This window comes from Rhinoraja longicauda, chromosome 7 (genome assembly GCF_053455715.1).
Source record: "Rhinoraja longicauda isolate Sanriku21f chromosome 7, sRhiLon1.1, whole genome shotgun sequence".
Lineage (NCBI taxonomy): Eukaryota > Metazoa > Chordata > Chondrichthyes > Rajiformes > Arhynchobatidae > Rhinoraja > Rhinoraja longicauda.
In genome coordinates, this window is record NC_135959.1 from 71,943,193 (window position 1) to 72,087,371 (window position 144,179).

At 44.5% G+C, this 144,179-nt stretch overlaps 1 protein-coding gene across 5 annotated transcripts; it reads right to left on the reverse strand.

Annotated features, from left to right (window-relative positions):
• Positions 1-13,357: 13,357 nt before the first annotated feature.
• LOC144595377 (short transient receptor potential channel 4-like) lies at positions 13,358-107,177 on the reverse strand. Of its 5 annotated transcripts, none has more exons than XM_078402841.1 (11): positions 107,102-107,177; positions 50,462-50,865; positions 41,977-42,495; positions 38,076-38,412; positions 33,157-33,296; positions 30,757-31,079; positions 29,453-29,648; positions 23,641-23,847; positions 23,481-23,522; positions 21,045-21,134; positions 13,358-20,044 (listed from the first exon to the last, which is right to left on the reverse strand). In XM_078402841.1, exons 2-11 carry the CDS (start codon positions 50,837-50,839, stop codon positions 19,319-19,321), a joined length of 2,958 nt encoding a protein of 985 aa, XP_078258967.1. In that variant the 5' UTR covers positions 50,840-50,865; positions 107,102-107,177; the 3' UTR covers positions 13,358-19,318. The 5 variants fall into 5 exon arrangements, with proteins under 5 accessions (XP_078258967.1, XP_078258968.1, XP_078258966.1 ...); XM_078402842.1 differs by lacking the exon at positions 107,102-107,177 and adding an exon at positions 106,906-107,039; XM_078402840.1 differs by lacking the exon at positions 107,102-107,177 and adding an exon at positions 106,719-106,827.
• Between the last annotated feature and the right edge of the window lie 37,002 nt (positions 107,178-144,179).

The following is a 144,179-nucleotide window of genomic DNA, read 5'->3' on the forward strand; positions in this document are numbered from 1 at the left end:
ATTGGCCTGTTTCTTTGCTCTATGTCTATAATTGCTGTAATTACAATTGTCTATCTTAAAGCCTCTTAAACGCCACAATCTTATCTGCGTCTACCACCACCCCTGGCAATGCGTTCCAGGCCCCCACCACTCTGTGTAAAAAAAACTCTATTTTTATAAAAACCCGTACATCTCCATTAAAATATCCCCTTCATCTTGTCCCACCTCACACCTCACCTAGTGTTGGACAATCCCACTCTTCTTCCCTCTCCCAATTAGACAAAAGGTTCAGACTGTGTACTCCATCTATGCCTCCTATAATTTAAAATATTTCTATCAAGTCTCCCCTCAATGTCTGACATTCCAGAGAAAACAATCCAAGTCTATCCAACCTTTTCCTATAGATGAAACTGTAGGGACACAGGGATTGGTCCAGGCCATCGAACCCTCTGATTGGTAGATCGGGTGAGGTGGTACGCAGGTAAAGGGAACGGGGCAGTCTCGTTTAGTCCTCCAGCGGAGACAGTAAGATTTATGGTTGTCTGTCGTTTGGTGCATTGATTGTCACGGTTGTTAATGTTATAATAAACGTCTACCTCAACGTACTTCGCCTACAACTCGCCATAGTGGTGACCCCGACGTGATCACAGATCACCAAGATGTCCCATCAGGAGGCATCGACGCCAAATGCAGTCGGCGTTCATCTGCCCCCGTTCTGGGCCCACCAACCACGCCTGTGGTTCGCACAAGCGGAGGCACAGTTCCACCTCCGGGGAATACAGGAGGACGCGACCCGGTTCTACCACCTACTGAGCGTCCTGCCGTCGGAAACGTCCGCACGGGTCGCACAGTACGTCACCGCCCCGCCAGAAACCGATAAGTACGCGGGCCTCAAGTCGCTGCTGCTGAAAACCTTCGGCCGCAGCCAACAACAGCGGGCCAGCACACTCCTGCACTTACCTGAGCTCGGGGACTCGGGGAACACACCAAATGCCTCATGTTCGAGGTGGCATTCCGCGAAAAGATGCCAGAGGATGTCCGCGTAGTCCTAGCAGACGTTACTTTCGGGGACCCGATTGATTTCGCAGAAAAGGCGGACGCACTGGTCGCGGCAAAGGCGAGGCGCCCCGGGTCAGTAAATCGGGTTTCAACACAGGTGAGCGACCGGACGCGCGGCCAAGATGGCGCCCATTCGCCCGCCACTTTTCAAAAAGCACGCCAAGCTGCTACGTCGACGGCAGCCATTTTGAAACAGGCCCGCGACACAGAAACACACCAGCGCGGCTGGTGTTTCTTTCATAGAAGATGGGGAGCAGCGGCACGCAACTGTAGAAGCCCCTGCACATTCTCGGGAAATGCCTCGGCTGATCAAATGTAGAGGCAATCTCGATTGGCCAGAACCATCGCCTCTACCTGGCGGAGCAACATACGGGTACCGTTTTCCTCGTGGACACCGGGGCAATCGTCAGTATTGTGCCCCCATCCTGCCAAGAAGCGCGATCAGGTAAGACCGGCCCCCCACTCATTGCGGTCAACGGCAGCCCTGTCCGTACCTACAGAACACGGGACATGTCCCTGTCCTTTGGTTCCAGGACCCACAACTGGACTTTCATCATATCATATCATATCATATACATACAGCCGGAAACAGGCCTTTTCGGCCCTCCAAGTCCATGCTGCCCAGTGATCCCCGCACATTAACACTATCCTACACCCACTAGGGACAATTTTTTACATTTACCCAGCCAATTAACCTACATACCTGTACGTCTTTGGAGTGTGGGAGGAAACCAAAGATCTCGGAGTAAACCCACGCAGGTCACGGGGAGAACGTACAAACTCCTTACAGTGCAGCACCCGTAGTCAGGATCGAACCTGAGTCTCCGGCGCTGCATTCGCTGTAAAGCAGCAACTCTACCGCTGCGCCACCGTGCCGCCCGTGCTGCCACATCATCGCAGATGTAGGCCAGGCAATCCTGGGCGCGGATTTCCTTTGGGCTTTCTCGTTAATCCCTGACGTCCGCTGGAAGACCCTGCAGCCGTCGTCCAGTAGCGTTGACCCCCCCGCTCCTTCGGTTTCCGTGTCATCCAGCCCGACCGTCCAGGCTGTCACCACGACCTCCAACCCGTTTGCTGCGATACTCGCTGAATTCCCGGAGCTCATAGTCCAGCGATTCGACACACCTGCCGCCAAGCACGGAGTCGTACACTTCATCCCCACGGAGGGACCGCCTGTTTTCGCCTGAGCCCGACGCCTACCCCCCGATAAGCTGGCAGTCGCTCGCGAAGAGTTCCTCACTTTGGAACGACTGGGGATCATACGCCCGTCAGACAGCCCGTGGGCCTCACCGTTACACATGGTCCCAAAAGCATCTGGGGGGTGGAGACCATGTGGCGATTACCGACGTCTGAACGCCATCACCACGGCTGACCGATACCCGATCCCGCATATTCAGGATTTTTCTGCCAGCCTAGAGGGTGCCACGGTTTTCTCAAAACTGGACTTAATCCGAGGGTATCACCAGATCCCGGTTCGCCCTGCAGACATCCCTAAGACCGCCAAAATCACCCCGTTCGGGCTTTTCGAGTGGCTGCGGATGCCTTTCGGCCTCAAAAACGCCGCCCAGACGCTTGTTCCAACGTCTCATGGATCATGTGGGTCGGGGTATGCATTTTGTGTTCATATATCTGGACGATATTCTCGTGGCAAGTCGGTCGGCTCACGAACACCGGTCCCACCTGCGCTCCATATTCCAAAGGTTGCAGGACCACGGTCTGATCCTACACCCGTCCAAATGCCAATTCGGACTATCCTCAGTAGATTTCCTGGGCCATCGGATCACACAGGCAGGTGCCGTTCCCTTGCCCGAGAAGGTGGCTGCTATCCGCTCCTTCCCCCACCCCGACACTATCAAAGGGTTACAAGAGTTTGTAGTGATTGTAAACTTTTACCACCGCTTCGTCCCGGCGTTTTCCAATGCCTCGCGGGTAACCCCACCGAGCTCGTGTGGTCCCCTGCTGCCGACGCGGCTTTCACAGCAGCCAAGCTGGCCCTCGCGAACTCCACCGTGCTCGTCCACCCGCGCTCCTCTGCCCCCACCGCCCTCACCGTCGATGCCTCCGGCGTGGCGGTGGGGGGCGTCTTAGAACAGCAGGTTAGCGGCCTCTGGCACCCTTTGGCCTTTTTCAGCCGCCAGCTTACTCGCCCCGAGATAGCTTACAGTGCCTTTGATCGGGAGCTCCTGGCCCTCTACCTGGCGATCCGTCATTTTCGCTATTTTTTAGAGGGTCGCTTTTTCGTGGCTTTCACTGACCACAAGCCACTGACGTTTGCTTTTTCGAAGGTTTCCGATCCGTGGTCAATAGTCAATAGTCAATAGTCGTTTATTTGTCACATACACATAAATGTGTAGTGAAATGAAACATTACCCGCAGTTGAACAATAAGACCAATAAGATTAATCAATAAAAATGCAATAACACATACAATCACAACTAACACCAAACAAAAAGAAACATCCATCACAGTGAGTTTCCTTCAGTCCCTCCTCACTGTGATGGAAGGCCAGAATGTCTTTTTCTCTTCCCTGCCGTCTTGTCCCGCGGTCAGGCTGTTGGAGTTGCCACGTCGGGGCGGTCGGGGCTCCCGATATTGAAGCCCCCGCTGGGCGGTGAAAAATCGCGCGGCCTATTTCAGGCCGCGCCGGACGGTGAAAGGTCCGCGGCCGGCCGACTCAAGCCCCGCGATTCGGGGCGGGCGAACACGCTGCCTCTGCCGCTGCCGGAGCTCCCGATGTCGGCCCCCATCCAGGGGCCTGCGGGCTTCCGACGTCCACGCGGCCCGCGCCGGAGCCTCCGGAGACGAATCGCAGCCGTTCCCGCAGCATTCGCAGGCAGCCAGCGCCGCAGGTGGTGAGTCCGGGCCGCGGGCTCTGCGAACCAGAGCCCCAGGTGGTCCCAGGTGCATGGCCGGTGGTAGGCCGCAACGGGAACGGAGACACGACACAGAACAAAGGTCGCGTCTCCGTTCGGGAGAGAGAATGTTACAGTTCCCGTTCCCTCCCACCCTCCCCCCCCCCCAAACATATCATACAACACTACATCATATTAAAACTACAATTCAGACAAAAACAACAAAAAACACAAAAGACAGACGGACTGCAGGCAAGCCGCAGCTGCAACGGCAGCGCTGGCTCCTCCAGCAGCGACACCTCACTTACGTTTCGGAATTTACCACCGACGTTCGACACATTGCGGGAAAACTAAACGCCGTCGCAGATGCCCTGTCCAGACCGGCGGTTTCCCCGGTAGCCGAGGTAAGTTCCGGGGTGGATTTCCAGGAGCTCGCGGAGGCTCAGCGCCTGGAAGACACCCCCTCCCTGTACCCCCACACCACCTCGGGGTTGCAGTTAGCACAGGTAGCCTGTGGTCCTAAACTCTGGTGCGACGTTTCCCTGCCGCGCACCCGCCCGGTAGTACCCACTTCCATGCGGCGCCAGGTTTTCGACACTATTCACGGCCTGGCACATCCGTCCATCCGGGCCACTTCGGCTCTCATTGCGGCTCAATTTGTCTGGCACGGGCTGCGGAAGCAGGTGGCCTCCTGGGCCCGCTCCTGCATTCCGTGCCAAACCTCCAAGGTCCACCGACACACTCGGCCTCCCGTCCAGCAGTTCACGGTCCCCGCAGTCCGATTCCTCCACATCCATGTGGATCTCGTTGGCCCGTTACCCCACTCCAGGGGCTACACCCACCTCCTCACGGTAGTCGAGCGATTCACCCGGTGGCCAGAGGCGCTCCCGTTGTCCGACATCTCAGCAGCCTCCTGCGCGCGGACTCTGGCGCTACATTGGATTGCCCGTTTCGGCGTTCCGGACGTCATCACTACCGACCGGGGCGCCCAATTCACCTCATCCCTGTGGGTGGCTCTGACTCAGCTGTGCGGGTGCCGGTTACAACAAACCACCACCTATCACCCCCAGGCCAACGGGATGGTGGAACGGTTCCACAGGCAGCTTAAAGCCTCACTCACGGCCCGCCTGTCCGGCCCCGACTGGGCCGACCAGCTCCCATGGGTTCTCCTGGGTATCCGCACGGCTCCAAAGCACGATCTCGGAGCTTCCTCGGCAGACCTGGTCTATGGCTCGCCCCTGCGGGTACCAGGCGACGTTCTTCCCCAATGTTCCACCCCCCCTCCCTCCATGCCAGCACTCTTAGCTGCACTCCGAGCGCGGGTGGGGTCCCTAGCCCCGGTCCCTGCTTCTCATCACGGGGATCCCCCTTCACACGTCCCGCCGGCTTTGGGCGACTGCGAGTTCGTTTCCCGGCGCATCGATGCCCACCGACCAGTTTACCAGGGTCCGTTCAGGGTGGTGAAGAGAGGCACAGTCACCTTCACGTTAGAAGTGGGTACAAGACAAGAGGTCGTCTCGGTGTCCCGCCTCAAGCCTGCCTATTTAGACCCAGACCAGCCCGTCGCAGCGGCTCAACCTCCTCGCAGAGGCCGCCCTCCGGCCGCGGCTCCTGTACAGCAGTTTTCCCCCTCGCTGCCCCCGTTCGGGACCCCGCTTTCCCCGGTCTCCTTGCCACTGCCCCCTCCGGCTCCGGCAGTTTCCCCTTCTCCCGCCGTGCCGGTTTCCCCGTCCCCACCCCCGGCAGGCCCCCCCTCTCCTCTCCACACCCGCTCCGGTCGGGTGGTCCGGACACCTGCCCGGTACCGCACCGAGGGGTCTGGGGGGGGGGTCATGTAGGGACACAGGGATTGGTCCAGACCATCGAACCCTCTGATTGGTAGACCGGGTGAGGTGGTACGCAGGTAGAGGGAACGAGGCAGTCTCGTTTAGTCCTCCAGCGGAGACAGTAAGATTTATGGTTGTCTGTCGTTTGGTGCGTTGATTGTCATGGTTGTTAATATTATAATAAACCGGCTACTTAAACGTACCTCGCCTACGACTCGCCATAAAACCCTCTGATCCAGGCACGCTGTGAAGAAGGTCTATTGTACTCATGCGACTGGATGGCATGATGAACAAGCATATTGGTACACATGACAATAATAATACTAAACTAAAAGAGTAACCAGTTGCAGACTACCTTGGTGTTTCTCATTCATTAAATAAGGCAAAGATCTAAGATTTCAAGGCAGGATTTTATTTCCCTGTGCAACTTCCAGAGGCTGCACAAACTGGGTCACTAAAGACAGCATATATCCTTACTAAATTTGCATTTTTCATGGAGTTTACATAGTAATGTTTCACTACTGCCATCCTGTGTATGTTTGTATCCATTGCACTTTCACATAAGCTAGCCCCAGTTGCCCACATTTGGCCCTTATCCCTTTAAATCTTTCCTATCCATGTGCATGTCCAAGTGTCTTTTAAATGTTGTCCTCGTACCTGCAACTTCCCCTGGCAGCTCATTCAAGATACCCACCACTCTGACTGCATTTCCAATAGAATCATACAGAACAGAAACAGGCCCTTTGGCCCAACTTGCCAGTGCCGACCAAGATGCAGGTCCCACCTGCCTGCATTTGGTCCATATCCATCCAAATCTTTCCTACGCATGTATGCATCCAAATGACTTTAAAATGTTTTTGTAATTGCTGATATTTGAGAGCAGACTGAAGAAGAATAATTGGGTGGATTGGATCAGCCTAAAATTTACCTATGAAAGTATTTTAGATTGGCATTGGGTTTCCTAATTATTTTGATGAGTAGCACAGCGGTAGAGTTGTTGCCTTACAGCGCCAGAGACTCAGGTTCGGTCCTGGCTACAGGTGCTGTCTGTAAGGAGTTTGTACGTTCTCCCTGTGATCACGTAGGCTTTCTCTGGGTGCTCAGGTTTCCTACTTTCCAAAGGCAAACAGGTTTGCAGGTTAATTGTCTTCAGTAGAATTGTAAATTGTTCCTAGTATGTAGGATAGTGCTGGTGCTTAGTTTAAGTTTTAGTTTACTCTATTGTCACATATACTGAGGTACAATGAAAAGCTTTTGTTGCCTACTATCCAGTGAGCGGAAAGGCAATACATGATTACAATTGAACCATTTACAGTGTAAAGATACATGATAAGGGAATAACGTTTAGTGAAAGGTAAAGCCTTCAAAGTCCAATCAAGGATCGTCCAAGGCACACCAAAGAGGTTGACAGTAGTTCAGCACTGCTCTCTGGTGTGGTAGGATGATTCAGTTGACTGATAACTGCTGGGAAGAAACTGTCCCTGAATCTGGAGGTGTGCGTTTTCACACTTCTATACCTTTTGCTGGTTGGCGTGGACTCGGTGGGCCAAAGGGCCTATTTCTGTTCTGGATCTCTGAAGTCTAATCTATGATTTTTATCAATTACTTTTTCATAATAATTGCATTGCAAGCACACTGCTGTTTTAGATAGCTTGGTCAAGGCAAGATCAGCCAGGTTTGTTTCACTATCCGATGCATTTCATGACTTCGTCAGCTCGGTTCACTTTAGCCTTACTGAAGCACATTTGGTGATGGACATCAAAGGCCACCAGAGTATGTTCGTGTTTCCTTCTCTATGTCTTCCAAATGACATTCAACATGGAGTACTGATTCATAAACTGAAAAAAAGACTTTAGATGGTAATCTCAGATAATGTCTTCGCCCTTGGAGTAAGACATGTTAGCGAGAAGGACTTTTAATGAGACACGAGAAAGTGGGATAACGCTGAACTAGTGTGAACAGGTGATCAATGGTCGGCGTGGATTTGGTAGGTTGAAGGGCCTTTATAATACTGAGAGGGGATTGACAGGACTGATGTTGAGTAATTGCTTCCCTCAATGGAGTTAACTATAACTGGGGGAGCCACTATCAGAATAAAGGCTCACTCACTGAGGGAGATGAGAAGTATTTTATTTCTCTCAGAGGGTCAAGATTCAAGATTCAAGATGTTTATCGTCACGCCAGTTCCATACACGATACAATCCTGTTTGAAAATCTTGTGCTGGAGGATTCCGTACAGTAAATTTTTAACGTTAAATTATAAAGAGCATGCATTAAATTATAAAGTGAACATTAAATTATAGACAGAGTTCAGTTCAGGTGAGTTTCAGGGCTGGTTGGTTCAACAGCCTGATTGCCTGGGGGGAAAGCTGTTCAAATGTCTAGTGGTAAGGGAGCTGATGCTCCGATACCTTCTGCACCAGGTGGCTGGGGTCTTTGATGATCCTCAGGGGTTTTCCAACACACCGCCTGGAGTAGATGTCCTGGGGGGAGGGCAGCTCGCACCCGGTGATGTGCTGGGCCGACCGCACCACTCTCTGCAGGGCCCTTCGGCCGTGGCTGGTGCAGCTGCCGTGCCAGTTAGAGACACAGCCTGCAGGATGTTCACCACGGTGCCTCTGTAGAAATACCTGAGGACCCGGGGGTTCAGGCCGAATTTCTTCAGTCGCCTGAGGTTGTGGAGGCGCTGTTGCGCCTTTTTTGTGATGGTGGAAATGTGGGTGGTCCAGGTCAGGTCCTCTGTGACGTGGACACCGAGGAACTTGAAGCTCTCCACCCTCTCCACCGCCACACTGTTGATGTTGATGGGGGTGCGCCCCTCCCCCCCTCCTACTGTGGTCAACGATCACCTCCTTGGTCTTGTCGACATTGAGAGAAAGATTGTTGGCCTGGCACCACCGTGTCAGGGCCACTACCCCCTCTCTGTAGGCCGACTCGTCCCCGTTGGTGATCAGACCCACGAGTGTAATGTCGTCCGCAAACTTGACAATGGTGTTAGTGTCATGTTGGTCCGCACGGTCGTGGGTGTACAGGGAGTGCCTGTAATCGCCTAAAAAATCGCCTAAGTGGGACAGGCCCTTAAGCATGCAGTTACAGCAAGCAGTGAAGAAAGCCAATGGCGTGTTGGCCTTCATTGCGAGAGGATTTGAGTTTAGGAGCAAGGAGGTCCTACTGCAGTTGTACAAGGCCCTGGTGAGACCACACTTGAAGTATTGTGGGCAATTTTGGTCTCCTAATTTGAGGAAGAACATTATTGCTATTGAGGGAGTGTAGCGCAGATTCACCAGGTTGATTATCGGGATGGCGGGACTGACATATGATGAAAGAATAGGTCGACTGGGCCTGTATTCACTGGAATTTAGAAGGATGAGAGGAAATCTTACAGAAACATTCTTAAAGGATTGGACAGGCTAGATGTATGGAAAATGTCCAGAACCAGGGGTCACAGTTTAAGGATAAGTGGTAGGCCATTTAGGACTGAGATGAGGAAAGGTTTTTTGACCCAGAGTTATGAATCTGTGGAATTCTCTGCCACAGAGGCAGTGAAGGCCAATTCACTGGATGTTTTCAAGAGGGAGTTAGATTTAGCTCTTCACGATAAAAGAATCAAGGGATATGGGGATAAAGCAGGAATGGGGTACTGATTTTAGATGATCAGCCATGATCATGTTGAACAGCGGTGCTGATTCGAAGGGCCGAATGGCCTACTCCTGCACCTATCTTTCTGTGTTTCTATAATGACGACACGGAGTACAGGAACGAGAGAAGCTCGTGAACTGGTGTTGAGACAACAACCTTTCTCCCATTGTCAGCAAGACAAAAGAGATAGGGATCGACTTCAGGAAGCAAAGCAATATACGTACCCCAATATCATAGAAGTAGAGATGGTTGAAAGCTTCAAGTGCCGTTGAGTGAATATCAGCAGCAACTTGGCCTACAGCATTCACATCATAGCAAAGGTCAAGAAAGCACACCAACGCCTCTACTTCCTGAGAAGGCTTATGACGTTTGGCATATCCCTAACCACTCTCACCAACTTCCACAGATGTGCCACGGAAAGCATTTTATCGAGGTGCATCACAGCATGGTTTGGGAACTACTCCATCCAAAACTGCAAGAAATTACAGATAATTGTGGACGCAGCCCGGACCATCACACAAACCAACCTCCATTCCATTGGCTGCATTTGCACCTCACGCTGCCTCGGCAAGGCCCCCAGCATAGTCAAAGACGAGTCACACCCCGGCCACTCCCTCTTCTCCCCTCTCCCATCAGGCAAGATGTACAGAAGTGTGAAAATGCACACCTCCAGATTCAGGGACAGTTTCCTCCCAGCTGTTATCCCGGGACTGAACAATCCTATCAACAACTAGAGAGCGTCCTGAGCTACTATCTACCTCACTGGAGACTCTCGGAGAGGGCACTAAAGAGCAACGATAGATTAAGATTTCCAACTGTTTGAATGATTTGCATTCTTTCCGAGATCAATAAATGGAGCCGCTCAGAGTTTTAGAGCCATAGAGTCGCACAGTTCACGGTTCATTATATCCATGCCAACCATTGTTCCTATTGAGCCCCACTCACCCACCACCTCTTTCAAGTTTAGATTATTAATTTGCATCTTCTTCTTCAGATATTGAACAGTTGCCAAGTAGAAATTGATTGTATCTTACCAATTAATGAAAGGCCTGGATAGAGTGGATATGGAGAGGATATTTCCATTTGTGGGAGAGTCTTGGACCAGAGCGCACAATCTCAGTATAAAAGGATATACTTTTAAAATAAAGAGGAGTAATTTCTTTAGCCAGAGGTTGGTGAATCGGTGGAATTTATTGCCACAGACGGCTGTGGAGGTCGTCAATGGGAATTTTAAGGTGGAGATTGGCAGGTTCTTGATTAGTAAGGTTGTCAATATGTTATGGGGAGAAGACAGGAGAATGGGGTTGAGAGGGAAAGATAGATCAACCATGGTCGAGTGGCGGAGTAGACTCAATGGGGTCATTCTGCTCTGATGACTTAATTCTGCTCCTAGTTCTGCTCCTGTAACTTATCAACTTATGAATTGAACTTTCCCAGTCCTTGACATCTTTTGGTGCTGGCCCATATGGGCTGCTGAGATTTTTTGAGTTCTTAGAAGGCTGAAAAGTTCCCCAGTTCTGCTATAATTACAGTGCATGTTGCAAGAACATATGGTTTGGGGAATTGGATGAGAAATTCCTTGGAAAATGCTGTAATGCCTGGAGTTGCCCTCTGCAGCTTTTTCTGTTACTCCTGCTTTTAGTGGAACAAAGCCAAGGCTGACTCCACTTGCCATGAATCGATCAGGGGGTTTCATCATTAATTTGTGCACATGTGGTTTAGTTTAGTTTATTGTGCAGTGCAAAGCCTTTTGTTGTGTGCTGTCCAGTCAGTGGAAAGACTATACATGATTACAATCTAGCTGTCCACAGATACAGGATAAAGGGAATAACGTTTAGTGCAAGATAAAGTCCAATTAAAGATAGTCCAAAGGTCTCCAATGAGATAGATGGGAGGTAAGGACTGCTCTCAAGGTAGTGGTAGGATTGTTCAGTTGCCTGATAACAGCTGTGAAGAAACAGTCCCTGAATCTGAAGGTATGCTTTCTCACACTTCTGTACCACTTGCCTGATGGGAGAAGGGAGAAGAGGGAGTGACCAGGGTGAGAGCCGTCATTGATTATGCCGAGGCAGCGTGAAGTGTAGATGGAGTCAATGAAAGGGAGGTTGGTTTGTGTGATGGTCTGGGTGGCATCCACAGTTCTCTCTAATTTCTTGCAGTCTTGGATAGAACTGTTCCCAAAACTTACAACTTCTGTTCTGGGATGAGCACACGAAATGAGAGCCAGCAGCTGATCTCAACATCCCTTTCATTGTCTCATCACGTACCCAATAAGTTTTAAAAGTGGTGAAATCATCGGACAAAGTCAGCATGGATTTATGAAAGGCAAATCATGCCTGATGAATCTTATAGAATTTTTCGAGGATGTAACTAGTAGAGTGGATAAGGGAGAACCAGGTCCTCTGTGATGTGGACACCGAAGAACTTGAAACTCTCCACCCTCTCACCGTTGATGTTGATGGGGGGTGCGCCCCCCCTCCTCCTGTGCCCAACGATCACCTCCTTGGTCTTGTCGACGTTGAGAGAAAGGTTGTTGGCCTGGCACCACCGTGTCAGGGCCACTACCCCCTCTCTGTAGGCCGACTCGTCCCCGTTGGTGATCGGACCCACGACTGTAATATCGTTCACGAACTTGACAATGGTGTTGGTGTCATGTTGGGCCGCACGGTCGTGTGTGTACAGGGAGTACAGGAAGGGGCTGAGGACGCACCCCTGAGGTGTGCCGATATTGAGGGTGAGGGCTGCGGAGGTGTGGTCTCCGATCCTCACCATCTGGGGTCGGCCCGTCAGGAAATCCAGGATCCTGGTGCACAGACCGGGGTTCAGCCCCAGGAGCTTGTCGACGAGCTTAGAGGGCGCAATTGTGTTGAATGCCGAACTGCAGTCTAAGAACAGCATCCTAGCATTAGTGTCCCTCTTGTCCAGGTGGATGACAATGCTATGGGTTGCCAGTCTCCCATTTTAAGTAATACCTTCAACTACCGTCGCTCTTTCATGTTTTCCCATCCTGGTACACACCCATTTCTCTCCCTATCCTGTCCCTCTCCCCCTCTCTGTATCCCCTTCTGCTTTATCCTTCTCGTTATATCACTCCTCTTGCCCCCTTAACTTATTCTTGTCTCTTCACCTTCAGCCTTGTCACTTACACCCATCTGCCTATCACCCCCATCCCCATATATTAACCCGTCAGTTGCCAGGCTTTGACCCCCTCAATTCTCTTTTCCAGGTTTTCTTCCTATCCCCCCCCCTCCCCACCCACACTTCACTCCATCAGTCTGAAGAAGGGTCCTGACCCGAAACGTCACTTATCCATGTCCTCTAGAGACGCTGCCTGACCTGCTGAGTTACTCCAGCACTTGGTGTTTTGCTTGGAATTCTCTACTCCAGCAAGCTATGGAGGTGGAGTTAGTGAATACATACATGGTGGAGATTAATAAGATATTTAAAAAATAAGGGCGAAATGGATGTGCACTGGGATGGTAGGTAGAGACACATAAAAGGGCATGGGTCGTTGAGGGTACTACATAGAATTGGGTAACAGATTGATGCCCCCCCGCAGATCCTGATATATAAATATGCATGTTAAAATATAACAAAGAACATGAAGAAAATGAAGAGGAAACTCAGGATTCATCAGAGCATTTGGGTGATGCACAAGCATTTTAATCATTATAAACTTTTTTTCATTGATTCAGGCAGATGTTTCCAAGAAGGGGACATAAGGAACTCCAGAGGCTGATTTACAAACAAAGACACAAAATGCTGGTGTAACTCAGCAGGTAAGGTAGCATCTATGGAAAATAGGTGACGTTGCATCCGAAATGAGTTGCTGCCTGACCTGCTGAGCTACTCCAGCACTTTGTGTCTTAATTAGGTTCCAAACCTGTATGAAATAACAGAATAGAAATCATATTATATTTGGTCTTTTTAATGCTACTGATCTAAGACATTATTGTTTAAAAAAATATATATATATATTTGTTCAAGATAAAAGAGTCTCTGCATTTCAAAATAATTTATTATAAATGAAGCACAGGGGATATTTTTAAGGATAATGTGCTAAATAAATCCAAGATTTGTTTTTCTCTATATGATATACAAGCTCACAACATTCCTGATTTTATTAGAAACCAGTCCAAAGAATAAAAGTCACTCGTGATTTGGATAAAATCTGGACGAAAATCTTGTATATTATTGAGCTGACAAGTAAATATGTATAGAGACAATGTTCAAATAATGGACAGACAGCAGTCGTGACATAAGGATTGCATATTTAAACTCTGTAATCAACAGTAAACCAACGTGATCATTACAGGTTACAGTCTTATAACTCATTGTTTCATTACAGCAAATTTCAAATTGGAATCTTACAAGATATACAACAGAGGGTAGATTTAAGGCACTTGGTCATTTTGGCAAAAGAATCTCATGGAAGGTGTCATTTAGTGTTTGCAAGGTTTCTTAGTACTGAATGTATTTGATTTTAAGGAAGGCATGCTTTCAAGTCAACATCCATTATACAAATTAATAATCAAGCATTGTGATTTCAATTCTTCCTGTGGCAAGCATGTGTTTTATTGTTTTTACAAAGTAAAAGGTAGCGGCACTGAAGAAATAAAGTAAAATGCAAGGTCTAAAATAAAAAGCCATGGGATGCTGTAGATGAGAAATTAAACTCGGAAATTAATCTCTGTGCTATTTTGGTGGAAGTGTCAAGCCATTTAGTTTAAAGTGTCTAAGACCCAAAAGATTGGGATATTGAGTGCAATGATATCAGTCCATTATTTACCCAGTAATGAAAATAGAGTCAAGGTATGTGCCTTATAGAGGTGTACAAGATTATGAGAGGAATAGATCGGTTAAATGCAGTCTTTTGCCCAGAGTAAAGAAATCGAAAACCAGAGAACATAGCTGATGTGAAGGGGGAAAGATTTAATAGGAATCTGAGGAGTAACTTTATTACACAAAGGGTAGTGGGTATATGGAACAAGTTGCCAGAGGATGTGGTTAAGGGAGTTACTATCATAATGTTTAAGAGACATTTGCTCAGGTACATGGATAGGATAGGTTTAGAGGGGCGGATAGGTGGACTAATGAAGATAGTGCATGCTCGTGGTCAAGTTGGGCCGTAGGGCCTGTTGCCATGCTGTATGACTCTCGATATTGCTGAAATACTATTTCAACATGTGGCAAGTGCGTTCTTGCATTCATTATTATTGATATTTAAGAGTAAAAATTAAATTTAAAAGTTTTTAGATTGTCATTATAAATCATAATTGGGCTTGGCTTTTGTTTACACATTACAACAAATAATGTTAAAGTAGAATAGAAAATGTGTTCTTGTTGAGCACTAGGGTAATAATTGTATGTTTAGTTTAGTTTAGATACAGCGCGGAAACAGGCCCTTCGGCCCACTGAGTCTGCACCGACCAGCAATCCCCACACATTATCACCTTCCTACACACACTAGGGACAATTTACACTTATACCAAGCCAATTAATCTATAAGCCTGTACATCTTTGGAGTGTGGGAGGAAACCGAAGATCTCGGTGAAAACCCACGCAGATCATGGGGAGAACGTACAAACTCCGTACAGACAGCAACCGTGGTTGGATCGAACCCGGGTCTCCGGCACTGGAAGCGCTGTAAGGCAGCAACTCTACTGCTGTGCACTGTTTCGCCATTGTTAAAAGTAAAATTTAGTTTTAATATTTATTTAAACTTGGGGCTCCCTTTAATTACAGGACTGTGGCATGCATGTACCTGGACAATTTTGCTAAAGTGTGATCACGATGACGTATTATTGCAATTAGCTTCAATAAACCACACCTAGAGATAACATGAAATAGAGAACATTAACTGTAATGCTATACTGTAGCTACAATATAAAGTGATAACATTGAAAGTCGCACTATACTGGATTGTAATTCATATCTTATTCGCCTTAATAAGGGTTAACATATTTCAGACCTTTCACTGCAAAATAGAAATTAATCTTGACAATCATTTTGTTCTAAAAAAATCAATGGGAACTGGATTTATGAAGCTTGACCATGCTAATTATGTTTGGCAATGAACATATTTATATTTGGTAGAATTTGCGCAATATTATCCTTTTGCCATGAGTTTGAATATTGAGGAAAAAGTCCAATGTAAATTACAGGTGACAATTTTCTACCTTTAAGACTTTGATATGATGCAAGACAGTTGATGGATGTTTGTGCTTAAAGATTGAAAGGTTACTAGAAATAGTCTACTTTCTTGATCACCATTCAAATGCCTCTACTTCCTTAGGAGACAGAGAAAATTTGAGGTCTCCAATGACTCTTACCAACTTCTTCAGATGCACCAGAGAAAGCCTACTGTTGGGTTGCGTCACAGCTTGGTTTGGGAACAGCTCTGCCAGAGAACGCAAGAAGTTAGAGAGTTGGAGATGTAGCCCAGTCCATCACAACCCCATCATTAACTCCATCTACACCACACTGCCTCTTTAAAGCAGTCAACATAATCAAAGACTTGTGTCACCCTGGTCATTTCTTCTTCTCCCCGCTCCCGTGGGACAAAAGGTACAGAAGCTGAAAGTGTGCATCACTAGATTCAAGAACAGCTTCTTCCCCTTTGTTATTAGACTTCTGATCGGTTCCACCATAAGCTGGGGCAACTGTCTGATTCACCTCTACCCCATCGAGGACGTTGGACTTTGTCCCTAGAACAGATGTGCTACAATGCTGAGGACTATATTCTGCACTCTGTATCTTTCCCTTTGCTCTATCAATTCTACATGAGTGTAACTCGATTGTATTTACCTATAGTATTATCTGATTTGATTGGATAGCATGCAAAACAAAGCTTTTCACTGCACATGTGACCATAATAAACCTAAAGTTAATTTTGGCTTGGTTATAAGCTTTATAAATGCCATTCTAAGGCTGACTGTGAGAACACATCACAGATGAATGGCACTTGCAATCTGTTTCATTGCATTTGAAGAGATGCCTGCTGTCCTCTTGGCTCCACAGTTGTGCAGCTGAGCCCTGGAGTCAAGTGGAATGTAAATGGAAGCTGCAGGAGACACCACATGGTTCAGCGCGTCAGTAAAGCATCACTGCACTACGTGATGTTTAAACATAAGTGGGAGTAGATCACTCAGCCCTTTCAGTCTCATCCATTATTAAGGACACACATCATTCTTTTACCTCTACACCATTTTCAGTCCTATTCCCATAACTTTTCATTCATCTAATGTCCAGAAACCTATTAATTTCAGTTTCAATGCGATCCTTGACAATATCACGCCACTCCTGGGTACAGAATTCTGAAGATTTGCCATGAGTGTAGAAATTCTAGTCCTACATGCATGGTCCTTATTTTGAGATATCAAAACTACTGAACCAGGGTAATCATCCTCCCTGTACCTAATCAGTTGTTATCGAGCAACTGCACCATCCTACCAGAGAGCAGCCCTGAGCTACTATTTACCTTATTGGAGACTGACTATCTTTGATCAGACTCTACTGGATTTTATATTGCACTAAACATAATTCACATATTCCCTTTATCTTGTATCTGTGGATGGCTCAATTGTAATCATGTATAGTCTTCCCACTGACTGGTTAGCATCCAACAAAACTATTCACTGTAGCTCGGTACACTTGACAATAAACTAAACTAATCTGTTGAGCTTACTAAGAACTTTGTATGGTTTAATAAAGTCATGCCTCATTTTCCTGAGACCTCTCCTACTCAATCTCTCCTCGTATGTTGAACCTTCACCATATGACTAAAATTGACATGGACATAGAACAGTACAGCACATGAGCTAACCCTTCAACTCACAATATCTGTGGCAAACATGATGCTGTTAACCTAATCTCTGCTGCCTGCACATGATCCATATCCCTCAATTCCCTGCATAACAACATGTCTAACCGAAAGCTTCTTCAATCCACCACTGCCACCACCACTGGCAGCCATTCCAGGCACCCACTACTCTCTGTGTATGAAATTTGCATCGTACATCTACTTTAAACTTTCTCCTCCCATGTTAAAGGTATGCCTCTAGTCTTTGACATTTCCATCCCGGGTAAAAAAAATGGTTCTGACTATCTACCCTATCTCTGTCTCTGTCTCTCATAACTTTACATACTTCTACCAGGTCATCCCTCAACCTCCCGCATTTGAGAAAAACCAATCCAAGTTTGTCCAACCTCTCCTTATCTTAAACTCTCTGATCCAGGCAACATTCTGGTAAAATGCAGAAACAAAGAACTATAGATACTGGTTTATACCAAAGATAGACCAAAGTGTTGGAGTATCTCAGTGGGTCAGGCAGTATCTCAGGAGAAAAAGGATGAGTTTGAAGAAGGGTCCCGACCCGAAATGTCACCCATCCTTTTTCTCCAGAGATACTGCCTGACACGCTGAGTTACTCTAGCACTTTATATCTATATTTAACGTTATAGTAAACTTCTGCATCCTCTCCAGACCCTCCATGTCCTTCCCGTAATGCGGCAACCAGACCTGCACACAATACTCCAGGTTTCTTAGCATGAACCTATACAATTGTCGTAAGACATCTTTACTCAAACATGCAATTATCTTGCAATAAAAGCAGGAATGCAGGTAATAAAGAGATAATGCTATAAAGGTACAATTTTCCTTCCTAACTGCATGCAGTGCAAGTGCCTTTGAAGGTCAGCATCTCTCCATGCATTATCATTTGAAAGGTACTCAGTGTTTCTGATATTTAAAAAAATATCTGATATTAAATAATCTCACATTTCCACACTGTAGATCTTAGAGTCAGAGATGTACATCGCAGAAATAGGCCCTTCAGCTCATCTTGTTCATGTTGGCAACTTGGGCTAATCCCATTTGCCTGCATTTGGCCCATATTCCTCAAAACCCTTCCTACCTCTATATCGGTTCAAATGTCTTTTAAAAGTGGTAATTGTTATCCACTTCTATAGCTTCCTCTGGCAGCTCATTCCAGGCACGGACTACCCTCTGAGTGAAAAAATTGCCCCTGAGCGAGCTGTTGATAATACAAATACGATTTATGAGAGTATTATAATTAATCTGATCCCACTTCACAATCTTAACATGAGAGCATGGTTCTTTTCAAAAGGAAAATCACAGCAAATTTACCTACATAAAGGGTTATAAAAATTTGGAACACACTTTGAACATTCTTCCTGATTAGAGGGAGATTTCAGAACAATTGGATTCACAAACCCACACATTTGTTTTGTGAAGACATAAAGGGATTCAGCCAAAGGGTTGGAATACTGCATTTAGTTGCAAATCAGTCAACATCAAATTTAATGCCACAACAGTCAAGAGAAGCCAAATGGCATTCTCTTGTACCTCTTCCATCTATTACAAATATAAAACTGCTTTTAAATTCTGAAATAAATGATTGTGCTTGGTATTATATACCATGAATACCAGTTAAAATATTGGATAGCAATAATCTTAACGAAACACATGTTGCAAATTTCAATGTACTCCTGATGTGGTGTCTTGGCCAAGGCATATTCATAAAATTAGAAATTATTTTTCCAGACATATTTATAATACTGTCCTCATTTACATAATTGCAAGCAATGTATATCCGTTACTTCAAACGAATTGATAGAACTTAATGCATCTACATATTAAACTGAGCCACGGAAAGTAGATTGAAAAGGCTGTATATAACACACAGCATGTCACGTTGCTTTTAAATGTTGCTCTGAATTTTTTTTTTACACATGTAAAACGAAGGATTGTCAATGAGACTTTTTCAGTGTTCTGGAGACTCACTCCGAAACTCAAGTAGTTTGAAAATATCACATCGAAGAGGACTGGAGGAAAATTAAATAACTTGAAGAAACAAGCACTCCTAATTTGAGCGTCTGCCATGTCTTAATATATTTCCTTTATTAATATTTTTTAAAAGCAACCTAAAAAATAGTTATAATCTAGTCATCACCCTGTGTCACACTCCACTCATTCACAGTGTCTTCCTTCCCTGATTCTTTTGCCAGAGTATCCTTGGTTATGTTTAATGAATGAGCACTGGTTATGCCGTCTGGTGATTGTCTATGCAAAAATACATTAATCTTTTCTCCCGTTTGACTTGTATTTGAGTCTTTTGCGTCAGAGTCAGTGCTACCGATCAACGCTGGCTCCAACTTTCTTACACCTTCATTGCTGGAACTCCCTCCACTTTTCAGTACGCTTTCCTCGTGTGTAATTTCCTCAGAAACTGTGTAAATCTTATTACAATTATGTTCTGCATTACACGGTTTTGTTCGTTTTCGAAAAAATGATAAATGTTTGATGGAGTCTTTAACAATACTTTTACTGTTTTGTTTTTCCTTGGATATATCGGTTGTTTTTGGAGTTGTTCCATTACTTAAGGTTTTACAAGATGCTGGCGAGGCTGATACTTTAGACATTGTTTTTGGACAAACTAAAGATGTCAATTCAAAAAAACTCAGCTTGTTCTTCCGTTCATTTGTACACGTTATCTCTTTTGCAATAGTCGTGCATTTAGCTGCTCGATCTTCATTCTTAAAGACCTCATTTTGGTCTGATATTTTGGATGCTGCGCCAACGCTGGAGGACTGTACACCAGGAAGCTTGTTCCCTTTTAGAAGACCCAAAACCTCATAGCGGAAGCTTGAAATATCCTGTTTCAGCTCCTTTAACCACAATAAAAGTTATGCTTTCTGTTAAAAGATATTCAGCAATACCATAGAAAACATACAAATAATTCAACAAATTGATAAATCAAATAGTTCATTTAAAAGTCTGTTAAAATTATGCTGCTAGGATATTCAATGAAACCGTATTGTTTGGGCCATCTGTGTAACTGGCATGTGCTATTTGTTGTTATATTTCATGAAAACACTTTAGCAAATAACACTCGGTATAGCTAAATTTGAACGAATAGTATTAACTGCTGTACAATTGAAATTTAAGAACATCAACATTATTAACTGAAATGTAAATGTTTGAGTATTTCAATGCTTTTTTAAAGTCAAACTTATTCAACTGAAAAATATCTGTTTCTAGACTAATAATCCTCTATATGGGAGGTCATACAATTTCAAAAGGGGGAAAAAACATGGTTGAGATGGAAATTCAACTGTATGCCTGGAATGACAAAGGCCCAAAGATCTTTGTAAATAACAGAGCCATTGTTTCTTTACATCTTGCTTCTTCCCCTGTTATCAGACTTCTGTACGGTCCTTCCATAAGCTAGGATACTGTCCGATGCACCTCTATCCCATTGTGGACATTGGACTTTGTCTCTGGAACTGATGCGCGACAATGCTGAGAACTATATTCTGCACTCTGTATCTTCCCCTTTGCTCTACCTATTGTACTTGAGTTTGACTTGATTGTATTTATGTATAGTATTATCTGATCTGATTGGACAGCATGCAAAACAAAGTTTTTCACTGTACCTTGGTACACGTGACAATAATAAAGTTAAAAGTTATAGGTGTAATCTACATGCTGTGCCGTAGCTATAATCTGTATATTTGTATATTCTCCAGACAATTAAGTAATTTTTAAAGAATTATCAATCTTTAGTCAATAATATTTTAGAAAGTTCAAACTCCCAGAATTAAAATCAATGTCACTCAAATTACTTTTTATCAGAACAGAATTTGGTAAAAAACTTTGAAAAATCACCTTAAAGTTCTCTTCAGTCAGCCCTTCTTCAGTTTTGGCATCTCTGATCATTGCTGCAACGTATCTTTTCACCAAGTTTCTTATAACTTCCTGGAAGAAAAAAGGAATGACTCATTTTACAGGATTCAGAAAAATACACTGTCAGATAGTTAGAAGAGTTTGGAACAAAATGTTATGTTGGCATGCCTTTGCTTTTCCAGAAAACAGTTACTTTAAACAGATTAATAAAATATATAATTACAATGGGGATTAGTCATCATTTTGCATACATGCCAATGTATCAGAACAAGACTGGGAAGAGTTATGGATCGATAAAGGCCACAATATTTTTACCAACTGAAAGGACATGTTCCAGAGGTTTATACTGGAAGCTATGAATGGCCAAAGAGTACATAATTATATGACCCAAGGTGAATGTTGTGAAAATGTATTCTCCAAACACTTTAAAATGAATAAAACACAAAGTACTGGCATTACTTAGTTGGTCAAGCAGCATCTGTGGAGGAAACGGACAATGTTTCATCAGGGGATCCTTCTTCAGACTGATTGTAGAGAGGGGGGTAGGGGGGGAGAAAACTGGAAGAGAGGTAAAGGGCAGGACAAAGCCTGGCAAGTGATAGGTGGATACAAGTGGGGTGAGGGAGGGTTTTCAGTGAATGGTCTGGGGACACAGAAGTGCTCTTGGTTGGTGAGTACAAGACCAATGGTTGAGAGGACACAAGTGCACACAGAATGTGGGTGTCTATTGGCACCAGTCATAAATATAAAATGAATGATAATCTGGACAATCTACAACACGAGCATATACATGCTAAACAGTGGAAACAACCCCAAAGTCCATGTATTATTTGGCATAGATAGGGAGAGAGTCGGAACCTTTTTCTCAGGGTTGGAATGTCAAAGACTAAGAGGGTAAAGCTTTAAGGTGAGAGAGGCAAAGTTTAAAGGAGATATGCAAGTATTTTTTCACACAGAGAGTGATGGCATCCCTGGCAGCATGTTCCAGGCAACCACCATCCTCTGTGTAAAAAAAAATGCTTCACACATCTTTACAATTTGCCCCTCTCACCATAAAACTACATCCGCAAGTCTATTTCCACCCTGGAAAAAAGGTTCTGTCTACCCTATCTCTGCCTCTCATAATTTTATACACTTCTATCAGTTTTCCTCTCAGATGTTCTAAAGAAAACAATTCACGTTTATCCAACCTCTACTTACAGCTAATACCCTCTAATCTAATCCATGCAGCTATCAAGCAAATCTTTTCTGCACCCTTTCCAAAGCCACCACATCCTTCCTGTAATAGGGTGACCAGAACTGCAGGCAATAGTCCAAATACGGACAAACCAAACCTATGAGGCTAAATCATGACTTCCTCACTCTTATACTCAATGCCCCAACTGATGAAGGCAAGCACACCATATTATAGCAAAAATCCAGGCAATTGAAATTCAAGCTAAAACTTTAACTAACAAATCTAGCCCCCCTTATGCTGAAATTTTATCTGATGTGGTTGCTAGTTTGTTATTCTAAATTCCCAGGTATTTATGAAAAACAATTTGCATGCATTAATAGGATTTTGCCACATTTCATCCAAATCATGGGCATGAAAGTGGCATCACAGATAGCTAGGGTGGTCAAAAAGGCTTTTGGCACATTGGCCTTCATCAGTCAGAGTACTGAGTATAGAAGTTTGGAGGTCATATTGCAGGTGTATAAGACGTTGGCGAGACCGCATTTAAAGTATTGTGTTCAGTTTTGGGCACCATGTTATAGGAAAGATGTCAAACTGGAAAGGGTGCAGAGAAGATTTACGAGGATGTTGCCAGGACTAGAGTGCCTGAGCTATAGAGAGAGGTTGAGCAGACTAGGACTCATTTCCTTGGAGCGCACAAGGATAAGGGGTGATCTTATAGAGATATACAAAATCATGAGAGGAAGATGCACAGTCTCTTGCCAAGAGGAGGGGAATGAAGAAATAGAAGACATAGGTTAAGGTGAGGTGGTAAGATTTAATAACAATCTGAGGAGTAATTTTTTCACACAAAGAGTGGTGGGTATATGGAACAAGCTGCCGGAGGAGGTAGTTGAGGCAGGTACTATGGCAACATTTAAGTAACATTTAAATAGGTACATGGATAGGACAGATTTAGAGGGATATGGGCCAAAGGCAGATAGATGGAACAAGTGCAGATGTGACATGTTGGTCAGTATGGACAAGTGGGGCCGAAAGGCCTGCTTCCACATTGTATGACTCATGGTGAGAAAGTGGTTTACATTAACAAAACTGGAGCACAAACACTTGTGGAGCTTTTGATGAAAATACTGTTTCAAAACAGGAGTTATATTCTCAACTTCATGGATTGATAAATTAGTAGCCACTTTGTGTATTATTACCAGCTACTTCAGAAAATGAGATGTTTAAAAAAAACTTACCTGGTACTGGTGATTTCGTCTTAGATTGCCAGCTGCACGCCTCTTTAAAAAATGAGAGAATGTATATAAATGGATTAAATAACAAAATCAATATAGTTTGATGAAGCAATGAAGCTTTGTTTAAATATTAACATCTGCAGGAAGAATTTAAATTTCTTACCCCGAGAGACCCGAGACTTTCAGGTTTCCTTCGTTTTTGCTTACAGAAAAATTTGAGGCATAAATGATTTCTTATCCAAGTTAGTAAATACCAGATAGATTTTGGACTTGGAATAATGTTAAAGGGAGTTGGAAGAGTTCCACCTTCTTCAAAGTAACTCATCCAAAGCTTTGTCCTTGCAAATTTCCACTCAATGTCTGCATGATCCTGCAACATATCAAATTGGATGGCATAATTCCTTGTGATTACTTGTAAATACATGATTCACAGCCTCCCATAACAATTCATGATGATGTTTAATTTAATTCAGATGCTTGTAGAACCAAACATTCTTGGCAATTTATTTTTTATATTGCTTAATCGTTTATTGCACAATTACTGTCATTTACATTAAATTTAATTTGACAACCTATTTTAAACCTTTATTGTAACTCAAACTTGGTATCTCCACACCAATTCAAACACATTAAGTTTAAACAGAAAAATATATCACAATTATTATGCGGAATCAAGGTAGGATGCAAAATAGAAAGACCAATAGATATTTTGATTATCTGAAGTGGACAAATGGGTTACACATGAGATATGAAGTTCTCTTTCAATTTTTTATTTCACTTCCACAATGATGAAATGGGGCATGAGATCGTTCTGGCAGGTAAGGTTAAGGGAAATCCAAAGAGATTTTATATTAAGGGAAAAGGGTGACTAGAGGAAGAATAGGATCTCATAGAAACCAAAGTGGCCATCTATATGTGGAGTCACAGGAGATGAGCAAGGTCCGCAATTAATATTTCTCCTCTATATTTACCATGGAGAAAGACAGGGAGACAAGCGAAAGTTAATGGTGACGTTGTGGCGGGCTGAGCCATTTTGGTATCGAACCATCGTTTGTCGGGCTCGAACTCTCGTGTGGACCAGGCGGTATCTGGGGGGCGGGCCGTCGTGTGTGTGCGAGACAAAGGATTTGACGTTAGAGTTTAACTCGGGTGTGCGCACGAGTGGTGGCACGGTAATAGTCAAATACTAACTTGATGTGCGAGTGAGCAACGGAGCTGTATCTGTTAATTATTAAATGGAGTGTTTGCACAACACGTGGACCTCTACAGTGGTGACCCCCGACGATCCAAAATGGCCTATTTTGGATTGTATCATGTCTGCAGCCAACAACTCAGACCAGCAGAACGCAGTTTCGATCAAACTGCCCACTTTCTGGACATCACAGCCCCATGTGTGGTTTCAACAGGCTGAAGCCTAGTTCCACATCTGCCACCAAATACTACTACGTGGTCAGTGCGCTGGTCCAGGACACCGCCGGGAGCCTAATCGTTTACCTTCGCCAGCCGACGGCAAGTACGAGGGCCTCAAAGCGCTCCTCATGCGCACTTTCAGTTTCAGCCGTCGCGACAGGGCAGCCAGACTTCTGCACATGGATGGCCTAGACGACCACAAGCCATCCGTGCTTATGGATGAAATGCTCATCTTGATGAACGGACACAAGACCTGCCTCCTGTTCGAACAGGTTTTCCTTGAGCAGATGCTTGAGGACGTTTGCCTGCTCCTCGTGGATGACGATTTCACCGACCCCCGACGGCTGGACATGCGGACGTGCTGTGGCAGGCGAAACAGCAGGGTGGCATCACCATCAGCCGGGTGACGGCGCGGCCTCGGCGGGTCAAGCGGCCGGTCCCAGCCTCCACCAAAGGCGTGGCAGTGAAGCTGGCCATGAGCCACGCCGGCAAGGGTAAGTGGTGTTACTTCTACCAAAGGTGGGGTTCCGAGGCCCGCCAATGCTGACCAACCTGCATGCATCCGGGAAACGCTTCGGCCGGCCGCCAGTAGTGGCTACTGCGGCTGGCAGCAGCATAGCCTCCTCTACACCTGGGATCGTCATTCGGGGCAGTGTTTTCTCGTGGACATGGGAGCAGAGATCAATGTTTTGCCCCCATCGAGGCGGCGACACTCATTCCGTAAACAGGGGGCCTTCTCTGGCCTCCACCAACGGCAGCAACATCAAGACCTACGGGGATCGTACGATTCCGCTCCACTTCAACTCCTGTCACTTCAAGTGGCCCTTTACTATCGCCGACGTCTCCCAACCGCTGCTTGATGTCGATTTCCTCCGCTTCACATGGTCCCCAAAGCGTCTGGGGGCTGGAGACCCTGCAGGGACTACCGCCGTCTCAACGAGGTCACAACAGACGACTGGTACCCTGTCCCTCACATCCGGGACTTCATGCTAATCTGGATGGCGGAAAAGTTTTTTCCAAAGTCGACCTGGCTACGTGGCTACCATTGTATTCCAGTCCACCCGGACGACATCCCCAAGACGGCTCTCATCACCCCATTCGGGCTCATTGAATTCTTACAGATGCCTTTTGGCCTCAAGAACGCCGCCCAGGCTTTCCAAAGGCTCATGGACACGGTAGACCACGGGCTGGACTTCATGATCATCTACCTCGATGACATCCTCGTCGCCAGCCGCTCTCGCCAGGAACACCGCACACACCTCCGGCTGCTTTGCCAGTGGCTCAGCAAGCATGGCCTGGCCATCAACCTTGCCAAGTGACAGTCTGGCCTCCCTTCCATCAGCTTCCTTGGCCACCACATCAACCAGCACAGAGCGGAGGATGTGCGATTTGGGCCTGCTGACATCACGCTCCTATGCGACATGTCTACGGGACAGCCAAGACCCTTCATACCCGTGGCCTGGCGCCGCCGGATTTTCGACATGGATCATGGTTTGGCTCACCCTTCCATCCGGGCAACAACGGCACTGGTAGTAGCCAGGTTCATGTGGCACGGGTTGCGCAAACAGGTCGGCAGTTGGACCTGAGTGTGCATCCCCTGACAAATCTCAAAGATCCAGCGACACATCAAGGCGCCGCTGCAGAATTTCTCCCTGTTACACCGGCATTTCAACCACATCCACGTCAACATCGTTGGACTGCTGCCTCCATCCAGAGGTGTCAGTCCATTCATCATCGTGGATTGATTCACAAGATGGCCGGAAGCCGTCCCGCTCTCGGATACCTCCACTACGACGTGTGCACGTGCCCTCACCGCCCACTGGATCGCCCACTTTGGCTTGCCGGCGGACATCTCCTCTGACAGAGGTGCGCAGTAACCTCCAAGTTGTGGTCAGCAATGGCCCGGCTGCTTAGCACTAAGCTGAACCACACTATGGCACACCACCCGCAAGCAAAAGGCCTAGTGGGGCATTTTCACCGGCACCTAAAGGCATCCCTAAATGCACGGCTCATGGGCTCGGAGTGGATGGACGATTTGCCATGGGTCCTGCTGGGCATACGCACTGCCCCGAAGGAGGACCTGGCAACTTCCTCGGCCGAGCTGGTGTACGGCGCCCCACTTACGGTCCCAGGGGACTTCATCCCGGCGGCAAGTGGACATCAGGAACCGTCCACGACCATGCTGACGCACCTCCGTGAGAAGGTGGGCCGCTCTCTCCAGTCCCAACGTCCCACCATGGACTCACCTCTACATACATCCCACCCACCCTCCAGGACTGCCAGTACGTTTTCCTTCGCCGCGATTCCCACCGTACGCCACTGCAAAGGTCTTACGCGGGACCCTTCAAGGTACTGCAACATGGCACCACAACCTTTGTCATCGACATGGGTGGCAGGCACGAGACTGTCTCCGTGGACCATCTTAAGCCGGCACACTTGGGCATTGACCAACCAGTGCAGGTGGCACAACCGTGCCGCAGAGGGCGTCCACTGTCACGACCGCACCCACCCTCAACTCTGCCAGCTGCGACCACGAACACAGGAGACGCATACATGAGATCAGGCCGCCTCACTCGTCAGCCAAACCGCCATTACTCCGGTTCTGGGGGGGGGGGGGGGGGGGGAGGGTCATGTGGCGGGCTGAGCCATTTTGGTATCCAACCTTCGTTTGTCGGGCTTGAACTCTCACGTGGATCAGGCGTGATCTGGGCCGACCAATCACGCGGTATGGGGGGCAGCCGTCGTGTGCCCGGAAGAACAAAGGAATTGCAGTTAGAGTTTAACTCGGGTGTGCGTACGAGCGGAGGCATGGTGGTAGTCAAATATTAACTTGATGCGCGCGTAAGTGATGGAGCTGTATCGGTTAGTTATTAAAAGAAGTGTTTACACAACGCATGGACCTCTACAATGCCTTGAGAACAGTCCCTATTATTGTCAAGGAGGTGTTCAATGTCCTAAAATGTATGAATGTAGATAAGATAAATCCCAGGGGCCTGATCAAATATTTCCAAGGGGACACTGCAAAGCTCCAGATGAAATTGCAAGAGCCTTGGCTGAGATGTATGAATTATTGTTACGCACAGTCCAGGTGCTGGAAGACTCGAAGGAGGCCAATGTTGTGCTTCTATTTAAGAAGGGCTGCAAAGAAAAACCTGGGGAATATAGTCAAAAAGCTTAAGATCTATGATTAGCAAATTACTGAAGGGGGATCTGAGGGATAAGATATACATACATTTGGAAAGGCAGAGATTGAATACGGATAATCAACATAGCTTTGCGAGTGGGAGCTCATGTCTTATGAATCTGATTGAGTTTTTTGAAGAAGGTTGGGAGGCCAGGGCAAAAGATCAAATCTATATAGAGGTTAGCAAAGCCTTTGATAAGGTTCTGTTCTGGAATATTAATTGGCATAGGATCCAGGGAGAGCTAGTTAACTGGATATAGAATTAGTTTAGGAATCAGAGGGAGATGGTGGAAGGTTGCTTTTTCAGACTGGAGGCCTGTGCCAGTGGTCACTGAGGGATCGGTGCTGGACCCATTGCTGTTTGTGATTTTTATCAACAATTTGGTATTGTTGACATTGTTGGTAGTTTGAAGGTGACACTAAAATGGGTTGGATTGTAAATAGTGCAGTTGGCCATCAAGAATTACTTGATCAGTTGGGCAGGCGGACCGAGGAATGGCTAATGGAATTTAATTCAGATAAGTATGAGGTGCTGAATTTTTGGAGGTCAAACCAGGGCAGGGCATTCAGAGCCCAGGGGAGTGTTGTAGAGCAGAGAAATCAAGGATTACAAGTACAACTTCCTTGAAAGTGTCATCACAAATCGATTGGGTGGTGAAGAAAATGTTTGGCATAATTGCCTTCATCAGTAAGGAAACTGAGTAGAAAAGCTGGGATGTTACGTTACAATTGTGCAAGACATTGGTGAGGCCACACAGAGTATTGTATTCAGTTTTGGTCATCCTGCAATAGGAAAAACACCATTAAGCTAGAAATAATGCAGAGCAGATTTACAAGGGTGGTGCCAAGACTTGAGGACCTGAGGTATGGGAAGTGGATGGGCAGACTAAGACTTTATTCCTTGGAGTGCAGCAGACTCCTGGCCCTGGCTGCTCTTGAAAACGAATTATCTATTATTTGACACTCCTTGGTATTTCCTACACATGCGCTTCTTTACTTTCAAATACATATCCAATCGTCTTTTAAGAATTATTATTAGATGTTCTTCCACTGGAAATATTAGGTAATCTTATAGGTGTACAAAATCATAAAGGAAAGAGAGGAAATAGTTGAGGTAGGTATTCTAACTACACTTAAAAGACATTGGGACATGTACATGGATAGGAAAGGTTTGGTGGGATTGGGCCAAACAAACGCAAATGGGATTATCCTAGATGGGGCATCTTGGGTGGCATGGATGAATTGGGCTGAAAGGCTTGTTTCCATGCTGTAGGACACTGCAATTTTTATCTCTAGCTTGATGTCCAGTGCATCAACACTTAATTGTATTTTAACTCACTCCTTTTTTAACAAAACCCGATAACCATGGCGAGGAACTCACCGCAATGAGTTGATAAGAGTTGTTCATCATAGCAATCAGCATATTTAGCAGAACCACAAGAGAAATAACATTGTATGTTCCAAACATAGTTGCTCCAACAAACTCCGTGAATTCATGGCGAGCCTTCACATTGGTCACATATAGGTTAATGAGACCAAATATTGACCAGAAGAGTGATTGGAGAGTCTCAAATAATCTGCAAAATTAAAAGTTAATACCTTGTCAAACTATATTTCATTTTCAAACAAAATAGAAACTCCTAACACATTTTAGCAAAACAAAAATGCAAAGTACTTAATTCATCAATACTGCCTCTAAAAACCAACAGTAAAGTTTATTACATATCAAGTTTAAAACTAAATCAGGTTATTAAAGCAAGGTGATGATTTGGTGCCAAGCAAACAATTTTCCATACACTTTCTTGGTATAAACTCATACATAGAATTGTACTAAAAGTAGGCCATTTGAGTATTGTGGCCTTGTCTGCTCTTGAAAACGAATTATCTATTATTTGACATTCCTGTGTATCTCCCATACATGTGCTCCTTTTACTTTCAAATACGTATCCAATCCTCTTTTAAGAATTATTATTACATGTCCTTCCACTGGAAATGTCAGTCATATATCAATGAAACAGGCCCTTTGGCCCAACCAAGATGCCGACCAAGATGCCCGATACATTAGTCCCATTTATCCACATTTGGCCCATATCCTCTAAACTTTTCCTATCTAAAAATTGTGAAATAATATCCTCCAACTCTTGCTGGCTGTTTTGATATAGCATGGGGACCATTTATATAAATTTTATGCCCATATTGTTTTCTTTATTTATTAATTCTGAAGAATAAATGTTGACCACCTTATCCTTGGTCTCCTGAAAGCAACAGAATGTGAACTTGGACAACAATAGCACTCTGCACTTCACCGCGTTGAGCAAAATGTTGCACATTTAACAAATCCACAATGCAAAAGAAAACAAACCATAATATGAGATATCCACCCACCCATTTTCACAGGACTCATTTTCAAGATTGTAGAAAACTGCATGGACAAAACATCCAAATATTTTTTGGAAAATTAAGGTCTTTAGTCATGCAATGTCTCACGGTTGACATAGGATTCTAACTTGTTCTATTGGTTCAAATGTATAATTGGAATATCCAAGGATAAAACTTTGCTCTGGTTTTGTTATAAACTGCATAAATAAGTAAACATTCCTCTGCATTTAAGAAACGTGGCTACTAACTTGGAAAATTACATCCGTGAAGCCCATTTGTGCAATTAAAATGAATAAAGGAGCTTACGTTGAAAAGGCGTTGTTCTGTTTCTCACACCTTATCCCTTTGCATTTATCCGGTTCCTCTGATGCATTTGTCTCGTAGTAAAAGTACAACTGATTCAGTCCATTTGCAAAAGCCAGCAGCACCAGGCAGTATATGAACAGGAATTTCAGAATATCCAAGAGCATACGTCCAAGAGATATTTGCAGGGGCCCCAAATGAGAGTTAGCAGTGAATAGTGAAATTAAGCGGAGAGAACTGAAAATATTTGCAATAGCAAATAATGCCTCAGCAACCAAGGTGGGATGCCACATTTCCCAGTCTTTACGCTGACGAGATCCACTGTACTTTAAACAAAATAACAATGTCAGTATAAAACATGTTACGTTAACTTTGCTATTCTTAACACAGGAACTTGATAAAGCTTGATAGCCATGTGTTCCAAAACTAAAATATTATGTTTTATATATCAATCAATTATCACAGTAAATCACATTCAAACAAAGCAGCATGCATTTTATTTTGTTGACATATCCAATCTAAATGTAAAGTCCAGACACACAAGAAAATGCAGATGCTGGAATCTTGAGCAAAACACAAGTGCTGGAGGCGGGTCAGGCGGTATCTGTGGAGGAAAGGACAGATGACGTTTCGGACAGAAGAAAAATCCTGACCCGACTCCTTCCACAGATCCTGCCTAACCCGCTCCTCCAGCACTTTATGTTTTGTTATTTATAAATTTACCATTCTCAACATGTATCAGATACCCATTTCAAGATGTGGGAACAGAATTATTGTTTAGTTTAATTATTATTATTAACATGGATATCAAATCCAACAATGGAGCCAGTAAGTGCCATGTCTTGCTGTTTTATTGAGTTTTCGGAGATGTTATGGATAGTAACTGGGTGCTTACAAGTACTGTTTGTTTTGTATGGACTGTATTTTTAGGTATTTTTAAATTCAATAGGTTATATTTATCTATTTGAAAACATAATTATAAAGACTGTGAAAACCGCTGCGCTTTCAGTTAATCTGGACATGGCACAGCGAGTACCTTTTCTTCAAATCTTGGTTAATTATAGAACACTGTTAAATTAAAAATGGAAAACAGAACCCCAACACATTTGATAAATGAGGAATTGTAGTTTTTTTAATAATTCAATAGTTTAATAAGAGTTTTGTGGACTATTTATCTGACTGCATCTCAATTCAGAACAAACTTTTAACAAAGCCTATTGCATCTTTTTGGACATTTCAGAAAAAAAGTAGTCATCTGTCAATTTCCAAATTATTTCAAAACCAGTAAATACAAATAATAATAAAAATTAAAAACATTCTTTTGAAATTTATAGGCTCTTGATTAGTAAGGGTGTTACAGGTTATGGGGAGAAGGCAGGAGAATGGGGTTACATTGGAAAATAGACTTAAAAGGCCTAATTCTGCTCCTATGTCTTATGGAAAAAATTTCGATCAAAATATTAATTTATAATTATAACCATTGGATTTAAAAGATGATTGGGGAAAATATCAACATCATATTAATTTTATTATGATTAATGTCCAGTTCATATCAAAATTTAATTTAAACGGTTTTATTTTATTGTATTACCAAATGTACATCTTCTAAGTATTTTTACTTAGTAACACCCATATTCCAAGTGGGCATCAAAGAAATATTGTCCTCGTGCAAGACACCCAGTTCTGTACAAGTACAAAAAGTCTACCCTGATCTTGAAACTTTAATTGTCGAACATGCCTAATATCCTGGACAGTTTTAGAATACATGGAGTCATACAGCATGGAAACAGGCCCTTTGGCCCAACTTGCCCATGCTGCCCAAAATGTCCCATCTACACTAGTCCCACCTGCTTGCGTTGGGCCCATATCCCTCTAAACCTTTCATATCCATGTACCTATCTAAATGTCTTTCAAATGTTCTCAAATTCTCACTTTTTAAGAATCTGAATCTCAGCAAATCTATCGCTGCATCACCATGCCACCCTAAATTCTTGTCTTTTTTTAACTCTCATTTGTTTTTTTTAGTTTCTCACTCTCTAACGTTCGTTCTGTATTTGTTTTTCCAACCTTATCTTCATGTTCCTTGTGCCGCTCACCTCCATTCATCATGCCTGCCTTCCTCTCCACTCTTCCCCAGATATGTTCCACTTTCATAATTTTTCATCCCCTTTAACTCTATTTCACTTTGCTTTTTATGTTTTCACATATTCACTCATTTTCATAATTATCTAAAATTCAAAGGAGATCAAGGTATTTGTTGATTTAATTTAAAAAAAAATTTTTTGCTATCATTAACCTTGGCAAATTCAACATTTTGACTGAGTCAGAGGAAATATTTGCATGCAGCATATTTTTGAAAGATTGTGGGATTGAAGAAAGTAACAGGTATGGAAAGGCAAATACCTTAAAAAAGGCAACAATTTTAAGAGAAATTGTTGCTAAGTATAAAGAATTCATTACAAAATCCATTAGATTCCACCAGTCGTGTATGTAATCTTGAAGTCCTCCGTCCCACATTTGTTTTATTTCACCCCAAATGAAACCTGTTATCAAAGAAAGAACAGAGTTCTGAAAATGTGCTTATAGTTCTTAAGAATAAATATATTAATTAAAATTCTTAATTAGGACAAGTAGCAGTGAATTCCACCTTTCGTTTTGAATTAAAATACATTTCTCTCATTTCACATTGATTGATTCATTGATTGATTGATGCAGAATAAAAACAGGTACGGCCTACTGAGTCCACGCCAACTCTCACAATCACCTGTTCACACTAATTCCATGTAATATGTTTCACATCCACTCCCTACACACCAGAGAAAATTTACGAAGGCCAATTAACCTACAAACCTGCAAGTTAAGTGGGATGTTGGAGAAAACCGGAGTGCCCAGAGAAGACCCATGCAGTCACCCTTGCTATTGAGGGCATGCAGCGTAGGTTTACTAGGTTAATTCCCGGAATGGCGGGACTGTCATATGTTGAAAGACTGGAGCGACTAGGCTTGTATACACTGGAATTTAGAAGGATGAGAGGAGATCTTATCGAAACGTATAAGATTATTAAGGGGTTGGACACGTTAGAGGCAGGAAACATGTTCCCAATGTTGGGGGATTCCAGAACCAGGGACCACAGTTTAAGAATAAGGGTTAGGCCATTTAGAACTGAGATGAGGAAAAACTTTTTCAGTCAGAGAGTTGTGAATCTGTGGAATTCTCTGCCTCAGAAGGCAGTGGAGGCCAATTCTCTGAATGCATTCAAGAGAGAGCTAGATAGATCTCTTAAGGATAGGGGAGAAGGTGGTATGGGAAGAAGGCAGGAACGGGGTACTGATTGAGAATGATCAGTCCTGATCACATTGAATGGCGGTGCTGGCTCGAAGGGCCGAATGGCCTCCTCCTGTACCTATTGTCTATTGTCACAGAGAGAACGTGTAAACTCCACACAGACAGCACCTGTACTCAGGATCAAACCCGGGTCTCAGGCGCTGTGCGGCAGCAGCTATACCAGCTGCATCACTGCCACTCAGAGTATTATTTTGGTATCTTCTTAGAATTTCTCAAATTATAAATAATGAATGCCTAATTGCAGCAATTCATTTACGGAACAGGTTATTTTTTTCACAGTGCTGTGCTATAAACAGCCATAGTCAATCTAAAGTTGTGGACCAGCTAAGATAAAATCAAACATAGAAACATAGAAGCATAGGAAATAGGTGCAGGAGGTGGCCATTTGGCCATTCATCGTGATCATGGCTGATCATCCACAATCAGTAACCCGTGCCTGCCATCTCCCCATATCAAACACATTTGATCAAATTATTAGATTGGAGAATGAAGTAGATTTTGATCTTGAACATATTGGATTTATCAGACAGACCAAGCTGTCTGTCCAATATAAAACCAATCTGAACTTCACTCCACTGATTCAATGAAATGAAAAATCAGGTGGGTTGATAATAGACAGAACATTCTGATCTGATTGCTGGTGAAGCCAGTAATGTACTCTGCATTTTTCGGCAAGCATAAAATACAACGTTTAAACATTTACATTCGACATGTTTCATGAGCCAGAATATATTTTTCAAAACAAAATTTGAAATTTGTCATTTTTATAATTATATCTTTATTTTAGGATGTTCCACATGGCCCTGACAGGATTCCCAGCCATTTAATGAACATATTGGAGAAAATATACATCTCTGTGCAACTAAATATATCAACAACTTTTCTGCTTTTTTTTTAAAAAGGGAAATTTATTAATTGATTCATTTTTAAATAAAATGATCAGGACCACTTTGGTCCCTTCACGATTTCATAATCACTCATTGCAGACTATAGCTAAGGAATAAGAATAGTCACCATAATTTGCACACAAAAAGCTCCCAGGGACGAGATAATGACCATGATTTAAAAGAAAGATTTTTAGTTCAGTTCAGTAGAGATACAGCATAGAAACAGACCATTCAGCCAATTGAGTCCATGCCAACCATCGATCACCGATTCACACTAGTTCTATGTTATTCCGCTTCCTACACAGCAGGGGCAACTTACAGAGGCAATTTAACCTACAAAACCGTACGTCTTTGAGCTGTGGGAGGAAACCAGAGCACCCGGAGAAAATCCATGAGGTCACAGGGAGAGCATGCGACCTGCACACAGAGAGCACCCGATGTCACGATTGAACCCTGGTCTTTGGCACTATGAGGTTGCAGCTCTACCAACTGTGCCACTATGCCGTCCTCAGCGATGTGGGCTGAGAGATAGTTGCTGGACAAGATAACACATGGAATATCTCTGGTCTTCTTGAAATAATGCCCCAGAAGAGAACAGGCAGGCTCCCAGTTTATCATTTCATGTGGTTGTATAACATTGCTTCTGCACTAATCTTTTATGTGTCTCTGGAGTAACTTAAGGGCAACGATGCTATCCTATGCATCACAGCTCACACACAAATGTAACGCATGAGCAGCACAGTAGCGCAACAGTAGAGTTGCTGCCTTACAGCGCTAGAGACCCAGGTTTGATCCTGACCACAGGTACTGTCTATAAAGAGTTTGTAAGTTCTCCCTGTGTCTGTGTGGATTTTCTCCAGGTGCTCTGGTTTCCTCCCACATTCTAAATGCATGCAGGTTTGTAGGTTAATTGGCTTCTGTAAATTGTCCCTAAAGTGTAGAATAGAACTAGCGTGAATGGGTGATGGCTGGTTGGCGTGGACTTGGTGGGCTGTTTCCATGCTGTATCACTAAACTAAATCTAAACTAAAGTAAATTGATGTCTGAAAGTCAGAGTTAGTTATACAGTGCAGAAACAGGCCCTTTGGCCTAACGTCCATGCCGACCCAGACACCAGTCCCACCTGCCCCCGTTTGGCCCATATCCCTCTAAGCCTTTCCTATCCATGTACCTCTTACTTTACAGTTAAATCACTGTATCTAACCTGTAGCTATAATGTGCTGCCAGAATCTTTCATCTTTTTATAGATCCTGTAACAATACTAGTTAAACTACACAAGTTTATGCAAAGGGAAGCATTGGCACAAGAGGCAGTGAACAGGTTTATATGCATTTAAGTTAATGGATGCCAAGAATGATTTGTTTTGATATTCGCTGGCAAAGTCACCAAGTCCCAATTCAAACATAAATATGTCTTGTTAGAAGACAAGTTAAAAATAGGTTTAGGTAAAAGCAGATGTCCTGATCACACTGATATTATATGAGTGTGAGTGGCAGAGTGTGAGAGAGCGTGAAAGGGAGAGAGAAAGAGTGTGAGAGCGTGAAAGGGAGAGAGAGCGTGAAAGAGAGAGAGAGAGAGAGAGAGAGAGAGAGAGAGAGAGAGAGAGAGAGAGAGAGAGAGAGAGAGAGAGAGAGAGAGAGAGAGAGAGAGAGAGAGAGAGAGAGAGAGAGAGAGAGAGAGAGAGAGAGAGAGAGAGAGAGAGAGAGAGAGAGAGAAGTAATCACTAAGAGAAGAAATGGGGCTATAAAAGATTTTAACGCTCTAATTGTCTGCAGAAAGCACAATTCCTCAATTGGTAATATAATTTAATTGGTATAGTTTGCTTGGATAATGTTAATGTTTTCAATTAGTATATATTTAAAACTTAAAGCGCAAATGATAAAATGTTGAGAGAAAAGCAAATTAGAATGTAATTTCATGCTACGGGTGTCTTACAAGTGATTGTCATAACATGACTGAATTTGGTATTAGGATTGGGAAAGTGAAGGAAAAATTATAAATCAGTGTTAAATTTGTTAATAAAATCTTCAGAGGAAGAGAAATGCATTTATTAGTGTAAATGGATAAGATTTAGATATTGGGAGGGATTTAAACATTTTTTTATCCACAAATGCAGCCTGACCCACTGACCTCTTTCAGCAGTTTTTTTTTTTACATGTACAGTTTATGTTAAAGAATAAAGCTTCAGCAAATATAACAACATAGTTACCATTTATTAGTGACAACTTTTAATAGTTAAAAATAGTTAGACATGAGGACTAGGGTAATATTTATGACCCTGTGCTTCAGGAGCAGTTTCGTTGATAGAGCTGATACCAATACTGGCCATATTCAGTCAAAGCACACCTTGTAACTATCTACTGAGAAAATAAGCTCTTCATATTCACTTTCCTCAAAGTTGAGCCAGTAGGATTCCTGTTCTTCTCAAACTCAAGTTCAGTAATTGCACTCTTGAGCAATCAACATCCATCATTACATCTTCCAGTTGTGAACATAACATCCTGATCCTCTTTCCAGCCTCCGGTTGTTTCTCCCCCTTAGCTGACTTTTCTCACTAACTACTTTGAACCCTCTTCAGAAACTTTCCCTTTACCATGACAGACACTACTAACAAACTAATCTTCCTTCCAGGCTTGCAAACCATAGCCTGACCTGTATTATTTGGATATTTTCACCATGTTGTGTCCACTGTAAAGAGGTCGACTTTAATAGTATCCATAAATTTTCACAAAAATTAGACTAAACTTTCTCGTATGGTATTTTTTTTAAATATGGTTTTAAAATATGATCATGATTCAAGCAACCCAAATACTGTATGTCTTTTGTTCCTTTACATCATTAATTAAAGCAAAACATTGTTTACTTTTGATTTAATGCAGAGAAATGAAACACATTTCAAAGTTTACGAACTCTAATATCTGATGTCTTTTCAAATTATTTTAATACCCTATTTATATCACCCACAATGAATCGAAGTTTGTTCACTAAAACTACAACAGCAAATTTACTGTTACAGACACAATAATAATACTTAAGCTACAATTTCATTACATTTAATGTAATATTTGCATATACATACAAATAAGTTACCTAGCACCCAGGGCAATATCATCCATTCCACAATGGTCGGTGGAGGACCTTGCATATTTAAATCCGTACGGGCAATGTGTTGAGAAGCCATTAATAGCATAAAAAGAAAGGTCAAGTACGATGCAGTATGGCAGATAAATTTAATAAATGGTTTCCTGATAAAAAGGCCTAACGTGCTTTTCGGTGCTATCAAATAGCACACAGAAAAAATGGGAAATAGTAATCCAATGCTGATGCAGGTTATGAATTTAACAATCCAGTGTCGCCTTCTCCAGCCAGGAAACTCGTCGTACCAACGGGAAGCAAGAAGCTGCTGACAATTTGGCTGAGCAACAAACTAGAAGACAAGAATTATACATTTAAAAAATGCAGAATGAATTAATGCACAAGATATAAAACTGAGACGGATAAACTCAAATTAATTGAAAATACACTTTGCCACGTCACAATGTATACGAACGAGTATCAACAAGGTTGCATCATGTATTTCAGAGCTTAAAATATAGATTTCAATGTACTCAGTGTAATTAAATAGCTTATGCCTTAAAACCAACCTGAAATAAGGATGAGAGTATTTGCATATGTTAATATTTTAGCCTTATACTTGAGGAGCCGTTTCCTTGACACAGCGCATGCCAATATTTTTCAGTTCTCTTAAAATGCTGTCATTCATGTTCGGATATGGTTTGCAGGGTAATTACAAATCCATCCCAATCTTTACCATTGACAAATATATTGCATCAATGCATTTCATACAGCGTTTGAAGGATTTTTCCAGCGGTCAAAGGACTGTGAACCTTGATCTAAAGCTATTTAATGGTAATGAAGAAGTAAATGAAGAAAACAGCAGGACAGTCTGTGGATGTTGTTTACCTAGACTTTCAGAAAGCCTTTGTTTGATAAGTTGCCACATGTGAGGCTGCTAAGGAAGATGAGAGCCTATGGTATCAAAGGGGAGATAGAAGGTTGACTGGATGACAAAAGGCAACGTGGCAATAAAAGGGGCTTTCTGTGGTTGGCTGCAAGTGATTAGCAGAGTTCCGCAGGGGTCGGTGCAGGGGCCACGAGGTTTCACGTATATTAATGATTTGGATTAATTGAAGGTCTTGTGGCCAAGTTTGTAGATGATACGAAAAATGGTGGTGGGGCAGGTAGTGTAGAGAAAGCAGGAACTCTGTAGATGGACTTGGACAGGTTGGGAGAGTGGACAGAGAAGTGGCAGATGGAATACAGTGTAACAAAGTGTGGAGTCATGCATTTTGGTAATAGGAATAAAGTGTAGACTACTTTCTAAATGGGGAGATAATCCAGAAATCGGAGGTGCAAAGGGACTTGGGAGTGCTGGTACACGATTCCCAGAAAGTTAATTTGCAAATCAAATCGGTAGTAAGGAAGGTAAACGCAATACTAGTAATTATTTCAAGAGGACTAGAATACAAAAACAGGGATGAAATGCTGACGGCTCTATAAAGCGTTAGTCAGGCCGCATTCCAGGAATGAGTGGGTTAACATATGATGAGCGTTTGACGCCATTTGGAAGGATGAGGGGGAACCTCATTGAAACTTAACAAATAGTGCAAGGCTTGGATAGAGTGGATGTGGAGAGGATACTAGAGGGGGAGTCTAGGACCAGAGGTCACGGCCTCAGAATTAAAGGATGTACCTTTAGGAAGGAGTTGAGGAGGAATTTCTTTAGTCAGAGGGTGGTGAATCTGTGGAATTCTTTGCCACAGAAGGCTGTGGAGGCCAAGTCAATGGACATATTTAAGGCAGAGACAGATTATTGATTCGTACAGGTGTCAGAGGTCATGGGGAGAAGGCAGGAGAATGGAGTTAGGAGGGAGAGATAGATCAGCCATGATTGAATGGCATAATAGACTTGATGCGCCAAATGGCCTAATTCTGCTTCTATCGCTTAATGGACCTAATGGAGGATGTCTTAAGTAATTAATCTACAACCAATCCCTGGAAAGCAGCAGCCTATCAGGCCATCCCATTTTAGCAGATCCCTTGTGCTGGATATAAAAACAGATAAGATATGATATGATATTACAGATTTGTTAATGCCAAGCAGAGATGCCCAGCAAAATAATTGCCTTCAGGTTTAATTTCAAGGTGTCCATTGAAATTATAGTTGGTGCTTCAGAAGCTACCAATATCCACATTACGTAATTCTGGCTCTTTGTAAGTTCAGAAACTCTTGGAATTGAATTAACAGAGTTCCCCAAAGTATATGTACCGTGTGAACTATCTACTTATCATATCATATCATATCATATATATACAGCCGGAAACAGGCCTTTTCGGCCCTCCAAGTCCGTGCCGCCCAGCGATCCCCGTACATTAACACTATCCTACACCCACTAGGGACAATTTTTACATTTACCCAGCCAATTAACCTACATACCTGTACGTCTTTGGAGTGTGGGAGGAAACCGAAGATCTCGGAGAAAACCCACGCAGGTCACGGGGAGAACGTACAAACTCCTTACAGTGCAGCACCCGTAGTCAGGATCGAACCTGAGTATCCGGCGCTGCATTCGCTGTAAAGCAGCAACTCTACCGCTGCGCTACCTTATCTATAATTTGTCACAGAATCAGAGCAACTTCCAGTGCCATCATTTCGGATCAATGATTCCCATCAACAGTAGGACTCTAGGATTTGGTTTCCTAGGCTCCAATCTCTGAGGATCTTTTCACTCCCAGGTGTTCTTTCTGATATATAAAAGATTTCACTTGGTTAAGAACCCTTCTGGCTCAACCACTGTTTTCTCCCTTTTCTGTTTCTATGTTGTTGTTGTTCATACAGTAGAATGTTAAGATGGAAAGATGAGATCTTAGTTTCTTTATGGACCAGTGACCATTTTGACTTGGAATCAAAGTCATGCAGCATGGAAACAGGAGCTCATCTTAACGTAGCTGTGCTGATCAAAATTCCCCATCTATGTTAGTCCGATTTGCCTGTGTTTGCCCCATATCCCTCCAAATTTTTCCTATCCAATTATCTTTTAAAGGTTGTTATAGTACCTGCCTCAACTGCTTTATCTGACAGCTCATTCAATGTACGCAAAAGGCGAAAAAGACCCCCCCCCCCCAGTTCTTATTAATTTTTTCCCCATTTTACCTTTTTCCCCTACTTGTTCTAGATTCCCCTACCCTGGGAAAAAGATTCTGTACATTCATCCTACTTATTCCCCTTATGATTTTATACACCTCTTAAAAAAATCACCCTTCAGTATCCTGCACTCCAAAGACTATAGTCCTAGCCTACCTAACCTCTCCCTATAGGTCAGGCCCTCAAGTCCTGGCAACATCCTTCCCTGCACTCAGACTTCTTAAGTCAGGATTCTCCGCGTGTCCAAAGGAAAGTTGAATCCCACAGTAAATAAAGTATTTTACATAATTAATACGTCCAATAAATTTTTTGTCCAATTGATTCTAATATTAGATTGGTGGAATGAGAAAATACAATTAAATACACAGAGATCTTTTGTATATAAAGAAGTAAACGAGACATTAAAGATAATTATTGAAATTATTCTAGTTCATTTCTAAATGAACAATGATTGAATGAAAAAGTGCATTTTCATGTCCACTGAACTATACAACCACTATCCATGTCTTCATGTAAAAATACACAGGTTTACAACTAGCCAAGCAGATATTTTGCAAAACTAACATTTTGTATTCTAATATTATTCCAATTATATTAATCACTTCAAGTAAATATATTTTCTTACTTGTAATGAACTGTCATTATCTTTCACTTCCACTTTTTCCTAGCATGAAAAAATCTAGATTATAATTTCGAATGGTGCTGACTCATTGGTTCCATTTTAATGGTGCTCATTCTATTGACTATTCATAGAACAAAGTGACATCAAATATCGGAAAGTCTTACCTTTTTCTGATGATGCTTAATTGCCAGCTTTAATCTGGAAAGATCATTTGTTGTCTGGACTTCCAGAATGCTATTGTCATCTCTATAATTAAGTATAATTTCTAATTCTCTGGAGCTCCTTGTTTGGTCCAATAAATCTTTTGCGAATGATTCACATTGATGAGATAATTCTTCATACTCAGATTTAAATTCATTTTCTACTTTACTTAGTTCCTGAAGCTCCCAGCTCAAATGAAATGCTGTAAGAAAGGGGTCTTCACTTGACAAAGCAATCAAAGATGGGCTTGCTAAAGCTCTGTATATGTTCAGCCTTGATCGGGAATGACGCAAACTGTCAACATCCGAGCTGGAAACACACTCCACACAGTTACAACGAACTTCATGAGGCTGCGGTATAGAGACTCCTCTTTGAACAAGCAGTTTTATTATCTCATAATTGTTGGTGTGAGCTGCGAGAATTACTGGTGTAATATCTGGTGTAAATTCTGAATACTGTTTATCCAGTAGTATTGGTGGAACCTGTGGAACAAACAGGACATATATTATTTTGAGCCGAAACTAAATTTAGCTCAAAACACAAAGTGGAGTCTCCAAGTTTGTGTTCAGTTGGCTTTAGATGCAATCTGGGGAGAAATGATTGAATCAATGGAAAAGAATCATAAAATTTCGAACTGAGAAGCACTAATACTGTGTTTGGAATTTTGTTTAATTCAGAATGCCGGTTTTAGACAACGCCCCCAAAACTGGCCATTGATTTTGAGAGGTACATTGATTCAAGTATGTTCTTTAAACTACACTCACTATCCTGGATGGACAAGTGGCACATTTTCTTGTTCCCCGTTTCAAAGACTTGTAAATCACCAGACACATATACTGATGCATTGCAATGAAACTATTAAATGATTCAGTTTAGATTTCCCTTCAAATATTGGAGGGAGGAGAGAGTGGGGGTGGAGGTCGGGGAGAGTGGGGGTGTGGGGAGAGTGGGGGCAGGAGAGAGTGGGGGTGGGGAGGTGGGGGCGAGTGGGGGTGAGGGGGAATAGGGGTGGAGGCAGCGCTGGGGGAGGGACTAGGGGAGGGGCAAGTGGGGGTGGGGTAGGGGGGGTGGAGTGGGTCGGTAGGGGAGGAGGGAGGATAAGGGAGATTGAGTGGGGGGGGGGAATTGAGGGTGCTACACCAATACAGGAGAGGCTTTGGGTTCAGGGCTCACTCAGTCACACCCTCTCCCCTTCCCTTTCTCCCTCTACGAGGAATGGACCCAACAGGTCCACTTGGTCTAGTATCCAATAAAAAGCTGGCGATATGTTTTAAAGATTTCAAATAACACAGCACACACACATACATTGGATACATTGTGTGAAAAGATACTTAATGTTTTCATTCCTGGATGGCTTATATTTTAATGTTGTGTTGGACAGTTTGTTATGGAAGATAATTTAAATAAACTAATGCCATTGAATGTCAGAGAGATGGTTGGCAGATATCTGAGGGAGCTGATCATTGTTTGGTTTCTGTGTGAAACAAATGTCTCTTGCTACTCATCAGCTTATATCTAAAGTAATCCACGTTTTGATGTTTACATACATATGGAATTTTCTTCACGATCCGAGAAGCAGCTATTGGAATTAAACGTGAAAATATTAGCAAATATTCCGTTCTAACTTTATAATGGAAGGAAGATCTTACTGCATGCTCCATTTGTCTGGGAGGTCACTGATGGAATAGGAATGAGCCGAGAACAATGCTCTCTGGAACTCCTGCAGATAAGTCTTCGGTCAGAAAAGATCAAATTCTAAAAACCATAGCTAACCTTTCGCTAGACATAATTGCACCAACAGAATAATTTCCCTTTGATTCCAAATGACTTCAGTGACTAAATGACTAAAGTTCCCTGATGCCATTCTCATTTAATTAGATTCAACATAATGGACACTCACTCTCAGTTCGCCTCGAGGTTTCAGCTCTTTTGTCCATTTTTGGACAAAGAAAACAATGTCAGTAACTAACTGAGCCTGACAGGTCCTAAGCTGCATAATTGAAGCAGCTATTATTAAGGCTCCACAATATCTCTCCCAACAACGCATTCCACCACTTAATTGATTATCTATAGATTAATTAGTCAAATTGCATTTGTCCCAATAATTGCAGGCATGGCACACCAGTGCAATTTTCAACATGGTCATAGAGTTGCACAACATGGAAAGAGGCCCTTTGGCCCAACTTGCCCATGAAATTCAAGATGCCCTGGCCTGGTTCCACGTGCCTGTGTTTGGCCCACAGTCCTATAAACTTTTCCTACCCATGTACCTGTCCAAAAGTTTTAAAAATGTTGTTAATATACCTGCGTCAACTACCTCCTCTGGTAGCTCGTTGATATACCCACCACCCTGTGAAAACGTTACCCCTCGAGTTCCTATTTTGGTAGAGTACGAGCAAAATGCATGACTGCACACATTTTTCTTCTGTGTAACCCAGTTTTGTAACATCACCAGGTTGGCAATTCATTTTGAGGTACAAAGATATGCTGACCATGAAATTATAAGTTGTGGTGTATAATGTGTTTATATTGTTTCCCGAATATATAAATTTGAATTGCTAGATGTGTTCTGCATTGTAATTACTACAATGGTAGAGTTATATAATAGTCATAGAGCGTGGAAACAGGCTCTTTGGGCCAACTTGCCCATGCCGACCAATATGCCCCATCTAAACTAATCCAACTTGCTTGCTTTTGGCCCACAGCCCTCTAATGATTAATTAGTCAAATTGCATTTGTCCCAATAATTGCAGGCATGGCACACCAGTACAATTTTCAACATGGTCATAGAGTTGCACAACATGGAAAGAGGCCCTTTGGCCCAACTTGCCCATTAAATTCAAGATGCCCTGGCCTGGTTCCACGTGCCTGTGTTTGGCCCACAGTCCTATAAACTTTTCCTACCCTATGTCTAAATGGTTCTTAAAATGTTACGATGACACCTGCTTCAACGACTTCCTCCGGCAACTTGTTCCATACACCCACCACTCTTTGTGTAAATAAAGTTACCCCTCAGGTTCCCATTAATTTTTCCCCCTTCACCTTAAACCTATGTACTATGGTTCTCGATTCACCTACTCTGGGCAAAAGGCTGCGTTTATAAAATCTATTCCTCTCATGATTTTGTTCACCTCTAATAAGATCACCCCTCATCCTCCTGCGCTCCAAGGAATAAAGCATGAGCCTGCTCAACCTCTCCCTATAGCTCCGTCCCTCGAGTCCTGGCAATATCTTGGTAAATCTTCTCTGAAACCTTTTAAGCTTGACAACATCCTTCCTATAACATGGTGACCAAAACTTAACATCATACTCAAAATGTGGCCTCGCTAAAGTATCCTTTAACTGTAACATGATCTCTCAACTTCTATACTCAATACTCCAACTGATGTGCCAAAAGCCTTCTTGACCACCCTATCCACCTGTGACACCACTTTCAAGGAACTACATACCTGCACTCCCAGATCCCTCCACTCCACAACACTCCTCAGAACCCTACCATTCAGTGTAGGTCCTACCCATGTTAGACTTCCCAAAATGCAACACCACAATTTCTCAATATTAAATTCCATTAACCATTCCTCAGCCCACCTGCCCAACCGATCAAGATTCTGCTGTAATCTTTGACAACTATCTTCACCATCTACAACACCAAGCATTTTAGTGGCATCTGCAAACTTGCTAATCATCCATGTACGTTCTCATCCAAATCATTGATTAGATAATGAACAGCATTGGGCCCAGCAGATATACATGATCAGGCCCGGGAGATTTATCTACCTTTATGAGCAGTAGCAAATTATAGAGATTCTCTTGCCACAAAGACTGTAGCTGTTATTCATGGCAAAACTGTCATGGGCAAATGAACAGGCAGCAGTTGGATTGGTAAAAATGTGATCAAAGCAGGTTTAAACATCCTGTTGACTGTGTTAGCATCTGCTGAGAACCCAATACTGCTGCATTGTAAACAGCACAGTCAAGTGAATCACCAACAACACCAATCTTAGTATTGAACAATAACGTTCCCAACACAGTACATTCTGTGCCCTCGCTGGTTGCTGTGTTGCTTCCAAGTGACATTCAACATGGAGGAGTACTGATTCATCAATTCAGAAAAGGTGTTAATCAGCAGGAGATACAGGGGACTGCAGATGCTGAAATCTTGCACAAAACAAAGCACTGGAGAAACTCAGTGGGTCAGGTAGCATGTGAGGTAGGGATGGGGCAAAGCTAGGCAAGAGATAGGTGAATACAGGTGAGGGAAGGGGTGAATGGCAGATGGATGGAGTATGTGACAGAGGCTGGAGGAGAAAAGAAGGGTGTCAGATAAGGAAATGAGAGGAGTGGAATGTAAAGTCGGGTGGGAGGAAGGGATGAGAGACAGATAAAAGGGAAATGGAGGCTCTGAGATGAGAGGGGTGGGGACCCTATGAGAGGTATAAGGACCAGGATGACGAGAAAAATGTGCCTGCACCAGGGTAAGGTGAGGAGTGGGGGGCTGGAGAGAGGTGGGATTGTTTTAAATTGGAGAATTCACTGTTCATACCATTGGGATGTAGGTTGCATAAGTGGAATAGGAGGTGCTGTTCTTCTAGCACTGGATGTTCCGCTTGTGTAACCTACAACATTTAATTCTCCAATTTCAAATAATAACCCCCCCCCTTCCTCTCCCCATCCTGGTGCTCACACATTTCCCCTACCACCCCCATTTCTTTCTGCTCCTCTGTATCCTCATCTCCCATCCATCACCTTCCACCGATATCCCTCCTTCCCCCCCATCCCCTTCCATCCATAGCCTCCCTCCCACTTTACATTTCACCCCTCTTTCCCAAACACTCTCTTTTTTCCATCATTTTCCCTCCTACTCCATCAGTCTGAAGAAGGGTCCTGACAAAATATCCTCTGTCCATTCGGTCCAAAGATGCTGCCTGACCGGCTGAGTTTTAATCAGCAGGTTTCCTTGGCCATGTCTGATTAACATATGTCATTGATGCTGCAATGGTTTTGTCACCTAGCATTTTTAACAATTCTTATCATGAAATGAGTTAGATCTGAGGTACGAGGAAAAAGAATCAACTTAAAAACTGTGAATAACTACCTTGTGCAGATCCTGGGTCATTATTTTAGTAGGTATAAGCTAATAAAACAAAGACTCTACCAAGAATCAATGGAACCAAGTTGCACCAATTCATTCAAATGCAGATTGAACAGATCTACTTCAGAAGATATTTTGAACCAGAGTAAATGAGCTGTTTCAGACATAACATATTAAGTGAAGTATGCTTGGGGTGGGGGAGAAGAGTTGAAACTGGACACTGCAGACATTGCCAAAAGTTCACAGGGGGGTTCCGCACCTCATCTCTGTGTCTGTAGTAGGCTAAATGCCAGTGATTGATAGCCAGGGTAAGTGAGCAATTCTATTATTGTTATATAACTACCAGGACAGTAGGTGGTGATTTCAAAAGGACTTTTTACTTTTAGCTTTTGATGAGGAATTCCTATGTGTGCAAGCTACTAAATGTGCAAAATAACATTGAATATACTTAACGGTCTAGCAAGGTAAATATGTAATCATTGCATCCAATATATATACACCGATCAGCCAAAACATTATGACCACTGACAGGCGAAGTGAATAACATTGATTATCTTGTTACGATGGCACCTGTCAACGGGTGGGATATATTAGGCAGCAAGTGAACAGTCAGTTCTTGAAGTTGATGTGTTGGATGCAGGAGAAATGGGCAGGAGTAAAGACCTGAGCGACTTTGACAAGGGCCAAATTGTTATGGCCAGACGACTGGGTCAGAGCTAAGCTTGTGGGGTGCTCCTGGTCAGCAGTGGTGAGTACCTACTGACAGTGGTCCGAGGAGGGACAAACCACAAACCGGTAACAGGATGTTGGGCGTCCAAGGCTCATCGATGCACGCGGGCAACGAAGGCTATCCCGTCTGGTCCGAACCGACAGAAGGTCTACTGTGGCACAAGTCACAGAAAAGTTTAATGGTGGTCATGGGAGGAATGTGTCACAATACACAGTGCATTGCACCCTGATGCGTATGGGGCTGCACACGGAGGACCAACAGCATATTAGGCAGGAGGTCATAATGTTTTGGCTCATCAGGTCATAATGTTTTGGCTGATCGGTGTATATAACGTTACCTCTGTTGCTCTTGGATCAATTCTACCCAATTGTTCAATGGCTGCCTCCCTCCTACAACCCTCTCTTGAAGAGTTGTTATCATTCCAGAGATATCGCAATAAGCATAAGTCATTATATTAATGAACCATTTGGTACTTGAAAAAGCCAGAAGTGGCCACAGGATAAAGACTAGAATTCAGCAGCTTTATTTCTGAAAGCACACATTCTTGCATTCCTCTCTGTTTGTAATAACTTATGCTAATAAAAAGGAACATTTTGACAAAATGCAAATGTGCATTGAATTGAATTGAATACATTTTATTAGCCAAGTATGTATACATACAAGGAACTTGCCTTGGTAATTAAAATTAATCTGCAGGTGGCTATTTATTCGTTAAAAGTCCCTCAATTAAATAATTTCAGATGAAATAATATTTTATTAAACCTAACACTCGTATCTTCAAAACTATTATCACTGTGCACAGAAACAGGCCATTTGACCCATCCTGACCATCATGTATCCATCCATGCTAATCCCACTTACCTTGAGTGTAGTTATTAAATATTTATTTTTCTTTCTGTGTGATTAACCCTACCATTGTCTGTATGTTGGATCAGAGCACAACTATGTACTTCCAGTATCTATTCAACCTTTCTCATAGAACAATATAGCACAGGAACAGGCCCTTTGGCCCAAAATGTTCACAGCGAACATGATGCCTAGTTAAACTGCCTGCACGTGTTCCATATCCCTTCATATCCATGTGTCTATCCGAAAGCATCTTAAACCACGATTATATCTGCTTGCAGCACCAGCTCTGGCACCGTGTTGCAGGCACCCACCGTGCCTTTGGAAAACTTGGCCCGCACATCTCCGTTAAACTTTTCCCCTCTCAACTTAAAGGGCCTGTCCAACTTAGGCGATTTTTTTGGCGACTGCCGGCGACTGTCAAAGTCGTAGCAGATCGCCGAACTTTTCTTTTACCCGACGATAATGACCACGACAATGCCGAGTCAGGTCGAGATTACAGCGTCTTCTGAAACATCGCGAAAATTCCCACGCTGTCAATGCTTCTCCGGCGTCCTGGTTTTCGCTGAAATCACTGACAAATCGGTAAGTACTTGAGAGTTTTGAACTAAAAAGCAAGGGTTACTTAAAAACTAAGCTTCACTGTAACAAGGAATAAACTGGATTTACTTCCAGTTTACTAATAGCTGTATTAAACAAAAATAATTTTTTAAGTGGTTAAGTGGATTTTTGTGAAAAGTGTGTGGGCATTCTTGGAAAATGTAAGGGAGGTATATTTGGTTTCTAGGTTGCATATCTGGGTTTGGAGCTCACTTTAAATGTAATGGCTGAGACCAAAAACATCGCTAAAATTCCCACGCTGTCAATGCTTCTCCGGCGTCCTAATTTTCGCTGAAATCACTGACAAGTCGGTAAGTACTTGAGAGTTTTGAACTATAACACCTTGTATGGGTTACTTAAAAACCCAGCTTCACTGTAACAAGAAATAAACCGGATTTACTTCCAGTTTACTAATAGCTGTATTAAAAAAAATTATTTAAAAAGTGGTTCAGTGGATTTTTGTGAAAAGTGTTTGGGCATTCTTTGAAAATGTAAGGGAGATGCATATCTGGTTTCTGGGTTGAATATTTGGGTTTGGAGCCCACTTTAAATGTAATGGCTGAGGCCAAAAACATCGTGAAAATTCCCACGCTTACCTGACCGTCAAACTGTCGCCTCCAATCTACCTGTCAAATGTCCTGACGGTAAATAAATTGGTTAAACACAAGCATTTTATGGTATTTTGAAATGACTTTACTTATTTTAATATTATGTGCTTCTATATGCATCTTAAGGGAACCTATCAAACCTCGGGACAGCATGAGACAGCGACCGCAATAAGCTACGATACCTGGCGACAAGCCAGCTGTCACCGAGAAATTTCAAACCGTTTGTTTTCTCAGCGAAGCGCCGAGATCCACTACGATCCACTACGATCTTTGGAAGACTCCTCACGATCATGCCTGCGACACCCCGGCGAACTGTCGGCGACAGCCTAGTCGCCTTAAAATCGCCTAAGTGGGACAGGCCCTTAAGGCTATGCCCACAAGTCTTTGACATTTCACCGTGGAAAAATATCATTGTATCAAATAATGGCAGCTGAGCAAATTAGGCTATGCAAAATTCCCCATGTCTGAATTGCACTTTCCCTATGAAGAACCTGTAGAGTGAAAAGAACATGCTGCAGGATAATTGATTGACTACAAAGAATTCAGAAGACATTCATTATTCATGCACTTACTTGCTTTTCTCCACTAGGTTTCTTATGATTCAATAGTAGTTCAACAGCTCCAACTACTTCCTTCCTGATGGCATGTAGAAGAGCATCTCCGACGTATACATTGAAACTCAGAAGAAGCTCAATGATTTCCAAGTTCTCATTTTCAATGCCTATGAGAAGTGCAGTTCGTCCCAGAGGATCAATGCAATTAATGTTGATTTTAAAATAAATTTCAGCTTCTTCGAGTGCTTTCTTTACACTTGCGTAATCACCTTTCTCAACAGCGTTTAGGTAACTCTTCTCTGCAGGAGAGAGTTCTGATTCTGCTCTCACAATGCGAAGAGAAATTCGATCTCTATAGGGTGCATTATCACTTCTTTTGTAATACAGCTGAGACATTCTTCATGAATGTCAAAGTCTTGTCTCTAAAAAAACAGTAAAGCAGAATTATATTTTTCTCAAAAAGACAAGACAAACAAATATTGGAAGTCTGAAATAAGAAAATGCTGAAAATACCCAGCAGGTTAGCATTATGGAGAAACACTAATTGATTACTATTCTGATTAAAAAAAAGGTAAATGACCAGAAACATTGTCTTTCTCTTATCCAAGATGCTGCCTTTCTCATATTTCTAGAAATGTTGTTTTAATTTAAAATTGGTAATTGAATTGAATACATTTTATTACCAAGTATACATACAAGGAAATTTTGCCTTGGTGCTTTGCTCTTAAGTAACAACATGACAAACAGTAAACAATGAATAAAACATTATAATTTACACATGTGAAGAATGAAATAAAATACCACAGGCATGTGAGTGAGGTAAAAAAAAAGAGGAAAAGAGCCGAACGCTTGCGCAAGGCGTACAGCGGGGGTCAAAAAATTGGAAAAATTTACACACAAATTTACCAGTTTCAAGCTTCTTTTCGTGAATTTCAAAGTAAAAACGGACATTACAAATTAATGTGAATATGTCACTGTATACTAATAACATTTTACTATACATGGCTCGAAGGGCCGAATGGCCTCCTCCTGCGTCTATTGTCTATTTTAAAGTAAATTAGCACATTAATTGATAATCAGCCCAAAAAGGTGGTAATTGGCTTTTCTGCTGTGTTTTATATTTTAACCCCGTCTTAATTAATTTCGTTATATAATCTTGCACCTAAATTTAATATTTACTCATTACAGTTCCACCACTGATTTTCTGGCACTCTTGATTCCAGTGCTTTGCTGGTTTATCCAGCCGGCCAAGGATGGCTGCTATGGGGATAGATTTGCTGGCTCCAGCTGGGCTGGAGTTCCAGAGCCCCGGCCGCAGGTTGCAAATTCAACCAACCGATTGGCCGTGGGAGTCCCGGTGAGGTCGAGATTGGCTGCCTTGCCCAGCCTAGGTGCCACATTTTCGGGGAAATTTCCAAGCGGTGGGGAATTTCTTGCGGAACCCCTAGCGACCTCTATCGGAACCCTACTGTTCACTATAAGTCTATACATAGTTTTTTCCCTTTTTTTTCCGATCCGATTTCTCCGTTGGTAAATGCGATTTTGGCCAAGTTAAATGGAACTTAAATGGCTCCACAGTGGTGACTGTGGTGTTGTTGATGGTGAGTGGGGGGAGGGGAGGGGGAGCTCTCCTAAAGTCTATCAATTCCACTGTCTCAAGAGCATTGAGCTCCAGGTTGTTGCGAAGGCACTAGGACACCAGCTGTGTCACTTCCTGTCTGTAGAAAGATTCCTACCCATCCTGGATCAGTCCAATCAGGGTTGTGTCATTCGCAAACTTGAGAAGCTTGACAGAGGAGTCTGTGGAGGTGCAGACATTGGTGTAGAGAGAGTAAAGGAGAGGGGAGAGTACGCAGCCTTGCGGAGCTCCTATGCTGAGGGTCTGCGGGTCCGAGATGTGCTTTCCCAGCCTCACATGCTGCCGCCCTGCTCATTCCCGGGAAACACTGGGGCCGGCCGTCAGTGATTGCTTCGGCGGCTGGACAGATTCGTCGCGTTTTTGCGTGGGATCGCCGTGCCGGGGCTCGTTTCCTTGTGGACACCGGGGCTGAGGTGAGTTTTCTTCTCCCTTCGAATGATGACATCCGTCCGCTATGGTAAACGCAGCCCCCTCCTCACCGCGGCAAATGGGATTCCAATCCGCTCGTATGGGATGCACACGCTCACCCTCAACTTCGGAGATGGCCGCTGCTCATGGCCATTCGTCATTGTGGATGTGTCCCAGCCGTTACTGGGCACGGACTTTCTACGGGCACATTCCCTGCTCGTGAACGTCAAGTGGCAGCGTTTGGTGCACTCTGTCACTTTGGAGCCTGTTTCCCTCCGCGTGGGCGACTCGGTTGCGCTGCCTGATGGGCCCCTGTCGTCCATGGATGCTACGTTCTCGCGTAAACTGGCCGACTTCCCCGAAATCCTCGACCCCCAGTTCCGCTCAGTCGCCCCGAAGCACGGGATGGAGCATCACATTCCCACCACTGGCCCGCCCTTGCACGCTCGGGCGCAGCGCCTTCCAACGGACAAGCTCCGTCACGCTCGAGGAGTTCCGCCTTATGGAGTCGCTGGGTATTGTGCGTCGCTCAGACAGCTCATGGGCGTCCCCGCTCCATATGGTCCCCAAGGCGGGCGGTGGCTGGCACACTTGCGGAGACTACCGTCGGCTTAATGATGCTGGCTGGGGCCGCGGTGTTTTCCAAGGTCGATCTGGTGCGTGGCTACAATCAAATTCCCGTCCACCCAGACGACGTCTCCAAGACAGCCATCGTAAAGCCATTTGGCCTTTTCGAATTTCTCCGTATGCCGTTAGGAATTAAGAACGCCGCGCAGGCCTTTCAGCGGCTTATGGACTGCGTGTGCCATGGCCTGGACTTTGTTTTCGTTTACCTCGATGACATTTTGGTGGCAAGCCGCTCGAGACAGGAGCATGCTACCCATCTCTGTCAGCTATGCCAGCGCCTCAGCGATAATGGGCTGGCCATCAACATAGCCAAATGCCGTTTCGGGGTGACGTCCATCAATTTCCTGGGCCACCACGAGACTCCGCAAGGGGCACTGCCGCTCCCAGACAGGGTACACGCGGTGCGCCGGAAGCAGTTCCACTGGCAAACACATCCGCCGCTACTTGTGCCCGTGACTTGGCGGCACACTGGATTGACAGATTCGGAGTGCCGCTCGACATTACGTCCGACCGGGGGCCTCAGTTCACATCTGAACTGTGGTCGGCCAAGGCTCGCCTACTGGGGGTTAACCTGTACCGCACCACGGCGTACCATCCACAGGCGAACGGCCTGGTGGAGCGCTTCCACCACCAGCTCAAGGCTACCCTGAAGGCCCAACTCGTTGACCCGGACTGGGTCGACTCGTTGCCATGGGTTTTACTGGGCTTCCGCACTGCGCCCAAAGAGGACTTGGCCAGTTCCTCAGCTGAATTGGTGTACGGGGCCCCGCTGATAGCACCCGGTGAGCTTATTCCTTCAGCACAGGGCAGGCGGAACAACCATCGGCCGCCCTGCAACGCCTTCAGGAGACGGTGGGCAAGCTTGCACCGGTGCCGACGTCTCGACACAGTTCGGTTCGGCCGCACATCCCTTCCGCTCTGCAGGACTGCCCATTTGTTTTCCTGCGCCTGGATGCACACCGGACGCCCATTCAGCGGCCGTATGAAGGACCCGTCGAGGTGCTCGAGCGTGGCTCTGCCACCTTCATTTTGGACATGGGGGGTCGTCCTGAGACGGTCTCCATTGCGCGGCTGAAGCCGGCGCACATGGACATTAGCCAGCCAGTTCTACTGGCAAGGCCTCGCCCTCGGGGTCGTCCTACGTCCTGGCCCTTACCCCCAGTTTCTCCGCAGCCTGGCCGTGTGGTTCCGGCGCCTGCGAACGCCGTGGTGCTTTTATGTATATATTTTCCATATCCAATTTATTTTCCAGCTGAATTTAAAGGGAAATCATGCTTGACTAATCTTCTGGAATTTTTTGAGGATGTGACAAGTAAAATGGATGAAGGGGAGCCAGTGGATGTAGTGTATCTAGACTTTCAGAAAGCGTTTTATAAGGCCCCACACGGGAGATTGGTGAGCAAAATTAGAGCACATGGTATTGGGGGTAGGGTGTTGACATGGATAGAGAATTGGTTGGCAGACAGGAAACAAAGAGTAGGAGTAAACGGGTCCTTTTCAGAATGGCAGGCAGTGGTGAGTGGAGTGCTGCAAGGCTCGGTGATGGGGTGCTGCAAGGCGAGTGGAGTGCCGCAAGGCTCGCAACTGTTTACCATATATATTCATGATTTGGATGAAGGAATTAGAAGTAACACGAGCAAGTGGATGTTAGGAGGTTGCAGGGTGACCTGGACAGGTTGAGTGAGTGGGCAGATGTGTGGTAGATGCAGTATAATATAGATAAATGTGAGGTATCCACTTTGGCGGCAAAAACAAGGATGCAGATTATTATCTCAATGGTACAGGTTAGGTAATGGAGAAGTGCAGCGAGACCTGGGTGTCCTTGTACACCAGTCACTGAAAGTTGGTGCAGGTACAGCAGGCAGTGAAGAATGTTAATGGCATGTTGGCCTTCATAACGCGAGGATTTCAATATAGGAGTAAAGAGGTTCTTCTGCAGTTGTATAGGGCCCTGATAAGACCACATCTGGAGTATTGTGTACAGTTTTGGTCTAATTTGAGGAAGAACATCCTTGTAATTGAGGCAGTGCAGCATAGGTTCACGAGATTGATCCCTGGGATGGCGGGACTGTCATATGAGGAAAGATTGAAAAGACTCGGTTTATATTTACTGGAGTTTAGAAGGATGAGAGGGGATCTTATAGAGACATGTAAAATTATAAAAGGACTGGACAAGCTAGATGCAGGAAAAATGTTCCCAATGTTGGGCGAATCCAGAACCAGGGGCTACAGTCTTAGAATAAAGGGGAGGCCATTTAAAACTGAGGTGAGAAAGAACTTTTTCACCCAGAGAGTTGTGAATTTGTGGAATTCTCTGCCACAGAGGGCAGTGGAGCCCAAATCACTGGATGGATTTAAGAGAGAGTTAGATAGAGCTCTAGGGGCTAGTGGAATCAAGGGATATGGGGAGAAGGTAGGCACGGGTTGTTGATTGTGGATGATCAGCCATGATCACAATGAATGGCTGTGCTGGCTCGAAAGGACGAATGGCCTCCTCCTGCACCTATTTTCTATGTTTCTATGAAATTCATCAATAGATTTAACATTAGTTGTACACTAAAGATTTCAAATACTAAATAGGGAAAGAATACTTTAAAATATTTAGAACATAGAACAGTATAACACCAGAACAGGCCTTTCAGCCCACAATGTCTGTGCTGAACATGATGCCAAGACCAATTCCTATCTGCCTGCACATAATTTATATCCCTCCAATCCCTACATATCCATATGTCTATCCAGAAATCTATTAAGCGCCACTATCGTATCTGCCTCCACCACCATCCTGGGCAGCGTGTTCCAGGCACCCACCACCCTGTGTATAAAACATGCCCTGCACATCTCCTTTGGTGGCACAGCTGGTAGAGCTGCTGCTTCACAGCGCCAGAAACCTGGGATTGATCATGACCTTGGGTGCTACTTGTGTGGAGTTTGCATGTTCTCTCTGTGACGGTGTGGGTTTCGTCTGGGTGCTCTATTTTTCTCCCACATCCTAAAGATGTGTGGGTCTGTAGGTTAGTTGGCCTCTGTAAATTGCCCTAGTGGGAAAAGTTGGATAACATAGAACTAATACAAATGACAAATCGATGGTTGTTGCAGACTCTGGGATAAAGAGCTTGTTTTCATGCTGTGTCTCTAAACATTTCATTCAAACTTTGCCACTCTCATCTTAAAGCTAGAACCTCTAGTATCTGATTTTTTCATCCTGGAAAAAAACTAGACTATCTACCCCTCATAATTTTTTTATACATCTATCAGGTCTACCTGCATCTTCTGATGTTCCAGAGAAAACAATCCAATTCTACCCAATCTCTTCATGTAACTAATGCCCTCTATTCCATGCATATTTCTGATAAACCCCCTCTGCACACTTTCTAAAGCCTCCACTTCCTTCCTGTAATGGGGCAACCAGAACTGCACAAAATACTCTAAATGTAGCCTAACTAAAGTCCTTTTAAGCTCACCATTATTCCTTGACTCTTATACTCAATGCTCCAATTTATGAAAGCAAACGTACCATTTCCCTTCTGTACCACTCTATCTAGTGTTACTATTTTCAAGCTATTATGGGCTTGAATCCCATGATCCTTCTGTAGATCAATGTTGTTAAGAGTCATGCCACCCATTTCAACCATATGTTTATAGCGAAAAACCAAATTTGTGCTGCATTCAAAAGTAAAATGTCCTGTGTTATAGCTGAAATGGGCACATGCAAACCTTCATAGTATTGACGCTGTATCTTCTCAGAGCAGATAAGGTAAGTGGAGACGTACAGATATTTAATGGATTAGGATCCCTGGCATCTTGTTAACAATTAATTCTTTAAAGATTTAATTATCCTTACAAAAGGAATAATGAGGCACTTTGTTTCTGTTTTTAGCAGGATAAAGGAAAGCCTGCCTCCCACCCTTTCAGCATAGTCAGCTCCCCTTAATGTAAAATTCAAAATAAGTCACAATTTCAATGAATATCCTTTAATTTGCCATATATTATCTATTCTAGACCTATATTGCCTACTGCTATGCCTGCTTAAATCCCAACCTTTTCATCTTCACAATGCAACTCGATGATATTATCTACATACATCATCATATGTCAATAATGAGTAACTTTACAAAATTCAGAGCAGAAATGAGCTTCAAACATGACATTTAATCCATCTTCAAATGGCTAGTTTCCAGTTCTGAAATATCAATCTCACTGGTATTACACTCTGCTTGTTTATATAACCCTGTTAAAAGAACAAAATCACAAATTACCCAATGTGACATATGATCTAGCACAAAAACAGAACCGATACATCTCTTCCTCTTTCATTACAATGTCATTTATCTAGTATTATTTACACTACAATATGAGGAAACAATGTTAAGTTACAAATAATTCAAAATGGAAATGATGAGTTGTGATATCTCCATACACCAGTTTACTGAGGATTGTTCAACATATTGTAATAAAAATAAACAGAGGATTCTGAAAGTAATAAATCTGACAGCATTCTCTGCTTTTATTTCAAATTTACAGCATAAGCAACTTTTGGTTTTTTTATTTGCATCAAAAAGAAAGTAATTTAAAGGAACTGAAAAGATAAATATTATGTTTCTAAGGTGGCCAACACTTAACACATTGTTAGAAGACACGTCATTATTTTGCAGGAAGAAACCAACTACAGATGACCTCCTGGTACAGTCAGATATGCATGTCCTGACACATTATCATTGCCCATCAGAAGATCTCACCTATGCATGCACCAGTTCAGAGCAGTTCAGAAATTAAATCTTTCTGTGTCAAAACCAAAACCAATGACCCACTGCCTCTCAAGTCTCGTGTTCGACTATGACAGATAGCTGATGACCATAATTGCTGAATGTCAATCACCCTAGAGGAAGAAAGATTCTAAGGGGAGTAAGAGGTGACCGTGGCTGACAAGGGAAGTCAAGGACAGTACAAAAATAAAAGAAAAGACGTATGACATAGCAAAGATGAGCGGGAAGCCAGAGGATTGGAAAACCTTTAAAGATCAACAGAAGGTAACTAAAAAGGCAATACGGAGAGAAAAGATGAAGTACAAAGGTAAGTACAAAGGTATATAAAGGAGGATAGTAAAAGCTTCTTTAGCTATGTGAAGAGGAAAAAATTAGTTAAGACAAATGTGGGTCCATTGAAGAAAGAAATAGGGGAATTTATTATAGGGAACAAGGAGATGGCAGACGAGTTGAACAGGTACTTTGGTTCTGTCTTCACTAAGGAAGACACAATCTCCCAGATGCACAGGGGGACAGAGTGATGGAGGAACTGAAGGAAATTCACCGGCAGTCTGTCTTTTTTTGTTTTTTTGTCTATTGTCATCGTTTAATGTACGTTTTGTTCTATTTTTAACTCTGTGTATGTGGGGGGAGATGCGACCTTTACCGTGTCGTATCTCCGTTCGCGCTACGGCCTAACATCGTGGAGTCGGCGGCCTCCAGCTGGGATCGACCTTGAAGACTCCGGTCGCAGGGCCTGGACTTACCATCTCGGAGGCTTCGGCCGTGGGCCCTGCAGACCACAACATCGGGAGCTTGCAGGTCCCTGGCTGGCGACCGGTTTTTGGGAGCTCCAGCCGTAGCAGCTTCGACCGCCCCGAAGCGCGAGGTACAATCGACCCGCTCGCAGGCCCTTCATCGCCCTGCGTGGCTCGGCCGCAGCACTTTCCATCGTCCGGTGGGGGCTCAGGACCTTCATCGGCCTGCTCGGCTCGGCCCTGGGACTTTCCATCGCCCGGTGGGGGCTTCAAAAAGCTGGGAGCCTCGATCGCCTCGTGGCACCACGGGAGAAGAATGAGGAGGAGATAAGACTTTTCTTTGCCTTCCATCACAGTGAGGGTGTGCCTACAGCAATCACTGTGATGGCTGTTTGTGTAAAAATTGTATCTGTGTGTCCTGTGCTTTTTGTTGTCTACTGCCGGACCCTGACGTGAGAGGACGCTGGCGCTGTTTATTCGCCGCTTCTCCGTTAGGATAGTTTGTCTGTTTGTTTTTATGTTATGATTGTTTATGTAAAGCGCTTTGAGCTTCTGGAAAGGCGCTATATAAAATAAATGCTTATTATTATTATTATTATTATTAGTCAGGAAATGGTGTTGGGTAGACTGATGGGACTGAAGGCTGATAAATCCACAGGGCCTGCTGGTCTGCATCCCAGGGTACTCAAGGAGGTGGCTCTAGAAATCGTGGAGGCATTGGTGATCATTTTCCATTGTTCTATAGATTCTGGATCAGTTCCTGTGGATTGGAGGGTAGCTAATGTTATCCCACTTTTCAAGAAAGGGAGAAAAAGCAGATAATTATAGACCAGTTAGCCTGACATCAGTGGTGGGGAAGATGCTGGAGTCGATTATCAAAGATGTAATAGCGGCACATTTGGATAGCAATAACAGGATCGGTCCAAGTCAGCATGGATTTACGAGGGGGAAATCATTCTTGTCAAATCTTCAGGAATTATTTGAGGAAGTAGCAAGTGAAATGGACAAGGGAGAGACAGAGGATGTAGTGTACCTGGACTTTCAGAAAGCCTTTGATAAAGTCCCACACAGGTGATTAGTGGGCAAAATTAGAGCAAACTAGACAGGCGTGGACCCATTGGGTCCAAATCTCTCCTACGGGCGCAGCAACCCCCGTTGGGTGCAAACCTCTCCTGTGGGCCTGGCAACCCTCCGTGCGAACCTCTCCTGCAACCAGCAGCAGGAGAGCTCTCCTCACCCCCTCCCCCTCCTCATTAGCCGCCACTCCCGTGCGTGTGCCGCCCCCCTCCGAGCAGCAACCCTCCCCCAACTGCGCACAAGCGGATGCAGCGGCCATCTTACGTAAGTATTAAAGTTGAAAAATGGATCGCCGGCTATCTTACATAAGCATCAAAGTTTAAAAAGCGTTTTTTAAATCTCTCCTGCAGGCACAGCAACCCTCCATACAAACCCCTCCTGCGGGCTCAGCAACCCTCGTTGGGCGCAAAGCTCTCCTGTGGGCCTGGCAACCCTCCCCCAACTGACGATCCGTGGACCCTTTCCCGGCCGAGGACAGTGCCCCGGGGCCGTGGGCCGGCAGAGGGACAGGGAAAGGGAGAGGGAGCCACTCACCTCGGCCCCGTACAGCCGGTGCTGCAGGCAGAGCGAGCCGTGGACCCGAAACCTCTCCTGCAGCTCAGCGGCGAACGGCCATCTTGTTTGACCCTCTGCCACCGTGCTGCACCACGGGAAGGTCAGGCGCGGGGCACGCTGGGACGGGCGCAGGTCGTCCCGGTGGGGGGGGGCACATTTATTAAAGTTTATTGTTTTTTAAAAGTAACAAAACTTGATTTAGTGAGACCCGCGGGGGAATAGTGAGTAGGGTGGGACAAAAATTGTTGCACTATCGTGTACCGTTTTGGCTGTCTTTCGAGAACAAATATATCCACAAACCCACAAACAAGATGAGAGTTTTAGTACTATATAGATGGTATTGGGGATAGGGTATTGACATGGATAGACAGGAAACAAAGAGTAGAGACTTACGGGTCCCTTTCAGACTGGCAGGCAGTGACTAGCGGGGTGCCACAAGGCCTGATGCTGGGACCACAGCTATTTACAATATACATTAATGATTTAGATGAAGGAATTAAAAGTAACATTTGCAAATTTGCAGCTGACATACAGCTGGGTCGCAGTGTAAACTGTGAAGAGGATGCTATGAGGATGCAGGGTGACTTGGATAGGTTGGGTGAGTGGGCAGATGCATGACAGATGCAGTATAATGTGGATAAGTGTGAGGTTATCCACTTTGGTAGCAAGAACGGCAAGGCAGATTATTATCTGAATGGTGTCAGGTTAGGAAAAGGCGAAGTACAACGAGATCCAGGTGACCTTGTACATCAGTCACTGAAAGTATGCATGCAGGTACAACAGGCAGTGATGAAAGCTAATGGCATGTTGGCCTTCATAACGAGAGGTGTTGAGTATAGGAGCAAAGATGTACTTCTGCAGTTGTACAGGGCCCTGGTGAGACCACACCCAGAGTATTGTGTGCAGTTTCGGTCTCCTAATTTGAGGAAGGACATTCTTGCTATTGAGGGAGTGCAGTGTAGGTTCATGAGGTTAGTTCCTGGGATGGCGGGGCTGTTATATGATGAAAGAATGGAGCGAGTGGGCTTGTATTCACTGGAATTTAGAAGGATGAGAAGGGATCTTATAGAGACATATAATATTATTAAGGAATTGCACACGCTAGATGCAGGAAACATGTTCCCGAAGTTGGGGGAGTCCAGAACCAGGGGCTACAGTTTAAGAATAAGGGATAGGCCATTTAGAACTGAGATGAGAAAAAAACTTTTTCACACAGAAAGGTGTGAATTTGTGTAATTCTCTGCCTTAGAAGGCAGTGGAGGCAATTCATTGGATGCATTTAAATGGGAGTTAGATAGATCTCTTAGGGCTAGTGGAATCAAGGGATATGGGGAGAAGGCAGGAACGGGGTACTGATTGTCGATGATCAGCCATGATCACATTGAATGGCGGTGCTGGCTTGAAGGGCCGAATGGCCTACTCCTGCACCTGTTGTCTATGTATCTATGTAGTCTCATGACATCAACCATCTTCAGTTGCTCCATTCATGACTTTTCTTCCATCATAGGAAATAGGGGTTTTAACTAATGATTGTGCAATGCTCTCTTCCATTTGCAAATCATCTTCAAATGAAGCAGTAAATGCTTGCACAGGATGCTATTGATGCTACAAAAGTGCCCGGAAATGACCAACTCCAACTAGTGAGAGTGTCTAAATATCCATCTTTTACATTCAAATGGTATTACATGAGTCACTCTGGGGTCAACACTGACCATGGACTAAACCGGACCAAATACATGAATATTGTGGTGGCAAATCTCAGTCAGACGTTGGGTATCCTGATAAGTGGCTCAAAAAATCTACAAGATACGTCAGATGATGGAATGCTTCCCATTTGCCTGGATGAGTATAGTTCCTACAACTGTCAAGAGTTTAACACCATCCAAGACAAAGCAGCGCACTTGATTGCCACCGTATCAACCATTGTAAGTATTGGCCACTGTCTGTACCATTGACAAATGCACATCAATCATTTGCTTAGGTTACTCATAAACACACATCTACCACACAGAAGGGGAAACTAATAACGCTCCAGCGTGCCAGCCCCTTATGTGCCAGCATCGTTAAATGATTTGAAGTTTAAAGTGATTTGAATACCGTAGCACTCTTCTATAGAGGTACTAATGTATGTTGTATCTCAGTGTTTAAGAACTGTTGGTCTAAAGAGAGTCATTTAGACAAAATTAGGAAATAAACCAGTGGAACTTTCCTTGAAAAAAATGTCTAAACCCGGTCTGAAAATCTTGAAATAGAGGCTAACAATTTACAGTAAAAATCTAAAGAATAGGGATTACCAGAATGGAGATTGTGGCGATGGCTTCCATGCTTATGGCTACAATGTATAGTTGAAGACCATTGATTGTGCCAATAAAAACTGTACCTACAGTACTCTGTTGAAAAAATATTAAACCAAAATGAAGATGTCAGGCTGAATGGCCAATTTTGATACAAACAGAAAGTGCGAGTTATCTCAAGTTGGAGAAGTTGGTATTGAGTACAGCAAGCTGCTGATGTTCATTGAATCTCACATTCACAATAAGCAAGCAGATTTTTCCTATTTGACAGCACTTTTGACAAAAGCTTCCATCAGTTATATTCATAATAGACAATAGACAATAGGTGCAGGAGTAGGCCATTCAGCCCTTCGAGCCAGCACTGCCATTCAATGTGATCATGGCTGATCATTCACAATCAGTAGCCCGTTCCTGCCTTCTCCCCATACCCCATAATTTCGCCATCTTTAAGAGCTCTGTCTCTCTTTTAAATGATGAAAGGTAAGAGATAAGGCAGATAGACAAATTAAATTTGTTCTCCTTTTGTGAACAGTATCAATTTGGGCAATTGGCTCCATTGTCAGACAGATATCAATGTTGCTGCTGCACTGCTTCTGGAGAACAGGGACTTTGTCAGATCCCACAGTCTTTGTCATACTTAGAGCTCTCAGTCATTTTCTCAGAAATTGAAGATTGACTTCTATAATGGAGACTTCAGGTGGCTGCCCGGATGGATTGTCCATACCAACTGCACTATCAACAGAACAAAACATATTTATGAAGTTATTCCACAACTGTCAGAAAAAAAACCTACTTAGTTCAAATCAAAATAAACAAATTACATGTGAAAGCTCTTAATATGGTAGGGCTGTGGAGTCAGAGCTGTACAGCACAGAAGTCCTTTGGCCTAACTTATTTATGCTTACCAAGTTGCCTAACTGATCCATTCCTATTTGTCTTTGCCTCTCCATTTATCTGTGGAAATGTTTTTTTAAATGTCGTAACTGTACCAGCTTCCCCACTTCCTCTGGCAGCTCACACCTCCCTCTGCTTGAAATAAATTGCCCCTCAAGTCTCCTCTCCTTTGACTTGAAATAATACACAGGAACCAGGTAAATGTTAGATAATCATAGTTGAGGAAGGTAATCTCCAAGCAACAGTTTAGAAGAAACATTTATCCAGAGAGTGTCAAGGATGTGGAGCACAACGCAAAATTAAGGAAGATATACTAAGCGCAACTCAGCTTCCTGAAAAGCAAATCATTTTTCAATGTGCCTTAATGTACCAATGTGAACTGATTTTGGAGGTCTTTGCCAGACTTCATTTTTAGTTATTTCTTCAAGTGATGTGGATGTCACTGGATTTATTGCCTTAAACTAAGTGGTTCGTAATGCAGCAACAAACAATCTGCTGAAGGAACTCAGGAGGTTGACCAGAATATGTGGAGGAAACAATATATTTTATATAAATCAATATTTCAGCATGAACCTTACATCAGTATGGGCTTGCAAGATAGTTAAGAATTAACCAGACATGGATCTGGAGCCACATTCCTTGATCAATCAAGGAAAGCAAATTTCCTTTCCTAAAGTAAAATGAATACATTTTTACAATTAACTTGGCCATTTAAAAGTCACCATTATGGATAGCTTTTAATTCCAAATTATTTAATTTTCAAGGTGAGATCTAAATACCAGTCTGGATCATTTTTCCAGTCCTCTAGATTCTAGCTTAATACGTTAAACATTGTGCCGACATGTATGACTGTGCTACAGGTTCCACCAGATTTATATATAGCAGTACAAAAATATTGAAATTTCTATAACTGCCTATATATTCTATCCATAGAATTATTAATCCATATTTAGCCATAATGATTCAATTCACCAAATTCATAACACTTTAGATGTCCAGCATCTGAAATATTATAGAAAATGCTGGAAATACTCAGCTGGTTAGGCTGCTGAAGGATTCTGTTTCTTTCCACATAGTATCGAAAGTACCGTATTCATAACTTCATAGTTGGAATTATCATCAACGGTGCCTGCCACCATGGTCATTACCTTCTCTCTTTTATCTTCTTGGAGAAAATAGAAAGTTGTAAAACCCCTGGTGCTGTTACATACTCTTAACTACCTCCTCAACCAATTATTTTAATTCACTTTAGTATATTTTTGCACTACTTCAGATTGTACTACAATCAGTGCACCATTCTTGTTTTGCACTCATTTGGTGTTGTATTTAACACTGCTTACTCTATGAATTTCATACAAACAAGGAATTTTACTGCACCCTGGTGTGTATGGCAAGACTAATCTAAATGTCTCATCTGCTGAGTATTTCCATTTGTCAAGTCAAGAATGTTTTATTGTCATCTGTCCCAGATGGAACATGAGATTCTTACATGTAGCAGCACAACAGAATATGTAAACATAATAAACTGTAAACAATAATAAACAAAAAAAAGTTCAGTGTGTATATATACACACTCACAAATACACATATTTATAGATGATATATTATTATATACATTATTATACAATTATATTATTGTAGTACATACATGATATATATATAGATTATATATATATACATCAGTCTGAAGAAAGGTCTCATTCTGAAACGTCACCCATTCCTTCTCTCCAGGGATGCTGCTTGTCCCGCTGAGTTACTCCAGCATTTTATGTCTACCTTCTATATAGACACACACTCACACACACACAAAAGTGCAATAATAACAATAATAGTCTCTATAGTTCAGTGCTTATTTGAGGTTGTAGTGTTTAATAGCCAAATGGCTGTAGGGAAGTAGCTGTTCCTGAACCTAGACATTAGTTTTCAGGCTCCTGTACCTTCTTTCGGGTGGCAGGGGTGAAATGAGTGTGTGGCTAGGGTGGTGTGCGTCTCTGATTATGCCGGCTGCCTTTTTGAGGCAGCTACTCCGGTAAATCCCTTCAGGTTCTGTTTTATTTCATATGTTCCATTACCCATCTTGGTGATTCTGCACGTTGTGGTCTGTATGAAAGGCTTTCTGCCAGATTCATTAATAATGGGCATTCACATGCAAGAACAGCGACATCATCCACTAGTTGCAGATCAATAGTATAAATATTTTCTCTAATATGAAAACCTTCTCGGCTCATAAAATTGTGAGGGGTTGGCATGTAGGGCTCCGAATAGCAAATTGTTCTATCAATTTCGCCTCAAGGGAACTAAATGGAATCCCATTTTTGTACTATGTTTAATGTTCCTGCAGAGATATGTTTGGTTCTATTGAACTGCTATATAGAGCTTTTAAACAGAATAATTCTCACTTTGTGTCTCTAATTCTGCTGGGAAGGATGTGAAGAAATACACATTTTTCCATCTTTTTTTGAAATCAATTAATGATTTAATATACAATTTGTTATCAAACCAAGGAATCAATGTTGATTCATTGAGGAGTACAGAGCCTGCCAGCGTAGCACTAAGCATATCCAGCTGTGTGGACTGAACACCGCACCGTTACTGGATCAGATCACATTCCAGGTGTGGTACTGAAGAGACTACCACTCAACTAACTGCACCTCAAGACAAGCTACTTGAGTATAGTTACATTTTCATCTTATATGGAAAAATCACCCAGTTCTGATCTGTCCACACGAAGCAGCACAAACCCAATATTTGATTTCAATAAGTGTAAATGCTTAATGAATGATTTCAAAGACACACTAATGATTTGAACTATGTGCATCAGTCATTTTCTTGATGCAATGGGATGCTACTGATTGATTAAAATGACATGTCACCCTGTGCAACTATGGAAAGTTTCAGCTAAAAAAAATAATGCCAAGAGGTGACTTGGACTCCTCCGTACAATGCTATTAATCTTGTAGAAGCGGGAGGTCAAACGTTTAGTTTAGTTTAGAGATACAGCACGAAACAGGTCCTTTCCGCCCACCGGGTCCGTGCCGACCAGCGATTGCTGCACATTAACACTAACCTATACCCACCAGGGACAATTTTTTTTTACATTTACCAAGCCAATAAACCTAGATATATGTACGTCTTTGGAACGTGGGAAAAAAACGAAGATCTCGGAGAAAACCCACGCAGGTCACGGGGAGAAGGTACAAACTCCAAACAGGCAGCACCCGCAATTGGGATCAAACCCGGGTCTCCGCCGCTGCATTCGCTGTAAGGCAGCAACTCTGCCGCTGCGCCACCGTGCCGCCCAATTCAGCTGTTGTCAGTGGTCTTCACAAGGAAACACATAATTTCAAACCATTAATTATTTAGAAAATCAACTCCTGGCCCTCGAGAGTCATAATAGTCTTCAAGAATTTGAAAAAGGCTCCTAACCCGAAACGTCACCTATCCAGAGATGCTTCCTGACCTGCTATGTTACTCCAGCACTTTGTCTTTCCTGTGGCCTTCTAGAATCTGGCAGGTATTCTCATGTGAATATAAAAAAAAATATTGTGTATGATGTCTCATTCCAATCTAGATATTTCTACCTCTTTCTCTTTATCCTTTGCATAATCTATGGATGGATGCCTGTTTTGGGAAATACATACCTTTTATCTTAAACTGGTGTTTCAATAGCCAATTCTAAAGAGCAGCTAAACTTCATATGTAACCAAAGACATCTAAATGCAGGAAAATCAACAGTTCAACAGAGCTTTATTTGTCATTCGGTACCAAGGTACCGAACGAAACTACATAGCAGTCATACACAAAAAAGAACACAAGACACATAACCCCAACACAAACGTCCATCACAGTGACTCCAAACACCCCCTCACTGTGATGGAGGCAACAAAACTTCCACTCTCTTCCCCATGCCCACGGACAGACAGCTCGTCCCCGACCGACCCGCACAGTCCCCGCAAGGGGATGGAAGTCCCCGCGGCCGAGTCGCACCGGGCGCTGAAACGTCTCGCGGCCGCACCGGGCGATGGAAGGCCCCAAATTTACAACAGGGATGACATACCAAATGGCCTGATCAGTGTAACATCACGAAAGAAACAATATGATGGTTGTTCACTCTACTTAATTCTTCTGGGATGTTAGATAATGAATCTTATCTAAATGAGTAATAGTATTGCTTATTTTCATCAGGGTAAAACAGGACAGTTAAAAATTTAATCCCAGGTGACAAATTGGTATAAATGAAGAAGTCAACTAATCTGTTGCTGCTATGTTACAATAAAATTGCATAAGGACAAAAGTATAATATATTCCATTGAGAAATTCTATTCTTCTTGGTAGCAATGACTTAATTTATTCCATAATTTACGGCAGTTAACATCTAAAGTACATTTGCTATATTCCCCCCCAAATTTTGTCATGAAAAGTATAGAAAAGAGAAGAAAGATGCAACCGAATTAATAAATAAGTACAAATAATAGACAAAAGATCCACAACAAATGAAATACAATTTCCTGCCGTGCACTATTTTACATTGAGAATGAAATTGTCTTAATCTGAAACTGGGAAATTTGGGTCAGCCTTGAAACATACCAAATTTCCTTTGAAATCAGAGTCATTAAAAGCAGCAGTAAAACTTCTGTATTTACCCCCAAAATTAGTCAGAGTCATAGAGGACAGAAACAGACTCTTTGGCCCAACTTGCTCATGTTGCCGAAGATGTCAGCTAAACTTCAGTCTCATGTGCTCCAAGAAAAAAAGTCTTACCTTGCCCAACCTCACCCTATAGCTCAGGGTGAGGTTGGGCAGGGTAGATTTACATGTCCTGCCAACATCCTTGTAAAACTTCTCTGCACTACTACCATCTTAATGACCACCTTCCAATAGCAGGGTAACCAAAACTGAACACACCACTCCAAATGTGGCCTCACCAGTGTCTTGTACAATTGTGACATAATGTCCCACCTCCTTTTTGACATTAGTTTAGAGATTCAGCACGGGAACAGGTCTTTCGGCCTACCAAGTACGTACCGACCAACGATCGCCGTACACTAGTTCTATCCCAGACACTAGAGGCAATTTACAGATGCCAATTAACCTACAAACCTGCACATCTTTGTTATGTGAGAGGAAACCTGAGCACCCAGAGAAAACCCATGTGATCACAAGGAGAACATACAAACTCCACACAGACTGCACTTGCAGTCACGATAGTATCCAGGTCTCTGGAGCTATAAGGCAGCAGCTCTACTGCTACGCCACTATGCCGCCCCTATACTATGACCAACTGATGACGGCCAATGTGCCAAAAGCCCTCTTGACCACCATATCACCTGTGACTCCACTTCAAGGACCTACACTCCTAGAACCCTCTGCTCTACAACACACCCCAGGGCCCAACCAATCACTGTGAAGGTTTGACTTTCCAAAATGCCACACTTATCGCATTAAACTCCATTAGCCATTCTTCAGCCCACTTGCCCGGCTGATCTAGAGCCTGCTATAATTTTTAATAACCATCCAAATCATTGATATAAACCACAAACCGCAATGGGGCCAGCACTGATTCCTGAGACACACCTCTCATCACAGGCCTCTAGTCCGAAAAACACGCTTCCTTCTTCTATCACCCGGTTTTATTCCATGAAGCCAATTCTCTATCCGGTCAGCTAGCTCTCCCTGGATTCCATGCAATCTAACCACCTAGAGCAGTCTATAGAATAATCATGACGACGACTTAATACTGCAGGGTATGACTTACAAAGAGTTCTGCCATAATTCAATAGTTGTGTTTCTAAACCTTGCGCAATGGAAAATCGGTTAAACAATCATGACAATGGAGAAAAGGGGATTAAGGGACTAAAATGGCCAATGAGGTTGACTAAGGAGTCATTCGTAAATAACAAGTACAGCAGAAGAGTGAACATTAAAGTTTTAAGAAAACAGGCAAAAAAAAGGTTAATTTACATTGGTTGTTTCTTGTCTTGCATTATTTTAGCGAGGTATGTACAACCTCAATGTGTTGCCATTTTTAGAGGAAATGATACTTGGTCGGAACATGAAACAAAAGAGTAACACAATCTACAACCGAAACAAAGGTTTGAATAGGACTTGAATCATGAAGAGATAGGTATGTCAATGTCACATGTAACTAAATTAAATACTGCTCTTTAGTATTTGCAGGGACATAGAACAAGTGAATATGATGAAGAATGAAGTAACTAAAAATGGAAAATAAGGCACATTAAATGAACTAATTCACACAGAATCTAGGGAAGAGACTTTGGAAACATTACTACACATTTAATAATCTGCTACACAATATGCAGTGGCAGAGGACTTGTAGATTTCAAATCTAATATATACTAGTCTGAGGTGGACCTGTTGGATCCAAATCTTTCCTTCAGGCCTGTCCTGGGGCAACCCTCCCCCAACTGACGATCCTGCGGGCTGGGGAGTGTTCCCCGGAGTCAGGGGCGGGCAAGGGGGGACAGGGAAGGGGGGACAGGGAAGGGGAGAGGGTGCCACTCATCTCGGCCCCGTGCCGCCAGCGCTGAAACCAGAGCGAGCCGCCGACCCAAAGCCTCTCCTGCATTGGTCTGGCACTCTCCCCTCCCACACTACACCCCCACTCACGCACTCCATCCCCCCTCAACCCCCCTCCTCCCCCCCTCACCCACTCCGTCCCCCTCATCCCTTTCCCGCACCCATTCCATCCCCCCTTAAAACTCCCCAAAACCTCTCCTGCATTGGTCTAGCACCCTCCCCTCCCCCACTCCCCCTCAACCCCCTACAACCTCCCCTCCCCCTCCCATTACCCCCCTCCCCCTCCCACTCACCCACCCCATCCCCCCGGAATATCAACGGGCCCCAACTGCGCAAGCACAGACCCGTTTGTTCTGCGCACGTAAGTAAGTACTTTAAATTGAACTCCCCCACTCGGGAGACATGTAAGTATTAGATGAACGGGACTCAACTGCGCAGGCACGGAGCCACTGGCGATACGTAAGTATTAGATGAACAGGATCCAACTGCGCAGGTGCGGACACGTAAGTATTAGATGAAGGGGTCCCAACTGCGCATTTCCCATTGGCTATTGTGTGTGTGTGGGTGAAAATCAGACACACAAAGGGAAGAAAAAAGCTCCCAAGAAACTCACAACGGGACAAACAGCAAGAACGGGACAAACAGCAAGAACGGGACAAACAAGATGAGAGTTTTAGTAATGTACTAGACCAAGTGGACCCGTTGGGCCCATTCCTCGTTCGGTTCCCATCATGACATGGGAAAATAGCGTCTGTTCTTTAAAATAAATGGCGTTTTTTTCTTAAAAATGAAATAAATCTCATCTGGAATGTTTTTGCTTTTTATGGTTAAAATCCTCTCTTGGAGATCCTCGAGACTGTGCCCTCATTCAGCAGTAGCGTCAGCTCGACTGCTACGGCAGTTGCTTTGAGCGGGAAGAAATCACTCCCCCCCAGATGGGACCGGTCCAATCGGTGTCGAGCGGGAGGTCGGAGCCAATCATTTCACCCGACGTTTGGGCCTCGGGCCAATCGGGCGTCGAGCGGGAGGTTGTAGCCAATCAATCAACTCCACGTGAGGATGAACGGCAGGAGTAAATCAGGAATTGCCCGGGAGCAATCAGAGCGGGGAGCGTCGGTGCTCCCTCCACGTGGGAGCCGGACCAATTGAGCGTCAAGCGGGAGGTCGGAGCCAATCAATGGACCCCACGTGGGGGTGAACAGCAGGAGAAAATCAGGATGCGCCGGCAACCAATCAAAGCGGGGAACGCTGGTGACCAATTAGGGTGGGCTGCGCCGGCGCTCCCCCTTCACCGGATCCGGACATAGGGCATCGAGCTTGCCTCCCCCAACTGCACATACCCCAGAGCTGGACAACATGGCAACCCTCTCCCAACCGGCACTCTCACCCCACCACTCACCCACTCCGTCCCCACCTCCTACCCCCACTGACCCACTCTATGCCCCCTCTCCTACCCATATACTCCATCCCCTCCCCCAATCACCCACTCCATCCCCCCTCCCTCCCCCTCACACATCCACTCTATCCCCTGCCCCCTCACTCATCCACTCCATCCCCCTCCCTCCCCCCCTCACCCACTTCACCCCCTCACCCACTCCATCCCCCACCCCCAATCACCCACTCCATCGCCCTCCCTCCCCCAGTCCGCCCTTCCTCCCCTCACCCACTCCATCCCCCCGCCCTCCCCCCCTCACCCACTCCACCCCCCTCCCCCCACGCCATCCACCCTCCCCTCTCGCACTCCATCCCCCTCCCCCGCATTCCATCTTCCCTCCCCCAATCGCCCACTCCATCCCCTACCTCCCCCGTATGTACCCACTCCATATTTTATATTTTAAGTATTATTAGAATATTATTATTATTGCCGTGTGTGTGTGTGTGTGTGTGCGTGTGTGCGTGTGTGCGTGTGTGCGTGCGTGCGTGCGTGCGGGGTGGGGTTATAGTCCGGTGATTGTCTGGTGTTCTGGGGGCGGGCGGGAGCTGGGGCTACACCTCTCGGCAGGCAGCGCGGCGGTGGGAGGCACGCACAAGATGGCGGAGCGGGAGGAGGAGGAGAAGGAGAGCGGCCGCCATTTTTGTTGGAGTCGTCAACTACACCATCGGTTGAAGCGGGCGCTGGAGGAGACGGAGGGGAACGATGAGATGACGGGGACGACGACCATGTTTCTCCTGCTTGGAGTCTCCCCCGGCAGATTCCAGGCAAGAGGAAGATGGTCGTCGTCCCCATCGCGGTGGCCAGAAGCAGGAGAGCCGCCGTCCTGCCAGCGGCCAACTTCTTTCGCCCTCTCTCTGACACCGCGCTGCAGCACGGGAGGAAGATTAGGCGCAAGGCATGCCGTGACGGGCGGCAGTCCTCCCGCTGGTTCTTCGGGGGGGGGGGGGAGGGGAGCGCATTTGTTAATGTTCAAACCTCCCCCCTCCCTCATGCGTGTCCCATTGTGACATCACCTGCTGAAATCCGTTTAAAAGGTCATTTTTAAACTTTGAAATCTCTCTAACTTTAAAAATATAACACCAATTTGAAAGATACTTGCTATAAAGCGTCACCAGATCAATGGTGATTAAGGTGGTGCTAAAATTGTGATGCTACCTTTTACCCTTTTGGCTGCATTTTCAAATCTCAGGCACATAAATAAATAAACAGATAGACAGTTAAATAAATAAATAGATAAATAAATAAATAGGTAGATAGATAAATAAATAGATAGATAGATATCTACACAAGATCAGAGTTTTAGTTTTATATATTTCTATATATATACTAGACCAAGTACTTCTATATATATATACTAGATCATTCCACGTAGGGGGTGGACAGGGAAGGGGAGAGGATGCTCCTCCCGGCGGGCAGCACGGTGGCGGGAGGCGCGCACAAGATAGAGGAGCGGGAGGAGGAGGAGAAGGAGAGCGGCTGCCATTTTCATGGAGTCGGCGATGATGCCGTTGGTTGAAGCGGGCGCTGGAGGAGACGCGGGAGGAGGTGAAGAAGATGCCCGCTGGGGGTTGTAGTCCAGTGATGGTCCGGGCGGGAGCGGGTACTCATCGACGCCGTCGGTTGAAGCGAGCGCTGGAGGAGGCAGAGGGGAACGATCAGACGACGACCATCTTCCTCCTGCTCGGAATCTCCCCCGGAGCTGGGTGCGGTCGAGGGGGGAGAGGAAAGAGGAGAGGGAGCCACTCACCCTGGCCCCGGGCGGCCATCGTGGTGGCCAGCAGCAGGAGAGCAGCCGTCCTGCCAGCGGCCATCTTCTTTCGTCTTCTTTCGTCTTCTCTCTGGCGGGGGGAGTGCAATTAAAGTCGTGCGGTTCCCATTGTGTCATCACACGCTGAAGACCAAAATGGCGGCGCTGCCATTGCAGCTGCGGCTTACCTGCGGTCCATTTGTCTTTGTGTTTTTGTTGTTTTTGTTGTTTTTTTTGTCTTAATTGTAGTTGTGATGTGGTGTTTTTGTGTTTGTGTACTATGTGTGGGGGTGTGGGGGGGAACTGTAAAATTGTAAATATGTGTCCCTTCCGAACGGAGACCCGACCTTTGTTTTCTGGGTGTTGTCTCCGTTCCTGCTGCGGCCTACCATCGGCCCAACTCCTGGAGCTGGCGCCTTCCAGGGCTCCGGTTCGCAGAGCCCGCGGATCGGACTTACCATCAGCGGAGCCGGCCGTCTTCGGAGGCTGCGGGAGCGGCTGCGACTCGCCTTAGGCTCGGGCCGCGTGGATGCCGTCATCGGGAGCTCCGGCAGCGGCAGCGTGTTCGCCCGCCCCGGATCGCGGGGCTTGGGGCGCAGACATTTCACCGTCCGGCGCGGCCTAAGATATGCCGCGGGATTTTTCTCTGCTGGGCGGGGGCTTCAATGTCAGGAGCCACGACCGCCCCGACGTGCAACAACAGCAGCGTGTTCGCCCGCCCCGGATCGGACTTATCATCGGCGGAGCCGGCCGTCTTCGGAGGCTGCGGGAGCGGCTGCGACTCGCCTTAGGCTCGTCCCGCCGCGGACCGTCCGGCGCGGCCTGCAACGACAACAACCTGACCACGGGAGAAGACGGCAGGAGAAGGGAAAGACATTGTGGCCTTCCATCACAGTGAGGAGAGGACTGGAGGAGACTCACTGTGATGGATGTTTCTTTGATGGATGTTTCTTTTTTTGTGTGTTTTGGGGGTTGTGTAATTTTAATGCCTATTTAATGCTTTTATTGTTGGACTGTGGATGACTGAATTTCGTCCAATATTGGATGACAAATAAAGCTATCTTGAATCTTGAAATCGGTATGAAAGGTAATTTTTAAACTTTCAAATCTCTCTAACTTAAAAAATATAAGACCAATTTAAATGAAACTTTTCATTAACAGTCGCCAGGACAATGGTGATTAAGGTGGTGCTAAAATGGTGGCGCTATCGTTTACTGTTTCAGCTGTAGTTCAATAACCAAATCTCAGATATATATATATATATATATATATATATATATATATATATATATATTATTCACAAGATCAGAATTTTAATATATAGAAAGTCAGATAGATAGATATTTATGAAAGAGGATACAATTTAGGGATTATCGACCAGGTAGCTTAATGTAGGTACTGTAGCAGATATTCATGTGCACTTTCACATAGCAAGTTCAGTTGTTGAGGTTGGGGATTTAATCATCACAGGACATACTTGCTACAGGTTCCGTTCCGAAAAACCCATCGGAAATTGAAAATATCGTAATTCGAAACGCATTGAATACACGTGATCACGTGGCCGGAAGCAAGCTGCGGCTCGCCACGGGTCGCTGCCATTTGCACCATCGCAAAGTCGAAATATCGCAAGTCGAAGCATCGCAACCTGGGGAGCACCTGTACTGTTGTTTTTAAACTGTTTGTTGAATACCTATCCAGTTTGTAGAAACACAGCAGGTCAGGCAGCTTTCCAGTCCACAGTGTCTGATGTCCACAAACCACATCTATTATAGAATTGCCTGAAAAATGTACTGCAAATATCTTGAGCAAGTGGCACTTTCTTTAAATATACCAGAACATTGGAGTTTGTACATCTGCAGTACAAGAGGCGAACAATGTAGATTATATCAATTTCATTGTCAGTTTATATATATAAAAAGAATGTAAATTTAAACAAATACTGCAGACCAAAAACTAGTAAAACATAGAATGAATTCAGTTTGTGAGGATTGATTGATGCACAGCAGCAATTACATCACAGTGCGTATAACTAGCTCTGTGAAAGTGCAGTCGATTAAACAGAGGCCACGGGGGAAGGAGAAAACTATGCTGGACCTGCATGAAAATGGATGGATTGATGTCTCTGCAAGGATATATCTTTGGGATGAAGGTGAACGTTATTGCTTAGATTAATGAGAATTTTAACATAACAATTAGAAAAGACAAAATGTTCAAATTAAATTTGCAGCCAGGACAGAATGGTCTGAAAAATAAATGATACCCTTTGGTCACATAATGCAATCCAGCAAATTTCTTCCGGCGGCCCTTAAGAGAAACCTAATCTGCCGTAAAGATCTAATATGTTACATTAATGGAAGATATTCCAGTGCTATATGATGGAGATGTATGAAGGAAGATGTATGAAGCCAACAGTATACAGAAGAATAATGAGCACGCTCATCAGCGAAGAATAGCAGAGATAGTGTGCGAGTAAACAAGAGACCTCAACTAATCATTTAGAAGTCCAAGTTCAAACTTAACCGCAACAGTTGGGAAATTAAAATTTCCAGGTTAGTTGAATAAATTTGATTTTGGAAGTTTAGTATTAGAAATGTTACGATCAACATTGGATTATTTTTACTTAACACATTTGTTTCTTACTTTGAGAAAGTACTACCCATAGTCATTCCAAACTCAGAGCAATGTTATGAACCCTTAACTGCTATATTTACACTGCTACAAGGGCGTATAATGTCTTTGTGGGCTTTAACCCAGCTGCTACTTTTGAAGTTATTTCCACTGCCTAAAATATACAACCTAGTTGGAATACTCTGCACTCGTGTGTTTGAGTGGATGGGTGCAACTTCAACATCATTGAAGAAGCTTAAAACTTGACAAATTGGGATTCCATCTATGCATCCAGCATTCACCCATGCCCTATCCCTTCCTGCCCAAGCACTTCACCATGAATACATTGTGGCTTCATCTATCAGAAGGACTGCAGTGACTTACATGAATTATTTGACAACTGCTTATGAGCTTGCACTCTCTTCTAGGATTCAAGGATATGACAACACACACAAAGAAAAGCTGCCACAATTTTTCTCAGTCAAACGCTATCCGATCAGGAAATATAGATGAGTTTTTAAAAAAAATCATTGGTGGGATAAAATCTTGGACCACTTCACAAAAATGCCATCACTTTCTCAAAGGTAATTAGGGTTGAGTAATAAATGGTTGTCTTTCTGGCAAAGTCTATGACTATTATTACTATCATTTGTGTGCAGGAAGAAATAACAGATGCTGGTTTAAACCAAAGATAGACACAAAATGCTGGAGTAACTCAGCGGCACAGGCAGCACCTCTGGAGAGAAGGAATGGGTGCCGTTTGGGTCGAGACCCTTCTTCACACTGATGCCAGGGGAGAGAGAGATACATAGATAAGGAAGTGTAAGGTGTGAAAACAGGACAGAAGGAATGGAGATCAAGGGAAATGTAGAATAGATCATTGTTAGCTGGGAGAAGGTGACAACATAACAAATGAAGATAAAATGCAGTCGGAGAAAGTAAGACTGGCCGGAGAACTGGTAAGGGGGAAGGATGGAGAGGGAAAGCAAGGGTTGGTTACTTGAAGTTAGAGGTCAATGTTCATATCGCTGGGGTGTAAGCTTCCCAAGCGAAATAAGAGGCTGTTCCTCCAATTTCCGCTGGGTACAATAGAGGAGGCCCAGGATAGAACGGTCAGTGTGGGAATGGGAGAGGGAGTTAAAGCGTTTTGCAACCGGGAGATCAGGTAGGTTCAGGCGGACTGAGCGGAGATGTTCAGTGAAACGATCGCCGAGCCTGCGCTTGGTCACGCTGATATATAAGCATCCAAGGTAGACACAAAATGCTGGAGTCGGGTCGAGACCCGAAATGTCACCTATTACTTCTCTCCAGAGATGCTCCCTGTCCCGCTGAGTTACCCCAACATTTTGTGTCTACCTTTGATTTAAACCAGCATCTGCAGTTCTTTTCTACACATATAGGAGTCCACACCTGGAATAGCAGATACAGTAGATGAGGTTGGAGGAGGTGTAAGCAGTGATGGAAATGGGGGGGGGGGTACGCAGGGGGATGGCGTTCCCCTAGTTTTCAATTTCGAGCTCGGGTTTAATGAGTCCTGCAGAAAGATTCGAGTCGTTTATCACTTTATTCAACTCAGACAAAAACGATTTGTTAACTGCCACTGTTAACACTTGTTAACAGCCAGTAGTTAACAGGTAGTAGGTATACAATGTGTCATCAATACATCGATCCACATTCCTCAGTAAATGCAATTGTGTTTTGACCATGTATTAATGACACCGCGTTCCTTTGAATAAAATTCAAGGGAGAATTTCTTAAACTCACTGTCAGGGCTACCGGACGGCGATCACGGGCTCAGGTAAAGTCACGTTATTTTATTATTCCACGTGATTTTATTTGCCGCTCTGCCGCTGTACCTCAGTTGTTTCAGTTAAATTAGAATGGATGGGGAGAAAATTAAATAACTAGTACCAATAGTTTTTTCCAGCCTAAATCGTGAGTGGTGAATATTTTATTGTGGGTGGTTTTATTTAGCAAAACAATAGTGCAAGCGGAAATATTTTATTATATATCACTATCAAATTTTATTATATATCACTATCAAATCACTATCAAATATCTATAAATTTCAGATTTGTGTACCCCTGTGAAAATGAGCATACTGAGGTACTTTGAAAGACAGCGTCTTCAGATCGATGAAGAAATAAATGATAATGAAAACACTCAGCCAGAAAAGAAGGCAAAATTACTTGAAAATGATAATGTAACTGATGCAGCTGTTTCGCCTGATGCTGCATGTGAAGACATTTCAAAAGATATTGAAAAATGTGATCTTCCAGACTGTTGGACACAAGAAATGTACTTAAACAAAAAGAAAGAATATCCCTGGCTAATTGTTAAAAACAGAAAACTAGGATGTAGTGTATGGGACTTGAACAAACACAAGGAATTCATTTGTTTCGTGAGTGGTGCACTGTTAATGTAGTAGGAGTTAGTGATGACAAAGCAAAACAGTTAATGAGTTTAAGAAAAAAGATTTTTAAGCACATAAAATAGTGAAGCTCATATCAGATGCCAAAAAATCAATGAAACAGCTGAACAAAAAGCAATCGAAAATGTAGTGTATATGTCACTGAAAAAGGACGAAGCAAAAACAGGTCCAGTTTTTAGAACTGTATATAATATTGTACACAAAGGTTGGCCCTACACAGATATGTCTTCTGATATTAACTGCAAGAAAGAAACGGCATCAACTTAGGGTACGTTCTACACACTCATAAGTCATATGCAGATGTTTCTATGTTCCATATAGGGAACCAGATGCGAAAGACAGTGGTGGAAAATATAATTTCAAAACAATCTAAAATGTCTATTATGATTGATGAATCTATTACTATTAATGGGAAAACTGTTCTAGTAGTCTGCTTGAGAGCAGCAGTTGGTGAAGCTTCCCAACCTATATCATTCTATTTTGACTTAGAACATATGAAACTTGGTGCAAATGCAAAATCTATATATGATGGGCTTCTGAGTTGCTTACAAAGAGGTGGTTTTTCAATACAGTACCTAAAAGAAAATGTGATATCACTTGACGAAATGCAGGGATTGCAAAACTATTTCTTGATGATTTCCCTAATGCAACTGTTTGGAACTGTGCCAGTCACAGGCTTGAACTCAGTGTAGGTGATGCTATAAATGAAGTTGCAGGTTTGAATCATTTTCAGATATTTTGTGATAAATTGTATTCCTTATATCATAGGTCTCCTTAGAATCAGGATGAGTTAACTGCATGTGCTGAGGTTCTTCACTGTCAACTGTTGAAAATTGGTCGTGTTTTCAGTGTGAGATGGGTTGCTTCTTGTTACCGAACTGTAAAGGCAATGTGGCAGTCTTATAAAGCTATTTGGGAGCATTTTGGAAAAGCACGCTGTGATGCTTCAAGATCCAGTGCAGAGAGAGCAAAGTATGAGGGGCTGAAAAAAGTATTAGAGTCATCAGCTTTCATAAATAATTTGGGCTTGTTGATGGACAGTTTGCTAGAGTTGTCTGAACTGTCACTTGAACTGCAGAACCAAAATTGTACACTTAGTAAAGCACATGAGGAAATTCAAGGTTCTTGAATGTCAAATAGAGAAACCAGGAAAATTTTATACTCAAGTGGAGAAAGCAACAAGCCAGATAATATTTAATGGAATAAATTTGAGAGCTGGTAAAGTACCTACTATACATAGACAACAGTTTTTGAGGAGTTTGGTCAATAATATGAAATCCAGGCCGCTTGAATCTATCTACAACAGCTTCCAATGATAAATGTAAAAAGATAATTAACAAGTCGAAATATTTAGATATTAACAATATTCCAGAAGATTCACTTTTTACCTTTGGGGATAATGATGTAGAAGAAATTGCAGAACAATTTGGCTTAAATGGTCGGCTTTGTGTCAGAGCCTTCAGAGAATTCAAGGAATCTAAAGGGAAGATAGTTTCTGCAGATTTTCAGCAGCTGGTAACGGCTGTAAATACAATTCCGGTATCAACAGCAGAATGTGAAAGAAGCTTCAGTGGCATGAATTTCTGCATGTTACCACAACGTCCAAAACTTCAAACTGATCATCTCTCAACTCTTCTATTTATTAAGTTGGTGGGACCTTCTCTGTCAAAATTCAATCCCGAAGAATATGTGAGGACATGGCTTCTTAGTGGCAGAAGGTGTGCTGAAGAAACGGCATGCAGAAAGAGGAGATGACAGAAAAAAATGGAGATTATAGACCATTATGGAACATTTTGTAATGTTAACAGAGAGAGAGAGAGAGAGAGAGAGATATGCCAGAAAGCAGCTATGACATATAATAAACAATAAACTGTATTATAAATACACAATAACAAGTTATGCATTCTTGGACTCTTACATGGGTATGACCGCACATAAAAAAATCCCCCCCCCCCCATCCTTCCCAACTTCAGCCTCAACCTCAACCTAAAGTACCCCTAGTTCCTAAAACCCATTTCCATCACTGGGTATAAGTAAACCTCTGCCTCACCTGAAAAGACTGTTGAGGTCCTTGGACGGAGTCGAGGAGGGAGGTAGAGGGACAGGTATTGCATCTCCTGTGGTTGCAGGGGAAAGTATCTGGGGAGGGGGTGGTATGGGTGGGAAGGAATGTGTTGACCAGGGAGTTGCGAGGGGAGCAGTCTCTGCGGAAAGTGAAAAGGGGTGGAGATGAGAAGATGTGGTTAGTGGTGGGATCCCGTTGGGGGTGGCTAATATGTTGGAGGATTATGTGCTGTAAGCGACGGCTGATGGGGTGGAAGGTGAGAACTAGGGAGACTGTCCCTGTTACAACTGGGCGGAGGGGGAGGAAGAGTGGAGCTGCAGGATATCGAGGAGACCCTAGTGACTGCCTCATCTATGATGGAAGGGGAGAACCCCCTTGAAGAATGAGGACATTTCTGATGTCCTAGTGTGGAACACCTCATCTTGGGTGCAGATGCGACATAGAAGGAGGAATTGGGAGAGGGGGATAGAGTCTTTTGCAGGAAGCAGGATAGGAAGAAGTGTACTCTAGACGGCTGTGGGAGTCAGTGGGTTTATAATAGACTAGACGGGTGTGCACCCGTTGGGTGCAAATCTCTGATGCAGCCGGTCCTGCGGGCACGGCTGAGGGAGGGGGGGTGAGGGGAGGGGGGGGATAAGGGAGGTTGATGAGGGATGGTGGGTGAGGGGGGGAACAGAGGAGGGGGGTTGAGGGGGGATGGAGTGGGTGAGTGGGGGGGAGGGATAAGGGTTCAGGGGGGATGGAGTGGGTGAGGGGGGGATAAGGGGGGTTAAGGAGGGATGGAGTGGGAGAGTGGGTGAGGGGGGGAGGGGGAGGGGGGGAGTGGGACGGGAGGAGTGGGGGAGGAGAGGGTACTGGACCAATGCAGGATGTTTGGGCCCCAACGGGTCCGGGGTGTGTCCTCCGGGGCATTGGGTGGCCGAGGGGGGACAGGGAAGGGGAGAGGGAGCCACTCACCTCTGCCCCTTGTGGCCAGTGCTGTGGGCAGAGCGAGCCATAGAGCCGATACGTCTCCTGCAGCTCGGCGGCGAACGGCAGGGACGGCCATCGGCTAGTGCTGCAGGCAAAGCGAGCTGCGGACCCGAAACGTCTCCTGCAGCTCAGCGGCGAACGGCAGGGACTGCCATCAGCCAGTCATGCAGGTAGAGTGAGTCGTGGACCCGAAACATCTCATGTAGTGTTCTGCGGGTACACACCTAATAATTCATTTAAATGGAAAGTCTTTCTTGCTACAAATCATGACCTCTCCAAGCAACTTGAATATGTGTGGCGGCTGCATCATTTGAGATTCAACTTCGCAATACTAGCTTCAAATCAGTATGGCACTTATTGATGCCATGCAAATCTCACGTACATGTTGCCCTAATTCACAGTAATCATCTCAAGTTGCACTAAAAAATGTCTAAAATGAGAACCTGTGCAACACCAATAGCCACTTTAGATTTGTTTCACGTATACATGAAAAACAAATGTCTCTGACAAATGTCTAATGGTGTGGCGGGCCGAGCCACTTTGGTATTGAACCCTCATTTGTCGAGCTCGAACTCTCGTGTGGACCGGGCGTGATCTGGGCTGACCAATCACGCGGTCAGGGGGCGGCCGTGGTGTTCCAGGAGAACAAAGGATTTGGCAGTTGGGATTTGAACTCGGGCACGCACGGGTGAGCGACGGAACTGTATTCTGTTTACACAGCGCGTGGACCTCTACAGTGGTGACCCCGTCAATCCAAAACGGCTTATTTTAGATTTTTACCAAGTTGGCGGCCGGCAACCTGGACCAGCAGAATGCAGTTTCCGTTAAACTGCACATTTTCAGAACATCACAGCCCCAAGTGTGGTTCGAACAGGCTGAAGCCCCGTTCCACATTCGACAGATCACTGCCGATGCCACAAAATATTACTACGCGGTCAGTGTGCTGGACCAAGACACCGCCGGGCGCCTAATCGATTACCTTCACCGCTCCTTTTACGCACTTTCAGTCTTAGCCGCCATGACAGGGCAGCCAAACTCCTTCACATGGATGGACTCAGCAACCGCAAGCCGTCCGCGCTTATGAGCGAAATGCTCGCCTTGCTGAACGGCCATGCGCCCCGACTCCTGTTCGAACAGATTTTCCTCGAACAGATGCCTGATGACATTCGCCTGCTCCTCGCGGACGAGGATTTCACCGACCCCCGCCGGGTAGCTGCCCATGCGGACGTGCTGTGGCAGGCGAAACACCAGGGTGGCGCCACCATCAACTGGGTGGAGGCGCGGCCTCGGCTGGTCAAGCGGCCTCGGCTGGTCAAGCGGCCGGTCCCAGCCTCCACCGAAGGTGCGGCGGTGAAGCTGGACACGAGCGATGCCAGCAAAAGTACGTGGTGCTACTATCACCAGAGGTGGGGTTCCAAGGCCCGCCAATGCCGACCACCCTGCGCACATTCCGGGAAACGCCTCGGCCAGCCAGAGGCATCACCTCCTCTACACCTGGGACCGTCATTCAGAGCGGCGTTTTCTGGTGGACATGGGAGCGGAGGTCAGTGTTTTGCCCCCATCGGGAGCCGACACTCGTTCCGGTAAGAGTGGACCTTCTCTGGCCGCCGTCAACAGTAGCAACATCAGGACGTACGGAGTCCGCACAATCCCACTCACTTTCGGCTCCTGTCACTTCACCTGGCCTTTCACTATCGCCGACATCTCCCAACCGTTGCTAGGCGCCGATTTCCTCTGGGCTCACTCCCTGCTGGTCGATGTGAAGGGACAACGTCTCGTTCATTCTGAGACGTTCGAGTCAATCGCCTTGCCACATTGCTGATTTGACTGCGCCACATCTCAGCTCCGTGACTTCCTCCAATAACGATTTCCCCGACCTCCTAACCCCCCAGTTCACAACGGCCAGCCGCAAGCATAAGGTAGAGCACCATATTCCCGCCGCCTGACCGCCACTCCATGCACGCGCACGCAGACTCCCCCCCCCGACAAGCTCCAACTAGCCAAGGACGAGTTCCGATACTCAGATAGTCCACGGGCATCTCCGCTTCACATGGTCCCCAAAGCGTCTGGGGGCTGGAGGCCTTGTGGGGACTACCGCCGTCTCAACGACATCACCGGTACCCTGTCCCTCACATCCAGGACTTTACGCAGACCTCCAAACATTTGATTTTACAAATTCATAATTTTGATGTTCAAATTTCAGAATTTTATATCAAAATTCATAATATGGTGTGTAATGCAACTTTTCAGCCAAAACAAGTATGCACGCCAAATGCGCATACCCATTGCGCTACATTCAAGCGTGAAAAACGACTATTATTTCCAACAGTCTGCAGTTCTTGGACTACATGTACAATGTCAGGCCTATCATGAGTATATTCTGCTATTTATAGAAAGGTTTTTGAACAGAAATACTTCTTACAACAAAGTAAAAATTGTTTTGTTTTGTTTTTTCTATTTTGCTTTTTCCTTACACATCCCAATTCCCTTGGCATTGAATAAAAGAACAATGGTCAAAAAATGTATGACTAAGTTATGAAGAAAGAGTTTCATTTAAAACTGCACATCCCTAATTTCATTGAAGACATACTTGCACCAGTGGTCTTCAACAGCAAATCACAACGGTCCATGCCCCCCCCCCCCCCCAACTCTCCCCCACCCTCACTACCCTCCCGCACTGCCATCAATGCCATCCATGTTTTGGCCCCAGGTGTCGACTACACGGCCCTAGCGGCCGCACAGCGAGAAAATGAGGAGATGCTAGCCTACCGCACCGCCTTCTCAGGCCTGTTGTTGGAGGATGTGCGATTCGGGCCTGCTGACGTGTCCTTTGCGGGACAGCCGAGACCCATCATCCCTGCAGCTTGGCACGGCCGGATTTTTGACGAGTTCATGTGGCAAACAGGTCGGCAACTAGGCCAGAGCGTGCATCCCCTGTCAGACTTCAAAGGTTCAGCGTAACACCAAGGCGCCGTTGCAGAATTTCGACCTGCCACACCGGCGTTTCTACCACATCCACGTCAACATGGTGGGACCGCTGCCTCCATCCAGAGGTGTCACCCACCTTCCGGCCATCTCGTGAATCGTGGACATCTCCTCTGACAGAAGTCCACAGTTCACCTCCGAGTTGTGGTCAGCTGTTTATCGCTCAGCTGCACCACACTACGGCCTATCACCCGCAAGCCAGCAGCCTAGTGGAACATTTTCACCGTCACCTGAAGGCATCCTTAAAGGCACGGCTCGCGGGCCCGGACTGGATGGACGAGTTGCTGTGGGTACTGCTGGGAATACACACTGTCCCGAAGGAGGATCTGGCATCTTCCTTGGTCGAGCTGGTGTATGGCGCCCCGCTTACGGTCCAAGGGGATTTCATCCCGGCAGCACGTGGACATCAGGAACCCCCCTCGACCATGCTGACGTGCATCCAGGAGAAGGTGGGCACATTCTCTGCAGTCCCGACGTCCCGCCACGGACTCATCCCCACATACGAATCACCGGCCCTCACCAGAGCAGATTTTAAAAATCATCACTTGTGATTACCACACCCGCGAACATGTGCACCGCATCTGCCGTCCGGCAATGACTATCTCTCATCTTACCAGCCTCTAAACCAGTACCGGCCCATATCAGGAGTTACTTAAACAATTTCCACGACTAATAACTCCGTCTTACTGGCACAATGATATCAAACACTATGTCACGCATCATATTCAGATCCGCGGCCCTCCAATTTCAGCAAGAGCACACAGGTTACCTGTAGATCGCCTCAAAGTCACTCACATACACTACTCGCACAAGTGTGGGGATCTATTCACCGTGGGAAATCCACCACTTGGACTTCGTTCTGCAGTTCTCCAGTGACATCATGCACATTCAAGGAAAAGCAAATCTGGTTGCCAACGCAATATCAAGACTGGAGGTGGATGCTCTGAAGGTGGCCACACTCATTGATTTTCATGCCATGGCTCGCGCGCAGCATACTGATCCTGATCTTATCCATTACCACTGGATGCATACAGCCTTAAAATTGGAAGATGTACCCATCGGTGACACAAGAGAAACCATTGTATGTGGCACTTCCACTGGTAAACCAAGGCGTTTGTGCCTTCTGTTGTCCTATTAAAGTTTCCCAATCCTCTGGCTTCCGGCTACTCTTTGCTGTGTTATACATCTTTTCTTTTATTTTGAGTTGGGACCCTTCTTTAGATCCAACCCGAAACATCACCTATCCATGTTCTCCAGAGATGCTGCCTGACCTACTGAGTTACTCCAGCACTTTGCATCTTTTTTTTTTAGGAATAAACAATCCCAAGTCCAACAAATCAACAAATTATTTTTTAAACCGGCATCTGCAGTTCCTTGTGTCTACAAATCTGAGAGGAGTTCTGATTAAAGTACATAAAATGATGAAGGATCTGGATAGAGTTCTTCGTGAAATGATTTCTTTGGTGGAAGGATCAAAGACTGGATGTCACAGGTATTAGATCAAGGGAAGAGAATTAATGACTTCTTTCTGCACTGTAACAATTCTATAAATGACGTGAAACAGGAACAAAAAATTGCCTTCTTCCCTCTTTACAAGAAATGGATACATGGAATTGTTCATGTTGTTCATCAATTGTTCACAAACATAAAGGATGTGTAATTCGCCAAAAATTTTCAGCTGATGTCCAGTTGGAAATCAGATGAAAGGATGACACAAAATGCTGGAGTAACTCAGCGGAACAGCAGCATCTCTAGAGAAGGAATGGGTGACGTTTCGGGCCGAGACTCTTCTTCAGACCCATTCCTTCTCTCCAGAGATGCTCCAGCATTTTGTGTCTACCTTCGATTTAAACCAGCATCTGCAGTTCTTTCCTACACATTCAGATCAAAGGATGTCATGGCACGATTGCCATGCTACCCTTTATGAATTTTATATTTTGACCTTACAGAGAAGACTGCAGTGCACAACTGGTATATTTCTTTCTAGTTATTATTAATTACACATTAAAGTGTTTTTTAGTTATTTATGAAGGTCTGTCCACTAGATTTTGTTAAAGGCAGCATGTGGCTCCACATCCCAAGAGGGGTTTCGTCATGGTGACCCATGGCTCATTACATAAGAAAAAGTAGGAATAGGCCTTTCAGGTTTACATGCCACCTCTCCCATTTAATAAGATCACAACTGACGTTTCAACCTCAGTGCCACTTTTCTGCACTAATCTAATTAATTCGTATTGAAAGATCTATTGATCTCTGCTTTGAAAACACCCAATAACATCCATCCTGCCCTCCGTAGAAATTTCCAGACTGTGGCGGGCCGAGACACTTTGGTCACGAACCATCATTCGTCGAGCTCGAACACTCGCGTGAACCAGGCGTGATCTGGGCCGACCAATCAACACCGACTTATTAAGGATGCGTTGGGTGTGCGCGCGAATGACGGAACTGTAGCGGTTAAATATTAATTTGGGTGTGCGCGCGCGAACGACGGAGCTGTATCAGTTAAATATTAAACGGAGAGTTTACACAACACGTGAACCTCTACAGTGGTGACCCCGACAATCCAAAACGGCCTATTTTGGATTTCATCATGTCTGGAGAAGACAACCCAGATCTGCAGAACACAGTTTCAATCAAACTGCCCACCTTCTGGACATCACAGCCCCAAGTGTGGTTTGAATAAGCTGAAGCCCAGTTCCACATCCGCCAGATAACTGTCACCAAAGTGCCACCAAAGTGCGCTGGACCACGACACCACCGGGCGCATAATCGATTACATTCGCCAGCCACCAGCCGACAAGTACGAAGGCATCAAAACGCTCCTCAAGGACACTTTCGGCCTCAGCTGCCGCGACAGGGCAGCAAAACTCCTGCACATGGATGGCCTAGGCGACCGCAAACCATCCGTGCTCATGAACGAAATGCTCGTCCTGATGGATGGACAGGAGACCTGCCTCCTTTTCCTCGAGCAGAATCCCGAGGACATCCGCCTGCTCCTCGCGGATTACGATTTCACTGACCCCCGATGGTTGACAACCCGTGTTGAGGGGCTGTGGCAGGCCAAACAGCAGGGTGGAGCCACCATCAGCCAGGTGGCGGCGGTGCCTTGGCAAGTCAAACGGGCGGTCCCAGACTTCACGGAAGGAGCGGCAGTGATGCCAGCCACGAACGGCGCCAGCAAGGACAAGTGGTGCTACTACCACTAAATGTGGGGCACCGAGACCCGCCGATGCCAACCACCCTGCGCGCATCTGGGAAACGGCTAGGCCAGCCGTCGGTAGTGGTTACTGCGGCCAGCCAGAAACATCGCCTCCTCTACACCTGGGATCATCATTCGGGCCAACCAGTACCCTGTCCCTCACATCCAGGACTACACGGCAAACCTGCACGGTGCCAAGGATTTTCCAAGATCGACCTGGTACGGAGCTACCATCAGATTCCGGTCCACCCAGACGACATCCCCAAGACGGCCCTCATCACACCGTTCGGGCTATTTGAGTTCCTGCACATGCCTTTCGGCTTCAAGACGCCACCCAAGCTCTCCAAAGGCTCATGGACACGGTGGGCCACGGGCTGGACTTCGTGTTCATCTACCTCAACGACATCCTCGTCGCCAGCCGCTCTCGCCAGGAACACCGTGCACATACCGGCAGCTCTGCCAGAAGCTCAACGAGCATGGCCTGGCCATCAACTTTGCCAAGTGTCAGTTTGGCTTCACTTCCATCAACTTCCTCGGCCACCACATCAACCAGCACGGAGTGATCCCGCTCCTGACCAAGGTCGAAGGCATTCGCAAGTTTGCAAAACTTTCTACTGTGAAGGGACTCCAAGAGTTTGTCGGCATGATCAAATTCTACCACCGTTTCGTGCCAGCAGCCGCCAGGAGTATGCAACTGCTGTTCAAGGCGTTGGCCAGCAAACCGAAAGAGCTCATTTGGGACGGCGATGCCACGATCGCGTTCGACAACACCAAGGCAAAGGCAACGATGCTGGTACATCCACGGGGCAACACATCTGGCACAGCCGTGGGCAGAGTGCTGGAACAACTGATCAATGGTAGCTGGCAGCCCCTCGCATTTTTCAGTCATCACCTGAGCCCCCCGAGCAGAAATACAGTGCTTTCGACCGGGAGCTCCTCACGCTCTACCTGCCCATCCGGCATTTCCGCTATTTCCTCGAGGAAGGGATTTCACAGCTTTCACCGACCACAAGCCAGTTTGCCTTTGCAAAAATGTCTGATCCTTTGTCAGCCCGACAGCAGCGTCACTTGACCTACATCTCAGAATACACGACTTGCACATCGCAGGCAAGAGTAACCAGGTCGCAGATGCGTTGTCCCGCACCGCCATCAATGCCATCCACGCTTTGGCCCCAGGTGTCAACTACATGTCCGTGGCGGCCGCGCAACAAGAGGATGAGGAGATGCTCGCCTAACGCAAAGCCATCTAAGGCCTGCTGTTGGAGGATGTGCGATTCGGGCCCACAGACACCACACACCTCTGCGATGTGTCTACCGGACAGCCAAAACCCATCATCCCTGATGCCTGGCGCCATCGGATTTTCGTCATGGTTCATGGCCTAGCTCACCCTTCCGTCCAGACAACAACAGCATTGATGGCAGCCAAGTTCATGTGGCATGGGTTGAGCAAACAGGTCGGCAACTGGGCCAGAGCGTGCATCCCGTCAAACCTCACGATTCAGCGATACAGCAAGGCGCCGCTGCAGTACTTCGCCCTCGACACGTCGACATCGTTGGACTGCTGCCTCCATCCAGAGTTGTCACCCACCTGTTCACCATTGTGGACAAATTCACGAGATGGCCGGAAGCCGTCCCGCTCTCGGATACCTCCACTGTGACCTGTGCACGTGCCCTCACTGCCCACTGGATCGCCTGCTTTGGCGTGCCGGCAGACATCTCCTCTGACAAAGGTGCGCAGTTCACCTCCGAGCTGTGGTCAGCAATGCCCCGGCTGCTTGGTACTAAGCCGAACCACACAACGGCCTACAACCCGCAAACAGCCTCGTGGAACGTTTTCACCGGCACATGAAGACATCCCACAAGGCACGGCTCACAGGCCCGGACTGGATGGGCGAATTGCCGTCGGTCCTGCTGGGCATACGCACTGCCCCGAAGGAGGACCTGGCAACTTCCTCAGCCGAGCTGGTATATGGCGTCCCGATTATGGTCCCATGGGGACTTCATCCCGGCAGAGCGTGGACATCAAGAACCGCCCATGACCATGCTGACTCGCCTCCGTGAGATGGGCATGCTCTCTCCAGTCCCAATGTCGCGACACGGTCATACAACGACGTACGTCCCACCCGACCTCCAGGACTGCTAGTACGTCTTCTTCGCCTAGATTCCCACTGTACACAACAAAAGCCTTACGAGGGACCCTTCAGAGTACTGCAAAATGGCGCCACGACTTTCATCATCGACATGGGTGGCAGCACGAGACTGTCTCCATGGACCATCTTAAACTGGCACACTTGGATATTGACCCACCAATGCAGGTGGCACAACCCCGCCGCAGAGGGCGTCCACCATCACGACCAAACCCGCCCTGAACTCAACCAACTGCAACCCCAAACACAGGAGACACGTACACGAGATCAGGCCGCCTCACTCGACAGCCTAACCACCTCCGATACACCGGTTCTGGGGGGGGGGGGGGGGGGGATCATGTGGCGGGCCGAGCCACATTGGTCTCAAACCGTCGTTCGTCAAGCTAGAACACTCGGGTGGACCAGGCGTAATCTGGATCGACCAATCAACGCCGACCAGGTGGCCGGCCGTTGGGTGTGCGGGCGAATAACGGAGCTGTAGCGGTTAAATATTCATTTGGGTGTGTGCGTGAACGACGGAGGTATATCGGTTAAATACTAAACGGAGAGCTTGTATAACTCGTGAACCTCTAAAAGACATTCATTACCTTCTAGGTGAAGAAATTTCTTCATGCCTGAGCTCAAAATTGTTTCTTTGCTTTAAGACTATAACCCCTGGTTCTAGAATCCCAGCCAGTGAAAATATTTACCATTTTTTCCTACCCTTTCAAGCGCCTTAAGAGTTCAGTACAACAATATCATAATTAAAGAATACTAGCCCTGTCTGTTTAATCTTATGTCATAAGGAGTCCCAAACCCACCACACCGCTCCCAGGTCGAGCGAAGGTGGGAGACCGTTTCAAAGGGGAGTGCATGTGGATTACAGGAGACCCCGATGGCTGTGCCTATTGCAAACAGGTACACCCTCTTGGGAGCTGTCGGGGCAGAAGATGCTTTCAGTCCGAGCGGCGGACAGGTTGGTGGCTCTAATCCATGGAAGGAAGCTCGACTGGGGAGACCGAAGTCAGGAAGAGCCATAGTAGTGGGTGACCGAGGTACGGGCAGTAGATTCTGTGGCGGCAGGCGTGACTTGAGGATGGTCTGTTGCCTCCCTGGTGCCAGGGTTCAAGACATCACGGACCGGCTCCAAAAACATTCTAGCGAGGGAAGGCGATCAACCGGAAGTACTTGTGCACATGGGCACGAATGACGTCGGGAGGAAGAGGAAGGAGGTACTGCAACGTGAGTTTAGAGAGTTAGGAAGAAGACTGAGAAGCAGGACGTTGAGGGTGGTTATCTCTGGATTGCTACCTGTACCTCGTGCTAGTGAGGGCAGGAACAGAGAGATCGGGGATATGAATGTATGGCTGAGGGGCTGGTGCAGGGAGCAGGGATTTAGATTTCTAGACCACTGGGATCTCTTCTGGGGTAGGGGTGACCTGTAGAAAAGGGACGGGTTACACCTTAACAGCAGGGGGACCAACATTCTGGCAGGCAGGTTTGCTAGTAGTACACGTGTGGGTTTAAACTAAGTAGTGGGGGGGAGGGGTTGACAAATTGGGAATATGAAGATGGAGTTAAAGGGGAAGCGAATGCAGGAGAAATTGCAAAGGACTCTCGAATAAATGGGAAGGAAAGTTCTAGATGGGATAAGAGAGTATGGTCAGGGCCAATGGTGACCGGTGTGAGAGAGGTGAATACCGAAGTTAAAGTGTTGTATTTAAATGCGTGGTATAAAAAATAAAGTGGATGAGCTTGAGGCTCAGTTAGACATTGGCAAGTATGATGTTGTGGGAATTACAGATACATGGCTACAAGAGGACCAGGGATGGGAACTGAATATTCAGGGGTACACAACATATAGAAAAGACAGACAGGTGGGCAGAGGAGGTGGGGTCGCTCTGTTGGTAAGGAATGATATTCGCTCCCTTGCAAGGGGTGACATAGAATCAGGAGATGTAGAATCTGTATGGATAGAAATGAGGAATTGTAAGGGTAAAAAGACCCTAATGGGAGTTATCTACAGGCCCCCAAACAGTAGCCTCGACATAGGGTGTAAGTTGAATCAAGAGTTAAAATTGGCATGTCGCAAATGTAATGCTACGGTGGTTATGGGAGATTTCAACATGCAGGTAGATTGGGAAAATCAGGTTGGTACTGGACCCCAGGAAAGGGAGTTTGTGGAGTGCCTCCGAGATGGATTCTTAGAACAGCTTGCACTGGAGCCTACCAGGGAGAAGGCAATTCTGGATTTAGTGTTGTGTATAGAACCTGATCTGATAAGGGAACTCAAGGTAAAAGAGCCATTAGGAGGCAGTGATCATAATATGATGTTGTACTCTACAAATTGAGAGGGAGAAGGGAAAATCGGAAGTATCAGTATTACAGTGTAGCAAAGGGGATTACAGAGGCATGAGGCAGGAGCTGGCCAGATTTGACTGGAAGGAGGCCCTAGCAGGGAAGAATGTGGAACAGCAATGGCAGGTATTCCTGGGAATAATGCAGAAGATGCAGGATCAATTTATCCCAAAGAGGAAAGATTCGAAGGGAAGTAAGAGGCACCCGTGGCTGACAAGGGAAGTCAAGGACAGCATAAAAATAAAAGAGAAGTATAACATAGCAAAGAAGAGTGGGAAGCCAGAGGATTGGGGCTCTTTTAAAGAGCAACAGAAGATAGCTAAAAAGGCAATAAATGGAGAAAAATTGAGGTACAAGGGTAAGCTCGACAATAATATAAAGGAGGATAGTAAAAGCTTATTTAGGTATGTGAAGAGGAAAAAAATAGTCAAGGCAAATGTGGGTCCCTTGAAGACAGAAGCAGGGGAATTTATTATGGGGAACAAGGAAATGGCAGACGAGTTGAACCGGTACTTTGGATCTGTCTTCACTACGGAAGATACAATCTCTCAGATGTTCCAGTGGCCAGAGATCCTAGGGTGACGGAGGAACTGAAGGAAATTCACATTAGGCAGGAAATGGTGTTGGGTAGACTGATGGGACTGAAGGCTGATAAATCCCCAGGGCCTGATGGTCTGCATCCCTGGGTACTTAGGGAGATGGCTCTAGAAATCGTGGACGCATTGGTGATCATTTTCCAATGTTCTATAGATTCAGGATCAGTTCCTGTGGATTGGAGGGTAGCTAATGTTATCCCACTTTTTAAGAAAAGAGGGAGAGTGAAAACAGGGAATTATAGACCAGTTAGTCTAACATCAGTGGTGGGGAAGATGCTGGAGTCAATTATAAAAGACAAAATGACGGAGCATTTGGACAGCAGTAACAGGATCGTTCTGCGTCAGCATGGATTTACGGAGGGGAAATCATGCTTGACTAATCTTGTAGAATCATGCTTGACTAGTCTTGTAACTAGGAAAATTGACAAGGTGGATGTAGTGTACCTTGACTTTCAGAAAACCTTCCACAAGGTCCCACAAGGAGATTAATGGGCAAAATTAGAGCACAAGGTATTGGAGGTAGGGTACTGACATGGATAGAAAATTGGTTGACAGACAGAAAGCAAAGAGTGGGGATAAATGGGTCCCTTTCAGAATGGCAGGCAGTGACCAGTGGGGCACCGCAAGGCTCGGTGCTGGGACCACAGCTATTTACAATATACATTAATGACTTGGATGAAGGGATTAAAAGTACCATTAGCAAATTTGCAGATGATACAAAGCTGGGTGGCAGTGTGAACTGTGAAGAAGATGCTATGAGGTTGCAGGGTGACATGGGCAGGTTGTGTGAGTTGGCGGATGCACGGCAGATGCAGTTTAATGTGGATAAGTGTGAGGTTATCCACTTTGGTGGTAAGAATAATAAGGCAGATTATTATCTGAATGGTGTCAAGTTAGGAAAAGGGGACGTCCAACGAAATCTGGGTGTCCTAGTGCATCAGTCACTGAAAGGAAGCATGCAGGTACAGCAGGCAGTGAAGAAAGGCAATGGAATGTTGGCCTTCATAACAAGAGGAGTTGAGTATAGGAGCAAAGAGGTCCTTCTGCTGTTGTACAGGGCCCTAGTGAGACCGCACCTGGAGTACTGTGTGCAGTTTTCGTCTCCAAATTTGGGGAAGGATATTCTTGCTATTGAGGGTGTGCAGCGTAAGTTTATTAGGTTAATTCCCGGAATGGCGGGACTGTCATATGTTGAAAGACTGGAACAACTATCGAAACATATAAGATTATTAAGGGGTTGGCACGTTGGAGGCAGGAAACATGTTCCCAATGTTGGGGTAGTCCAGAACCAGGGGCCACAGTTTATGAATAAGAGGTAGGCCATTTAAAACGGAGTTGAGGAAAAACTTTTTCAGTCAGTTGTAAATCTGTGGAATTCTCTGCCTCAGAAGGCGGTGGAGGCCAATTCTCTGAATGCTTTAAAGAGAGAGCTAGATAGAGCCCTTAAGGACAGCGGAGTCAGAGGATATGGGGAGAAGGCAGGAACGGGGTACTGATTGAGAATGATCAGCCATGATCACATTGAATGGTGGTGCTGGCTCGAAGGGCCGAATGGCTTTCTCCTGCACCTATTGTCTATTGTCACACCCTGCCCCAGACATGCCCGCCCTCTTACAATAGACAATAGACAATAGGTGCAGGAGTAGGCCATTCAGCCCTTCGAGCCAGCACCGCCATTCAATGCGATCATGGCTGATCACTCTCAATCAGTACCCCGTTCCTGCCTTCTCCCCATACCCCCTCACTCCGCTATCCTTAAGAGCTCTATCCAGCTCTCTCTTGAAAGCATCCAACGAACTGGCCTCCACTGCCTTCTGAGGCAGAGAATTCCACACCTTCACCACCCTCTGACTGAAAAAGTTCTTCCTCATCTCCGTTCTAAATGGCCTACCCCTTATTCTTAAACTGTGGCCCCTTGTTCTGGACTCCCCCAACTTTGGGAACATGTTATCTGCCTCTAATGTGTCCAATCCCCTAATTATCTTATATGTTTCAATAAGATCCCCCCTCATCCTTCTAAATTCCAGTGTATACAAGCCCAATCGCTCCAGCCTTTCAACATATGACAGTCCCGCCATTCCGGGAATTAACCTAGTGAACCTACGCTGCACGCCCTCCATAGCAAGAATATCCTTCCTCAAATTTGGAGACCAAAACTGCACACAGTACTCCAGGTGCGGTCTCACCAGGGCCCGGTACAACTGTAGAAGGACCTCTTTGCTCCTATACTCAACTCCTCTTGTTACGAAGGCCAACATTCCATTGGCTTTCTTCACTGCCTGCTGTACCTGCATGCTTCCTTTCATTGACTGATGCACTAGGACACCCAGATCTCGTTGAACTCCCCCTCCTCCTAACTTGACACCATTCAGATAATAATCTGCCTTTCTATTCTTACTTCCAAAGTGAATAACCTCACACTTATCTACATTAAACTGCATCTGCCATGTATCCGCCCACTCACACAACCTGTCCAAGTCACCCTGCAGCTTTATTGCATCTTCCTCACAATTCACACTACCCCCCCCAACTTAGTATCATCTGCAAATTTGCTAATGGTACTTTTAATCCCTTCGTCTAAGTCATTAATGTATATCATAAATAGCTGGGGTCCCAGCACCGAACCTTGCGGTACCCCACTGGTCACTGCCTGCCATTCCGAAAGATACAATAAGGATCAGTGTATAATTCTCCTAATTATGACCATCGCCTTAAGGCAAGAGGGAAGAGATGCAAGTGACACCTTAGGGGGAACTTTTTCACTCAGAGGGCAGTCCACATCTGGAACGATTTGCCAGTAGAAGCTATAGAAGCTGATACAATTATGACTTTTAAAACACATTTGGACATGTATGGATAGGAAAAGTCTTGAGGGCTCTGGGCCAAATGCAGGCAAATAGCAGTATGCCAAAGTCAGCATAGACAAGGTAGGCCGAAGGGGTTGTTTCCGTGCTGTACAGATCTATGCTCCAAGTGTCCGTTGTACCTGAACACTTGCTTTGAATTGTGTACAATGACGCATCAGTCCCTCTGAATACCAACTGTCTTCAATTTCTTATCATTAAATAAAATCCTACCAAATTAGAGTTCATGTGTTTTTTATACACACACGATATTCCATCTGCCACATTTATGCCATTTTACTTGGATTGCCTATATTCACTTGAAGCTTTTCTGCACCCTCCTCATAACTCATGCCGACACCAACCTCTCTTGCTGTTTCTCTGCTCCCCTCCCTTCTCATTGTTTTCCTTTACATCCATGACAGCCCATAAGGCAGATCCCATCAATAGCAGTGACCAAGGAGCTGCTGTGAGCTCAGAAAACAGCTGCTCTTGTGAATAAACAAGTCATGTTTTAATGCTTCTAAAAAAAAGTAAACCACAATAACGATTTCTTAAAGCGGTGAAAATGCTCCAATCCCACAATGCTTTTGGCAATCCCAATTGGCATTGGCTAAAGTATAGTATTCATTTTTGGCCAACTAATGGGTGAAATCAACTTTCTGAGCAAAAATATAAGAAATAAAATCAGGGGATGCATGCTGAAAATACTAGAAAGCAGACTCAATGAGTACAATGCAATTAATTTTGAACGAATCTACATTATTATTAATTGGACTGAAAAATGACAAATGTAATTCAATGGGAACAAGTACTATCAATTGACCTGGGTGATAAATCTTGACATTAGATAAAGTTTCATGTAAATGGGGTATACATTTTGTGCCCAAGACTGTTTCTTTGAAGTGCAAAACATTGTTAAAACACTCAAATGTCATTAATTTGCATGATTTTCATCCTGGGAACCCCTATGCATCTAATACATGAAACATAGAGGACTCCAAACACATGCAATTGCGGCGCGGTGGCGCAGCGGTAGAGTTGCTGCCTTACAGCGAATGCAGCGCCGGAGACTCGGGTTCGATCCTGACTGCGGGCGCCGTCTGTACGGAGTTTGTACGTTCTCCCCGTGGGTTTTCTCCGAGATCTTCGGTTTCCTCCCACACTCCAAAGACATATAGGTATGTAGGTTAATTGGCTGGGCAAATGTAAAAATTGTCCCTAGTGTGTGTAGGATAGTGTTAGTGTGCGGGGATCGCTGGGCGGCGCGGACCCGGTGGGTCGAAGGGCCTGTTTCCGCGCTGTATCTCTAAATCTAAATCTAAAAAATCTGCTAGCTTCCATAGTTTCCAACAGCATAAGAGTCGTTTGTGCAATCAATAGGCCACTCAGAGAGAAGCAGCTATTTTATGCACACACTTGCAACTTGAGTAGACATCTATGAGTGTATTGTGTGCTGTCACCAAGAAATGACTTGGGGAGGTACCGACAAATAACTAAATTATCTGGCTTTCCCTTTAGCTTGTTTCCTCACTCTTCCCACGCAAGAGAATTCCACACCCTCAAATTCATGAAAACAAAATTCACCATCACAGACAACTGCTGGATCTGCCAAACACGATTCTCAGCAGCCCACTCACACTCTGGAACTCTTTACTAATTCTTACCCAAAAGCTTCTATAGCCATTAACCATAACCCTTCAGAGTTATAAGCTGATTTACTTGAACTCTTATCAGCAAAGAAAACCTCCTTGCCTCATGCAGGATCATTTGAACAATCTTTCCTAGCAATTATTCCGCAAACATTTACCAGCTGCTTCATAGCCAATAATTGCCAATATTCCATGTGATTAAATTAGAGCAAGTGAATATATTTTCTTACCTGTGTCTGTCTACAATATGGTGTTGCTTCTTTCAATTTTTCTGCTTTTTTTTCTCTTTCTATTTCCTGGTAACTACTATCCCATCTTATCATCTTTCAATCCTAAACTTTCTTTTTCCAGTCCTTTGATCTAATGTTGATTCTTAGAAATGTATCCTTAGTTTATAGAATATTTCTGTAATTAAAGTCTATCGACCTAACTAATACGTTTATCAATGTCAATAAGGATTACATATTTTTGGTTTTCACACTTGCCTCTTGGTTAATTATCTTTATTCTATTTCCATTCTGCCCACCCCTATACTTTTCCAATCGTTTGATTTGTTTTCAACTAAAGAGGCATTATTTAGTTTCCAAATTCAATCAACATTCAATCTTTTTTATAGAAGTTACCAATTAGCAAGCTAAATATAAGCAATAATTAACAATTACATTTTCCAACTGACAAACAATTAGGCAGCTTTAACATTTCAAAACAAAATCTTACAGATGCTGGTAATCTGCTGGAGTAAATGTACCTTTGTACAGGAAAAAATGCAAGAAATGCAAAAAATGCAAGAATACTGATCCATGTTCTTCAAAGATGCTACCTGTCCTGTTGAGTTACTCCAGCATTTTGTGTCCTTTTCTGTAAACCAGCATCTGTAATTCCTTGTTTCTCCAAAAATACTTTGATCTTTCTTAGGTATGGTCAAATATGTTCCAGCTAACCAAATATTATCACTTATGGCCAGGGGAACTGGGTCTTCGTATGCCTAAATGGTCAGAGCAGCCATTGGAGATGCCAAAAGAATGGTCTATCACAGGGCAATGTCCTTGCTCCAACGTTGTTCAATATATACACCAATGACCAATCCATCACCCCAAAAACTAGGTCGTTTCGGTATGCCGATGACTTATGCATCGCAATGCAATTCTCAGACTTCAGCCAGATTGAGACCGTACTAGAGGCTGCTCTGCAGAATATGACAATGTACTACCAACAGAATTCTCTGCGTCCAAACCCAACAAAAACGCAAAGCGCAGCTTTCCACCTCCGGAACCGGGATGCAAAACGTCAACTGCAGGTGCGATGGAATGATGTCCTGTTGGAACACTGCAAAGCCCCAAAGTACCTAGGTGCGGTCCTTGATCGTAATCGTATCGCCAACATGTTGAGCAAACCAAAGCAAAGGTCAACACCTGGAACAATGTCATCGAAAAACTGGCAAACAGCTCATTTGAAAGTGACTCAACAATAATCCGCACTGCACCCCCGGGCGCTCTGTTTCTCAGTGGCAGAATATGCAAGCCCCGTCTGGAGCCATGCTAAACATGCACGCAAGGTGGACTCTGCATTGAACATTGCCTGCAGGAAAATCACAGGATGCCTGAAGCCGACAAAGGTTGAACACCTGTATGAGCTGGCTGGCATCGACGAACCATCTGGAAGACATGATCAGGCAGCTGCAGTAGAACGCATCAATGCAGACACAGACCCCCGTCAGCCCTTGCACAATCACCAACAAGCCAAGAAACGCTTGAAGAGTCAGAACAGCTTCATGGAACTAGAGCAAACGTGTCAGGTACCAAAACCAAACAACAGATGGCACCAAGACACCACCACCTTATACTACCTGGAAACCCCTAAACCGCCTCCGCACTGAAGCGGGACGTTGCGGACAACCTGAAGAAGTGGGGCTTCTCAGACTCCGACAAATGCAACTGTGGAGAGGTACAGACAACGGCCCACCTACTGACTTGCGGCGGAGAGGCTTGCACTGCGGACGATCTCCGCAGAGCATTGGCTGTGGCAAAGCGAAGGCAGAACGTCGTCTGACACACGAGCGAAACAAAAAAAAGGGGAACTGGGTGCAGCTGGGAGATTCGGTGTCATAGGACATGGGTGAGACCTCATCTGGAGTACTTATATAGTATTAGCATTCTTATTTAAGAAAGATTTGTAGAGAATAAATTGCAGGAGCTCTGGTTGAGATATACAAATCATCTTCAATACATATGTCTAATGTTGTGCCTCTATTTAGGAAGGGCTGAAAGGAAAAGCCTGGGAACTATAAACCAAGCATAGAATGATAGACACAGTGAGACCGAACATCTGTTGTAGGCAAGTTGTTGAAGAGCTTTCAGAGGAATAAGATATACTAGACCAAGTGTCGGAGTTGGGCCCATTCTTCGTAGAGGGGGAACAGGGAAGGGGAGAGGGTGTCACTGAGTGAGCCCTGGACCCAAAGCCTCTCCTGTATTGGTGTAGCACCCTCAACCCCCCCACTCAATCCCCCTTATCCCCCTCCTCCCCCAAATGACCCACTCCATCCCCCCCTACCCCACTGCACTTGTCCCTCTCCTGCCCCCACCCCCACTCCCCCAGCCCTGCCTCCACCCCATTCCCCTCTCCCCACTCCTATTCCCCCCTCCCCTCCCCTCACCCCCACCTCCCTCCCCTACCCCACCCCCACTCTCCCCTCCCCACCGCCACTCTCCCCCACCCCCTCTTCCCCCTCCCCCTCCTCCCCACTACCCCACCCGCTCACCCCCCTCCACCCATCCCACCCCCTCCTCCCCCCTCCCCCACTCTCCACGGCCCCCTCCCCCCCCACCCCCACTTTCCCCGACCCGCTCCCCCCACCCACTCCCTGTCCTCCTCCCCACCCCTACTCCCCCCCACCCTCCCCTACACCCACTCGGCCGCCAGGCCCACTCCCCTCCGTGGAACCGTTGGCTGCGAAAGGCACTTGCCAGTGCCCGTGCGTTCAACGCTGACTGCCGACGTGCGAGTCTCCGCCAGGGCCGGGCGAGAGGAGAGGGGCGAGGGAACGACTGAGGCTGGGCGGGCGGCAGCACTGCCCGCGGCCATCTTGTTTTGGCGAGTGAGGAGCAAATGAAGTCAAACGTAGCCCATTGTGACGTTATACGCTGAGCACTTTCAGGAAATGGGTTAGAAGGTGAATTTTTTAATTTTAAAATATCTGTAGCTTTAAAAATGTAGCTTCAATTTGAATGAGAGTTGTTAGACATTATGCCCAGGATAATGGTGAATAACGTGGTGCAAAAAAATGTGGAGCTATGGAATACCGTTTTGGCTGTGCGAAGCACCAAAGTTATGACACAAACACACAAACAAACACAGAATTTTAGGGATGGATGGATGGATGGATGGATGGATGGATGGATGGATGGATGGATGGATGGATGGATGGATGGATGGATAGATGGATGGATAGATAGATAGATATGCATTTGGATAAACAGGGGTTGTGTGTGGAATATAGTGTCTTATGAATCTGATTTAATGTTATTTCTTCAAAAATTCAAAGTTGGCAAGGATGGAGAATTGGCTCCATGGAAGGAAGTGGAGGATGATGATAGAAGGCTATTTTTTGGACTGGAAGCCTGTGACTAGTGGTGTGCCTCAGGGATTGTTGCTGGTCCCATTGCTGTTTGAGGTTTACATAATGATTTGGATGATTAGTACTAGGTCTGATTAGTAGGTTTGCAGTTGAATCTGCAGTGTGTGACATCATAGATTGTGAAGATAGTTATCAAAAATTACAGCAGGATCTTGATCAGATGGCCAAATGGTTAATAGAATTTAATGCAGATAAGTGTGAGATGGTGCATTTTGGGACGTCAAACCTGGGCAGGGCCTTCACAGTGAATGACAGGGCCCTGGGGAGTGTTGTAGAGCAATAGGATCAAGGATTTCAGGTACATAGTTCCCCAAAAGTGGCGTCACAGGTAAACAAGTTGGTCAAGAAGGCTTCAGTACATTTGCCTTCATCACTCAGGGTATTGAGCATAGAAGTTAGGTTGTTATGCTACAGTTATACATGTTGGTGAAGTCGCATTTGGAGTATTATATTCAGTTTTGTTCACCCTGCTATAGGAAGGATGTCATTAAGCTGGAAAAGGTGCAAGAAGATTTAAGGATAATGCCAGGATTCAAAGGCCTGCGCTAAAGGAATAAGCTGAATAGGCTAGGACTTTATTCTAATGGAGCGAAGGAGGCCGAGGGGGTCATCTTATAGTGATGTATAAAATCATGAGGGGAATAGACAGTCTTTTACCCAGAGTAGGGGAATCAAGAACCAGAGAGCATAGGTTAAGGTGAGAGGGGAAAGATTTGAAAAGCTGAGGTGCAACTTTTTCATATATAGGGTTATAGGTATATGGAACGAGCTTCCAGAGGAGGTAATTAAGGCAGGAACTATAACAACATTGAAAGGACATATGGACAGGTACATGGATAGAAAACGTTTAGAGGGATACTAGACCAAGTGGTCTAGTATCCCTCTAAACGTTTTCTATCCATGTATCCAAGTGGTCTAGTATCTCCCCCTCTCCCCTCCCCCCCCCCAAACCCCCTCCCCTCCCTCCCCCTCAATCCCCCTTACCCATCCTCCTCCCCCCCCTTCCATCCCTAGGAGATAGATTTAAACTTTAAAATGTGAATAACTTAAAAAATATAACCGATTTCAATGAAACTTCTTCATACCAAAGGGACAACGGTGAGTAAGGTGGGCCTAAAATTGTTGCGCTATCGTGTATCGATTTGGCTGTAGTTCAGGAATAAACAAACAAACGAGAGTTTTAGTAGATGGCCCAATTCAGGCAGGTGGGACCAGCTTAGAAGGGGCATCTTGGTCAACGTGGACATGTGAGGCCAAAGGGCCTGATTCCATGCTATATGAGTCCAAGAAAGATTTTAATGTATTGGGAGCAATTTACAGAATATTTAGAAGACCATTATCTGGAATAAGTGGGTTGTCAGATTAGGAAAGATTGAATAGGTTAGGAGTTTGAAGGAATAAGAGGGGAAATTGATTGAAGCATACATGATCGTGAGGTGTTTTCATGGCATGAAAATGGAGAGGACCTTTCTCCTTATAGGAAAAGTTAAAATTAGGAGTGATTGTTTAAGGTGAGATGGTGAAATTTCTTCTTTCAGCGGGTCATGAGTCTTTGGAACTCTTTGGAAAAGTGGTAGAAGCAGAGAAAATATTTTAATGTGGACATAGATAACCTTAATAAGTAGTAGGGTGAAAGGAATGCAGAATTGAGTTTACAATCAGAATATTTTTCTTAAATGTTTATGGGGACAAGTGATTTAATCCTGCTCCTACTTTGTATATTTGCATGCAATCTGTGATTGGCCAGGAAACAAAAATTGGAAGCAAAAAAAAGCAAGAGGAGAACTACATTCAGAAATTGAAAGAGGTTCTGGCAAAAAGATTGGGTTCTTTAGTTTTTTGTTGGATAGACCAATTCCATGGGTCACCATCCACAAATCCTTACTTATCATTTTTGGATCCAACTCTCAATTCCAACAATTGCAGCCGCAAGGTGATTATGATGTTGAATAATGAGCATCCAAGCTGAAGCAATGCTGGATGGATTGCAGAGAATGCCTAATGAAAATGCTACAATAAATATAGAAGTACAATGTGTACCCTGTAAACCGGTTTCAATATTAGCACTCGTGAAATGGTAGTCAAGTAATTAATAGTAAAATACTTTAGACACAAAAAGCTGGAGTAATTCAGCGGGACAGGCAGCATCTCTGGAGAGAAGGAATGGGTGACGTTTCGTCAACCATTCCTTCTCTCCAGAGATGCTGCCTGTCCCACTGAGTTGCTCCAGCTTTTCTATGTCTATCTTCGGTTTAAACCAGCATCTGCAGTTCCTTCTTACACAATAGTAAAATACTTAGTGTGGCTGCACTGATTTGATCTTGTGTCACTCGGAGAATCTGAAACATTTCAATCACAGCTGTTATGAGTTGCCTACTGCCCAATCATATTGCAAAATATCCAATAGTGAGGGAGATTGGGATTGACTGCATCAAATGGGATCTCAGAATAGTTACACCAAAAAACTGCAAACTAGAATAATGATAGAAAGTCACAGTTTCTGTATGCTGGACATAAAACAGTAGACTGTAATTTTATCTGCTTGTTCGTATGGACAAGAATCTAGAAGAAATAGCTATGTCGGGTCATGCACTATCACCAAAACCATTAAAAACCCAGATCAATTTCTGCAATAGAAGGCTCTTCTCAAAGAGAAAGTATCAGAAAAAGTCAAACCCTTTTGGTCACTGATGAAATTAAATAGAGTCTAACATTACCTCACATGTCTATAACATTCAGTTTCAAATGGAGAAACTGAAAGGGCACAAATGAGGTATAAATTCATAGATATTCTGAGTTAATGGATGCTCACTCGACTTGAGAATACAATAATGGAGAAATGCAGAGGTGTTATCTGAACTGGTTAGGAAAATCAAAGAACAATTGAAACAGAGCAAATATAACAGTTGATGCAATTAAGATATTGAAATTGCACAATTTGTGTATTGAGTCCTGCACAAGGTTAGAGATGAGAAACAATGAAAAATATGCTTCCAAGAATTCTCTTAAAATGTTTAGTAATGTTCAGATACTGCCCAATCATATTGCAAAATATCCAATAGTGAGGGAGATTGGGATTGAATTAGGCAAATTATAACTGCAAATTATATTGAATCTGTCCTGCAGTTTTCCTTGCCTTAATATGTCAAGTCAAGTCAAGTCAATTTATTTGTATAGCACATTTAAAAACAACCCACGTTGACCAAAGTGCTGCACATCTGACTAGGAAAAAAAGAAACACAGTGGCAGGCAGCCAAACACAACGGCGCGGCCATCTTGAACAAAATGTTAATTCAATCACCCACAGTCCAACAACAAAAGCATTAAATAAACATCAAAATTACACCCCCAAAAAAACCCCAATATGTGATGTTATTCCCAGTACAACGTACAGAGATAAGCATTATAGAAAAGAGTGAAGAAATGGCTCAATGAGTACAGGAAAAACAATGCCATGTCAAGAACATCTATTGAGTACAAGGTCAATATAAACACCAATGTAGTTACTAAGATCAACAAGAATTCTAAGAAAAGACACAAAAAAACGCAGATGCTAGAATCTTGAGCAAAACACAAAATGCTGGAGGAACTCAACAGGTCAGTCAGCATCTGTGGAGGGAATGGACGTGATGTTTCAGGTCAGGACCCTTCTTCAGACTGATGGAGTACTGGGGAGAAAGCTGGAAAAGTGGGCACACCTGACCCACTGAGTGGTTTTCCAGCACTTTGCGCTTTGCTCAAGAATGCAAAGACCAGTTAATCGGTTAAGCACACAAAAATTATAAATATTGTTCAACTAGTTTTATGGTTTTATTTCAAGAGGGCCGCATGTTTGAATAAGTTTGACTTGTGATATATTTCATTGCGTGCATATTTTTGAAGCCTAAAACTTTCCATAACTATCCCACGCTCCTGCCCTAATCGTGGTTTATCTCCGAGAACCTGCATGCAAGAACAATTTCGAAAGCTGGTGGATCTATAATCAACGAAAGCATGACCAGCTACATTTTATTGGCCATGTTCCCGTCTTATGTACTCTCATAAACAGGATAATTCCGTGCAGTGCGTCTGCACAATGTCGTCGCCCACCACAGCCATCTCGTGTGATCACAAGCGAGCCGATTTCAATTATGGATTGTAAACATCTGATCCAAAAATACATATTCAATGAATTAAATATTAACATAAGTAATGCATTTGATGAATGTAAATGCTGCACGCATGCGGACGCATACTTTTTACGTTAAATTAGATTAATGTTGGAGAGATGTAGTTTAGAGACCGCCTGATCACAGTGCAGATAGCTTGATGTGTTTCTCGAACCAAGTACGATACATTACAAAACCAGCAGTAAAGTTTCCTCTCAAGTATTAGTTACTCCGTAATTATATCCGTTGATAGCAGTGACTCGCGGCTCATAAACTAAATCCTTTCTAGATGAACTAACCGATCACTGGGGCTTTCAAAACACTACATAAGCTTCCTTTCCTCATTTCGATCGCAAAACAGATCAGGTTGTTACAAACCGGTGATGATAAAGGAAAAAAGTGCTGCATCGGAATAACACCAATCCTTCACCAAACACTGCTGCACTCACACAACTTGCCTCTTTTAAAATATTAATATTTACATTATTATAAATTATTTGCATGATTTGCATGATTAAAGAGGACACTTCCCATCGTTTTGAGGTAGCAAAGGTAATGTGACTTTACAGTAACCCCCAGTCTGGTCTGGACAATGATACATTCGCTCAGCAGTTATCTCTGTGGGTCTGCACCCATACACACGCCCGTTGAAGATAATAACTGAATCAACCACCAACAAAATTAAACTTTGTAATCCTCCTTCACTAAATCAGTCCTGTAGATTTCCTTGTCTTAATATTTGATGTTATTCCTAGTATAGCATACAGGGATAATTTGCAACTTCACGCACCTTGCTGTACATTGAACATCGCAGGTTTGCAAACATGCGGTTTGAAAAATAATTTTAGCTTGGGATAACTTCGTACAATTTAATTGAACTGGAGGAATCCCAGGATTACTGAGGAGCTGCGTTGCCCAGCAGCGGCGCCCTTTACCGAAAATAAACCACGCCAGCCACTGACGCACTGCTTTAATAGTTTCACTGCGATGTAAAGTCAACAACAGGCGGGTATTATTCTGCAAAACTATCCATTTCACCGACCAGCAAAACGTGCTAAACTAACACAGATAGTTGCTGCACAGAATTAAATGCAACCATCGAATGGAAGGGAAATAATCTTGACACTTCCACCGCTCCCACGGTCTATGCTCTGATGCCAAATAAATTAAAACAGTACGACGCACAATCTTCCTAAAATAAAAGTGCAATATTCTATGCAACTCTGATTAAATACGTTTAAATACCAAGCCGTACAACCTTTTAAACAAAAAAAAGATACATTGCAGTATTCATTGCATTAAAATGGCTAAATGCATTAAAATGCCAAGATGCAGTTTTTTTAAATTACAATCTTCTGTACAAACTCGAAACCAAATGCATTAATCAATATGCACAACCTTTTAAAAGCGAAAAAAAGATGCATTGCAATATTCTATGCAAACTCTCGAAGCCAAATGCATTAAAACGCGCAACCTTTTCAAAACAAAGATGTATTTAAATATTCTAGGTTAGAGGACAAATGCATTAAAATATCAAGACGCACAACCTTTTAATAAAATAAAGATGCATGACAATCATCCATGCAAACTGAGATCAAATGCATTAAAATACAATATGCACAACCTCTTTTTAAAATATGCATGGCAACTCGACAAACCAACTCTGAGATCAAATCCATTAATATACCAAGACGCAGAACCTTCCTACACTTTTAAAAATAAAGACAGATTACAATATTCTATATTATACAAACTCCGAAGAGTAATACATTAAAATGCCAGGACGCAGAACCTTTTAAATTTAAAGGTGCATTCCAATCTTCTATGCAAACTCTGAAGGCAGCTGCGTTTTAAATAGCAGGACGCGCAATCTTTTTAAAATAATAAAGATGCATAGCATAGCATTTTTTTTACTCGTAAAGCACAGCGATGTCAACCTGGTATTCTAAAGCCGCAGCGTGATGTTTGTTTTGCCCACAGAGGGAGGGCGAACTGCAACCAAACCCTTCGGTGCCTCGCAGGTTCTGTCAGCGAACAGTGTCTGTTGCGCGCCTCAGCAACCGGCCGTCCCCCCCCGTCAAACACAACGTCACCCATTCCTTCTCTCCCGAGATGCTGCCTGACCTGCTGAGTTACTCCAGCATTTTGTGAATACATCCACCAACTCCCCGTTCTCGGCTGGGTCCCGAAGCAAGAGGCAGCGTGAGGTGATTTTCGAAGGGAAAAGCCTCCCTCACACACACGATGGAACCGAACGACGACGACGAAGGCGGCGGCGACGCGGAGCCTCGAGTTTCGCCCACCCACCCCGCGGACTCACGCTCTTCCCGCCCGCCCTGGCCGCGGGCACCGCGCATGTGCCACCACCGCGCGCACCAGCCGACCGGAGAGGCGCGTGGCAGTTGCGACCCCCCCCCCCCCCCCCCGCGCCCAACGGTCGACCCCCGCGCCCAACAGCCGCCCCCACCTCCCGCGCGCCAGCGAAGAGTCCAGCGGTCCCATAGAGTGTCCTATAGAGCACCCAGTGAATCCGGTGGTCCCATAGAGTGTCCTATAGAGCACCCAGTGGTTCCATAGAATGTCCCATAGAGCACCCAAAGTGAAGAGTCCAGTGGTCCCATAGTGTCCTATAGATAACCCAGTGAAGTCCAGTGGTCCCATAGAGTGTCCTATAGAGCACCCAGTGGTCCCATAGAGTGTCTTGTAGTGAATCCAGTGGTCCTAGAGTGTCCTCTAGAGCACACAGGGAATCCAGTGGTCCCATAGAGTGTCCTATAGAGCACCCAGTGGTCCTATAGAGTGTCCTATAGAGCACCCAGTGAAGAGTCCAGTGGTCCCATAGAGTGTCCTATAGAGCACCCAATGAATCCAGTGGTCCCATAGTGGCCTATAGAGCATCCAGCGAAGATTTCAGTGGTCTCATAGTGGCCTATAGAGCACCCAGCGACGAGCCCAGTGGTCCCATAGTGGCCTATAGATCACCCAGTGAATAGTCCAGTGATCCCATAGTAGCCTATGGAGCACCCAGTGAAGAGTCTGGTGGTCCCATAGTGTCATATAGAGCACCCAGTGAATCCAGTGGTCCCATAGAGTATCTTATAGAGTACCCAGTGAATCCAGTGGTCCCATAGCGTCCTATAGAGCACCCAGTGAATCCAGTGGCCCCATAGTCATAGAGCACCCAGTGAATCCAATGATCCCATAGAGTGGGCTATAGAGCGCCCAGTGCACCCAGTGGTCCCAGAGAATGTCCTATAGAGTACCCAATGGATCCAGTGGTCTCACAGTGGCCTATAGAGCACCCAGTGAAGAGTCCAGTGGTAAAACACATATTTTACATTATAGAATATAAAGAATATGATTATACAGCTTATTTTATATTATATTACAGATTTATATTTGTAGATTTATAGTAACACTAACCTATGGACTATGAGGTGGTGCAGAGGATAGAGCTGCTTCCTCACAGCGTCAGAGACCTTGATCCTGACCGGCAGTAATGTCTGGGGTTTGCACATTCTCCCCGTGACTGCATGGGTTGCCTCCAGCTTCTCCAGTTTACACCCACATCCCAAAGACGGGCGAATTTGTTGGTTAATTGGTCTCTAAAAAGGCCTCCATACCTTAGGGGCGCTGCCTCAAAAAGGCAGCCAGCATTATCAAAGACCCACACCATCCTAGCCACACTTTCATCCTGCTGCTACCATCGGGAAAAAGGTACAGGAGCCTGAAAACCGTGACCTCCGAGTTCAAGAACGGCTTCCTCCCAGCAACCATCTTGAATACTGCACAACATTAACCTCAGCAACTATGATCTTCTGTGGACTGTGTCTTTGGTTGCACTATGGACTTCAGTTTTGCACTATTATGGTGACCTAGTATTAAGGTTGTTAATTAATGTTTTTGATGATATATTATCTCTGTGTATGGAGTTTACGGGTCTGTTATGCTGCACCAAGTAAGAATTTTATTGATCCACTAGAACAGGGTAGTCCCGTTGGGCCCAAACCTCTCCTGCATTGGTCTAGCATCCTGCCCTCCCCCACCCCTCCTTCCCCTCCCCCACCCCTCCTTCCCCTCCCCTCCCCCCCTCCTTCCCCTCCCCCCTCCTTCCCCTCCCCTCCCCCCCCACTGACCCACTCCGCCCCCCTCAACCCCCTTATCCCCCCTCCTCCCCCTCACCCACTCCATCCTCCCTCAACCCCCCCTTATCCCCCTCTCCTCCCCCCTCACCCACTCCATCCCCCTCAACCCCCCTTAAAACTCCCCCAAACCTCTCCTGCAGTGGGTCTAGTACCCACCACCCCCATTCTACCCCTCCCCCTTCCCCCTCCCCCCACCCACCCTCTCCATTCCCCCTCAACCCCCCTTATCCCCCCCTCTCCTCCCCCCTCACCCACTCCATCCCCCCTTATCCACCCCTCCTCCCCTCCTCATCCACTCACCCACTCCATCCCCCCTCAATCCCACTTGAGGCGGTGGCAGCTCAAAGGCGACTGTCCCCTCATTCAGCAGCAGCGGCAGTGGCGGATCGACGGCGACAGTCGTTGCTTTGAGCGGGAAGAAGCCCCAGCGAACAACCAGCACGCTTTGAGTAGGAAGAGCCGGCAACCAATCAGAGTGGCTGCGGCGCTCCCCCACATGGGACCCGGAACAGCGACCAATCGGGTGTCGAGCGGGAGGTCGGAGCCAATCAATCGACCCCACGTGGGCGGGAGCAGCAGGAACCAATCAGGACACGCTAGACCCCACGTGGGGGGGAGGTGGTAGAGCCAATCAAATCACAATCTCAAAATGACGATCTCAAATGGCAACCCTCCCCCAACTGCGCACGCATGGATCCGGCGGCCATCTTACCAATGTGACGCAAGATGCACATAACATCAATGGGCCCCAACTGCGCAGGCTTGGACCCGTTGGGTTCCCATTGTGACGTCGAATGCGGCTGACGGGCAGGGTAGGTTGAAAAGGGATTTATTGAAGTTTAAAATATCAATAACTTAAAAAATATAACAACAATTTGAACGAAACCCTCCAGCACACCGCAGGACAATGGTGATTAAGGTGGGCCTAAAATTGTTGCGCTATTGTGTACCGTTTTGGCTGTATTTCGGGATCAAACTAATATACACCGATGAGCCAAAACATTGTGACCACTGACAGGCGAAGTGAATAGCATTGATTATCTTGTTACAATGGCACCTGTCAAGGGGTGGGATATATTGTGCAGCAAATGAACAGTCAGTTCTTGAAGTTGATGTGTTGGATGCAGGAGAAATAGGCAGGAGTAAAGACCTGAGCGACTTTGATTAGGGCCAAATTGTTATGGCCAGACGACTGGGTCAGAGCATCTCTGAAACGGCAAGGCTTGTGGGGTGCTCCTGGTCAGCAGTGGTGAGTACCTACCAACAGTGGTCCGAGGACGGACAAACCACAAACCGGCGCCAGGGCGTTGGGCGCCCAATGCTCATCGATGAGCGAGGGCAATGAAAGATAGCCCGTCTGGTCTGAATCGACAGAAGGTTACTTTAAAACAAGTCACAGAAAATTTTAATGCTGGTCATGGGAGGAATGTGTCACAATACACAGTGCATCGCACCCTGCTACTTATGGGGCTGCACACGGAGGATCAACAGCTTATTCGGCAGGTGGTCATAATGTTTTGGCTGATCTGTGTATATCTGTGTATATCTGTGAGAGTTTTAGTAATATAATAGATTGTCGGAACATATGACAATGAAACATTCTTGATTATCTCACGCTGCCTCAGAAAAGCAGCCAACATGATCAAAGACGGTCCACCTTGGTCATTCTTTCTTTTCCCCGCTCACGTCCAGCTGAAGGTACAGAAGCTTGAAAGCGCGCACTACCAAACTCAGGAACAGCTTCTTCCCTGCTGTTAACAGGCTTCTGAACACTCCTTCCATGAGCTAGAGTACTGTCCGATTCACCACTACCCCATTGCAGACATTGAACTTTATCCATGGAACTGATGCACCACAATGCTGAGAACTCTTTTCTGCACTGTGTCCCTCACCCTTTCCTCTACATATTGTACTTGAGTTTGGTTTGATTGTATTTGTTTATAATATTATCTGATCTGAACGAATAGCATGCAAAACAATTTTTTTTGTTGTACTTCGGCACACGTGACAATAATAAACTTGACTCTTGAATAGGTGGGTGGCAAGAAACTTGACTCTTGAATAGGTGGGTGGCAAGAACCTGGCCATGGAATGAGGTACAAGGTGGAATGCTAATGGCCACATGTGAGATAGGGGAAATAAGTGGAGGAATAGTATTGGTCATGGAAATTTTCTTTCTCTTTTTATGATCACCTTTAGACCTACCGACTCTGTTCCTCAAGCTGCTGTTTTATTAATTCCTTACTCTTTTTAATCTAAAATTGGTATTGTACCTTTAAACACCACGGATCTCCTTCTGTGTTGTATTAAAAAGATGGAAAACATCAACAGAGCCGTGATCATAAAATTGATTCCTAAGGATCAATTCCCATACTGAGCTAATCATTTTATCTCCCCTGCTCATTCCCATATTTTCCATATTGACCTTTCTGTCCTAGGCCTTCTCCATTGCCAGACCTTGCCAATGGTATTAACCCCATTCTCTGTGCCCCAATTGGATTTGCACGCACTTCACCCTTCCCCTTCCGTCCCTTTCTCCTATATTCCTTTCTCTGGATTCACAATTCACACCTCTTCTATCCTTAACTCACACCTCTATCTTTTCATCTTTGGCCTTTGTGCAACCGTCAATAAAAAACCCAGCTCACCTGTATCCACCTATCACTTGCCAGACCTCACCCTCCTCTAGCTTCCCTACCCCCTCCCCACAACCCACCACAGTAAATCTGATAAAGGGTCCCGACTCCAACGTGTTCGCCAGAGATGCTGCCTGACCTGCTGAGTTAGTCCAGCACTCTGTCTTGTTGTGTAAACCAACAATCTGCAGTTCATTGTGTCCACTAATGGATTCTTACCTTCCATCTGCAAGTAAAACCACTCATCATAATTGTCAATCCTCTGTTCAGTAAATAGTGTATCCGTTCTGCCATTCTTTCTTTTATCATTGGGCTTTTATTCCGCCTACTCATCCGTAATGTGACAGGTTATTAAACATTACTTAAAAGTATATGTAGACAACATCTATCGTGTTATCCACATTACATACTCCAGTAACTCAAATTGAATTAAGTTAGTCAAATGTGATTTAGTTCTGAAAAGCCTTCAGATATCAGTCCATGTTTTTCCAAGTGCTGATTAATGTTGGAGCTGAAAATCTGCAGAGGCTGCAATTCCAAAGCAAAAGTGGAAAATGCTTTAAGCTTTCAACAGTTGAAGCATGGATAGAAAAAAAGAGTCAATATTTCAGGTTAATTTGAACTGGAAAAGTGAGAAAACAATCATGCATCAAGTGGCAGAAAGGTGGAGAGTTGATAGTTTTTATGGTTACCTAGTATTACTGAAATTCATTTATTGTATCATTGATTATCATATATTTATTTGTATGCTCTTGCAATATTTGTGCAGAGAATTTGTTTTTTAAATTATATTTTCACTTTTGTACCTCTTGCCTGATGAAAGACGGGAGAAGAGGCAGGCTGAGAATCATCCTTGATTATGCTGATGGTTTTGCCAAGGCAGTGTGAAGTGTTGGTGGAGTAAATAGGAGGAAGGTTGTTGGTTTGTGTGATGGTCTGCACGGCGTTCACAATTCTCTCCTTTTTTTGCGGTCTTGCATAGATCTGTTCCCAAAATTCGCTGTGATGCATCCTGATAAAATGCTTAAGCCTTCTAAGGAAGTAGAGGCGTTGATGTGCTTTCTTAGCCATTGCTCTGATATGGCTGGTCCAGGACAAGCTGCTGGTGATATTTACTCCTAGGCACTTGAAGCTTTCAACCATCGCGCCTTTAACCGGGGTAGGTGTACTGCTTTGTTTCCTAAAGTCGATCACTATTTCCTTTGTCTTACCAACATTGAGGAAAAGGTTGTTGTCTTGACATTAGGTTACGAGGTATTCAATCTCCATTCTATACTACGTCTCGTCATTATTTGATATCTGGCCCACAATGGTGGTGTCATCTGCAAATTTGTAAATTTAGTTGAATTTGTATTGGCTGCACAGTTGTGGGTGTATAAGGAATAAAGCAGGGGGTTGAGAATGCATCCTTGTTGAGGGTTTGGAGGGATATAGGCCAAATGCGGGCAAATGGTAATAGTTTAGCTGGGGATTATTTTGATTGGGAATCAAGTATACATTGGGTGTCTATTGTTGGATCTTATGCCCCAAGTTTATTGTCTTTTTAACAGATATATCAAACATGGAATTTGAGGAATGAAGAGGTGTGAATTGTGAAACCAGAGTGGGGAATATAGGTTCTAAAGAAAGAGAGTAGGTTTTAGTGAATGATTCCTAGAGCACTTGAAAAAGATTCAGTGAAGATGTTTCTTCCGGTGGGAAACTCAAGGATATTATCTGAGGATTAGGGTTGACTACTTGACAGGGTTGAGAAGGAAATCATATCACGACAGGTTTTTAACGTTTGCTGTTGTCTACCCTAAAAGTTTTGGGTAGACTGATGGGACTGAAGGCTGATAAATCCCCAGGGCCTGATGGTCTGCATCCCAGAGTACTTAAGGAGGTGGCTCTAGAAATAGTGGAAGCATTGGAGATCATTTTTCAATGTTCTATAGATTCAGGATCAGTTCCTGTGGATTGGAGGATAGCAAATGTTATCCCACTTTTTAAGAAAGGAGGGAGAGAGAAAACGGGTAATTATAGACCAGTTAGTCTGACATCAGTGGTGGGGAAGATGCTGGAGTCAATTATAAAAGACGAAATTGCTGAGCATTTGGATAGCAGTAACGGGATCATTCCGAGTCAGCATGGATTTACGAAGGGGAAATCATGCTTGACAAATCTACTGGAATTTTTTGAGGATGTAACTAGGAAAATTGACAAGGGAGAGTCAGTGGATGTGGTGTACCTCGACTTTCAGAAAGCCTTCGACAAGGTCCCACATAGGAGATTAGTGGGCAAAATTAGGGCACATGGTATTGGGGGTAGGGTACTGACATGAATAGAAAATTGGTTGACAGACAGAAAGCAAAGAGTGGGGATAAATGGGTCCCTTTCGGAATGGCAGGCAGTGACCAGTGGGGTACCGCAAGGTTCGGTGCTGGGACCCCAGCTATTTACGATATACATTAATGACTTAGACGAAGGGATTAAAAGTACCATTAGCAAATTTGCAGATGATACTAAGTTGGGGGGTAGTGTGAATTGTGAGGAAGATGCAATAAGGCTGCAGGGTGACTTGGACAGGTTGTGTGAGTGGGCGGATACATGGCAGATGCAGTTTAATGTAGATAAGTGTGAGGTTATTCACTTTGGAAGTAAGAATAGATAGGCAGATTATTATCTGAATGGTGTCAAGTTAGGAGGAGGGGGAGTTCAACGAGATCTGGGTGTCCTAGTGCATCAGTCAATGAAAGGAAGCATGCAGGTACAGCAGGCAGTGAAGAAAGCCAATGGAATGTTGGCCTTCGTAACAAGAGGAGTTGAGTATAGGAGCAAAGAGGTCCTTCTACAGTTGTACCGGGCCCTGGTGAGACCGCACCTGGAGTACTGTGTGCAGTTTTGGTCTCCAAATTTGAGGAAGGATATTCTTGCTATGGAGGGCGTGCAGCGTAGGTTCACTAGGTTAATTCCCGGAATGGCGGGACTGTCGTATGTTGAAAGGCTGGAGCGATTGGGCTTGTATACACTGGAATTTAGAAGGATGAGGGGGGATCTTATTGAAACATATAAGATAATTAGGGGATTGGACACATTAGAGGCAGATAACATGTTCCCAATGTTGGGGGAGTCCAGAACAAGGGGCCACAGTTTAAGAATAAGGGGTAGGCCATTTTGAACGGAGTTGAGGAAGAACTTTTTCAGTCAGAGGGTGGTGAAGGTGTGGAATTCTCTGCCTCAGAAGGCAGTGGAGGCCAGTTCGTTGGATGCTTTCAAGAGAGAGCTGGATAGAGCTCTTAAGGATAGCGGAGTGAGGGGGTATGGGGAGAAGGCAGGAACGGGGTACTGATTGAGAGTGATCAGCCATGATCGCATTGAATGGCGGTGCTGGCTCGAAGGGCTGAATGGCCTACTCCTGCACCTATTGTCTATTGTCTATTGTCTATAAAAACTGTAGATGCTGAGCTACCCAAGGCTGAGGTAGTTAGAGGGTCTATTGTGTACGAGTTGGACCTGTCTGTGCAGGATGAATCTGAATCTCAAGAGTCAAGAGTATTTAATTGTCATCCACCTGTGACCGAACGGGTTTCTTCCGGGTGCTCTGATTCCTCCCACATCCCAAAAACCTGTGGGTTTATAGGTTAATTGGCCTCTGTAAATTGCCCCTAGTGTGTAGGGAGAGGATGAGAAAGTGGGGTAACATGAACTGGTATGAATGGGTGATCGATGGTCATCATGGACTGGGGGGAGGGCTCAAGGGGCTATTTCCATACTGTATCTCTCAATCAATCAATCAATAGACAATAGGTGCAGGAGGAGGCCATTCGGCCCTTCGAGCCAGCACCGCCATTCAATGTGTTCATGGCTGATCATTCTCATTCAGTACCCCGTTCCTGCCTTCTCCCCATACCCTCTGACTCCGCTATCCTTAAGAGCTCTATCTAGCTCTCTCTTGAATGCATTCAGAGAATTGGCCTCCACTGCCTTCTGAGGCAGAGAATTCCACAGATTTACAACTCTCTGACTGAAAAAGTTTTTCCTCATCTCAGTTCTAAATGGCCTACCCCTTATTCTTAAACTGTGGCCCCTTGTTCTGAACACGTTGGGAACATGTTTCATGCCTCTAACGTGTCCAACCCCTTAATAATCTTATACGTTTCGATAAGATCCCCTCTCATCCTTCTAAATGCAGTGAGGGGAAAAAATCTGTTTGACCCTGGGATTCTTCCCGATTAAAAATACAAAATCTAAAGCAGAGGTAAAAGTACAAATTGATAAAGCAGCCATGCCTTCGGAACACTCCAGGCAGATCTCAAACCGTGAGTGGAACACAGGAGCTGAGCACTCAGACGACAGAAAGAAAAAGAAAAGCAGCATTTGGAAGATCACTATAATGGAAAATCAATTGATTTTGATGAAGGGTCTTCAACTTGAAGCAGTAACTCTATTTCAAATTTACCAGCCAACTTGCTTGATGTTTCTAGCATTTTCTGCTTCTGTTGTAGAATAACATTAATTTACCAATACATTAGGTTCTTTTGTGCTGCTGACAATCTGCTGTCTCTCCCACAACATTTCTGGTTAGCAGCTGCAGTGTACTATGTGCATGAATCTAAGACTTTAATCCAACTTATGCAACCACACCTTCAACCCCAAATTTGGCTGAGATGTCACTACCATTTTAACCATATCTTACCTTTTTTGCTGCTTACTGGTTCAGCAGAACCCTTGATCTCTGGGCATCCACTTTTCTCTGTGGCGAAAGCTGGCAATGAATTTTGAAATAAAATCAACAGATATTTGATCTGGAATCCAATTTTCTCCTGAACTAAGCATAAGGCTGTGTATGAGAGATTAAAAAGACAGAATTTTGCAGGACATGCAGTCAGTTGTAAGATATTTGCCATACCCTGCATTTTGGACAGAAAGCTATAAGAGCACATGATTTACAGTTTTGATCGTATATACATTGTTGGCCTCCAGAGGGAGATAACTGGCTGTGGCCAGGGAATGGGCATTTGCATGTCTTTGATGCAAGTAAAATTGGTGTAAACAGATGGAGCTTAAGAAAAATAATTTGCAAGACATTCATCAACCATTGTTCATTCTCTATACTTCAGTAGGGCATGAGACGCAAGTAAAAAGTCACAATTACGCCATTCTCGCCCTCTGAATACTTCAGCATCATGGTGATATTTCTGGCAATGTTATGATTGATTAGGTAGCATCTGTAACCAAAAAGCAGCAGCATTGTTTTGTAACAAGGAAAATGTCATCAAAATGTGTATAAAATCATGAGGGGGAATAGATAGGGTGAGTCTTTTACCCAGCTGGTAGAGCTGCTACCTCACAGCACAAGAGACCTGGGTATGATTCTGTCCTCGGGTGCTGCCTGTGTGTAGTTTGCATATTTTCTCTGGGGCTGCATGGGTTTCTTCCGGGTGCTCCGGCTTCCTCCCAAATCCCCCAAATGTATAGGTTTGTAGGTCAGCCGACCTCTAAATTGCCCCTCACGTGTAGGGCGTGGGTGCGAAAATAGAATAACATTGAGCTAGTAGCAATGGTTAGCATTGACTCAATGGGCTGAAGGGTATTTTTCCATGCTGCATCCACGAATCAATCAATCAAATCAATCAAATGCTCTGACCAACCTTTCATAGCTTTAACCCACCCCTCTTTGTTTTTTCATCCTGGCTCCCCTCCTTAATCTATCAGTCAAATGCTTCTGTACAGTATACAGAAGGACTATCTGGATACTACTGGCATCATTCGATTACAGGAATTCCCTTTGTTCTATCCATCCCTCTCCCATGCTCTTCACAACTTAAAACCCATTCGTTTTCTCACTTGGAATGTAGAAACAAGGAACTGCACATACTGGTTTACAAAACGCACAAAGTGCTGGGGTAACACAGCAAGTCAGGCAGCATCTCTGGGGGACATGGATAATTATGTTTTGGGTCAGGACCTTTCATGACCCTTTGAACCATAGGCACTCGAATGGGCTCCAGCTATGCCTGCCTTTTTGTTGGTTATGTTGAACAGTCCTTGTTCCAAACATACACTAGCACCATCCCCCAGCTCAATTATATCAGCCACTATATCTGGGCTGCTTCCTGCACCCGTGCAGAACTCGTTGATTTCACTAAATTTACCACTAACTTCCCTCCTGCCCTCAAATTCACTTGGACTTTCTCTGAGGCCTCTCTCCCCTTTACTGATCTCTCTGTCTCCATTATAACCCAACTTGAACTTTGAATCTCCAAATTTAAGTAACTAGCCTAAAGCCTTTTCCACTTTGTTTGCTTCCCCCCTCTCTCCTCTGTGCCCCACCTGAAAGCAGTACTATTTCTCCCCTCCACCCTTTCCTTACACTTACATTTCTTCCTCTGGCTTCACAATTTGCAACTCTTTAATCCTTACCTCAATATTTTGTCTTTTCATCCCTGGCCTTTGTCCAACTATCTGCCTATCAAAACCTTCCCGTTCACCTGTATCTACCCATCACTTGTTGGGTTTGGTCCTGCCTCTTCCCTCTTTCAGCTTTCTCTTCCTTCCCCCCCACCACCACAATTAGTCTGAAGAAGGGTGGCACAGTGGCGCAGTGATAGAGTTGCTGCCTTACAGCGCCAGAGACCCAGGTTTAATCCTGACTGCGGGTGCTGTCTCTATTGAGTTTGTCCACTCTCCCCGTGACCTGCATGGGTTTTCTCCGGGTGCTTCGGTTTCCTCCGACACTCCAAACACATGCAGGTTTGTAGGTTAATTTGGCTTGGTAAAAATTGTAAATTGTCCCTAGTGTGTAGGACACACACAATAATCAAGGGTGCCGACCCAAAAGGTCACCTATCCATTTCTCCAGCGATGCTGCCTGACCCGCTGAGTTGCTCCAGCACTTTGTGTTTTCTGTTTCCTCACTTTCCCAATTCTGATGAAAGTTCTTCAACTTGATTCATGAACTTTCTCTCTTCATTGATGCTGCCCAAACTGCTAAACGTTTCTAGCATTTTCTATTTTTATTTCAGATGTTCAGCACCTGCATTTATTTGCTTTTTGGAGATAGGACGATACATTGTATTGGTTGGAAATTTCCAACTTTACACAAGTCAATGGGTTAGTGCAAAAATAAAATTAATTACATTAATCAGGGATGGAAATAACCATCTTCAATCCCGTATTCCCAATTGCTTTTGGCACCTTTCCAATAACACCCTTCTTGGAGTGGAATGTTTATTATTTACTTCACTTCCAAAATTCGATTCAAATCAAATAAATAAGTCCACATTTTGAAAACTACTTAAACTGTGCACACGCTGCTACATTTTCAGTTTAGCACAGGCTACTAAGGGTCCTTTGCTACTCAGTACCTATGAACTGAAAGTGTTGTGTGATTTGGAGGGGAGACTACAGGTTCCTGTATTTTGCTGCGTTTGACCTTCACTATTGTAAAAGTCGCAAGTAGGAAGTGTTGCCATTATAAATGTAGCTAATTGCAATCTGTACATCACACATACTTCAACCGGTGTACCAGTGGAGTGGATACAATGTCAAGGGCATTAATCAATCAAATGTTATTTGGTAGGGTCTCATAATGGCCTGAGAGGCAGATTTTCAATTTACAGATGATCAAACAGCAATCCATATTGTCGTTTGAAGATATACACCATAGTGACTTGTTATGGTATTCCTTCATAATCACTGAATCAAAGACCCAGAATTTCTTAATATCATCATGATAGTCCTTGCAAATTAAGAAAGAACATCTTGTATTTACATAGTTATTTCAGCCTAAAAATGTCTCAAGGACCTCCATGAACAGTTTAAATGTCAGTTACGCCCTGTACTGAAAATTACAACTCTGCATAGGAATTCCTCTCGTGATGATTTTAGTATATTAATTGCATTTGTATTTACCCAACTGACTGGCTAGTTAATTTGAAATATGTGGCATGTAAACAGATATCTAGAATGAGAATGTTTGGATTCTGAACCCCACAGTCTATTAAAATTAGATAAGCAATTAAAGGGCAAACAAAAGGTCAAAACAGTAATCTTAGCAGTTGCATAATGTATCCCTTGTTGTTACATCACTAGTGTCACAGGGAAGCACATGATTTTTTTTGCATGCCAAATAATTCTAATGCTTATGCCATTTTAAACAGGGACTTCTCCCTTTTAAGAAACTAATTATCCCAACAATGTGCCTGTAGTAATCTTTTCTCAAACAAATGAAAGTCACCAATATACCTAATCAATGAGATCAGTCTGAAGAGGGGTCCCAACACGAAACAGCCTGTTCATTCCCTTTGCAGATGCTGCCCAACCTGCTGAGCTCCTTCAGCCCTTTTTGCAATAGAAATGCATATTGTGCGATTGGCAATTCACAGTTTACCATTAAGAAGATTTGTTGTTGTTGTTGTTCGTCCTTCGGGTTTGAAGATGACCATGACTTCACTTTCAGTTGGAGGATTGGTAACTGTGGGTCCGGAAGTGACTGGTGAGGCCAATCTGGGCCCGGAAGGCACGCCCACACGTAGGACGCAAGTGGATGGGTGCTGCAGTGGAAGTGGAGGTAGCCCAGGCATTGCGCGCGGTGCGTTTCCTCTGGGCCTCTGCAGTGTGTCTGTTCTCTGCTGCACGGGCTCCTGTGGTGAGCTTGCTACGCCAGGTTGGACGGTCCAGAGCAAGAGACTCCCAAGTGCTGAGGTTGATGTCCAAGTCTTTGAGGGACACTTTGAGGCAGTCCTTAAACCGTTTCTTCTGTCCTCCTACTGTACAATGTAAGGGATTTGAAAATTGTTTTTATATTGATACATGTTGAAAAAGTTTTAAGATTGCCAGCTTTACAGTTAATGTATATGTAGAAACTCTCGTCTTGTATATTTGTGTGTTTGTGTGTTTGTTGATATATTTGTTCTCGCCAAAACAATATGCGATAGTGCGACAATTTTAGGCCCATCTTACTCACCATTGTCCTGGGGTTCAAATGTTCGTTATATTTTTTAAGTTTTTCACCTTTTAAACTTTAAAAATCACTTTTTAAACATTAATAAATCCCTTTTCAATTTTCCCTGCCTGTCAGCCGTGTTTGACATCACAATGAGAACCCAACAGTCGCCCGGCCAATGAGGGTCGAGGGCGGGACGGGATCTGATTAATGGGAGCTTGGAGGGAGGCGGGACCCGCCCGTGTTCCCCTCCATCTCCTCCAGCACCCAACGGCTTCAACCAACGGCGTCGTTGAGTTCCCGCTCCTGCCCGGCCCCAGTGCCCCGGACCATCACCAGACTACAACCCCCAGCAGGCAGCTTCTTCTCCTCCTCCTCCCGTGTCTCCTCCAGCGCCCGCTTCAACTGATGGCTGCCCGCCCCCGGCCCCGGGGGGACTCCGAACGGGAGGAAGATGGTCGTCGTCCCCACCGTCTCATTGTTCCCCTCCATCTCCTCCAGTGCCTGCTTCAACTGACGGCATTGTCGCGTCCCCGCTCCCATCCGGCCCCAGAGCCCCGGACCATCACTGGACAGCTTCTTCTCCTCCTCCTCCTGCGTCTCCTCCAGCGTCCACTTCAGCCAACGGCATCATCAACGACCCAACAACAATGGCAGAAGCTCTCCTTCTTCTCCTCCTCCTCCCGCTCCGCCATCTTGTGCGCCCCTCCTGCCGCCGTGCTGCCCGCCGGGAGGTGTAATCCACGCTCCCGCCTGGCCCCATCGCCCCGGACCATCACCAGACCACAACCCCCATGACCAGACCACACACACACCCACACACACACACACACACACACCTCCAGGGTAATAATAAAAATAATAATTATATAATAATAATAATAATAATAATAATAATAATAATAATAATAATAATAATAATAATAATAATAATAATAGTAATAATAATAAATATATATATGTTCCAGTCCATCGTGATTAAAAGGTGAATCAAAATTCCAAATGTGGTTGTGGAAGGGTGGGCTTGCACTGCAAATTGCATTGAGAAATAATCCAGATGATAAAAATGTCTGTGATGTCTGAAATCAATAAGCTTAAAAACCATGAATTTAAGTCTTGCTTAAATCAGACTGTGATTTAATTCTAGCTGTATTTTAAATACATTTTAAATGTATTTTAAATAGCTTATCGTTTTTAAAGAGTGCAGACATGGCATGAAATCAAGAAATCTTCATGAAGAGCAAAACCAAGTACTGCTGTTTTCTCTCAGCCCCTCGAGTCCCATTTTAAGTGTTTAAGTGCCATTTACTGTGCAGATCCTGAAGATAGACACAAAAAGCTGGAGAAACTGAGCGGGTCACACAGCATCTCAGCGACCCTTCTTCAGTCTCGACCCGAAATGTTACCTATTCCTTTTCTCTAGAGATACTGTCTGACTCCAGCTTTTTGTGTCTATCTTTGGTTTAAAACAGCATCTGCAGTTCCTTCCTACACACTGTGTAGGCCCAGCCCTGATTTAACTTACCAAAATGCAACAGTTCACACTTGAACAGTTAAATTTCATCTGCCAATCCTTAGCCCATTTTCTCAGTTGGTCTAGATCCTCTTATAACGTTAGATAACCAACTTTGTTGCCACTATACCACCAGTTTAGGTGTCTTCAACAAACTTAATAATCATGCCAATTCTACTAGCTGTGTCACTGTGTGAAATCAACTAAATTGCTGATTTAGTGCTGGGGTGGTGGTGAAGGTAAATATGATTGTGGAATTGAAGAGACTTTTGAATAGGCCTATGGATATGGCAGGATATTGATTATGTGCAGACAGTTAAGAGTTAGTTTTGGCTTCATGTTTGGCACAAACATGGGCTGAAGAGCCTGTTTCTCTACTATAATGTTCCATATTCTAATACTCATTTCCTTTGCAAGTTGGTTAATATTGGGAGATGGTAATTAAAAGATATTCAGTTTACACCAGAATATGCAAGTTAGTGTGTTCGGGTCAGCCAGTCATTCTATCAACATGCAATTTATTAACACCACTGTGTGCCATCAGTAATGATCATATACTAATAAATATAAATTACTTTTCTGTAATATCTATCACTTGAAGCTGCTTTCCTCCATCGGATGTGCTTCATAATTTGTTCTACATTAGCAGATTAGACAATCAATACAATTAATGTGTAATATCTAAATGATGCAAAACTAGTATTGATTGTTTGAGCAGTCAAGCGTGTAGATGCAAATATAATTTAAGCCAGCAGTGAAAAATGTACAACTACTTTTCTCTGTTGGGTAATGAAAACAATGTATGTTTACATAATGACGTAAAGTTTAATATCTATGTTGTACTTTCCAGTTAGTCTGCAGATGGGTCCTGTCCCAAAACAGCATCAACAGCATTAATAATAATAATAATAATACATTTTATTTATATAGCGCTTTTCATATACTCAAAGACGCTTTACAGAGATTTTGAGAACATAGGGAAATTAATAAATAGATAAATAAGTAAATAAATAAATGAACAGAGAAAGGAGACAGTAGGTGAGGTGACCTTCAGTGGTTGAAGGCAGTACTGAACAGGTGAGACTTCAGCGATGTTTTGAATGTGGTGAGTGTGGGGGAGTCTCTAACGGTTTGGGGTAGTGAGTTCCATAGGGTGGGAGCAGCGATGGAGAAAGCCCTGTCCCCCCAGGATCTGAGTTTAGTCCGGATGTGGGGGGATAGGAGATTGGCAGCGGCAGAGCGGAGGGTGCAGGTGGGAGTGTGCCTGTGGAGGAGGTCGGTCAGGTAGGATGGGGCCAGGTTATGGAGGGCTTTGTAGGTTATGAGGAGGATTTTGTACTGGATTCTCTGGGGGATGGGGAGCCAGTGGAGTTTATAAAGGACGGGGGTGATATGGTCACGGATCGAGGTGTGTGTGAGTAGACGGGCAGCGGAGTTTTGAATGTATTGAAGTTTATTGATGATTTTTGAGGGTGCGCCATAGAGGAGGCTGTTGCAGTAGTCCAGACGGGAGGTGATGAAGGCGTGGATGAGGGTTTCTGCAGCTGTGGAGGAGAGGGATGGACGGAGACGGGCAATGTTTTTGAGGTGGAAGAAGGCTGTCTTTGTGATGTGTTTGATGTGTTTGTCGAAGGAGAGGGTTTGATCAAGGATGATTCCAAGATTCCGGATGTGAGGTGAGGTGGATACTGGGAGACCATCAATGTTGAGGATGAAGTTTTGGGTGGATTTGGTGAGCATTTTTGGACCAATGATGATGATTTCAGATTTGTTGCAATTGAGTTTGAGGAAGTTTGATTGAAGCCAAGATTTTATTTCAGTAATGCAGTTTGTCAGTGTAGAGTGTGTGGTGGAGGAGATTGACTTGGTGGAGATGAGGAGCTGGATATCATCGGCGAAGCAGTGGAAGTTGAGACCATGACGGCGGATTAATTGACCAAGGGGGAACAGGTAGAGGATGAAGAGGAGGGGGCCAAGGACTGAGCCTTGGGGGACACCTTGGGGGAGGGGAGCGGTGGGGGATTTACAGTTGTTAATGGAATCTACAGGTGCTGCCTGATCCACTTAATTTCTTCAGCACTTGGCATTTGACTAAAGATTCCAGCTTCTGTAATTTCTTGTGTCTTATGGCGAGTCTGGAGGCTTGTTCTTTGTTAAAGAAGTTTATTGCGCAGCAATATTCGATTACAAAGTATAACAAACGAAATTACAGACAACCATTAAATCAACTGTTCGTTTCGAAGTTCTCTTCACTCTGACTAGGTTTTGGGCGCCAAAACCACCACCTGACCTTACTGGCCAATCAGCGGGTTCGACTCCCAGGACCAATCCCTATGGTCGCACCACCATGTGACCCTGCTGGCCAATCCGAGGGTTCGACTCTCAGGACCAATCCCTATGGTCGCTACAGTCTCTTATTTACTCCATTCCATCACACAGACTAACTCCCCACCATTGACTCCATTTACACCATACTGCCTCTGGAAAGCAGCAAATATAATCAAAACCCTTTCCTGCTCCTGCTTCTCCTCCCATTGGGCAGAAGGTACAGAAGCTTGAAAGCGCACACCACCTGCCTCAGGAACAGTGTCTTCCCCTCTGTTATCAGGTTTCTGAGTGGTCCTCCCATAAGCTAGGTATAGTCCCTATTCTCTAACCTACCCCATTGCGGACATTGGAGGTTAGATCTGGAACTGATGCGCTACAATGTTGAGAACTATATTCTGCACTCTGTATCTTCCCCTTTGCTCTACCTACTGTACTTGTTTAATTTGATTGTACAGTATTCATGTGTAGTATTATCTCATCTGATTGGCTAGCATGCAAAGAAAAGCTTTTCTCTCTACCTTGGTACACGTGACAATAATAAACCTAAATCTAGATAATTTGAAGATTAATTATTCAAAATCACTTATACCTGATGAGGCTACTTTCTCATTTCCTGGGATTAAATTAAGACAATAATTGGGAACTGTAACCATAGTAATTTAATAATCGCTGAGACAGTTGCTTACATATTAGATTAAGTGCTTTCATCTGAATTTTTGAGGACAAGTAATATCTTACATATATTTTATGATGAACAACACAACAGTGCTATGAAGAAGCATGTCTGTCTGTTGGAGTCATAAATAATGATTTATCAAGAGTGCTCAGTGTTGTTTATGGCTACCAGTGTTTTTCTACTAAATATGTATATTATTAACTGTTGCCTTTCAAGTTTAACAATTCACTTCATTAGAATTAACATGCAATACCACTATACTATACTACTACTATATAATTCAATAATTGCATACTTAGAACATAGAACAGTACAGCACTTCGGCTCACAATATCTGTGCTGAACATAATGCCAAGCTAAACTAAGCTCCTCTGCCTAATTGCAATCCATATCCTTGCATTCTCCGTGTATCGTTGTGCCTGTCCAAAAGCCTATTAAATGCCACTCCCATATCTCTCCCCATCACCACCCTTGGCAGTCAACCACCCGATGTGTAGAAAACTTGCCCTGTGCATCTCCTTTAAACTTTGCCACTCTCACCTTCATTCCTTGACATTTCCAATCTGGTAAAAAGGTTCTGATTGTCTATCCTCTCTATGCCTCTCATAATCTTATATGCTTCTATTAGGTCTCCCCTCAACCCCTCATGCTCCAGAGAAAACAATCCAAATTTATTAACTATGGTTGAATAAAAACATTGCAAAGCTAGCATTAACATTTGTTATTGCAAATTTCTTTGACATTTAAAATCAAATTTTCAATTATTTATCAAAGTGAATGCATTTTCTCAACTTCAAAAATCACTGTTTGTAAGCCCCTGTATGTATGTGGCAAACTCTAAAATCCTTGTTAAAATATCAAATAAATTTAGTTTTGCATCCTGTCCCAATGATATTAAATAATGAGATTTTTGTACTTTTCAATTGGGGGTCAGGTTTTGTCTTCACAACTTCAATTGTTGCAAATACTAATTCAAAGTGGTGACAAAGTGAAAGCCTAAAGAATTCTGAAACAGCAAATATGATGGATTATTAATGCTGAGTTACTCCAGCAGTCTGTGTCTCTCTTATTGTAAACCAGCGTCTGCAGTTCCTTGCTTTAGCTAGAATATTTTCATTGATATAGAGTCATAAAGTCATGGAGCACAAAATAGGCCCTTCGGCCCAACTCGTCAATTCCGACCCAAAATGCTCTATTTGACTGTGTTTGTTTGGCCCATATCCTTCTCAACCTTTCCAATCCATGTACCTGTCCAAGTGTCTTTTAAATATTGTTATTGTACCTACTTCAACCGATTCCTCTAGCAGCTTGGTTCCATATATCAACCACTCTGTGTAGAAAAGTTGCCCCTCAGGTTCCTATTATATTTTTCCCCTCTCGCCTTCTAGTTCTTGATCTCCCTACCCTGGGAAAAGGACTCTGCATTAATCTTATCTATTCCCGTCATGATTTTATACATCTCTATTAAATCTTTCCTCAGCCTTCTACACTCCAAGGTATATAGTCCTGGCCTATGCCAATCTTTCCCAACAGCTCAAGCCCTCGAGTCCCAGCAACACCCTTGTAAATCTTCGCTGCACTCTTTCCAGTTCTATGGCATCTTTCCTATTGCTAATCCAATGGGATTTATGGTGGGGTTTTTTTTCGAGGTTTCCATCTACACAACCTTCAGAAAGAATTTAAGTAACTAATCCAAGGGCCCACTTTAAAGATTCTGTACCTTCTGCCAGATGGGAGTGGGAAGAAAAAAGGATGAATGGAGTGGGAAAGGTCTTTGATTATGTTGGCTGCTTTTCTAAGGCTGTGTGAAATGTAGATGGAGACAATGGTGGGGAGTCTGGTCTGTGTGATGGACTGGGCTACAGTTTCCTCTTGGCTGTTGCATCAATGTGGTTGGTCCTTGATGGCTTGTAAGTAATATTAATACCAAGAGACTTGAAGCACTCAAGCATTTCCACTTCCGCACCATTGATGCTGATTGGCTAATGAATTCCACCAGGCTTCCTGAAGCTGATAACTCACTCCTTTATCTTGCTGACTTCAAGGGAGAGTTTGTTGCCCTGGTACCATGTTTCTATTGTTACCATCTTTCAAATCAATTCCCCAAAAATATTTCTGTAAACAAATTGTAGCAGATCTTTACCTTTTTGGCCATTTGAAAACACTATTGTGGATCAACTGTCTATGTTATAAATTTCTTGTTTCTGTGATGTTCTCCTTCATGTCATTTTAATTATAACAATGTTGGTAATCTCAAAATTCATCCTAATGTCAATATCAAAACTGTGAGAGAAATGTGTGAAGTGAATGAAAAAAACAGCTTAGTAACAAGCCCTTCGGCCCACCGAGTCCACACCATCCATCAACCACATTAGTTCTATGTTATCCCACTTTTGTCTCCACTCTCTACACACTAGGGATAATTTACAAAGGCCAATTAACCTACAAATCCACACGTCTTTGGGATGTGGGAGGAAACCGGAGCACCAGGTGGAAAACCATGCGGTCACAGGGAGAACGTGCAAACTCTACGCAGGCAGAAGTCAAGATCAGGATTGAACCTGGGTCTCTGGTACTGTGAGGCAGCAACTCCACCAGCTGTGCTACTGTGCCGCTATTCTGTGCCTAAACCAACCTTTGATGAAGCTTCTTCAGAGACTTGGAATATTCAAATTCAACACAGTATAACATTCAGGGAATCTTGTCCTCATTGTTCAATGTTATTCTACTTTCCCATCTACTCCTTACATATTAGGTGCATATTTTTTAACTTGAATAAGGAGACACAGTTCTCAGAGACCTGAAAGGTTCAAAGCAATTCAGATGCAGCAATGTGTTAGGACAAAACTGACATGAACTGCCTTTTCCCCACTTTACTGCCTGAAATAGTTATTTGCTGTGACTGAAAATACCATGAAAATGGCAGCACCCATTCTCGTTTGAAATTACTAAATATCTAGTTGAGTAGAAAGTAATTTGAAGCCGTGAACTTGGATTTCAGAGAGATCATGGTTGGCAAATCTAATGGCAATCTTCGTGAAGGTGACAGATAAGACAGATGAGAAAATGTAGTAGTTTTTATGTTTCTGGACTTTCAGAAAGCTTTTGGCAAAGCATCACTCTGGAAATTATGGGAGGAGATTAAGGAAAATAGAAATGGAGAGTGCTTCAAAGTGAATTAAAAACTGGTTAGGAAACAGGTTGTAGGAATTATGAACAATTTCTCATGTAGTGGATGTGGCTACTTGCCCTTTAGCCCACCACATCCACACCAACCATTGGTCACCCATTCACATTAGTTCACTGTTATCCCACTTTTGCATCCTCTCCCTACACACTCAGGGCCAATTAACCTACAAACCAACATCACTGTAGGATGTGGGAGGAAACCCACAAGGTCACAGGGAGAACGTGCAAACTCCATACAGACAACACCCGTGGTCAGGATTCAACCCAGATTTCTGGCGGTGTGAGTCAGCGACTTTACCGGCTAAGAAAACCATTCTTGTCCACTTCTAAAACATCAGCAATTATAAAAATGATAAACAATTCTAAAAAGTAGGTGAATTGTAAATTGGCTGCCTGGTTTATTTATTTATTTAAATTAACTACTAATGAGTGAGGCAAGCTCTCCCATACAGAATTCCCAAATGTCGACCAACAAGAAATGCAGAGGCAAATAGTGAAAAGGAGGCAAAAGGCTGTTTGATAAGGAGAGAAGAGAAGGAGTGAAATGTAATGCCGGAGGGAGGGATTATGGATGGAAGGGCATGTGGGGGAAAGGGAAAGAGGGGGGATCAAAGGGAAATGGGAAACTCGGGGATGGGAGATGAGCGTACGGAGGAGGGGAAAGGAGCAGGCTGACTGGCGTGGTAGGAGATGGTGGAGGAAATGGGTGCCAGGGGGAAATGAGGAGGTCGGTGGGGGGTCAGGCAAAAAGGGCAAAGTAAGAAGGATGTTACTTTTTATTTGGAAGATACCCCTTTGCTACAAGCTGAGGACTATATTCTGTACTCTGTATCTTCCCATTTGCTCTATCTGTTGCACGTGAGTTTGACTTAAGCATTTATGTACGCTATATATGATCTGTTTGGATAGCATGCAAAATGAAGTTCTTCACTGTACCTCAGTATACATAACAATAATAAACCTAAATCTAGTTAACTTTAAGATTAATTATTCTAAATCACTTTTACCTGATGAGAGTACTTTCTCATTCCCTGAGATTGAATTAAGACAATAATTGGGAACTGTAACCAGTCATTTAATCATCATTGAGACAATTGCTTACATATGAGATAAATGCAAACAAAACTTTTTACTCTACCTCAGTACACGTGACAAGAATAAATTTAAACCTAAACCCAATGTTCATACTATTGGATTGTAAGATGCCCATGTGAAATATGAGGTGCTTTTTAGTGTTAACTAGACCAAGTGGACTTGTTGGGCCCATTCCTCATAGAGGGGGGACAGGGAAGGGGAGAGGGTATGATTGAGTGAGGCCTGGACCCAAAGCCTCTCTTGTATTGTAGCACCCTCAACTCCCCACTCAATCCCCCCTTATCCCCCCTCCTCCCCCTACTAACCCACTCCATCCCCCCTAGCCACCCCCACTTGCCCCTCCCCTGCCCCCACCCGGGAACGCAGGGGGATGGAGTGGCTGAGTGTTAGACCAATGCAGTAGAGGTTTGGGGGAGTTTCAAAGGGGGTTCAGGGGGGATGAATTGGGTGAATGGAGGGTGTAAGAGAGGGGGGGATAATGGGGCTGGGGATGGAGTGGGTGAGAAGAGGATAAGGGGGTGGGTTGTGGGGGGGATGATAAGAAGTTGAGGGGGTGTGGATGGAGTGGGTGAGTGGGGCTCTTAAAAAAAACCTGAAACCGATTTAAGTGAATGCAGCACAGGTTTGGGGGAGTTTTAAGGGGGATTAAGGGGGGAATGGAGTGCGTGAGTGGGGCTCTGAAGAAAAATCTTAAACACAATTTCAGTTAATGCAGGAAAGGTTTGAGGGAGTTTTAAGGGGGGGGGGGGTTGAGGTAGGAATGGAGTGCCTGAGTGAGGGGGGAATGGAGTGGCTGAGTAAGGGAAGGGTTTTAGACCAATGCAGTGGAGGTTTGGGGGAGTTTTAAAGGGGCCTCAGGGGGGATGAATTGGGTGAATGGAGGGTGGGGCAGGGGGGGATAAGGGGGCTGAGGGGGATGGAGTGGGTGAGGGGAGGATAAGGGGGGGGTTGAGGTGGGTTGTGGCGGGGGGATGATAAGTGGGGTTGAGGGGGGTGTGGATGGAGTGGGGCTCTTACAAAAACCTGAAACCAATTTAAGTTAATGCAGCACAGGTTTGGGTTTTTTTTAAGGGGGATTGAGGGGGGATTTATGGGGGAATGGAGGTGCGTGAGCAGGGTTCTGAAAAAAATCCCAAACACAATTTCAGATAATGCAGGAGAGGTTTGGGGGAGTTTTAACGGGGGGTTGAGGTGGGAATGGAATGCGCTCACCCCCTCTCCCTCCCCCCCCTCCCCCCTCCCCCCTCCCCCTCCCCCCTCCCCCTCCCCCTCCCCCTCCCCCCTCCCCCTCCCCCCTCCCCCTCCCCCCTCCCCCTCCCCCTCCCCCCTCCCCCTCCCCCTCCCTCCCCCCTCTCCTCCCCCCATCACCTCCCCCTCCCTCCTCCCCCCCTCCCTCTCCCCCCCTTCACCCACTCCATCCCCCGTCAGCACTGCCATCAGTCAGGCGGGTGCCCCCCTCACAGAGCGGGAGAGGCGACGACACCTCCCGGCGGTCAGCGCGGCCCGATCTGAGGAATGGCAGGCCCGAGGCATGCCGGGACAGGCGGCTGTGCTCCGGGGGGGGGGGTGGGGGGGGGGCGGGGGAGCGCATTAGTGAAAGGTCCAGGGGGGGGGGGGCGCATTAGTGAAAGGTCTGGGGGGGGGGGGGGGGGGGGCGAGCTGATCTGTTGAAGACGTGCAGGTCGCATTGCATTGTGACGTCACACGCTGAAGCCCTTCAAGAAATGGGTTAGAAATTAAAATTTTAAACTTTAAAATCTCTCTAGATTTAAAAATGTAGCTTCAAATTTAAATGAAAGTAGTTTTAATATATGGCCAGGATAATGGTGAATATGGTGGTGCAGAAATTGTAGCGCTATGGTGTACCGTTTTGGCTGCGCGAGCATCAAAAGTTAAGTTGTCCACAAAACACACAAACACACGGACACAGAGTTTTAGTAATATATAATAGATAATAGATAATAGATAACATATAATTTTAACTGTACATGTTTTTTTCTTTTTTTCAATGCATCTTTATGCCTGGAACATTCAGTGCCATTTCCAAAGTTGAACAGCTTTGAGAGGAAAGCAACCAGGGATGCAAGTGACCATTGATACACTAGAGCAATGGATGTACAGTGTTGTTAGATCCCCAACAAAATGGATGGGGTGTCGTTTTACTATCTGCCAGATGGTTTCTCAGTGGTTTGTTGGCCACCTACATAACTCAATAATATTGCACAATTAAACACTTGCACATTGCACTTCTCCCCTCCATCTCCCCCCATCAACTTCCACTTATATTTCTCACTCTGGCTTCACATTTCTCACATCTTCTATCCTTATTCTTGCACATTTTGTTTTATCATCTCTGGCCTTTCTCCAAGCATCTGCCGGTCAAAGCCCCCCTCATCAGTATCCACCTATCACTTGCCGGGCTTTGTCCTGCCCACATCTCTCTTCCGGCGCCCCCATCCCCCCACCACAATCAGTCTAAAGAAATGTCCCGACCCGAAACATCATCTCTCCAGAGGTGCTGCCTGACCAACTGACCGCCTTACCCCAGCACCTTGTATCTTTTTCTTAAACAATGCACAAGGATTGGGCACTGTATTCAGTGTTACAACCTTGCCATTGGACATAGGGAGAATGTGGCGAACAAGTTCAAGCCTTACAGGTACAAACCGAGAACGTGCATGATGATGGCATATTTAGGCAGCAGGGCTCGCTCAGTAAACGTGGGCTAATATAATCACATTGATAATGGTCAGAAAGTGAGATGTTCAGTTCAATTAATACATTTTAAATCCTCTGTTCACATCTCTGAATCTGTGGGCCCAGTAACATTACCATTTAATGTCAACTTAAAATGCTAACAAAATATTGGCATGCTTCTCGAGTGAGGTTCCAAACAACGAAAATAATAACTGGTTGAAATCTATCATACTAAATTTGGAAATATTGCAGTGATTATGCGTTGTATTTTACTGCCAAAATACAGACCCATTTAGGCTAAATATTATGGCAATAATATTTGGACTCTCGTCTTGGACTCGCGTCTTTTTTTCTCACTTTTGCCCTTTACTTGTAAAAAAATCAACATAATAACATTTCAAAAATAGCCAGCAGATTGCATTGTAATAAATGGAATTTACACAACACACCCCTGCAGCATGTGAAAGTCAAGTTGTTATCTCTTGAATCTCTTCACAATGTCTACTTCAATATATTTCAAAATGACTTATTGCTCCTAAGGAATGAAAGAAATGGCCATGATTTAATATGCTTGATCTGTTCAGTGGGATGAAAGCAGCAATGTGAATAATGACCTCCCAAATGTCATACCCTGGAAGCATATTTTCATTTGGCTCTGAATAATTGCTCTAACCTATTTTTCAAACATTGCAGATTCAAAATTTGAAATTTTCTATCACAGTCATAGAGTGATACAGTGTAGAATTAGGCCCTTAAGCCCAATTTGCCCACAATGACAAAGACACCCCATATGCACTCGTCCCATTTGCTCAGGTTTCGCCCACATCCCTCTAAACCTTTCCTTTCCATATACCTATACAAATGCCTTTTAAATGTTATCATATCATATATATACAGCCGGAAACAGGCCTTTTCGGCCCTCCAAGTCCGTGCCGCCCAGCGATCCCCGTACATTAACACTATCCTACACCCACTAGGGACCATTTTTACATTTACCCAGCCAATTAACCTACAAACCTGTACGTCTTTGGAGATATATATGTTGTTATAGTACCTGCCTCACCTAACTCCACTGGCAGCTAGTTCCATATACCACCACTCTGTGTGAAAAAGTTGCCCCTCAGGTTCAATATCCTCTGGTTCTTGATTCCCCTGGGTAAAAAATCTGTGCATTCACCCAATCTATTCCCCTCATGATCTTATGCACCTCTATAAAATCATCCCTCATCCTCCTGCGCTCCAAGGAATAAAGCCCTAGCCTGCACAACGTCTCCCTCTGGCTCAACCCCACAAATCCTGGCAATATCGTTGAAAATCTCTGCACACTTCCCGTGGATTGTATCCCTATAGTATTTGTTTCCACGTCATGGATTGTTTTGCTATATTTTCTATTAGACAATAGACAATAGACAATAGGTGCAGGAGTAGGCCATTCAGCCCTTCGAGCCAGCACCGCCATTCAATGCGATCATGGCTGATCACTCTCAATCAGTACCCCGTTCCTGCCTTCTCCCCATACCCCCTCACTCCGCTATCCTTAAGAGCTCTATCCAGCTCTCTCTTGAAAGCATCCAACGAACTGGCCTCCACTGCCTTCTGAGGCAGAGAATTCCACACCTTCACCACCCCCTGTTCCCCCTTGGTCAATTAATCCGCCGTCATGGTCTCAACTTCCACTGCTTCGCCGATGATATCCAGCTCCTCATCTCCACCAAGTCAATCTCCACCACCACACACTCTACACTGACAAACTGCATCACTGAAATAAAATCTTGGCTTCAATCAAATTTCCTCAAACTCAACTGCAACAAATCTGAAATCATCATCATTGGTCCAAAAACGCTCACCAAATCCACCCAAAACTTCATCCTCAATATTGATGGTCTCCCAGTATCCACCTCCCCTCACATCCGGAATCTTGGAATCATCTTTGATCAAACCCTCTCCTTCGACAAACACATCAAACACATCACAAAGACAGCCTTCTTCCACCTCAAAAACATTGCCCGTCTCCGTCCATCCCTCTCCTCCACAGCTGCAGAAACCCTCATCCACGCCTTCATCACCTCCCGTCTGGACTACTGCAACAGCCTCCTCTATGGCTCACCCTAAAAAATCATCAGTAAACTTCAATACATTCAAAACTCCGTTGCCCGTCTACTCACCCACTCCCCGATCCGTGACCATATCACCCCCGTCCTTTACAAACTCCACTGGCTCCCCATCCCCCAGAGAATCCAGTACAAAATCCTCCTCATGACCTACAAAGCCCTCCATAACCTGGCCCCATCCTACCTGACTGACCTCCTCCACAGGCACACTCCCACCTGCACCCTCCGCTCTGCTGCTGCCAATCTCCTGTCCCCCCCCATCCGGACCAAACTCAGATCCTGGGGGGACAGGGCTTTCTCCATCGCTGCTCCCACCCTCTGGAACTCACTACCCCAAACCGTCAGAGACTCCTCCTCACTCACCACATTCAAAACATCACTGAAGTCTCACCTGTTCAGCACTGCCTTCAACCACTGACCGTCACCTCACCTTCTGTCTCCTTTTTCTGTACGTTTACTTATTTATCTATTTATTCAATTCTCTATGTTCTAGAAATCCCTGTAAAGCGTCTTTGAGTGTTTGAAAAGCGCTATATAAATGTAATGCATTATTATTATTATTATTAAAGATGATTTTATAAAGTTTAAAATTGCTCATATTATGATATTTAAACAAATCAAAATATTTTGATAATTGTGATGAAGATGCTGATCTCAAAAATATATCTACTGTATTTACGATGTCTGGGCAGTGAAAACATATACAGTATGCAGTTCAAACTGGAAACAAATACTGGCACATACAAATTTTTAGTTTTAATGGTGATGAATTCTATGGGCAAATCGTGACTTGGATAGATATATCATAGGAAGAGGTTCATCAATGGAAAAGAGACAAAGAGAAATTTCTCTGTGCAAAGGACAGTAATTCTCAGAAATTCTCAGCCTCAGAAGCCCATGAATGGTTGTCATTGAGTCACCATCATTACCAACATCATCTTGGGTGATCGCAATGTCGAGCGTGGTTGTCCTCCAGGTGGGTCTTTTCTGTGAGTCTTCAGATGGTTGAAGAGGCCAATCCTGGAGCCACAGACTTTATGTCCCTCCAGGTGGACTCCTGTGCGTGACATCTTTTACCATGGGGAGACTGGTACACGGACATCCTCCGCACGGTCAGAGACAGACTTGGGTCCATCATACACCTGGGTCCAGCATGGACTCCACCACGGTTGGAAGTGTCTCCCTGCTGCAGCCTTCGTCCGCTTTCTCAGCCGTTGTGGTCTCCACCCACCGGCCAGCCACCATCCCCCTGCCTGTCCCAAGTTGAGGTCTTTTCCGTTCCCCTTGACCTGCCCACCATGGGCGACCCTGCTAGGAGTACAGCTCCTGACGGTTTCACTCTCTGGATCTCGGGCACATGCTAGCTGCTCCGCCACGGCAAGGTGGTGACACCCAGAGTAGAGGCACTGGCAGGGTTTAGAAGGATAGGGGCCATATGCAGACAAATGTGACTAGCTTAAATGGGGCCTCTTGGCCAGCATGGATTAGTTGGGCTGAAGGGCCTATTTCTGTGTTTACAGCTCTATGACTATGTGACAATTCATAATAATTTATGAATTTGAAATTGTAGTGCCACACTCTTGACACCTCAGGATAGAAGTAAAATTGATGTTGATTTGCAAAAATGTTAATTCTCATTGAGTTCAGCTGACAGCCAAAGTTAGCTGCTTTGAAAATCCAAATGTTAAGCATTTATATTTCTGAGAACTAAGGAATCCTTTGTTTTTAATAACAAACCCCAAAGAAATGAGAAGGATTGAAAAGATTCTACAGTTTCCAAGTGATGACTTGGAAGGATATTCAATGCAATAAAAACTTCAGCAAAATCACTTTGCTTGGTGACTATAAATCCTTCTTTGCATTATATTTGTCCCAGAAGAAAAATTATCTATCCACTCTGAAAATGCCCAGAGGGGTGAGAAATCACATGGGGGATCCCTAGTCAGTGTCTATTGTATCAGCTATATTGTTAGCTATTTTCAAAATGATTTTCTCGTTGGTTTTATTTTACTTCAGCAACACCAACATGTTATGCTTTAAAGAATCTGCTGCAGAGAAATATGTGGAAACATAGGTTGTTAGTGCAGCTGAACTCCATGCTAATCTTGAGAGATGCTACAAAATTATATATTCAACAAATTACAGTGATCACAGCCTGTTATTTTGAAGATAGCAATTAGTGATACAATCATTTAAAAAGAAGCTGTAGAATTGTTTGTCAATTTTCCAATCAATGGAAAAATTATTCCAAGATCACAGTATGATTCTATGACCTCACACATCTGGCCTTACTCTTTTCACTGAGATTGGATCACTGATGTGTAATTATAGAGTCATACTAGACCAAGTGGACCCATTGGGCCCAAACCTCTCCTGCATTGGTGCAGCACCCTCTCCTCCACCCCCCCCCCTCCCCTCTTCCCCCTTCCCCTCCCCCTCCCCCCTTCCTCCCTCCCCGCCCCACTCTCTCTCCCCTACGCCCCCCTCCCCCTCCCACCCCTCCCTCCTCCCCTCCCCCCCTCCTTCCCTCCCCCTCCCCTTCCCCTACTCCATCCCCCTCAACCCCCCTTATCCTCCTCCCTCCCCTCTCCCTCCCTAGGAGATAGATTTAAACTTTAAAATGTGAATAACTTTAAATATATAACACCAATTTCGATGAAACTTCTTTCATTAGCACCAAAGGACGGTGAGTAAGGTGGGCCTAAAATTGTTGCGCTATTGTGTACCATTTTGGCTGTAGTTAAGGAGCAAACAAACAAACAAACAAGAGTTTTAGTATATAGATGGCACAGAAACAGACCCTTTGGCCCAACTTGTCTATGCCAACAAAAATGCCTATTCCAAGCTAGTCCTACATGCCCATGTTGTCTGTTTCCCTCTAAACCATTCCTATCCATGTATCTGTTCAAGTGTCTGCAATTGGCAGGCTAATGTGGGCTTCCTCCGGGTGCTCCGCTTTCCTCCCACATCCCAAAGACATGTGGGTTTGTAGGTTAATTGGCCGATATTAAATTGCCTTGAATGCGTAGGGAGTGGGTGAGAAAGTGGGATAGCAGAACTAGTGTGAACAGCTCATTGATGGTCAGCATAGACTTCCTGGGCCGAAGGGCCTGTTTCCATGCTGTATCTCTAAACCATCGCTAAACCAATGTTAATTAACAGAGGTTAAATTAGGGTATGAATTGTGCATGATATAGTTTGTACCAGAGTTTTAGGAATAGATTTAACATACTAGAGCAGAGGAAGTGAAATAATATATTGGAATATTTTTAATTTATGAAGACAGAGTGGAGGGAACAGTGATCCTTTTCAGATGCAGAATCAATGATCAGAGCTCGTCAAATTAAACTTGCTTCTCAGAGAGCAAAGTAACTGACTTGGAGAAATCACGGCATGGATTTGTGGTTAAATGGAATACGTTGCCACAAGGAATTATTGATCCTGAGACAATTGCATTTCTCAGAACAAAACTAAATATACTTGAAGCAGAGAAATGGAATGGGCGAAGGAAATGGTTTTGTATTGCTGTTAAAAAAAAGGTTTGTGCAGTACGCATCGTTGGTGCTATGGTTTTAATTGAATTGAATTGAATTCTCCTTCTTTCGTATGTCAACTACAACAATCAAAAGTGGCAATTGGTGCTTCAGAGTACCGTAGTTGACGCTTTGCTGCAAATTTTGCCAGTTCCATAGAACTACCCAGGGTGGACGACGAGGACGTAAAGCAGCTCCCACCCAGAATTGAATTGATTGTGCAGCATGGAAACAGGGCTTTCGACCATTGGTCAGCACCGACCATCGATCACCCATTCACACGTTCCCACAATTGTATCCACTCCAGACACATTGGGGGCAATTTACTGAGGCCAATTAACCTACAAATCTGCATACCGTTGGAATATGGGAGGGAGCCAGAGCACCCGGAGGAAATCCACACGGTAACAGGGAGAATGTATAAAGTTCACACAAACAGCACGTGACATCAGGATGGAACCTGGGTCTCTGATGCTTGAGGCAACAACAACGTGCACCATTGTGTTGGCCAAAAGTGACATTTGAAAGGACCCAAGACTAGAAAAAATCTAAAATGTACACGTGTGAACTAACATCAAAGCAATCACATGGATTTAAAAAAAACGTTGTGCCTCATTTGGAATTTTCTAAGTAGATCTACTTTGGAAAGGACATATCATTTTTCAGATGATGGACGGTGATGATAGTAAAATTATAGTGTTGATGGTGAACAGTGGTGCAGCTGGTAGCACTGTTGCCTCACAGCAGGTTCGATCCTGACCTCAGGTGCTGTCCATGTGAAGTTTGCTTGTTCTCCTTGTAACCGCATGGATTTCCACCGGCTGCTGCGGTTTTTTCCCACATCCCACAGACGTACGGGTTCTCTATAAATTGCCACTGGTATGTAGGGAGTGGATACAAAAGTAGGATACCATAGAACTAGTGGGAATGGGTGAGCAATGGTCGACTTGGATTCAGTGGGCCAAAGGGCCGATTTTAATGCACGATGTAAGGTCCTCCATAGAACAAAAATATGCTGTCAATAAATTGTAAACTTGTATATTAAAGCGAACCGTAAGATAACGTGGATATTTTAAGTGAAAATCTTTTCAATTAATAATCGATGGAACAGTTTTGCTGGCAGCCTTTCTGTCAGTTCTGGAGGTTACAGAATTCCCAATAGTCTTCACACTGCCTCAGAAAAACAGCCAACAAAATCAATGAATTGTCCCATTCCTTGTATTCCTCCTTCTAACTGCTTCTGTCCAGCAGGATGTGCATCTAAGCTTGAAAGTGCACACCACCGGGCTCAGGAATACCTTCCTTCCCTTTTGTTATCAGGAATTGTTATCAGTCTTCTGAACGATTCTTCTACAAGCTAAGGCACTGTCCGATTCACCTCTAGCCCAATGAGAACATTGGACTTTGTCTCTGAAACTGATATGCGACAATGCTGAGAACTATATTCTGCACTCTGTCTCTTCCCCTTTGTTGTATCTATTGTATTAGAGTGTGAACTGATTGTATCTATGCATGGTATGATGTAATCTATTTGGATAGCATGCTAAATAAAGCTTTTCTGTTTTTGAGGTACATGTACCTTGGTACACGTGATAATAATAAACCTAAACCTATCTAATCTTTGGCGCAATTGCATTGAATTGTGTTGGGAAATTACAAAAGGCGAATGGATAAACTACACACTTAGTCTTTCTCACCTTAGAATCTTAAGGTAGAGAAGGGATAGGGGCCAAATGCAAGTAAATGGATCTAGACCAAGGCAGGCAAAAAGGCCCAGTATCCATGCTATTCAGCTTTTGAATCTATGTAGCACCAGGGCAAATATTTAATAAAAAGGAATTGCAGAAGCTAGTTTATACCAAAGGTACATATAAAATGCTGATGTAACTCAGTGGGTTTGGAGGAATAAGACCTCATATTTAACTTGGGTAGCTTTCAACCTGAGGGCATGAACGTTGAATTCAATTTTAGGTAACTTCTACAAACCCCTAACTTTCCTCTCCCCCCCCCTTCCCCGCCCCCCACCTCCCCCACTAAAAGTCTATTAATCTGTACTACAGTTCGCAACAATGCATCCTCCGTGGGCTCACACTGTCTTTTGCCAACAATTGGGCTATCAGGGAACCTCCTTGCCTGAGGTCATTGCCGGCTCCAATTTGTCCTGGCTTTTTCTCACTACGTTTCCTCCCCCTCTCCATGACAATCAGTGTGAAGAAGGATCTCTAACTGAACATCACCCATCCATGTTCTCCAGAGATGCTGCCTGACCCACTGAGTTACTTCAGCATTTTGTGTCTATTGTAGGGAAAATATGTCAACTTCTTTCAGCTCTCCAGTCACTCTGTTGAGTCCAGAGGAAGCTGAGATGGATGTTTATGAAGACATCTAACTGAACCATTCATGTCTAATTTGGCTGGACTACAAAAGGCACCATTAGGGTCTGCTCTCCACTGTCACAGCTCACTAATTTGATCCTGCAAAGTACAGATAAACCTCCACTATTGTCCTTCATTATAAATCGTTTCCTTAAATCCCTCTCTCTTGTTTCTCTTTTTCATTAATTGAGACGATACATCAGGGTGCCTTTCTTGCTTTCTTCTGCTTCCCTGTGAATCATAGATTTAATGCAAGTGAAAAAAGAATTGGAGGGAAGTCAGGAATTTCATTGTTCAAAGAATGCTCCAGATCTGAAATCCACTGTCCAGAAAGGTGATGGGGGCAGAAAGCCTGACCACATTCAACTAAAATGGTGACACAAAAATTGCTAATTCTGAAATCCTGAGCAAAACACCAGAAGAAGGTTCTCGATCCAAAACATCGTCCGCCCATTCTCTCCGCAGATGCTGCCTGACCTGCTGAGTTCCTCCAGCACTTTGGGTTTTGCTCAATATTCCAGCATCTGCAGTTCCTTGTGTCTCCATTTTACTGCTTCACTCAAAATCTCCTCAAAGTATTCCTGCTCTGAACAAGTTCTCCTCCTCATTCTGATCGGAGTTCTATGAAACTCTTTCTCATTGCTCCCCCTTTGTAATTCCTGTAGCTGTCTCGCCCTTCATTTAGCATAGAACAGTACAGCAGCAAAACAGGCCCTTCAGCCCAAAATGTATGTGCTGAATATGATGTCAAGACCAACTCTTATCTATCTGTGGATAATCCATACCCGTCCATTTCCCGCATTGTTGTGTCGCTGGTGGGTTCCAGCTATGTTTCTCGGCCTCTCAGTTTGGGCCCAAACAGCTTCTAAGGGGGCTACACTCCTTCCACTGCTTCTCCCAACAGCTCTCCCTCCCTGCCCGGCGTTCTACAATCTGGCCCTCACTCTGCCAGGCTTCACCCAGACATGCCATGGACTTCAACTCCACCCCACCTCCACTGAATCCTGCCAAATTGATATTCAAACTTAGACAGGTACATGGATAGGAAAGATTTCTGGGAATATGGGCCAAAGGCATGCAAATGGGACTAGTTTAGATGGAGCATTGGCACGGACGAGTTGAGCCAAAAGGCCCGTTTCCTGTTGTATCAATCTATGGCTCCATGAAACTTTCAATCTACGGAGTCTGAAGCAGGGTCACAACCCATAACATCATCTGTTCATTACTTCCGCAGATATTGCCTGACCTGCTATGTTACTCCAGCACTTTGTGTCACCAATTAGAGTAAACCCATTATAAATAGACACAAAAAGCTGGAGTAACTCAGCGGGACAGGCAGCATCTCTGGAGAGAAGGAAGGGGTGATGTTTTGGGTAACCCACTTACTACCTCTGGTTCTGTATCACGTAGGCAATATCATTCTTTCTCCTTGTACCATTTTTTTAGCAAACCACAAAGTGCTGGAGTAACTCAACAGGTCAGGCAGCATCTCTTGAGAACATGGATAGGTGCCGTTTTTGGGTCGAGACCCTTCTTCAGACACCTACTCTAAATGGTTCTTATTGGGCCAAATGTTTTTTCTCATTCAGTAAATCCTCTGGTACATTTCCTCTGGTATCGTCCCCCACTCAATGCCCTATAATGTTCCCATTAAGATGAAGGGTAGTGAAATTAAAACGAGGACTCCAAGCACTGCAGGGAATGGATGGAGATGGATCACGTGCAGGCAGAGGAGATTAGTTTAACTTGACATCGTTCGGCATGGACATTGTGGGCTGAAGGGGCTGTTCCTGTGCTGTCCTGTTCTATGTATTATGTTCCATGCATGAGTATTGTGGAGCATAAAATAGAGTAGAAAGGAAAGAGCATTTGATAGGAGTCAAGTTATTAACACATTGAAACAAGACTGATTTAGTTTAGTGCAGACACAGCATGAAACAGGCCCTCCGGCCCACTGAATTCTCACTGACCATTAATCACCCATTCACACCAGTCCACGTTAGCCCACTTTCTCATGCACCCTCGACACACTAGGGGCAATTTACAGAGGGTCAATTAACCTATAAATCCACACATCCTCACCTGGTTCTCTGGCGCTGTGAGGCAGTGGCTCTATGCTGTGCTGCCATGCCGCCTGTGAATACAGGAGAGAATGTTTAGAGGGCTTTGGTAAATGGGAATAGCCATCCATGTATGCCAATTTGGTCGGCATCGATAAGGTGGGCTGAAGGGCCAGTTTTCATGCTGTAGTAACTTTTCATATCCATCTGTCGGGGCAATAAGATGTTAATGCTATGCTGTTACAGAGCTTATTACCAAACTCCAGTGGTTGCTTTATATTCCCCAAGCAATGCAGCAATCCTTTTACAAGGCACCATCACAATAAGATGCTGTGACTATAGATAATGTTTTAATGCATTTCTTTGTGATATTGTAGTGAGCCCTTTGGGCTTCAGAGGCTGAATGATGTAGGATGTGATTAAATGGGGAATATATCTTGTCAGAATCGATTAATGTACCTTTCGATAACATTCACAGTGCTCACATTCCGATCTGAACCTTAATCAGGTAGTTTATCAATTAGTGGTAAAGCATTAAATGGCTCCTGAATTCTGCAGGGGTTCTGCTGAGATGCTACAACAGGACAGCTAAGAGACAACAGGCAAATTGGGATGTAGCTTCAGCTGTCATTAACAATTTCCCTGGGGACTTTGTCATGTTGAGTTTTTGTAAAAGATTGAAAGAGCAGTGCAGAAATTTCAGGGCAATTAAATCCTTCCACCAACAATCATAGAGTCATACAGCATCAGAAACAGTCCAATTCGTCCATACGCTAGTCACATCTTCCTGCATTTGGCCCATATACCTCTAACCCTTTCCTCTCCATGTACCTATCTGAATGTCTTTTACATGTTGTTATGGTACTTGCCTCAACTACCTCCTAGCAGCTCGAGTAGCTCATTCCATGTACCCACCACCCTCTGAGTGAAAAGGTCACCCCTCAGGTTCCTATTCAATCTTTCCCTTCTCACCTTAAACCCATGTCTTCTGGTTTTTGATTTCCCTTCTCCAAGGAAGAGGATGATATCGTTCATTGTTCAAGTTTATTGTCATAAGTACAAGTATGGCGAGGAATAAAAGTCTGATAAAAATCAGGCAAATTCTAAAAGTTGAAATGCAGAATGCACCCACCATCCGAACACGGAATAGAACACGGAACAAGAACGGGCCTTTCGGCCCACAATGTCTGCGTCGAACATGATGTTGAGACCAACCCTTAATTGCCTGCATGTGATCCGTATTCCTCCATTTCCTGTATAACCACATCCCTATCCAAAAGCCCCTTAAATGCCCCTATTGTATCTGCTTCCACCAGCACCCTGGCAGCATGTTCCAGGCACTCACCTTTCTCTGTGTAAAAAAACTTGCCCCCAACATCTCTTTTAAACTTTTCCCCTTGCTTTGTACAACTGTACTTTCTACTTAACTAATGGTGGCACAATGACGTAACTTGTGGAGCTGCTGCCACACAAAGCCAAAGACTCAGGTTCTATCCTGACCTTAGGCATTGTCTATGAGGAGTTTGCACATTCTCCCTGTGACCGCATGGCTTTCCTCTGGGTGCTCCAGTTTCCTCCCACATCCTAAAGACGTGCGGGTTTGTTGATAAATTGTACCTCTGTAAATTGCCCCAAGTGTGCAGTGGGTGGGAAAGTGGGATAACATAGAACTATTATGAACGAGTGGTCGATGTTCAACATGGACACGGTGAGCTGAAGGGCCTGTTTCCATGCTGTACCTCCAAGCTAAAATCTTAAACACCCACCACCCTAACTAACGCACCTTGCTTTGTACAACTGCATTTTCTACTTAAGTTATGCACATTCATACCAGTGCTTTAAGAATTATAATCTGCAGTAGATATATTTATTACATTGTTTTACAAAAGACTGTGTGGAAGCTGCCTCCCTTTGTAAGGTAAACAGATTGAAGAGGAATGGTGCCTGACTGTCTGTAAGTTTGTTTAGATAAATTAAGAACCCAGTTAGTTTAAGTCGGAGGTGAATTTCATGATTTACACCAGCCGCAGGTTGGTGGTGGTTCCAGAGACATGGCGTAACTCCAAGGAAAATGCAGGGAGCAACAACAACTCTATAATCGAGTCAGAGTCATT

Excerpts from the sequence above, each read along its gene's own strand:
- LOC144595377 (XM_078402841.1), bottom strand. The coding sequence starts at position 50,839 with ATGTCTCAGCTGTATTACAAAAGAAGTGATAATGCACCCTATAGAGAT. Across the intron at positions 38,413-41,976 it reads TTAAGCATCATCAGAAAAAG|TTTGTTGCTCAGCCAAATTG; the intron begins GTAAGACTTTCC and ends CTTGTCTTCTAG. Across the intron at positions 20,045-21,044 it reads TGACTGAAGAGAACTTTAAG|GAGCTGAAACAGGATATTTC; the intron begins GTGATTTTTCAA and ends TTGTGGTTAAAG.